The 144,179-nt window shown below is 41.4% G+C and overlaps 2 protein-coding genes across 2 annotated transcripts; one reads left to right on the forward strand and one right to left on the reverse strand.

The window, feature by feature from the left end:
- The first annotated feature begins 18,335 nt into the window (after window positions 1-18,335).
- Window positions 18,336-96,173, forward strand: PGM5 (phosphoglucomutase 5). Its single transcript, XM_075740171.1, has 11 exons — window positions 18,336-18,778; window positions 26,950-27,112; window positions 29,631-29,777; window positions 32,732-32,857; window positions 35,837-36,027; window positions 36,927-37,081; window positions 64,925-65,040; window positions 74,612-74,747; window positions 75,713-75,896; window positions 82,225-82,359; window positions 94,650-96,173. Exons 1-11 carry the CDS (start codon window positions 18,518-18,520, stop codon window positions 94,737-94,739), a joined length of 1,704 nt encoding a protein of 567 aa, XP_075596286.1. The 5' UTR covers window positions 18,336-18,517; the 3' UTR covers window positions 94,740-96,173.
- Window positions 96,174-102,798: 6,625 nt separating this feature from the next.
- On the reverse strand, window positions 102,799-105,085 carry TMEM252 (transmembrane protein 252). The gene is given in 3 exon segments (XM_010301926.2): window positions 102,799-103,643; window positions 104,737-105,052; window positions 105,055-105,085. Coding segments are annotated over 3 exon segments (705 nt in total). The 3' UTR covers window positions 102,799-103,285.
- Window positions 105,086-144,179: the final 39,094 nt, after the last annotated feature.

A 144,179-nucleotide genomic window follows, 5' to 3' on the forward strand; every position in this document is an offset into this window, starting at 1 on the left:
TCCTCCAGTGACGGGTCTGGGGCAGCAGCCCTGCCTGTGCCACCTGCAGCACTTTCCCAGAGGGAGCCCAGGCAGGATTTACAGCCAGCAGTATTAGGGCAATCATTTTCACCTTGCTCTTCTTGTTGCCATCATCCCTGTTGATATTCTGTAGTGTAAAGGGGTGATTGAGAGGACAGGCCCTGTAGATCAGTAAGTAAAAATGTCATCTTCTAAAGCACTAGATATTTCCCAACTTGTTTTTGTTCCCAATTCCACACCGCATTGTTCTTCAGCAAATTGTGCAAGGGTCTCACAGGAATACAGTCACCTGGCATGTGTGACTCCAAAACCTGCAGGACCTGGGTAAAGCCCACCCCCATTTTTTTATATCAGAAGGTGCCAGAATATCTTGTGTCTCTGCTGAAACAGATCCTGTCAGTTTTCTGCCCTCCAGTCCATCAAGTACCTAAAAACAGTTTGGCGAACTATTTCCGTATCTGGACCTCTGATGAAGATATCAACTCTATATTGAGAAAGATACTTCAAGTGGGAGGATGGTGGATTCCAGTTGTTTAGCCAACACGGTAAAGGCAATGGTGGGGCTGTGTTCAAAACCTTGGGACAGGTGGCTATCGGTGTATTATATTGCACCCCAGGTAAAAGCATACTTTTATTTATCTTGCTCTTGTATCATGATCACAAAGGTCATGTGTTTTATACCTGGCACTTCCACCCATGGGAAAGCACATAAATTAATTGTATTGACTACATCTACGATGCTGCAACAGCTGGAAAGGCCAGCTTTTTTATATCAACCCTGATAATCAATAGAGGCCATCCTAAGCTGTTAAATGGTGATTTTTTTTTTTTTCTATAATACCCCATTGCTCTTTTTGTTTGATTACTTGTGTCACAGGTTTTATAGCAGGAGCAAGTAGCTTATACTGATGAATATTAATGGATAATATTAACCACTAGGCAAGAGTGGGGCTATTTGTAGTGTATTTGTAGGTTTAATCATGTGCAATTCGTCTTTAGAATCAGAATCATGGAATCATAGAATAGTTGGGTTGGAAGGGACCCTTAGAGGTCAGCTAGTCCAACCTTCCTGCAGTGAGCAGGGACATCTTCAACTAGATCAGGTTGCCCAGAACCCCATTCAACTTGGCCTTAAATGTTTCCAGGGATGGGGCATCTACCACCTCTCTGGGCAACCTCTTGCAGTGTTTCACCACTCTCATCATTAAAAATGTGTATATCTCATCTAAATCTACCCTCTTTTAGTTTAAAAACATTACCCCTTCTCCTACTGGTACAGGTCCTGCTAAAAAGTGTCTCTCTATCTTTTTTATAATCCCCCTTTAAGTTTTGAAAGGCCACAATAAGGTCTCCCCGGAGCCTTCTCTTCTCCAGGCTGAACAACTCCAACTCTCTCAGCCTGTCTTCACAGGAGAGGTGCTCCAGCCCTCTCATCAGCTTCATGGCCCTCCTCTGGACTCAGTCCAACAGCTCCATGTCCTTGTTATGTTGGGGGCCCCAGAGCAGGAGGCAGTACTCCAGGTGGGGTCTCACGAAAGCGGAGTAGAGGGGCAGGATCACCTCCCTCGACCTGCTGGTCACATTTCTTTTGATGCAGCCCAGGACACAGTTGGCTTTCTGGGTTGTGAGTGCATGCTGCCGAGTCATGTCCAGCTTTTCATCCACCAGTACCCCCAAGTCCTTCTCAGCAGGGCTGCTCTTATCCCTTCATCCCCCAGCCTGTATTGATACTGGGGATTGCCCTGACAAATGTGCAGGACTTGCACTTGGCCTTGTTGAACCTCATGAAATTCACATGAGCCCACTTCTTGAGCTTGTCCCAGTCCCTCTGGATGGCATCCCATCCCTCAGGTGTGTCAACTGCAAACTTGCTGAGGGTGCACTCAATCCCACTGTCTATGTCATTGATGAAGATATTAAACAACACTGGTCCCAATACAGATCCCTGAAGGACATCACTTGTCTTAAAGGCACAGCAGCAGGCCATGCCCATGTGCCAAAAGATGAGCCAGTGGGGAAGACGACCACCCTGGCTGAACAGAGAGCTTTGGCTAGAACTCAGGGAAAAAAAAAGGAGACTTTATGGCCTTTGGAAGAAGGGGCAGGCAACTCAGGAGAACTATAAGGATGTCCTTAGGCTGTGCATGGAGAAAATTAGAAGGGCCAGAGCCCAACTAGAAATTAATCTGGCTACTGCCATTACAGACAATAAGAAATGTTTCTATACATACATTAACAACAAAAGGAGGGCTCAGGAGAATCTCCATCCTTTATTGGTTGTGCGGAAAAACATCATGACAAAGGATGAGGAGAAGGCTGAGGTACTTAATGCCTTCTTTGCCTCAGTCTTTAGCAGTAAGACCAGTTGTTCTTGGAGTACCTAGCCCCCTGAGGTGGAAGACAGGGACAGGGAGAAGAATGAAACCCCTGTAATCCAAGGGGAAATGGTTGGAGACCTGTTAGACACATAGACACACACAAGTCTATGGGGACGGGTGGGATCCACCTCAGGGTACTGAGGGAGAAGAGGTCACCAAACCACTTCATCATGTATCAGCAGTCCTGGCTAACCGGGGAGGTCCCAGTTGACTGGAGATTACCAAATGTGACACCCACCTACAAAAAGAAGGATCCTCCAGAAGGAGGATCCGGGCAACTACAGGACTGTCAGTCTGACCTTGGTGGAGGGTAAGGTTATGGAGCAGATCATCTTGAGTGCCATCATGCAGCACATACAGGACAACGGGGCAATCAGGCCCAATCAGCATGGGTTTATGAAAGGCAAGTCCTGCTTGACCAAACTGATCTTCTATGACAACGTGACCCGCTTAGTGGGTGAGGGAAAGGCTGTGGATGTTGTCTGCCTGGACTTCAGTAAAGCCTTTGACACCATTTCCCACAGCATTATCCTGGAGAAACTGGCTGCTGACAGCTTGGGCAGGTGTACGCTTTGCTGGGTAAAAAACTGTCTGGATGGCTGGGCCCAAAGAGTTGTGGTGAATGGAGTTAAATCCAGTTGGGGGCTGGTCACAAGCGGTGTTCCCCAGGGCTCAGTACTGGGGCCAGTTCTCTTTAATATCTTTATCAATGATCTGGAAGAGGGGATCAAGTGCACCCTAAGTTTGCAGATGACACCAAGTTTTGTGGGATTGTTGATCTGCTGGAGGGTGGGAAGGCTCTGCAGAGGGATCTGGACAGGCTGGATTGATTGGCCAAGGCCAACTGTATGAGGTTCAGCAAGGTTCAGTGCCAGGTCCTGCACTTGGGTCACAACAACCCCATGCAACACTACAGGCTTGGGGAAGAGTGGCTGGAAAGCTGCCTGGTGGAAAAGGACCTGGGGGTGTTGCTTGACAGCTGGCTGAATATGAACCAGCAGTGTGCCCAGGTGGCCAAGAAGGCCAACAGCCTCCTGGCTGTTGTATCAGAAATAGTGTGGCCACCATGACCAGGGAAGTGATCGTTCCCCTGTACTCAGCACTGGTGAGGCCACACCTCGAGAACTGTGTTCAGTGTTGGGCCCCTCACTACAAGACAGACATTGACGTGCTGGAGCGTGTCCAAAGAAAGGCAGCAAAGCTGATGAAGGGTCTGGAGCACAAATCATATGAGGAGCGGCTGAGGTAATTGGGGTTGTTTAGCCTGGAGAAAAGGAGGCTGAGGGGAGACCTTCTCATTCCCTACAACTACCTGAAGGGAGGCTGTAACCAGGTGGGTGTTGGTGTCTTCTCCCAAGTAACAAGCAATAGGACAAGACGAAATGGCCTCACGTTGTGCCAGGGGAGGTTTAGATTGGATATTAGGAAAAATGTCTTCACCAAAAGGGTTATTAAACGTTGAACAGGTTGCCTAGGGAAGTGGTTGAGTCACCATTCCTGGAGGTATTTAAAAGATAAGTAGATGTGGTGCTTAGGGACATGGTTTAGTGGAGGACTTAGCAATTCTAGGTTAATGGTTGGTTGTGATGATCTTACAGGTCTTTTCAAACTTAAACAATTCCATGATTCTATGATTCTATGATTGTTCTCCATCCAGACATTGAGCCATTGACCACTACTCTCTGGATGCGACGATTCAACCAATTCCTCATCCACCAAACAGTCAACCCATCAAATCTATATCTCTGCAATTTAGAGAGAAGAATGTTGTGGGGGATGATGTACTCCTGTAACAGAAGAACTGCTAATTTCTCACTTACCCCAGCTATCTACCCAAGATTCTCCTTTCAGAGTACTCACTCCCAGAACAAGGAGTAACAAGGGACATACGCCCCCCCCCCAGTGCAGAACAGTAATATAGTCTGTACAACTCAGTAAGTGTTAATAGCACAATTCTCACCTACTCGTGAAAAAGCTTGTTTCTGTGAAGGAGCTTCATCCATCACCCCCGTGCTCTGGCTGTGGTGTTGGCTCCCTGTCCTGGTTCTGGCAAGGACAGAGTTAATTTCACAAGGAGCCAGGACAGGTGACCCAAGCTGGCCGGGGGCTATTCCATACCATGTGACGTCATGCTCACCATAAAAGGGGGCTAGTTGGGCAGTGGGGGGGCGGCACAGTTTTGGCGCGGTGGGACAGGCTGAGTGTCTGGTCGGTTGGTCGGTCGTTGGATCGGTAAATCGTTCTCTGTTATCACCCATTGTTAGTATTTGTTATCAGCACTGTTGTTGATTGTTTCCCTCTCCCTTGCTGTCCCAGTAAACTGCCCTTATCCCAACCCTCGAGGCTTTGCCGTCGTTTTTCCGTTCTCCTCCCCATCCCGCCGGGGGAGGGGTGAGCGAGCGGCCACGTGGTGCTCAGCTGCCGGTTGGGCCTAAACCACGTCACTCCCCCTGCCCTTCAACTCCTGCAGTGTTCAGCTGTCGGTGTGGGATACCTCCAGACCATGGGATGTGGGGGGAGATAGATGGTGGGTCCTCCACTCCACTTCTCTCCACTCCTCTCCGTGACCGGGTTTCTCCGGAGGCTGTCTCAGCATTCAGCTGGCAGACTGCGCATCACTGCCTTGCTAACCCAGTATCTCCATATTTCCACTCAACATGGCCGTGTCAGTCAGGCTCTCCACCTGGAGGGGTTTTTTGCCTGCCGAGCGGATAATTGGAGCCAAATGTGGGGGGCACTGCACTGGCACGGTCCCAGATTTCACCTCAGAGCCTGGCATTTCATGTAATGGCAAAGCAAGCAGCAGCTCTGCACTTACTCTGGGCTCTGGGGCACATGGCACTGCCATGGGTTAGCACTTGGGGTGTGCCCATCCCGACCCTCTGCCCAGGGTGTCTGCGGTGGCGGAGGTGAGCAAGGCATGGGTCTGTGTGCAGTTGCAGAGCCCCTCCTGCAGCCGTGTACCTGGGGCCTGTTGGAGTGGATGGTAACGGTGATCCCCATGCGGCTGGGCTGCGTCTGTGGCACTGGGACGCAACGCTGGTTATAAGCAGCTGCTCTCCTACCTGGGTGCACTGCATTTTATGTGCCACATTACCTTTCATATCTACTTCTTTCTCTCCTTCCAGAGCACACAGCACTCTCCAACGGGCACATCTCCCTTGCCAGTCTCATGTTTCACACGTGAGATGCATGCCTCACATGTATTTCACACTTGCTCCAAGATCCAAGGTCTGGATTAGACCAATCCCTAATAAATTTCTGTCTTCAGACCTTGTGCTGTCTCCCAGGGTCTGAGTCTTTTCCATATGCAAACCTTTAACCGAGCTGTAAGACTTGTGGATATGCAAGGGATGGCATGTGGCAGGGAAAAGAAAACATTTCCACATTTTCTGTACTTAAAACGGACCGTCAGAGTTGCTAATCATAAAAATGTACGACAGTTTCATTAAGCCCTTAAGTCTTATAATTGCACTACTTTTTCTAGTAAAGGAACTTACTCCTTCTCCACAGGAGGAAAGAGACTGTCCCTGTATCTCACTCACCATTAGCTGAGGGGTCAGATAAACCTTTGCCCATTACAAATCAGTGTTTATCATTTGGGACATGTGACAATCACTGTGCAATGTAGTGGCAGTCAAGTATTTTTCTGTGAAGGCCAGAAGGCAGCTGTGCGGCTTCTGACAGGGAATCTTTTGATGCAAAAGCAGTTCCTGACATCCTTTGGTAGGGGAAAAGAATTGTGCTGGTGTGTGCTCCAAGGCTGACTGTTTCCCAAGGAGGCATTTCATGTCCTGAGTGTAATGTGAGCTACCCATCAGTTAGGAATTGCTTGCTGTGGCCATTTACGATGGTTTTGTAAACCAGTTTGGGAACCTGAAGTGTGAGAGAAGCAGCAGAGAACTAAAAATCAAGTTGTAAACCCACGATTTTCACACTTACTCTGTTGGACTTGATTAAATACCTCCAAAAATTCTTTCTGCAACAGTCAGAGGGACAATGCATGTTATACTAATGTCCAGTGTAGTAATATCCACAGCATCTCATGCAGATGTGGATTTCGCACTGAGTAAAAAGAGCAGTTGTCCCATTGCCAGTGTAGGGCTTTTCCCTTCCTGGGGCAGTGTGCCTCAGCCAAGGACAGTAGCCAGCAGGCTTTGGGAATTTCAACAGCACACTTACCTCTCTTGCTTTTTAGGGAGTAAGCTAGGGCCAGTGGCAGCATATTGTTAGAAATGTTGTGCTAACACTCAGAGGCAGTTGTCATTTCTGCCTCCAGCATTTTCTTCTGCCCTTCCTCCTTCCCTGGAAACACCCACTGTGTCTGTACCCTATTTTATAAGCAATGACTGTCCACATTCTGGAGTATTTCTGGGTTTTATGGATTGAAGTCCTTGAGGTTTCAAACTTCATTTCCCTTACACATTTCCATATTTTCCTTTACAATATTTTCCAGAAAAGTCATGCATGTTATACAGTACCTGTTAAAATTACCTGAGTGTCAATATTCATGAGTTCTTCATTTTAGCTACTGTCAAACCAATTAGTTTAGAGGGATGAGGAATGGATGGCCTCATATATGACAGCAGACTTTGGGGAGCAGGGAAATCTGAGCTCAAAAACTTCAAAAATACCCATTTTTTTTGCTGTCAGTTTTATTAGAAAACTATTCTTCACAAATCCAAGTGTGAGGCAAATCTGCTTGTGTTAATTTGCTCTGCTTTTCTAAGAATTTACTTTACTTTCCTAATTTATAAATTGCCTTATGGGCTGGCTTCCCTCTGCTAGGAACACCACCTCTTTCTTTTTTTTTTTTTTTTCAGAAGGCAAATAGAGAATATTGCATCTTTGTGGCTGACTTCCTGTTGCCAAAGCTGTGCCTATCTTACAACGAGCCCTTCTACAGTTTTTTTTTTTTTCTTCAAAAAGCCTTTCTTCTGCGGGTACCTTTTGTGGCAGTTCCTTCCCTAATACAAAGAAAGGCTAGTTAGCCAAAGTCAAGTCCCATTTCCTCTAGAATCTGAACTTTGGTATTATCCATTTAAGGTTGCTTGTTTTTTGAGAAACTCTGATGCTTCCTTACACTGATACAGCTGCCATCAATGTATTGGAGGTTATCTGAACAAAGGCTGTGTTGATATGACATTAAAACTGTATTTTCCAGAAGGATCTATTCAGAATCATAGAATCATAGAATCATAGTATGGTTTGGGTTGGAAGGAACCTTTAAAGGTCATCTAGTTCAACCCTCCTGCAGGGAAAAGGGACATCTTCAACTAGATCAGGTTGCTCATAAATAATAGCCTGAATAAACAGAACTTCTTAATTGTAACATTTATATTTACTTCTTTGCAAAAATTCTGCTGCTTGCTGATGAAAACATCCCTGTGGGATCAGCATCCGCCTTAGAGGAACTGGAGGAAGGTGCATAAAAATCAAAACTGGCACAGTTTCTCAAGTTCTGGTTTGCAAACAAGAACATCAGAAAGCCTAGTATCTCAGAGGATAACTCTTCAAAGTTAAGACTATAAAGCAGCATGCTACTTGGGATGACACAAATAATTTACATCCCAGTAAATGAATTTTACTCAATGAAGAACTCTGCTGTTGTCTCCAGGGGGAACAGAGTTTGTTTCCAAATGGGGATTTATCCCAGCTGCCCCCTTAACAGAGGATTTGTTTGCCTATTTTTGCCTTCTAGTAATTGAGCTGCTCACAGGAAAGAAAATGTCACAGAAAACGGGTATTTGCTGTCATCTAGTGGTAACGTTTATTTTAGCAACTGTTCATTCTGCAACAATGCAATTTTGGTTTTCTTCTAGGAAATTCTACCTCTGATTTTGGTTTTATGCTCTTTTCCAGGTAGTGAAGCAGAGGACTTATGAAGAATAAAAATAATGTGTCCTTTTACTAATGGTTTAGACTAAAATCATAGTGACATCTTTTTCCCTGCAAATGCATTCCTCTCTCTTCCGAAACAGAGTATTCTGACTTCATTTTTTGGATGGACTTTGCTGACATCATTGCAAGATTGACATCAAAGGTGCCCGAGAAGATAAGCTTTAGCTTTCCACCCCCCCCACCATAGGAGGAGGGATAATTTAAATAATCTTCTTTTAACACAGTGGAGAGAGTGTTATCTTTATAGTTGGGTGGGTTTTTTTGTTTTGTTTTGTTTTGATTTTGTTATTGTTGTTGTTGTTGTTTGTTTTCTTTTTTTTTCCTCACAGATATTCTTGGTGGTAAAGGATGGACAGTGACGCATGGAATCTTGAGGTATTATTCACATCTGTGATATACCATGCACGGTGTGCTGAGTTACAGCTCCTATTGCTTGGTTTGGCTCTGTAGATATCAATAAAGCTGCATCACTTTATACTCTTTGAAGAATTGTCAAATAAGGCACCCCTGCTTTCCATCACTTAAAGGCAGCTACACTGACGGCTGTTAGATGGCTCATGCACTGGACAAGACTGTCCAATAATGCAGCAGAAAACAAGGAAAACCACAGATATTAAACCTGGGATGCTGCATTCTGCCCAAGGTTAGGTGTGCAAGAAAGGATGCATACAGCACTGTTGAGAAAGGGTAATATTGATGACAAATGAGGCTATGCCATAATACACCCTTGATTAACAGAAAACACTAAGTGATGTGGGGTCCACAAAGACCCACTTCCAAATTTATGTGAACCTCTTTTTAACTCTCTGTGCTATAACAATGTGTATGATAAAGGAGCAAGTTAAATTGTCGTATGTTTTCAAGTATCCTTCCAGCCCTTTCCACTTGAATGTGATCTTAGGAAGGCTGAAAGAGGCTTGTAAAGTTTGCACCAAGGGCATCCCAGGAGAATTATTTTATGTTAAGGCAGGGATAGGGTCAAGATTGGAGACAAGCTAAAAATAAAGGTCCAGAAACCCCAGGAAACCACCACTTTGGTAGGGTGTTTGCTGGTTAATTGCATGGCCATGGAAGAGGCTGGAAGGGAAGTGGCATCATTGACATAATCTGAATCAAAGTAAAACCTGACAGGCAAAGGCCAACAAGGACAAGTCAAACCAGCACCCACAGTAAAATGGCAGGTAGAAACAGCCCTCCACTTCTATGCAAGGGGAGCTACCTGGGAAAAAGAACTTGTAATTCTAGAGTAAAGAAATAAAGCAGTATGTTACTTCTCTAAAAGCATTGTGGTCTAAATTTCAAGCAAGTTCCACAACAGATTCATTTCAGCAGCAGCAGGCTCCAAAGACCTCAACCCAGATGTGGATTGCAGATAGATACATTAACTCAGTGTCTCTGGCAGTCTTAAGGAAACGCCCCACTTAACACCTGCAATTGATATTTTATTTTATCTTTCTATTGCAACTGCCAAGTACAGCTACACTAATTTTCCAGTGTGCATCAAATTTTTATTCCCTTTACACTTTCACAGAACATAAATAAGAAAATCTGAAGTTACCCTGGATTTATCTGAGGCTAGATGAAAGATGAGGCAAGACAAGGAGCAGAAGACACCAAAACCAAAAGGCTAGCTTGTCTGACTACAAGTGCCCAAAGACATACATCCAAATGGATATCCCTAATTAAGCACACTTCCTGGCTTGCAGGTCGTGAGAACTGAGAGTCAACTTCCCACAGATGAGCCAGAAGATATAGTAGGTTACAGAAGGGAAAAATAAATCAGATTTTTCCTGTGGACAGACCCTCAAAGAGCAGACTTTAAGACAGACCAGACATGCCCACAGGAGGCGCTGCTCCACCACTTTCCACATTGCTGGTGGCACCTGAAGTTGGGTGCAGTTCTCAGCCCCGGACCAGGACTCGGATGCAGATGTCTTGAGGCATCTTGAAATTACACCTTTGACTCATTTTGTCCGATTTTTTTTCTGGACTTTAAAGTCAGTGGTGCTTTCTGGATTATTTGTATCTATTTAAAGTACTGCTTTTATGGCTATCTAACCTCACTGGTGGCCAAAGAAACAGAGACACTTGAATGCGGAGAGGTTCTTCAGCAGACGCAGTATATTGCTATAATTTTTTTTCTTCAGCTACAGTCAGAAGATAAAATAAGTTTCCTGGGAAAATCAATTTGTCAGCTAGAATTTAGAGTACGTATGCTGAAAATTTACTTGACCCTTGACATAAGACAGAGGGGAACTTTTAAAATTAGAAAAATCCCAAGTGCTTTGTTCAATATTATTCCCCCAAATGGCAGGGCCAGAAACAGCACACGGCAAAGAGTGAAGTTAACAGTGTCTTTTTCAGTGGGTGCAAAACCAAAGGAAACTTCTAAGCAACTATGCCGAGTAAGTGATATTGACACTTACTAAGGAATTGCTGGGATTCTGTCTGGGACCCTTACTTAAAATAGGGCTTTTTAATCCCTGTTTGTTTCTCAAAGTGCTTTCTAAGAGGCCAGTGAACTTGGTTGGTGAACTGAGGGACTTAATTATATTGTGACTTCCCCAAAAACTCAGAAAGAAAACTGATATTAAAATCTTTCCTCCCACACACTCATTCCAAGGAGCTGTTTCCCATGCTGCTTTCTTGTTCCATTTTTGTTGTATTTCTGAACAGTTTTAGTTTTAATTCATTGTCAGAGACACTGTGACTCAGAGCAGGGGTCATGACAGTTTGTTTTTTCTACCTTGATATATTGTTGTAGAAGTCAGTATATATAAGACAGGGAATCCCTGTAGCAAACAAACATCAAGATATGTTCCTTATCAGAAAGGGTGTTGGGGCATTTCCTGCTCTGTATCTTTAAACTTTGTACATGCTTTGACCTAATGTTAAAAATCCCAGGCTTTTAAAATGGATGGACAGTAGATCTGTACTATAAATTCAGTCTCTGCTTCATGTACCAATTTGTTAATACAGCGAGAAAAACAGTATTTTCTCTGTTGCCTTTACTACCTAAGATCCCTGGGGCTGGTAGACAGATAGCCAGGATATATTTGAGAATGTATGTCTCACTTCTGTATTACCACTGCGCAGCTCCCACGATCAAACCATTGTGCCTCAACTGAGATTTGCATTTTACTCAGTAATTCCACCAGTGAAAAGGACAAACATACATAGAAAACGTGCTAGCTTGTAAGGAGTGGACTTTAGACCATGAAGTAATTTGTCTGCCAGGATTCTGCAGTGCACAAGTGGGAGATCGTGTGGAAGATGCCATTCAGTTGGCAGCATCTGTAAAGGCGTGTTTTGTCACGGTTATAGAACACGATGCCATCTGAGCATTACAGCCTGGAGGGCCTAGTCTTGTGTCACTCTCATTGGGTGCAGTGGTAGTACCTATTTCTCACACCTCTGAAAATCAGACCTGAAATCTGTAGGTCTGTGGCAGTAGGACTGGCTTGTAGGTTTATTCTTTGCATATCATGTGCCAGAATGCCAACCATATGGATAGAGTTTCCACTCTTAACTTGTGACATATTTACCAATGTAAATAGCCATAAATGGAAGGGTAAGGCTTCCACAGTGTGTATGGAATAAACTCCTGCTAAATCAAGCTTTGACGACACGGTGCTTGCTTGTACAAGCAGCTCCTTAAACAGAGTATGTCTATCTCCATCACACACTCGAGCAAGACTGTGGTGACGGCACACTTAATTTTACATACCACAAGATTAATTAACTTACCTATTTGCAGTTAGAAAAAGAGTATGAATCTCTTGATAGTGGGCAAAACTAAGGGTGTGAAGCATCCTTCCATATTCAGCACTTCCACAGAGAGCTTGTGTTGGACTCGGAGACTCTATCGCTTCCTGAGCAGGAATTTAATTAATTAATTACAAAACGTCAATATTTGAGAATGTTAGTATTTTAGAAAGCTTAAATATATTTCCAGATTTTGTGAAGAACTCACATGGGATCCTTGTCCTTGTCAGACATCTTTGGGTTTTTTTGGATTGCATGTCTGCTACTTTCATTCTAGGCCATTAATTGCATTGAAGCATATTTGTGGGGTAGCAGGAGGGAATCGTACTGCACAGTATCCCCTCCAACTGCCCTCTCCTCCCACGAGAGGACACTGTGTAGCTCTGTCCTGTCCCTAGCCTTTCCCTTCCCCAACCCCATCATAGCTCTTTCCACCCTTGAATCATGTTACTTGCCAATCTGTACTTAATTAAATGACAGCAACAAATATTGCATGTGTTGATGGTTCATCATTCTATCCTGAACTTTCTGGTATTAATTTTTAATTCCCACACAGAAAAAAAAATGTATCACACATCTGCACATAAATTCCAACATGAACTCAAGTGAAAAATACAGACTTTCTTCTCAGAAGATGCCCTCTGCAGATGTCCTAACTCCTAATACTAGTGGCTAGCGTGTGCCCAAAGAATGGTACGAATTTTACAGCTTATTTGAATGATTGAATCTAGCAGCTGTTAAACAAGGGTTACTGAACAATACTGGGAAAAACTTGAATCATATATTACTTACAGCCTTTTTATCAATGCAGTATTTATTCCACCCCTTGTACCCCCCTGCACCAAATCCAGACAGGCTGCCTAATAAGAGGCTGTAATTTGTGCAGAAGCATATCGACTATATCCTGGATTTCAGACACCCAGCAAAAGCTGTTGCACAGCAGTGCCTGTTTTGGTCTATGCAGCCGTTTAGCAAACCTAGCATGTGGAGTAAGACTTTAACACATCTGTTTTTATTTCCCTTAATCTACAAGGAGTGGATAACAGGTGATGGATCTAAGAAAGCTGTGTGAATAAGTAGAATGGTGCTCTCACTAGTGAGGCAACATACTCAGAGGAGAAGCATTGCATAGCCCCTTGAAGGACCAGAGAGAGGGCTTACTTTGACTCCCAGGAATTACATTTTGTTTCCTGTCCCGTGCTGGTGAGTCACATTCCAAGCTGCTGTTAAGGCGATAGGAGAATTACAGTGTCAGCTGCTCGTTCCAGCCCTGGCAGCGGAGGCTGGACCAGCAATGGAGCTGCTGAACTAACTGTGGCAGGACTGGAGCGGGGACAAAGTCAGTTGCTTGGGTCCATGTTCAGGTTCCACTTCTTCCCCACATTGGCAAGAACCATTAAGTAATGGATCTGCTGTTCACAGCCTTGCATAACACCTTGTGGCCCAGCATTCAATGCGCTTGTCTGGGTATTTCTATGGAATTACTTATGGAAAACAAGAATGATGGGACTGATCTCTCAGTAACACTGGAAAATGAAAAATTGCTAGTGATTCTAAGAGATCCAAAGCACTAACTTGAGTAGGCATATCATTAGAGTTTTGAAATGGATATTTATCTTCAATTTCTCTGCTATGCACAAAACTATCTGAATAACCTTTCTGCAGCTGAGTCTTTGGGCATTTTGGGGGATGCTCTTTTTAGAAAAGTTACTTTCTCTGTTAGGTTAATGATTGGTGACCTTCCTGCCTTCCTTCCCTGTTTCTCCTCATTTGGTGGACAGTAACAGGCAATTTTATAAGTCAGACCTAACTTATACAACATCATGAGTTGCTGACAAAGCAGTAAATCAGTTGTCAATTTTGAGAATTATGTTTTCAGGGAATTTTTCGTGTTTGCGCTTTGTAAATCCATTTGTGTGTTAAGTTTGTGTGAAAATGCTCCTTAGAACAATTGCCCTGTTTCACAGTAATTAGAAACTTACAGCTGTAGTGAAATACAGCCTTTTCTGGTGATTAAGTATAATTTCCAGCAAACAACCTCACTGAGTTGTAGTATCCACCAGATCATACATACTACTTCTAATAAAACTCTGCTATAAGGGAACTAATTTTTCTGTAAGAGTATAAAATACACTTGCTCTGCCTTTTCTAAATACTATAGCAAGGCTTACATAGAAAAGCTTTCATTTCTGAACTGAAAGACAAGACAGATCAAGTCAAAACATCAAAAAATTCTTCCATTTTCTCTTTTATTCTTTTTCAACTCCTAAGTAATTTACATTTTGAAAGAAGGTCATTGCAAGCCAAAGAAAGCAAACTATTCACAAGTAGGAAGTGCCTCAATTGGAAGCACTGGATTTTAAAACTATTTTTGCTTTTATGAGCAAAACAATATATTAATTGAAATTAGCCATTTTCTTTGAGTGGCTTTGATAAGCCAACATTTTATTTTTAGAACTTTTTTGCAAAATGCTTTTTTTCAATAGGTTAGGTTAATAATTTTCATCTCATAATAACACTACTGTATGCCATTCTTCAAATGATAACAGCATTATAAGAGTAATTGGAAAATCCAGTTCAGTGGCAGAATGAGAATTTGAACTGCAAAATATGGCACCATGGCTGAATTAATTTTGAGTATCCACATTTCTATCACAAACACATATTGCATTAAACAATTATAAAAATACTTTTCCATCTAAAACTCAGGTATTACACTAGCGCTGAAGATCTTAGTAGTGCAACCGAAGGAGCAAAACTTGCTTGGTTAATGGTGCTGGTACCATTCTGGCACAACATTTGCAAGCTGATACAAAATATTTTTCCTTAACAGAAAGTAAGCTTCAGGTCCACAGCAATTTCTTGTATATTAGCATCAAATCAGAGCTGGGCTGGGCTTCCATAATCTACCTTTAAGATCCATTGGTAGTTTCTGCCATCTTGCAGAGGGGACGCTTCTGGTCACCAGGTCAACAGAATTAGAAGTGACTGTGTGGCTTCTCTTGCTGTGGGACACATTTCTTTCCTCTGAGTCAACACGAACCACAACGCAATGCCCAGCTCAGTGCATGAAAAAATTGGACCTGAAGGGACAAAGAAAGGCATCAGTGCAGTGCTGGTAAAAAAAAAAAAGCTGAGGAAACACAAAAAAATACGGTTCTTAAAGTAATTAACATTGACTCAGTCAATTGCACAAGACAAATGAGTTATAGTAAACATCTTAGAGGCTCAGGAAATATGAAGTTTTTAAGACCCAAAGTAAGGACTGAAAATGTCCCTGAACTAGATAGCATATGTCAAACCCAGCCTGCAAAATTGGCAGTCAGAAAACTAATTGTTTTACTTGGAAATGGAACAAATTTAACATGTATCCTATCACTCCACTAATTTTTTTTTTATCTTAACAACCTTTTAAAAAGTCACAACACGCTATGGTAATATTAAGAATATATTTAGCTGTTGTTTACCAGAAAGGCATTCCAGACTTTTAATATCATTCCATATTTATAATTATTCCTTTGTAGAGATACATAGCAGTAATCACTTAATGCACTGCAATACTGGCCATCTACAGTGACCTCCACTCTTCAATGAAATTCGCTGAGAGCAGATCTGCTTGTGGGATGTGCATTACCATAAAAAAGAATTTGAAGTGCATCCCAATGTATAAATGCATCAACATAGTGCTAATCCAGGTACTTCAAAATTGAAGCATTTATGAAAAAAAAGTAAAAAATTGTTCGTTTTCTTCAGCTTCTGTACTAACATGTTCAAGCTCCCGACATTAACTTTTTCATGCTCTGCACTACTACAGTGAAGGCTGGTAATTTTTTTTTTTTTTAAACAAAACCTTTTCATGAAAAGCATGACCTTGAGAACCTGAGTTTTGCAAAGTATTACAGGAATCACAATAAAAGAAAGATCACACAAACCTTGCTTGGACTTACCTCAAGCAGACCCTGAGTTTGAACTAAAAAATTTACAGTGCTCTTTACAACCCATTACACTCCTGGTAGAGCCATTGTCAAGGTGATGCTTGAAAAGCCTGCAAAACACTCTTTGTCTTTATTCTTCAGCACTGTTTATGTAAATGATATGGGTAAAGACAAACACTTCCGGCAAACTGTAACTGATTGTCCCTCTCAAGCGTACATTCTGGGAATGTCACTGTTTGCAGAGTTTATAAACTGATTCAAACTGATATATTTTCTTCCAAATGCTGAACACATTTCCCCTATCCATATGAAAAATGCAGTCAATTCTCTATTTTGAAGACTATTACTGTGCTTCTTTCTTTGGTCATGTGTTTTCCTTTATTTGGCATTTTGAACTCATCATCTGCTGTCTCTAATCCTTTCAACCTTTGTTGCTGGTTCCTTATTGGATACTTGTTGTGGTAGATACCAGTTACGTGATTCCACTTCAGCTTTCACTGATGCAGACTATATGTTGTGGCTTCACTACTGGCAGTGCCCAAAATTATTTAAGGTGTAACAACCTTATCTATAGCTGTGCCTTGTTTACATGAGGGATGTGACAACTGGCATTTCCATACTGCAGAATTTTTCCTTCACTATTTAGAATTCTGAATCACTACAGGAAGCCACAAATGTGACTGCAGACTAGGAAGTCTAACAAAAGAGAGATTACTGCCTCCCTGTAGCTGTTCTGGCCCTCTGCCAGAGTATATGGCCCAGTATGTAGGTGTTCCTTCAACAGAGCTAGAATTCCTGTATCTGCTTCAGTGCACTAGTTTAAATAAAACTAAACTGTTGGGCCTTGCCTACTGTAGTGTGTATAGTGCAATCCATAGCGATGGGTAAGTAGCAGACAATCGTATCTTAAACTGCCATACCCCACGTGCTACGAACCCCTAAAACATCTGCAGAGATAGGGCTCAAAACCACCACCGAGTTCTTCTGGTTACCGTTCACCAGGTGACTCTCACTGACTCTTGATGAGTTCTTAGTCATGTGTCAGACTAAGACAAAGCGTTTTACCTCACGTTTGCCTGGCCACCTCCTGTCACATTGCTCACATGTTGTTTTGTTGAGGTGTGACGCTCCATCGTGCTTCTGAGCAGTTTATTAGCAGACTCCTACACAGACACCTGAAGAATGCCTTACAAAATTATTTTTGTCTGCTCAGGTGCAGGTCTCTTAAGCGCAAGAATGACATCTAGGTTATATGACTATTTTTTCCAACTCTCCAGCCAACAGAGTTGTCCTGGCAAAATACTGTTGCGTGGGCCCAGTGTGAAACAAGCATTTGGATGGAAAATTTCAGCTGATGCTTGACAGTCATAGGCATCTGTAAACACAGCCTTTATATTGGGAAATGTCAGGCATGTTTGCAATTGCCAGTGCCACCACCTCTGCAGAATGAACTCAAGCAGAATGAACACACATGTCAACGAACTCAGCCCCACCACATCCGTATGAAATACCTTACAGTATTTCAAAGGGAAAGGCACCTTCAGAGCGCTGCTCAGCCTCACAGGAAGTAAGCCTGGACACAAACGAGCATGATCAGTTATCCTACAATGAGATCAGACCCTTCCTGTAGTACTTGGCTCCTGCTGTGAAAAAAACAACCAAAACCACTCTGTAAGCTTGCTTACTACACAAAAACCCCCTTGCTTTCACACAATATAGTAAAAAACCCCGAAACAAGAAACCGCATCAATTCCCCTCGCTTAAAGTTTAGTAGTGAAAGAACTTATTCGTTCTTTAATTGCGTGTTCTTCTGTTTTCTCGCCTGCAAAACGGGAGAGTACCACCTGCCGCTCTTACTCCAGCCTGGGGACTGATCCTCGGCCACGTGTGGGTGCTGCCCCTACCTTCAGCCGGGAGGTGCTACGGAAGGGGAGAGACCGCCGGCAGTTTTTCATGCCGCCCAGACGTACGCGACTCCCGAGGCCTTTCTGCTGGCCGGGAGGCAGCCGGCGGGGGTCGGTGGGGACGGCTCCAGCGCTGACAGAGCGTGATCCCCCCGAGCAAGTGTGTCGCGCTGGCTCTCCCTCTCCCCGCTGCCTCCAGTTACATCCCTGGCAGGAGACCGCGATTCTCGGCTTCGCTTTCCAGGGTTATTTTTGGCCGGGGCCGCCGCATGCTGATGGCAGCGGACTGGCAAGCCGCGGCCGTCCTTGCGGGGGGCAGGCGCCGGCGGGGGCCCCGACGGGCGGGGAAGGGGCGGTGCGCACCCCTAGCCCACCCCGGCTCCCCCCCCCCCCCGCGGCGCCGGGCTCCCGCCGGCGGGCCGCCGAGGGCTGAGCGAGCCCGCCTCCGGCCCCGCGGGGGCCGGCCGTGAGGGAGCCCGACCCCGCGGCAGTCCGCGGGAGGGAAACACCTCTCTGCTCCCCGCCGCCGGCGAGGCAGCCTGCGTGAGGGGCTGCCGCTGCCCAGCGGAGCCACAGCCGGGCGGGCGGCAGCGGGCCACCGCGGGCCGCCGCCATGGAGAGAACCCCCATCCCGGTGTTGACGGTGCAGACGGCGCCCTACGAGGACCAGCGGCCGACGGGCGGCGGAGGGCTGCGGCGGCCCACGGGGCTCTTCGAGAGCCAGCGCAACTACCTGCCCAACTTCGTGCAGAGCCTCCTCTCCTCCGTCGATCTCCGCGACCGCCAGGGCTGCACCATGGTGGTGGGCAGCGACGGCAGGTACTTCAGCAAGACGGCCATCGAGATCGTCGTCCAGATGGCCGCGGCCAACGGGGTAAGCGGGTCCCCCTCACCTTCCCCGCCGCCCTCACGCCGTCCCCGCTAACCGCCGCTGGCCGGGCTCCCTCAGCCGCCCCCGGCCCGCCTCGGGCGCGCCTCCCCCTCCGCCTTCTCGCAGCGGGGGCCGCGCCCTGCCCGCACCGGCTCCTGCCGGCGGTGCCGAAGCGCGGAGCAGTCCCGTAGGAACGGGGGAGAACGTTTTAGTGTCAGAACCTGGCTAGCGCTGAACATAGGAATAAAAATAAGGCGAACTTCGCGTCGGGCTCGTAGGTCCTTTAGGCTGCGGCGCCAGGCTGTGGCGTGGTGGTTTTATCTACGTGTGACGGAGGTGATCGTGATAACCTCGGGAGGCTGCTGGCCATGCCATACTGTTACACCTCATTTTAGCTGAGGCAGGAGTGGGAGCTGAAAAGCACGGTTGACTCCGCAGGAGAAAATGTAGCAGAATTGAAAATCAGTGTGTAGGAAACAAAGGCATCAGATACATATCTGCAGATCGGGATCTTTTAAAAATATTCAGGGAAAATGGTATTATTGAAGCAAGAGGAATTCAGCATTTTGGCTGCCTCTTAAGAAAATAATTGTTCTTCTCTGTTGTTCACTTGTGAACAAATTATGAAATGCTAGAAGGTAACAGTGGCAAATACTGTCAGATGGGTTACAGCTTTTCTTGTGCAGTTTTGAAAATAGTAAAGAACTTGGGAAGAAAATTGATGTCTTCTGATAGATACATGCACGTTCATGTGTCGGTGTGTATGTACAGAAAGCTGGAAATACCAGCAAATGTAGGCTTGAAGTTTCTACTTCAAAGTAGAGTTGAAGCTGCTGTCTCTCGTTATTATGGCTAAAATGATTCTCCAGATCTGGCAAAAGAAGTGATATAATTTTATAGAATTTTTTTGATAGTGAATTTACTTTTACTTATTTTTTTTTTTCAAAAGCTCCATTCTTTAAATGCAGTCCTTTATTATAACCAGGACATCTTTCAACTTTGAAACAAATCTCCGTATGTGTCTGAATTTTCCCTGCTGATTTATCGTCACATACAAGCTATATGGATTAGCCAGCCTGGTATAAATAATGAATATTTTAAATTTGTTTCTAAAGCACATTCTCACCATGCTAATACTATCAAGCAGAGTGATACCCGTGATTTCAGCGATACTGGCTGTGTTATGTACTGGCTAGCTTTTGCAGACTCGCCGTTCACGCAGGGGCTTGCTGGAGGCCAGTGCTTCTGTGGCCCACGGTGTGAGGAGGGCTGTCAGTAGGGACACTGGTGAGGGTGGGAACACTGGCAAGGGTGGCACTGTGGTGTTTCATCCGCAGCAGTGCAGGGAGCAAGCACAGAGCAGTGGGAGCGGGCTGGTGTGTGGGGTGCTGCAAGGAAGGTAGGATGGGGTCTGCAGGAGTGCTGCTTCCCTAGCCCCTTCCACCATGTAGCTTGGTGGAGAAAGCCTCCCTGCTGGAATTGTAGCAGGCAGGATAAAGGGCACCAACCGTGAAAGCCAGAGCCCTGCAGCAAGAGCTGCCCTGCCGAGGCTGAGGTCCTTGCTTACCCGTGCACACTGGTAGGAGCTACAGAGTGGGTTACAGCCACAAGGTGACCACGAGGGCTGAGGTGCTGAGGAAGACAAGAAGTTTAGGGTTTAGAAGATCAGGAGTTTGCCAGCCAGGTTATGTTGTATTCAGGACTCCTTCCCGACTGATTTTTCCTGGCAGCTTGCCTCTTCTGTGCTGCTTCTGTCACGTTCCCTGTTTTGCTCTGTTTTCCCTGAGGATCAGGTCTTTTTGACCTCAGAACATTTCCAGTTTGACATGTTTCTGGCACCTTGCTGTAGTAGTGCTTCCTCTTTCTTAAGTTACTACAAGTTTCTTGGATACACAATTTCTCCCTCGTGTTTTCTGAAGCCAAAACCCAAGCTTTTCTGCTCACAGTTCCCACAAATATCTAAATTCAAGCATGATACTCTTACTAATGACACAGTCCTCACAAATCCAGCAGGCCAGCTGGTGGGGTGCTGCTGATACTGAAGAGGCTTCCCATTTCCATGTGCTAATGCTCCATTCCCTCTCTACCATCCTCACCCTGCTCACCCTCACCCCCATTTCTCTCAAGCACACTGTAAATGCATAAACCTCACATTTACTTAGTGAATACTGTTTGCATGTTTTATTCTTTGGCTGTTAAAATACATCTGTTGGGAAAATATCTAAACCTCCTTGAAAGCATTGGTTAGTGCTGTGCTAGGTAAGTAGGGGGAGAGGAAGAGAACATTCCTGAGGGCAAAGATCTCTCTCTTTGGATGAGGTTAATGTCATTAGAATACATGTAGCCAGTATCACAGGAAAAGAAGTGAGCTGGTCTAGGCAGGATTGGATGAAATGTGTGGAAGCCTTGAAGTTGCATTCAAAACTTTTCGCCACCCCAGAGCACCAGGAGAGGGATAGCCACGTAGTACTGATAAACTGAACTTGAATCTCCTTCCTGGAAGACACATACCGAGTCTTATGGTTAATTGTGCCTGCTGAGTACAAAAATAAAAGGGATTTTCTTTTATCAACTGTAAATGTATTGCCCTTTACAGTCACTAGGTTCCCCTTGTTCTAATGTGGTGACTCACCCCGCATTCCCCCTGCGTTAACAGCCTAGCACAGTTGGCATAGGCCCCGGTACAAGGAATGAGATGAGGCCCCCTGCTCAGTCAGCTGCCAGTGCTTGCCCTGCTGCCTTCTCATCTTCAGTCCCTCTGGCTCATGCCTTCCAGCTTGGGGTTGCAGGTACGCGCTCCAGAGCTCTAGCCTGTGTAGGCTTCCACTGGTGGCAACAGTGACAGGCTGGTCCATGCTGTGCACCTGTAATCAGCACATGCTCCACCAGATCTTTCTGTTCAGAGCCGAAGTTGGCTAACCAAGGTCACCCTTCGATGGGTAACACAGCTGGAGCTGTAGTAAACACGTTTGGGTAAGGGACTGCATGTCGTGGAAGGGTGGGGGAGCGTGAGGAAAGCCAGATGGAAGTCCTGTACCATTCTGGGTTGCAGTAAGCAGTTTTGCCAAACAAGGTGGTAGGAAAGACTCTATTTCCCTTTTCACCTGTGTACTGTCAGTAGTTGTGTCCTTGCACCTTAGTGTCTGGAATAACTGAGGTAAAAAAGGCTCCGTTATTTATAATACAGTACCACTACAAATTAAATGCAAGCATTCTGTTAGACCCATCAACTGCATGTGGTGTCTCATTTTTGATGCAAAGTTTACGATATGTTTAAATGAGAAGCTACTCTGTGTGGGTCTCTGGCAGATCAGAAGCTGATGATCATATTCTGAATATGGAAAGTCCTAGCAACATCCTAGAGACATCACGGAGTATTGCTAGTAATACTGTAGAAGTTAGAGATGGCAAAGAGTTTTCTAGCTGTCTTCTTTATTATACCATGTGGTTTTTATTTTCCATGTGGTTTTTATTTTCCATGGTCTTCCAGGTAAATCTTGCTCTCCCTCCCTGGATGTGTATGATTGATACATTTGCTTCTGCATTGAACGTGGCACTCAGTCATCTTCAGGATAAAGTAAAAGATAGGAAGATACAGCCCTGTGCTGTCCAGGATATAATCTGCTTGCTTCATGTTCTTTCAAGTTTAATTGACTGAGGCATGTGAGGGATTACTGGGAAAAATAACAAAAAAAAGCATTAACTGACTCCATGGTAATCAACTGAATCGTCTGAAAATGCACAGCTGCAAGTGGTAATATTGCATAAAAATGTTCTTGTAAAGTACTTGTTAGGGTGACTAGTCTTTCAGCTGTAACAGTTTGCTGAGGATCATGGTCTTTGTTTCTGCTGTTGCTACTAAAAGCAGAGTGACAAAATAGAACGTGGCGTAGGGGCACAATATTAGAAGAGACATTACATGCCTGTGATCTCGTAGCCATGCAAGTTTTTGAATTCCAAAGATAATCTTTCCATGCTTTGAAACTGTCCAAGATTTTCGGAATGATATTACTGGAACTTTAATTGTGAGTCAATACTCAGACATTATTTGGTTACTGTTTTAGCCCAGTTTGTGAGAAGTCTGTAAATCTGAGAGTTTGTTGCTTACAATTAGTAAAAAGTCAGTTTAGTATTTGGTTCAGAGACAAAATGAATAGCTTCTGGGCCAAGAGAGGATGAGGTTGTCCATACTTGCCACCAAAATGAAGAGAGCAGAGGAAGGTGGGTAGCATGTGTAGACTTCTAAGGTCTGCACTGTCATCAGGGAGTTTCATAAAAGCACTGAAGACCTTCACAGAAGGTGAAGCTCTTTGCAGTAGTCACTGCAAATAAAATGTGTATCATTCATGTAATTTCACTTTCAACATCTCTAATTTAGAATACTAAATATTGCAGTATTTCTATAGTATAGAAATTAGTACAATGAATAATATTTCTAAGGAGTATAGAAATAATAGCCTGGTGACAAATGCTGAAGGCAAAGCAAATTACTCCTGTTCATATTAATATTGGGCATCCAGAAAAATGGGAAAACTGATTTGTACAACATCTGTTGAACAGGAAAAAAATGGACATATGGTGAAGGGGTAGTGCCAGGTAATTTGTGCATTCTGAATAATCTAAGTATTCTACTTACTTTAAAAAAAAACAGTTTTGGTGTGCATGAGGGCAAAAATGGAAACCTTACTAGTTTAGATTTACAAGTACAGAAAATATGTGCTCATAATAAGCTTGTTTGCGAGAATAAATGTATTTATACTTGGGTTCCTCAATATAGATTCAGTGCTGTTTTCAGGCATTTTGCAAAATGTAATTTCTGTCATTTCCTTGTGCTTACCCACACACAATACTGTTTTAAGAGCTGGCACTCATTTCTGACAGCTGTATTTGGAAGATTGAGTCATTGCGCTAGCTTTCTACATGCTTCATAGTTTAAAAAGGGAGAGATAATATTCAAAACAAACATTTTCAGTATTTATTTTTATCATGCTTTTCTTAATAAAGCTATCATGTTTTAATAAAGGTACATGGGTAGACTGTTGTATAGACTGGAAGAAAGTTTGTTAGTCTATTTACCAATGTTCTGTGTTTTTTCTTACGTTTCAGTGCAATTGGCAATAGTGATTAAATGACAGCATTAATATAACAGTCTTGCAAGACATGGCATGTTGTCCAAAAGCTGCTTCATGGGCTGAAAAGAAGCCATAATAGGACACACATTCAATACAATTTGAAAAAAATCCTCTGTTTCTCCTTCGAATTATTTACATGGCAGTGGTTTAAATAAAAAAGTAAATTATGCGACTAATGGAAAGTTTTCTTTCTTGAGCTTGATTCTAAAAGTGTGTGAAGGCATGTGCTAGAACTCCTAGTGATTTCAGTGCCTCTCCTGATGGATGGAGTTTTATCCTTCACATTTTCTGAGGTAAAAGTGCGTCTGTCAGTTGTCAGCCCACAACAACTGGAAATGCTTCTGCTGGGGAAAAAAAAAAAAAAGGTCTTCTTTATTCCACAGTGTAGGAATTGCATTTCTGTGATAACAAGTAGGGTTGTATAGAAAGTATTTTTGAAGTAGTTTAGTATTTAAAGTAGTTGAATAAATAAAATGTAAATGTAGCATTTGGAGATTTTAAAAAGTTTTAAAAGATGGGAAGAACATTACATAAATGTGAAGAAGTCTGATCAGTAAGAGAGATACCAATTTTGTTCTGTAATCAGTGAAATAACATCAGCTTCTTCACTTGGCTTGCTGCTAGGAGTGGAGGAAATACACTTTTATTGTTGCTCCTATGGTCTGTAAATTATTATAAATGGAGAGATTTACAAATACATGTGCTGTAAATTACTGCTTAGTTTCACCTTCAGGGAGAAGCAAGAGTGGGAAGGCAGGAGAGACATAGAGTCAGAAAGTGATACAGAGTCTTGCAAGTAAATGCTGTCACATTGTACAAACAGAACGTTTAATCTGTTCTTCAAGGAAAACTGTATTCACTGGTCTGTTTTGTTCCACAAATAATCAAAGGTATTTATCGTATAGTTGGCATCAGGTTCAACAATAAGGAAGATGGTATTGCTTTAAGTCATTCAGTTGTAAATTAATGAAACTGTGTTGTTAGGCTTAAATAGGAAATAAAATTGTTCAATACCACTGAATTGAGCAGAAGTGAGGTTCAGCTGTGTGGTATATGTGTTAACTGTATATACACTTCACCTTCACTGACCATGTCAGTGGAAGCACTGCTTTAAAGTAATCTGTTGAAACAGAAAGTGTTGATTCTGCTGATCTGCATTTTTTTCTCCTGGAAACGATACTTGTTGTCCATGGAAAATATTTTCATTATAGTAGAAAAAGGAGAAACCAAAATTTTTTGTTTCTTAACTTTCTTTTTTTCTCACTTCCTTCAGAATTGTTCAAACCTGGGAGGAAAAAAAAGACAGTGAAACACAACATTTTCCCAACAGTAGCATGAGCAAGTCAAAAGAGCCTTGAAGATTTTCCATGAACTGTATTAGAATCTTGATAGCTTTGCTGCTTTCTAGCAACAATCCATAGGCTTCAAAATTATCTGCAAAAACTTTGAAAAGAGAACTAGGTAGACAAAGAATCAGTCTATCATCAAATCTTGAGGTAGAAATCTCAGTTAATAGAATGTGTTCTTTTACACATTTTTTTAAATTTGAAAGCAGATCTTGTAATTGTCGGTGAAAGAGAAATGTCTAACCATAGTTTGTGCTTTGTGAGGGTTAGCAAAAAAATATCTTTAGAAGTTGATAATTTCAATGTAGAAATCTATTATTATTACTACTATTATTATTATTATTCACAAAGCCAAGCTAAATAAATCATGTATTAATCCTTTGTTTTTCTGAAATAATTTGGAACCCCACTTCTAAATAACCATTCAGGGCCTCTCACAAGCACTGAACCCAGCAGAAGGTCATCTGTTCATGAAGGAATAGCTCTTTATAGAAAGGAGGCAGGTAGTGACAGCAGGCAGCTCCTGTGCCGTTGCTTTGCCACACAGACAGTAGACCTATCAAATCTCCCTCAAACTGGAGAAGGAAATCTGAGGTTGAACTGCCAGTCTGCTTTTAGATGGGGAGTAGGAAGGATTCGGTATTCTCCCTCCCCTGCCCCCACCTCCTCTCTCTGTCCCTCTCCTTCCCAAACTACTACTCAATAGTGGTGCGGGGTTTGTTTGTTTGTTTGTTTTTAAGTGAGGATATTAAAAAAAAACAAACCAGCTTTGGCAATATCCTTTTAAACTCCATATGCAGCTGCCTCAGTTCTCGTTTGTGACACTAGCCTCCCCTTCTCCCCTCCTTTTTTTGTATCTGTCTGTTTCCCAGGAACTGGAACTCTTTTATATTTCTTTGTAAATACATTTCTGGTTTGCTCCTAGATTATTTATGTTGAGCTGAAACTGTAGTATCTGTGTAGGGGATAAAGGCAAGGTTTTGAAATTGGAACCTTGCAGTGAAACTGCACATAATACCAAACACATTGAGTCAGTGTTTAATAAAACCACCTGAAAGCTTTTTTTACTTTAAGAATGGTGGGAACTTCCCCCAGTCAGCTGTGCCCTGGGAAACATACCCTCTTCATCTGGAATAGCCAAGGAGTCACTGATATGGTTGATAGGGCAGGACATCCAAGGGTGTCTTGGTAATAGAGATGTGACTCACAGAGACTACAGGTCCTAGTATGTAGTGATATTTGTGATTATGCTGAAAGGCTGCTCCGTGAAAGGCCATTTGCTTGCTGTTCTCTCTTACGGAGCTAAAGTCCCAACCCTGCAAACAGCATCCACACAGTCAGCCCTAAACTATATTGATATTTGAGGGGATTTGCTGGTTCGTAGGGATACCTGTAAAGGTTTGCTACCAGGATCGTAGGTGGTCCTATGCTTGGGAGCTTTGCAAATCGCTACCATGGCTGTGCTCTTTCTTTACTGTCAGTACACATGCCGCTGGGGTTAAATGTGCCAGGGTACAATATTTTTTGTATTAGCATGCAACCAACTCGTATACATATATTTCCCTGCAAACGAATAGGTTCCATACTAGGACTTTACAATTTCTATCCCATACATGTATACCTGTCTGTGTGTGTGCTTATTAATTTTCAAAAGTTTAGCACCAGTCAGAGTACTTTGACTTTCTTTTCCGCCTAGATCGGCAGATTGGTTATTGGGCAGAATGGTATCTTATCCACACCTGCTGTTTCATGTATCATCCGAAAGATCAAAGCAGCTGGTGGCATTATTCTAACAGCTAGCCACAGTCCTGGGGGACCTGGAGGAGAGTTTGGAGTCAAGTTTGAGGTTGCCAATGGAGGTAGGTGGTTTTATTTTAGTAGCACGTTACAGCATTGCATCTCAGTATGATGTAAATATGCTGACAAGGATGACTAGCTGACTTTAACTATGTGTTTTTCGTTTATTCTGTTAAAACTGTGAAGAACGTATGCATATCTCTTTCTTTTCCCCCCAGTAATAGGAGTGTATTTGTTTACATGTGTCTGTAAAATAAGAATTGAATGTTCACTGAAGTCCTTGTGGTAGCTGTAAGATTTCTATAAATAGGAGGTTTGCCATCCCATTTTTATAGCATTTTATGTAGTCTGCCAGATCATTGTAACAGTTCTGATCCTTTTATAAAGATGCCTGTGAGGGAGCTCTGTTTTGCTCATATTTCTGTGTTGCTTGTCTTGGCATTTACTTTAAAGTGTGCAATTTCGTAAGTGCTGTAAGCAGTATAACTCATTGTCTTGTATAGAAGAAGTTTACCCAGGAAATAACTGCTTTTATCCAGGGAGAGGGTTGTACCATTTTAACTGTTGCAGTTCCACTGTTGAATTACGGAATTCGTGTATATAGCTAATGTCTTGTTTTCCAAAATCAGCAAGCTAACACATGTAAGTATGTTATACATTATGAATGTTTTATGTTATAGATCTGTGTACACCCATACAACATCACAGTGACAATTGCTGACACCTTGTTTACCTCACACATGTAGAGTGCTTTCTATCTGAAAAAAAATGAAAGTGCTTTTGAAACCGTGTTTCCTTTCCCCATTTTGAAGGTGGGAGAACTTGAGAAGGGGATGCTTTTCCCTTGTTTAATTGAAAAACGTGCATGGCTAAACCAGTGTGATTTTATAAACAGAATAGGCTTGAATCCCAAAGAGATTAAAGGAACTGTGTAAGGTCAGACGGTGAGAAAGCCAAGGTCACAGCACAAACATACCAGAGCCAAACCATTAGATGCATTAGCACTCTATAAACTTTAAAACACCACATACATCTAAAATCTGTTTGATAAATGGGTAACAGCTGGTGGGGCATTCTTTTTAGTGTGCTTTGCCTTTTAAAAGAAAATTCAAACAGGCTATTAAGCTTTAAATATGAAACACTCCTCAGGCACAGGTCACAAAGTTCAATTATTTATGATAATCGGCAGGACATAATGAAAAGTAGTTCATTTAAGTTGCAGCTGAGAAAATGTGGGTTAAGTATTAGGCAAGTCTTTTGAACTAAGAGAATGGTTAGGCATCACGACAAGCTCCTAGGGAAGGCTATTGTTGCCTGCATTCTTGCTCAGTCTATTTTGCAGATCCAGGTCAGGCAAAAACAGTTTGTTTCTATAGCTGTAGGAGAGAATGCAGAGCGATGCTGTGGGATCTCCTTAGCTGGAAATATCATCCATCTGTCAAGGATGATCTGGAGCTAATGAAACCTGTCCTCACCCCTTGGATGGGTTTGGATCAGATGAGTAAGAAGTAATTTTCTAAGCCAAATGAAGACTTAAATGACTGTTACTTACAGTGTTACTTTGAACCATCTGGTACACTGCATCTGAGATGGAACACCCTAATTTACAAAGCTGCGCTGAATATAGCAGCATTGCTAGAAGAGTGGGAAGTTAGCATGGAAGAGGCAGAGGCTCTGGATTAGGAGAGGGAGCACATAAAAGAGAATAAAGGAAGTAATTTTTTCAGAGTGGAAGTGTGGCTTTAATATAAGCAATGAAGAGTCAGATAAACAGGAAGGAATTTTGTTGTATCGCATACTCAACTCTTGCACTATATATGACATAGCTTATCTGGTAGTTTTTGCATCAAGCCTGCAACTTTTATTTGATTGACAGTAAATCTTTAAAAATTGAGCCAGTCTTCAGGATTTGGCAGTAAAAGTAACGCACAAGTAAGATGTGATTTCTGTTTCTGAATGACATAATTGTTCCAGGTCATAATTGCTTGTTAAGCAATTAAGGGATTTTGAATTCTAGCAAAGATATATTTCATTAAGCCATTGGAGAAAAACTGCAAGAGAACACCACTGCCAGACTCATAAGACTTTTAAAATTATAATTATATATAATGAAATTATGTGAAACACAAAACTATCTCACCTTCACAAGTGTGCATTTGCAGGAAGCTCTGTGAAACATCAGAAACTGCTGCTGAAGGATAGGCTTTCCTTTAATATATATGTTGAGATTCTGTTTAGAGTGAAAAATGGCAGGTTTTGAGCAATAAACCCAAAGAAAGATGGCTGTGGGTTTTTTGGTTCCCTCATTCCCCCTGCCCTGGATAACGATTGATTTAAATGCTCTATGTGAACAAAAATGTTGCAAGTAACCACTGAATTTCCATGTTATATTTTTTTCAAAAAATGTTTTAAACCTATGTTACACTGAAAGAAAAGACCTCATTTACTATAGTTCTTTGTTTGGGTATATTTCTTAATAACTTCAATATATTCAGAAAAATGTTTGCTATACCACTCACTTTTTAAGTAGGGGAAACTACGTTTAAAAATAATGACCCACCACATTCTTTTTTCTTATAGGACCTGCTCCAGATATAGTTTCAGATAAAATCTATCAAATCAGCAAAACCTTGGAGGAATATGCCATTTGTCCCGATCTCAGAGTTGATTTATCACGCATAGGAAGACAAGAATTTGATCTGGAGAACAAATTCAAACCTTTCCGAGGTATCAATGTGTGCTTTTATGCATGCTATATCCATTGATTCTAAGTATTAGAATAGCTGCGGAATGATAATGGGTAATTATTTAAAGAGAACTTTAATTCTTCAAAATGCCTTAGTACAAGTTTGTGTGTCCAAAGAAGGGCAACGGAGCTGGTGAAAGGTCTAGAGCACAAGTCTTATGAGGAGCGGCTGAGGGAACTGGTGTTCAGTTCTGGGGTTCGGTTTCTCAGCCTGGAGAAAAGGAGGCTGAGGGGAGACCTTCTTGCTCCCTACAACTACCTGAAAGGAGGTTGTGGCCAGGTGGGTGTTGGTCTCTTCTCCCAAGTAACAAGCAATAGGACAAGAGGAAATGGCCTCAGGTTGTACCATTGTGGGGAGGCTTAGATGGGATATTAGGAAAAATTTCTTCACCAGAAGGATTGTCAATCATTGGAACAGGGTGCTCAGGGAGGTGGTGGAGTCACCATCCCTGGAGGTATTTAAAAGATGTGTAGATGTGGGGCTTAGGAACATGGTTTAGTGGTGGACTTGGCAGTGTTAGGTTAATGGTTGGGCTTGATGATCTTAAAGGTCCTTTCCAGCCTCAGTGATTCAAAATGTTAGGCAGTATAGGTAAGTGTTGTGTTTGTTTTGCACGTAAGGAAGCTGAGTTACAGACTTTAAGTGCATCAGCCCTTATCATTTAGCCAAACACCTTTGCCAAATATATGTGCTTAGGCTTGCTAGTAGTTCAAGACCAAACACAACCTTTTTGTGACTAGTAATGGTTTGCTTATGTAAGTCTAATTGACAAAAGAGTTTGTATGAGTCTCAGTTTGTTCATTTTTTTGCTCACACTTTCTAAAAAGCTGTGGAATGTGTAAGGCACTATACATCCAGTGACTCCAAATGTAAAAAGAGTGTTTAAGCACATGTTTAATTTTCAGAGTGTGAATACTTTTATACCTATACTGGATTTAAAATGAGCTAACACAGCTGTTTTGTCCTGAAGGAGTCAAAAGCAAAGGAAGGGGTTCAGACAGTATTTCAAATACTGTAAAACTCTGTGTGGCCTCAAGAACTCTTCCTCATTCCAGATGTCCTAGACTTAAAGCCAGTTTATTTTCCACCAAAACATTATTTTTTTGAGACAAACTACATTTCAATAAATAAAGTTTTTGATTAGAAAAAATCTTAAATTATATTTTTGATTACAAAGAACACATTTGACTTTTTAGGCAAACAAAAGTAAAAAAAGTTCAGCTCCAGCACCACTCTGGATGACTGCCACAATTTTAAATTTTGCTTTTTCAACTTTTTAATCTCTTCAAATTGTATTTTTCTAAATCAAAAAACGTGTAGTATGAAAATAGATTAAAAATAATTGCAAATTGTCTGAATGTTTCTCTAAGGAAACATGATTTCCCAATCATCTTTTCCCAGAATACGTCAATTGTACTGGGACGGTAGAACTGCCAGGGATCCCTACTGAAACAATGTGATTGGCTCACAAGTGCATGAATAAGTATAGTTTACACAGGTCTAAAGGCAGAATGAAAGTGCAGAAAGAAAGCAAATAATTTGAAAAGTATTTTAAGATACTAGCTGATGTATTTAAGACTTTTTCAGTTTTATGAACTAATTGTTGTGAATCAAGACTACAGTGGTGTCGAAGCAACTGAGAATAAACCAATTTGGTTTTGAAGGAGCTAAAATAATTTTTAGACTTTAAACCTGCATGCACTTTATCTTAACATGTATGAGCAGCTCCACTGAAATTGAGGCACTTGTTCGTATGTGTAAGGCATAGAGCCCACTTAAATATTGTTAGAAGCAAGGCATAGAAGATACGCAGTAATGTAATTTTAGTAAATCCTTGAGACTTTCAACATGTACAATAAAATTAACTTATTTTCAAATAGGTTTTACAATTTGTTTTTCAGCCCTGAGAACCTTTTTTTTGTTTTGTTTCTCCATTCAAGTGTATTTTCACAATCCATTCTAAGTGGTTTTTTCATGCTCAAAAAATGTCTCTGTCATTTTCGTGTTATCCTAAAGAGCAGCATTAGGGTGAGGTCAGTGTTTCTCAGGAGAACTGGCTGATATTCTAAGTAATAATTTAACTTGTAACTAAAATATTTCGATAGTCATTTAACCAGATAAAAAGACATTTGTATACCATATGCTTTTTAATTTAATCAGGAAAAGTAATACATTCCAAGATGACTGAGAAACATGGCTTTTGACAGTTGTTTGGTAACTGCTTTCATTATGACAGACTTGCTTTCAATTAATTTATTTTAGTTTAATTTTTTACATCCAAAAGAACTAGAAGAATTGTAGTTCTCTGCTTTTATGAATTTAGAATTCAAATGAGCAATACATTAGCATAACACAGATGTTGTATCTGAACCTAACTTTCCTAAATCAGTGAGATATAAAATGTAAAAGTACAGTGGTGGATGGACAACAAATTCAAGACAGAGATTCCGGGTGCCAAAACTGAGAAGAATAGGCTGTATGTCTCTCCTGATAGAATGATGCAGACAGATGCTGCGGTCAGATGGAAGGATAGAATCTGTGGCTTCAACTTGGCATGGACATCGTTTATTCTCTGAGAATAAACCTGATTAGCTTGAAAAGTTGTTCAGTGATTTAGTGAATGATAGTTTACTTTGATATAATGTAGTCTCATTAATGTTTTCAGTGAAATAGGAACTGTCAACTTACATTATCTCTGCAGTCCTTTAGCAGGCAAAACTGTTGATCTTTGCAAGGCTTAGAGCTTGACAGTAGCCACACTGAAATCAGTGGAAGTCTTTGACTTTGCTTCTCTGGGCTTCAGAGCAAATCTATATTATGTAGAGGTCGCATGCTCTGATTTTAGTTGAGGTGCATGGCTGCTGGAAGTGTGCTAGAAGACATATTTTCCTATGTGTGAACTGTAGCAAGTTTTTTTCTACCTAATTTTTCTAGTGGAAATTGTGGATTCTGTGGATATCTACCTCAATCTCCTTCGAACTATCTTTGACTTCAACGCGATCAGAAATTTGCTGACTGGACCCAACCAGATTAAAATAAGGATTGATGCCATGAATGGAGGTATGAACGGAAGTTGTTATCAGGACAAAATTGTAGGTACACTGCAATAGTTTCCCAGTAAAGGTACAGCATATAAAAGTCAGAATGTTTAGTAAGGCTAATAAGAAAGGATTTGAACATTGTACTAGTAACATAGGCAATCTTAACAACAGGCTAGGTCCCTTGTTAGGCAATGAGGTTTATCTTACTTGATAAAGAAGTGAAGGCATATGTGTCAAATAAATATTCTCTTTCTGCATTTGGAAGCAAGCAGGATGAGGTAATCTTGCCATGAGAGGGTGATGAAGTAAGTTGCAGCGTGCAGTATCAAAGGAGGTTGCAAGGCAATCTCTACTAAGAATAAATTCTAAATGGTATAAAATTAGTTAAGTCTGAACAAATTGCACCCAAGAGTCCTTAAAGAGCTGGCCGAAACCTCTGTCTAACATTAACTGTTAAAAAATTCCAGTATACTGGGGGCAAGAAAGTGACACAGAAGACAGCAAGGGGACCAATTTTGTGCCAATGTTAAAAAATTATAAGCCGTGTCACTTGGGGAAACAGATCGCTCTGAGATCTATCTTAGGCTACATTGTGAAAAAATAAATAAAGATTTCTACAGATAACAAGTCGAAGGATAGGAATGTAAGTAATGCCGTTCAACATTATCTTATGGAAAACAAATTCCATCAAACAAACCGTGTTTCATTCTTTAATAGGATTACAAAAACAGACTGATAAGGGGAGCTGGATAGACTCACAAAGCTTTTGTAATGCATTTTATCTAGTACAGTGTGATAGTCACTGTTCAAAAGATCATAGCGGGCACGCAGTCAATGTGAACGCCCAGTTCACAGGCTGTGGCAAAAGATTATAGGGCGCATAGAGTCAGTTTTGCCAGGCTGTGGCGAAAGGGCAGATGGTGTCCTTGAACCATGCAGACAGAGCAATGGGGAAGGCACTGCCTCCTGACACGTACGGTACTGAAGAGAATGTTACTCAAATAGTGTGTAGAGCTCTGATGTCCAGATCTGTAACTGAGTGTTGAAAAATTTTGCACGAGTTTAAAGAGATGCATAGTCTGGCTCAGGGTTAGAAAAACTGATGCATCACAAAAATTTTAAAGGACTGAGTTTGTTTACTTTACTTACGGAGGTAATAGAGAATTGGCTTTATGACTTTGTATCTTGGTGGAGAAATAGCCATACTATAATACATAGTATACATACAGTAAGCGTATGCGAGCATATTTGTTTCTACAGCAGAGGAAGTTTGTTTTGGGTTTTGTGGGGTTTTTTGGTTTGGGTTTTTTTTTTTTTTAGAAAAACTATTTCTCAGTCTTCTATTACCAAAAAGAATCAATAGTGAGAAGCTGAGGCCGGACAAATTCAAATTGAAATGTAGCTCACATGTTTGTCAGTAACATTGACCAACCACTTGAGCAATCTACCAAAGATAGTTGGGGTTTGTCCGTCAAACATGGACACAGACATTGGTGGCACCAGATCAAAAGACTCTCTGGATGAGATGCATTAGCCAAAAGTGAGTCACCAGCCACAATATACTGAACATTAGAGAGGACTGCATGTGTGCATGGACCAACTGTCTTCCAAAGTTTGTTTTAGCTCTGCAGCTCTGGAATATGCCTTTATGCCTGTAGACATTGACAGTTTAACATTGGCATAGAAAAGAGTAATTTGTCAGGAGTCTACTGTTAATAAAAACCTGAATAATTGTTTACTGTGTATTTTACAAAATTAGCATCTACATTTTCTTGAACACAGGTTTCTCACATAGTTTTACCTCAGGTTACAGTTGCTGCACTCAGCAAAATTTGGGAATAAGGCAGGAGGAAGAGAGAGCACGAGAGAGTAAGCTCACTCATGAATTTTTTACCTCTGAGAGACCTGTTCACATGTGCCTCAGGGATGCAGAGAGCTCAGCATCAGTTGTTAGCGTCTTTTCAGCCGCTGAATGCACAAGTGTAGATTTCATACACAATGAACATTATAGTTTGTCCATAGAAGCAAAAGATTTGATTGTGGGGTTGAACAATGTTCTGTACAGTTTGATAATGACTACATTGCAAGGTGTGTATGTATTGAGAATCCTTTTATTTCTAATCTGAAATGATAGAAATTTGCTATTAATACTTAGAAAATATTACTTATAGTTGTTTAAAATGAAAATTCATTGATTAAAGGATAGAACATTATATACTTTCATTCAGGGATTAAAATTAGAGTGGGAAATTTCTATCAGGACAGAAAGAAAAGGCCCGAGATGTTAATCCAGAATATAGGTAAAATAAAATGCTGCTCCAAAATGAACCCGAGTGATGTTTTGGGATACCCCACAGCATTGCATAAAATAATTATGATATATAATAGCATGAGCTGGGGTCTTAGTTGGTCATATCCTTAACAAAATAAAGAAGTTATTTTGGAGTTAGTTTTGAGAAAGTTTTTATTTATTATCTACATGGTAGTAACTAAAATATGGCAACATTCTTTGGTGGACAAACCTGTTGTAATTTTAATATGAATTAGAATGTCGAGGTAAATTTATTTCCCATTTGTATTTCCCTACTGTTTACTTTCCTTGCTATTATGTGTTAAACTGTTTTTTGCATTCCAGGACACATAGAATACCATCTTATTTTTATTCCAGTGAGTAAAAACCCTCTATGTGTATGATCATTTCTTTACTTAATAATGGGTAAATAAAACTTGCATCTTTCACCATTGAGTGATTACTTCTACACTTCCACTAATGAGGAACTGTATTTTTAATGCTGAATTGCCAATTGATTATTTACTGGGGGGACAATCACATACTCCTCTGTGAAATAGTAGTTTGGGTTTGGTTTTTTTTTTTTTCTAGAACAGATGTATAGAATTGCTGAAAATATGTTTTGTATCAAGTCTCCATGGTGCTGTGAAAAATTTGAATGTCAAGCATACGCTTTTGTGATTGCACGGCAGATTTCTGTTTTTGCAGTTATGGGACCTTATGTGAGAAGAATCCTGTGTGATGAATTGGGAGCTCCTGCAAATTCTGCCATAAACTGTATTCCTCTGGAGGATTTTGGAGGACAGCCTCCTGATCCCAATTTAACATATGCAACTGCCTTGCTGGAGGCTATGAGAGGTGGAGAGTATGGATTTGGAGCTGCTTTTGATGCTGACGGAGTAAGTATTTTGATCTGTCTAGAGGTTTCGCCGTAGTTGTTGTTTTGTCTGGGGTCAGATATGGGACATGTAAGTATAATTTATTTGCTTTTCAGTAAGCCCTCAAAGCTGAAAGCGATATTACTTTCAGGTACAGATGATAGCATTTACAACCCATAAATCAGACACATATGTTGTAATTTGTCTCTGCAGATGACTGCAAATCAAGCAGGATTTGAATTCAGAATGAGAATTCTTTAAATATTAGGCTGGTTTTATCTCGTACTGGTGTAACACTTTTATTCCCTGGTTAGGAAGAGACAGCATATATAGATGAAATGGACTTGTCACAGTAAGTAGTAACTAATTTAAGTACTTCTTGGTTAACACCATAAAATGAAGGATTTTTAGCTAAATAAAGCACTGAATCATCTGTTTCAATTTTTTTTAATGTGATAATTCAGCAGTATAAACAGTGAAGTATTGCAAAAACAGCTTTCTGTCCTGACAGGGTGGGAGAAAGATGAAAAGGTTCTGAAGAACAGAAGCTGTTTTCTGTTGTCAGTAAACACAAAACACCCTCCTACTCCCTGCATAGAGTGTGTCATTGGCAAAAAGATTCTCCTACACAAGCATTCCCTGGCAGAAACAGACCTACTAAAGTAGCATGTAGGAGGCTGAAGCTACTATGGATGGATCTGGAACTTTGATTTGCAAGGCTGGAGGGAGTGATGGTGTGACAGTGAGATTATATACCTGCCAGGATGGTGCCAATACATTATTCTGCCCAAAGAGGGATGCAAGGAAACCCAAAGCCTGTTCTTTTTTTTCCCTATCTACAGTGTATTTAATCAAAGAAATTACCACTCCCCCAAACATAAGACTTAAGATCCCTTTTTTGAATTTCTTGTCTTTTCCAGGACCGTTACATGATCCTTGGCCAAAATGGTTTCTTTGTTAATGCGTCAGATTCATTGGCTATCATTGCTGCCAATCTGTCTTGTATTCCATACTTCTGTCAGATGGGTGTCCGAGGATTTGGTAGGAGCATGCCTACCAGCACAGCCCTGGACAAGTAAGATGAAACATTTGTTTGTATCACCTTCGTCATTACATTAGTTATTTCCCTATTTTGTACTCCTTAGCAATTCCATAATTGTGAAGTCTTTTGGTAACGATTGCGAAAATTAGAAGCTCTTATGTGCTTCATTGTTTTAAGTAGTTTCAATGATATTTTGATCTTACCTGGACTAATTTTATGAGCCTTTTCTTGGATGAAAGTAGTTTAAGTCAGCCTGGAAAAGAAAGAAGTAGGTTAAATCTTTTTAAGCGTAAAACCACTTGACTGGTAATTCCTTTTCAAAGTACCTTCCTCTTTGTCTTAGTAAATAATGGTTTACAGCCTAATCTGGCAGCCCTTCTTATGAAAGTTATGGAAGTTTAAAACTGATAAAGTACTAATTCAGTACTAAACAAGCATTTAAAAAAACCCAAAAAACCGAAAAAAACCCTCCTGTTATTTTAAGCAGGTGAAATGTATCATCTATTATGATACAAAATGTCCCAGAAGGGACTGCAAGAAGTTATGAAATCCATTCCCAGTCCCAAGGCAGGTTAAAAGTATACCTAAGCTATTTCTGACAAGTCCAATCTGCTCTTAAAAGATTTGCTGAATGTGCATCCGGTGTTAGCAGCTGAATTTTGAGCAAGTCTCAGCCAGGCCTAAATGTTCTGTAAATACAAGCATAAGAGGATTAAGCTAAATGTTATTGCCTTATATATTCTGTGTGGAAAGAGCATTCACTGAGATAACTGTATCTCAGTGTTGATCTGATTGCATAGCCTTGCTAACACAAGAATGATCTGCTGCCTCTATTAAATGTGTCTAATCAGGAAACAGTAATTTTGAAGTGAAATATAGCTCCTATGAAAAGATTGATTGCTCTTTGAAAAGCAAGGATATTAGGGTACTTCCCGATTTGGGAAACTTCTAAAAGTTACTGAATTCAGAGCTAGAAGCTTCCCCTAATGATTGACAGAGTCCTCAGGATAATATTCTTTACTTGTAGGTGGATGGTCTAGTTTAAGGAAATACTGTTTGTTAGGTCAGAATTATAGAACCATAGAATGGTTTGGGTTGGAAGGGACCTTAAAGATCATCTAGTTCCAACCCCCCTGCCACGGGCAGGGACACCCTCCACTAGACCACGTTGCCCAAAGCCTCATCCAGCCTGGTCTCAGACACTTCCAGGGTGTCAGGGTTTGCTGTATTTTGTTTATTTTGTTTAGAGATCCAAAAATCTCATTGTTTAAGTGAAAGCTATTATTATGTTGAAATACAGTATAAAATAGAGGTTCATTTTGTATATGCAACCCAGGATATCTGCATTTCTGTAAGACGTGAGGAAACAGTGACATTTAAATATGTTTGTCTTCTTTCTTAAAGTTTGGTAAAGTATGAATGTACTGAAGTCCCCTTCAATAACACTATGACTATTTGAATTATGTTTACTTGACCTTCTAGAGTACAGATCGTCTCATGGTGATTACTGCCTTATTTAGTTCTGTGGAGCTAGGTCTGATTATTAAACAAAACTGAGCAATTGATAATGATGGAAGGATATAAGTATTTTCCCAGACACTCTTACAAATATTTATTATTATGAAGTTTGCTGTCTGTATCCAGGGCACTTGATTTTTTTTTCCCTTTCACTTTTGTCTTTGTTTTCCAAAAGATTTAGAAGTTACATATTTTCAAAGTTGCTCAGTTTTGTTTTGTGACTCATTTATATGCATCACAATCCAAAATACGTGAATTTTAATTTTCTTTAAAAATGCCATAATCTTGTCCAGAGATTCTTATGCTTTGGTGGCCAAAATTCTATAACCTGCTTAACTTAAGAGTGCCAGTGCTGAACTCACTCACTAAAGAGCCCATCTTAGGCCTGAAAGCACACTCAGTAGTTCACCACTTAAGCAAGTCACTTTTCCTATATATATTGGCTAGCTACATGGACTGGAACACAGTAAGGAGTATAACAAACAACTTCTTCAGAGGTTCACTGCATGAATTATCAAGACATTGTGTCTTCCAGGATTCCCAGTGAAGCCCACTATAAGGAACTGCTGAAATTCCAGGAAAGATAGTTGTCTACAAGAGGCATTTTTCAGTAAAATCATAGAATGTCATTGTCTGAAATCCAATATATTGCTCGAAGGAGTGGATAACAGAGGTTGATTCTCAGTATAGGTTTCATGTTGAACGGAATTCTAATTTCATGTGTCTATAAACATAAGGGACAGTTCCACTAGTGTCAGTGACATCTTACAGTGGGACAGTGGGTGTAAAAGAATATGTGTAAGGCATTCATGATTCCATTCCCATGCACTACCTAGCCAATCTGCAAGGAAAAAACCAGCCTTTTGGAAGGAGAATAATATTCCCAGTACAATGAGACAGAAAGAAAAAAAGCAAGATTAAGCAATTCTGTGTTGAATTATACAGCAGTATAAGGCTTACTATTAAAATTCTAAAACCTCAATGTACTTCTGTAATAGGGAAGTCCATTCTCTTCCAAAATGTGCTGATACCAGACAGCATGTTGTTTAGTGTGAGGGACAGCATCCTCTCTGCATTTACTGCTGCATATCTCACCTCCAATATAATAAAATCAGTAAGGAAAATATTTTGTGCTCTAAGTAGAAAATTCAGAAGAGAATGGATAACACTACTTGCTAGTAGGTTTCATTTTACTGCTTACTAGTCTGTGCTTTATATCTATTGCCTTTTTTTTTTCTTCCTTGATCCTTTTTATTCCTTTCTAATGGACTGGTTTTATGTGCTCCACAGACAACTGTCACAGAACCCCTTTGTGTACCTTTCTATAAAGCTCATGCTTCCAGCTCATGCACTAGAAAGAAAATGTTAAAAAAATAATTTAAAAACTGTACTGGGAATATTAATTCTGGCAGAAAAGAAGGAAATAATCACAGAGTAGTGGAGCCTGGAAAGGATGCCTCGACATCATCTAGTCCAACACCCTGGTTCAAAGCAGGGTCAACTCAAGTGGGTTGCTTAGAGCCACGTCCACTTGGGTTTTGAGTAGCTCCGAGGATGGAGACTCCACAGTCTTCCTGGGCAACCTGTTCCAGTTTTTCAATCTGAGTAGAAAAGTTTTTTTTCATAAGTAGAAACAAAATTTTCTGAATTCCAGTTTGTTCCTGTTGTGTCTTGTCCCATCACTAGGCACTGTTAGAAGAGTCTGGCTCTGTCTTCATTCATCCCCTCACACCTCCCCCCCATTGGGTATTTATGCACATAGATAAGATTTCCTCCCTGAACGTTCTCTCTTTGAGGCTTAGCAATCCTATCTCTCCTAGTATGACAGGTGCTTCAGTCCCCTAGTCATCTTTGTGGCCCTTTGCCAGAACTGCTCCCATAGGTCCATCATCTTTCTGGGGAGCTCAGAACTGGACTCAGGACCTCAGATTTTCTCACCAATGAAAAGTAGTGAGGAGGGCTTGATTCCCTCTACCTGCTAGCAATGCTCTTCTAATGCTAGTCAGGATGTTGTTTGCCTTCTTTGACAAAAGGGCTTATTTGCTGGCTTATGGTCAACTCATGGTCCACCAGGACCTCAGGTCCTTTTCTGAAGAGCTGCTATCCAGATGTTTGGTCCCAGTATGTACTGGTGCCAGGGATTATTCCTCCCCATTTGTAGGACTTGGCATCGCCCTGTGTTGACTTTCATGAGGTTCCTGTTTGCCAATTTTTCCAGCCTGCTGAGGTGTCTCTAAATGGCAGCACAACCATATAGTATATCACCCCTTACAGTGTTGTATCATCTGTAAACTTACTGAGGGTACACTCTGTCCTATTGTCCAGGTCATTGATGAAGATGTTAAACAATATTGGCCACAGTATTGATCTGTGGGGAGCACTCCTGGTGACTGGCCTCTGGCTGCATTTTGTGCTGCTAATCACAACTGTTTAACCCTTGGAATTCAGCCAGTTTTCAGTCTGCCTCACTGTCAAGTTACCTATTCTATGTTTCACCATTTTATCTACAAGGATGTTATGGGAGAAAAAGTTGAAAACCTTGCTAAACTCAAGATCCACTGCCCTCCCCTCATTCAGTGAGCCAGTCACCACATTGTAGAAGGCAATCAGGTTGGTCAGCCATGATCTCCTCTTCATAAATCCATGCTGACTGCTCATGGAGGACCTTCTTGTCCTCCATGAGTTTGGAAATGATTTCCAGATTCATTGCTCCATCACCTTGTCAGGGCTTAAGGTGAGGCTGATTGGTTTGTAGTTCTCTAGGTGTTCTTTATTGCTCTTCTTGAAGACAAGAATGATATTTGCTTGCTTTCAGTCTTAGGAAAGCTCCCTCATGCCACAACCTTTTGAAGATAACCAAGAGTGTGCCCTTGCAATGACTTTGGATAGCTCCTTCAGCACCTGAGATTGCATGAACTTACGTATGTTTAGTTTGTTTAAGAGTTCCCCCATGTATTCTTCCTCTACTGAGGGTAAGTCTTCCTCACCTGAGACTTCCATTATCCCTCACCTCACTCTTGTCTTTAGAAGAAGACTGTTGTGTTACAAGTGCTAGTTACAGCAGAAAGTATGAATTGTTAAGGTGAGTGAAACATCTCACAGTGAAAGCTTGTGAGTATTGATTAAAATGGACTTAATGAAATAAAGCCTAAAGAACTTCTGAATAGTGATTTTAATGAAATGAGTAAAAAGTTTTGAGTGAAATGTCATTGTCATCTGATGTCAGCCGTAATCTATCCTGTTTGCATAACTTTCCAAAGCTGCTTGGCTTTTGCCTTCTTTGCAACTATTCACTATCTGTAGTTATACCAATGCTAAAGATTTTGCTTGAAGCTTCTAAAATGGACATGAAAATATGCACCCAAGTATTTGTGGTGGATTGACCTTGGCTGGCTGGCTACCAGATGCCCATCCAGCATCACTCCGCATCCTCAACAAGACACGGGGAGGAAATAGGATGAAAGAGCTCATGGGTTGAGATAAAGACAGGGAGATAGATCACTTGCCAATTACAGTCATAGACAAAAGACTCGACTTGAAAAAAAATTAATTTATTGCAATTAAAATAGATTTGATAGTGAGAAACAGGAACCCCACAAATTAAACCAACAGCTTCCCCCCAGCCCCTTTTTCCCAGGCACAACTTCACTCCTTCATTCTTCTTCTACCTCCTCCACCCTAAGTGGTGCAGGGGATGGGGAATGGGGTTGGGGCCAGCTCATAACAGCTCCTCTCTGATGCTCCTTCTTCCTCATGCTGTTTCCTTGCTGCAATGTGGGCTGTCCTCATGGGCTGCAGTCCTTCAGGAAAAGATTTGGTTTAGTGTGGCTCTCCACCAGCTGCAGTTCCTGCCAGGAAATATCTGTCTGCTCCACTGTGGGTCCTCTCCATGGGCTGTAGGGTAATCTCTGCTCCAGCATCTGCAGCAGCTTTTCCTCCCCCTCCTTCTTCTCTGACCTTGGTGTTCTCAGTTCTCACTGCTGGGCAGCTTTTTGCCCCTTTAAAGTATATTTTTCCAGAGGGGCTACCAGCTTAGCTGCTGGCCTCAGCTTTGCCCTGTGGTGGGTCTGTTGGAGCTGACTGGAACTGGCTGTGTCCATCATGGGGCCGCCCTGGCCTCTCCTCACAGAGGCCACCCTTGCAGGCCCTGCTGGCAACCCTGCCAGGTACACTCAGTACAACATGCAAAACAAAATGCCTTAAACACTGAAGTATTTTCTCTTATATCTAGACTGTCATTCATTCAAATCAGCATTTATTTCATTTGAGATAGCAGATACATAACAGACCTTCTTATTTACAAAGATTAAGTGGTAAGTTTTGTTCTTGTTCACACTAGTCTACCTCCATGGGTTTCTTAGACGTGTCCCACTTACCTTGCTAGATTTAATCTTGAAGTATGATAGCTTGACTTAGTCATAGTTTGGCCTTTAATGCATGTGCAGTACCATTCAATTCCATGGGAACCGTTGTTTAAAAATACTTTGAAAAGTCTTTTTTTGTTAGTGAACTAGAAGAAATAAATAAAGGAAAAGAACATTTAGGGCCAACTGTTATCTACGTATGGGCAAGACTAAGAAAAAGACTTGATTAACAAGGGAGGGAGAGCATGCTTAATAACCAGAGTACTTAAAAATATCTATACTGTGCTGTTGAGTGCTGATATTCCGTATTTACCGTATTCTGTTGTTCTAACACTAGAAATTGAGAAACTGTGTTAAAGTAAAGATGATTGAAAAGGCAATGGCAACATTTGTAATAGTAGGTGTAGTAGGGTAGGAGAAATGGTGCCTAGGAAAGAAATGAAACTTGTATTCTACTTGACAGGTCTCAATCTTCCTAAGAAGTTAGGAAATGCTGACTTCAAGGACATCTAACTGGGATTTAATAATACTGTCACTACTCCATAATAAAACACTTGGAAATCTTTTCCCAATGGTGGTTACCAGAGTAGGTAAACAGAGATAATGATGGTCAAAAAGATCTTGTGTGTGAACATTCCTTAACTTCTTTTTGTAAGACAAAGATAGATTGTGCTAGGTATGCTTAATTATATTTGATGGTATCATGACAATGTATCTGGAACAGCATTTCTTTGGTCCTCAAGCCCCACAGTTGTCTGAAGGGTGTAATTTGGTTTGTGTCTGCAAAATGAATCTTCTTATTGTAGCGTACCCAACTCTCTCTTTTGGCCCACTGCTGGACCCTGGTAATAAGCTGTCATGTGAAGGATTTGGGTCAATTTCTGTCCACTTGGCTGCTGTCTTCTGAGGTCATGGACCTCCCTCCTGAAGTCTATGCTAGAGAGCAAAGGAAAACCACCTCTTCTTATGGTGTGTCCATATTGCATGGCCACAATTTAGCCTAAATCATTGTACTAGAGCTTTTCCTTAGCTATAAAAAAGTAATCATATATAGTACTTGAAAGAAAGGATTTAGAAAATCTGATGCTTTGTTCACTTGTGTGCATGATGATGCATTGTTTAATAGTTTTTCACAGTGCATTATTAAACTTAAACAGAAGGAAGCAATAATCCAGAGGACTTAAATATTGCTTAGGAGTACAGCATTAGCAGATGGAGTGGTGGATTAGAAGAGAATTCACTCAAGATGTTTAACATTTACATGTATTTGCTTGAAGTGACTCCTGGAATATACTAATGTGCACTGTAGGGAGAGTCTAACACTTGACAGGAAACATCTGCTTTAACATGCTCCAACATCAACAGCATTGTGGCAGTACATCCCCAGACTTCAATTCTCTGGCAATATGTACCCTTAGTTGGTGTTCTTTTTCTTGTGGGGAATGTGAAGGAATGCGTATGCTGTTCAACAAACTATTATTTTTCATATCCTTGTATTCTGATTTATCTGATGCCTGCATAACAGAAAAGGAGATTAAATACTGAGATGTTAGCTAATAGTCTACTAAATGAGAATCACAAGGGTGAGTAAAAATTGTTTCTGTAGGAATTATGAAGCTGGGTGGGTGTGGAAAATAGCAGTCAAGTTGGTACAGGAAAAGAGGGTTATTTAGAGAATTCTACTGTGGCTAGCATTATCTAATCCCTTGTTTCTACAGCGAGGTCATTGCAACAGCATATAGGTGCTCTATAGACTTCAGACTTCCATTATCCCTCACCTCACTCTTGTCTTTAGAAGAAGGCTGTTGTGTTACATAGTGCTAGTTACAGTAGAAAGTATGAATTGTTAAGGTGAGTGAAACATCTGACAGTGAAAGCTTGTGAGTATTGATTAAAATGGACTTAATGAACATCCTTTACTGTTGAGTTGCAAGGGATTCTTTAACATAAAGACTTCTCCAAGTTATAAATACATCTTTTTACGTGGTTGATACTGCATTCACTCTGACTGTGATTTGTTCAAGTTATGCGGGTTGTGACCTTGCTCTTTTACTCTTCCTTCAGTAGGATAAGTCAGTCTCACTTTCTGTTATCTGGAAGAGGCTTGCTGTGAATTTTTTAAGACACCTCTGTCAAACTGAGTACATGTCATGCACAAGAAGTTTTTAAATTAGATGGAGCAGAAGAGTAAGTTCTGTTCTGGAATGCTGCAGAAGGACAACTGCATAAAGCCATCATGAAGATAATTTAGCATGTTTGAAACATAATGCAAAGTTGTTGAGCACTGTGATGGGAAATTTGTTCAGGATTTGCAACTTTTAAAATAACATTGCAATATTAAAAAAAGCCATTTAAGTCCTCTGTATACTTATATCTAGTAAAGAGTGGTAGTTTTTCTGTACCAGCTTTCAAATATGTTATGCATGTAAATGTTTTATTTACACAGATATGATGTGTTTGAAAAGCTTTGTGGAGAAACCCCCCCCCCCCCGCCAACTGTCATTACAAGGCATTGATGTCCTTTCATTAGGTGTGCTGCTTAGTTTCATTTCTACAATGTGCTTGTAATCTAGCTGTTATGTTTTCATCCCTGAATGTTTTTTAAGCAGTGGAGGTGATTTATCATTGCAACTATTTTAAAGGATATCTTTAAGAAGATGTCTTTGTCTTCTTTGTATTTTGTTTGATGCTAGCTTTGATACGCTTTAGTGTAGAGTGGTATAGCAAGGCCCCCATATTATTTGCTATCCAGTGTTTCATTATCATAGCCTGCACTGATGAAAATATGCTTCCCACGTTGGTCATGGCAGGCCACATTTTGGATGTATGTGGGGTAAGTGTTTATTCTTAACAGTTCTCAGGACAGCAGCAGTCTCAGATACTTTCTCAGCCACAGATGGGAATGAACCTTTCTCAATGTACTGCGTAGTTTTGAACTTTCCAGGTGAAAATGAATTGATACTGCATCTTGTGTTCTTCAGTGGCTGCATTTCATTGCTAGGGAAGAAAAAGGCAGAAATCATGTTGGTGTCCTGTGAAATACCAGTAGGAAACTCTGTCTTGTTCTTTACGGCTGAATGGCAAGAGAAGCTAGGCAGTTCTGTGGCTTGCCTCCTTTTACTTGGCACGCAACTTAGTTTTTAACTCTGAGAGGGATTCACTTGCCAGAAGGCAACTGGTCCCTATTAAGAATGGCAGGCTGCTGAGCAGCCTTACACCACATATGACTCTTACTCTCATTCATAGTTAGTTGCATTCTGGCCTGTACCTGGAGTGGACAGCTATAGCTGCTTAGCCTAAAATGAGCAGGTTCATTGTTTGTGCAATGTGCAGCTTTTAGGACTGAGTGCAGAAAGGTGTATTGAAAGCTGTCTTCATTTAAAAGGAAAAGATGAGTTAAAATCTATGCAGTGCTCTGTTTCCAGCTTAAGTTTTGGCTATACATGAGGTCAGTTTGTCCAACCAAAGTTAGAGCAAGATTTGGTGCTTGGTGTGGCATAAATACATTCTGTAAACTTGATTGACTCTTATTAAGAAATATGTTTATTTGCCATTCTCACAAACAGACTTTAGTCTGAGCTTAATATGTCACATGTGAAAAATTACCCGAGAAAAATAAACTTTTTGCAAAACGTTCTGAGCAGGCCTTGCACTGTGCAATAGACAGATGTTGGGTAGCAGAAGGTCCACAGTTTTCTTAGTGCTGCATCTGTCTTATATCTGAAAAAGTGTAGAGCTATGAATAAACAACAGGAATTCTTATAAATGTCCTGATAAAAAAGTTCAAAAGCATTTTAATTAAAACAATGTGAAGAATTTTACAGCAAGGCAGTTACAGAAGATTTTGTGAGTACTAAAAGACAGTTTAAAATAAAGGCCTCTTTTCTTTCAAGGGCTTATGCAGTCTCATTTTGGGCTTCGAACTAGAAAGGCTCCCACATGGATTAGCATGTGTGAACATGTTTGTCTGTGCTGGACAGCACAGCTGGTATCAGCCCAGGAGCAACCTCTCCCATCAAAGGATTTTTTGTAAATGGATGACCCTCATGAAGAAGTCTTCCTGCTGATTTCAAAGAAAACCTTTCTGGCACAGAATTTCGAAATAGTGTGTTTAAAATTCTATTTCTTATGTGTACTGAAGTATAATTGTCTGCAAAGTTACTTAGATTGTTTACAAATTAAGAAGACAGGAACTTGTTCTTCACATTCTAGGTGTTTTGAAGAAGATCTCTTAGACTGCAATAGAGCCAGAGTAAACATTATTTGAAGAAGTTTGAGAGTCATGCTAGAACAGATCTTACTTTAAGTCATAGTCACTTGAACTGTTCTTAATTCTGGAGGATCAGTTCTGGTTCCTTTTGTGGGGAAATGAAAGAAGCCTAAGATCTTTCTAACCTCAACCATTCTGCAATTTTGTAGTAACAGTCTATTTCTATGGCATATTATAAGTTTCTTCTTCCTTTTTAATTTTCTCTATTTCTGTGAATGCTATCATAAAGTTGTGAAACCACTTTCTTCCTTCCCAGCCAAGTATCACAACCACACAGAGCACTTACTAATTCTTACTCTCTAAAGTGCACAGAACAGTTTGCAAGAGAGAAAAAGCAGAAGTAGAGTAAGGAAAGGAAATCTGAATCTAAATTATATCATTAGGAATCTACTAGAATAAATCATGTCTAACCAACCTGATTGCCTGGGTGATAGAATGATTGAATCTATCGATGAGGTTAGGGCAGCAGATGTCACTTACTTGCAGTCTAGCAAGGCTTTTGACACCGTGTCCCACAATATTCTTCTGTCCAACTCAGGACTTTATGATTTGGATGGGTGGCAACTAGATAGGAGTCTTGATTGGTGGTCTGTTCTGTGACCTGTCCTGTTTAACATGTTTATCAGTGATCTGGAGGAGGGGATGGAGAGCAGTCTAACCAAGCTTGCAGATGGCACCAAATTGGGGGGGTACCTGTTGGAGGGCAGAACTGCCAGTCATGGGAGTCTGGACAGCTGGGAGGAATAGATTGACAGGGACCTGAGGAAATCCAGCAAGGACAAATCATGAGTCCTGCCTCTAAAAAGGCAGAGTCCTACCATGATGTAGGCTGGGGACAGGGGGGCTGAGGAGCAGCTCTGCAGAGACAGCCCAGGGCCCTGGTGGGCAGTGAGCTGTGCATGGGCCAGATGTGTGCCCTGGAGTCAGAGAAGGCCAGCAGCATCCTGGGCTGTATGAATAAGACCATGGCCCAGAGAGTGAGGGAAGTGATCATTCTCCTCTGCTCAGCACTTGTGAAATGACTTCCAGATACTGTGTCTGGTTTGGGGATCCCCAGTACAGGAAAGACATCAATAAGCTGGAGCAAGTTCAGCACAGGATCACCAAGACAGGTGGGGGCTGGTGCACAGGCCCTACAAGGAGAGGCTGGTGAACTGGTTTTGTTTGGCCTGGAGAAGGATGACTTTGGTGGGACCTAAGAGCAGCCACCTGTACCTACAGAGAGACTGTCAAGAAGATGGAGCCAGGGTACTTCATAGCTGTCAGTGGTGGGAGGACAAGAGGCAATGATAGTAATTTGAAACAAGGAAGTTGTTCAGTGTCCAGCTGGATAAAGCCATGAGCAATCTTGTCTTATCTCATAGCTGACCCTGCTTGGGTCAGGATGTTGGACTAGACACCTCCAATAGTGACTTCCCATCTGAATTATTTTTTAATGCTGTGGCCCTGTGAAGGGACCTTTGCTGGAAATTCCTCATGCTACCAAGACTGTTGAGCCTGCCTGCACTGTTGCAGTCTTGCGGTGACCATGATTAACAGCGAGGTGATGTATGAAAAACCATGATGTTGCATTAAATTATTTACTTTTTAATTTTTTCTAAACCAAGGAATTACCCAACTGGCAAAACTGCACTTTTTTTTTTTTTTCCCCCTGGTCATTTTCTGAGCTATCCTGCTGATTCTGCCTGAGAGGATGGATGTAGTATTAAAGTACTTAGGAGGTGAAGAAGAGGCTGTGCAAGCAACCAGTAGCTTCTGATATGTACCTAAAGCTGTTGTTTCTCTATTATTCAGACAATTCAGAGTACTGAAACCCCAGTTTGAATTTCTGTCAATACAGAGTTTTGTACCACATGTTGTGGTTATATTTGCCTCTGGTTTGCATCTTTGTCAATGAGCATAGGCACAGTGTCTTTTGAACCAGCTAACCTCATTGTAATAGGCCTAGAAAGGTTAATGATTATGTGCCATGTGTACTCCTGGGTTAAAGGAGGGTCTTTTCCCTGTGTTTAGTTCATAGGATTATTGCCTTTCCTGTAAAAGACCACAAGTCTTGCTAGTCATTAGTGATGATGTTGCTGATGCTCACCTCAGTAAGTATCTGCAGAAGGATGTAAGGAGAGTACCATTTTTATTGCTGGAAAACTCACAGGTTTTGTGTGCAGCAATGACTGTGCAGAACTCAAGGCTAGAACAGAAAATGTCCCTGTTTGAGGGTGGGGAGATGTGAAAGCTCTGAGCATTGGTTGTTCTTTGCTCAAGCTTTGTTGTTTTTCCCCATAGCATGCATGCATTACAGACCCTTCTGACATCTCACCATTGCACTAAACATGAAGTTTTTGCCAAATCCTTAATGGGACAAAGTCCACTACTGAAGTTCATTTGTGTCATTTTGTGCTCAGGTGTGTCTTATATTGATATTCCTTTTCCAGGGACAGGCTTGCTTTAAACAAACTGAGTCTGTTTCTGTTCTTTCCATGCATTAAAAAGACTGTCCTCTTACGTGCCTTATTCAGGAAGCCAGTAGCAAGGCAGGTTGTTAATACAGCATACCACAGCATAGAGTGACAGCTGTTTTTCTGGATGTATAACCAAAAAACCTGCCTTTTCTTGTGGAGCTGAGGCCATGCATGAACAGGACAGACACAGACTGTCTAATAAAAGTGAGCTGCAGCCATAAAAAAGTGGACAGTACCTTTCCTAGAACAAGGCATAATCTTTCTGCTGCTGAGCCATGGCAGAATTCAGAGGCTAAAATAAGCTTGGAATCTTTAAAGGAATTACATTTGTTATGTAAAAGTTCACTGAAAATGCTAGAAGTCATCATACCTGATTACCATCCAGTCCCTTTGTCTTTTAATTTACTGACAAGGAGGAGTTAACTCTACTCTACACGCATATGAATGCTGAAATAGTAATGAAAAGTGATTCTTGCGTCTCTGCCAGGAAGGGCATGAATAACCTTAGAGATTATTGCAGTACATCTGGAGAGCATGGCCACATGCTTCCCAGATGGTTGGACTTTTCTTCATCAGTACTATGAACTCTGCAATCAAACCTCAGATTTTGTGTGGAACTACAGTACATATGGGTGCAATTTGTCACTGGAACAGGCTCCCCAGGGCAGTGGTCATGGCACCATGCCTGTCAGAGTTCAAGGAGCATCTGGACGACACTCTTACTCATATGGTTTAGTTTTAGGTAGTCCTGTGAGGAGCAGGGAGTTGGACTTGATGATCCTTATGGGTCCCTTCCAACTTGAGATATTCTATGATTATAATTTCACCTCACAGGGACTCTGAGCACTGTGCCAGCTGGTTTTATTATGTGAAAGACAAAATTCTGTTGGGGTATGTTGCTGCCAAAGCACATCTCTCCCTCATTGTATGTGCATAGAAACGCTTGTGTTTGCTAGTTGTCTTTAGCAAAACAGCTTTTGTCTCTCGCTTTATCCTTACTTATAGTGCAGCCATATCTAGATACTGTATATGTCAACAGCTGTTTTTAGTCATTCTATTAGAGCTTGTATGAAGGGGACAATGAAGTTTTCACAAGGCAGGGAGACACAGGCACTCTGTCCTGAAGGTTACGCTTCCTTTGGGACTTAACTCTTGAAACATTTACAAAAGAGGGTGCAAAGTTTTGCATTTTGGATTTGAATCTCTAACTGATGACTAAAGCAACGTGAGAACAGCATTTGGTGTGAAACATCATGATGAGTACACCTGTCAGCATCCCATACACTGAAGAAAACAAACCCATAATAAGAGAGAATTATACAGACTGCATCTTGTGCAAAGCTTTCCAATACATTTGTAACCAAGAGAAACAGTTGAAAACAAGATTAGTTACTGTAATACTTTTTGTGAGAAGTTTTCTAACTCCTAGGTTTGGGTTCCTGGAAATGCACAGTTCAAAAGCAGTGATGGCGTTTTCATGAACTTGCATATTATACATGGGGGTGTGTGTTATACTAAAGAAGAGCCATTTCCCATATATATAGCTTGCGACTATAATGCATAAATAGGTTTTTACCCCAGCCTGGGAGACCAGAGAGAATTTTCATGTTTTCATCGCTTGTATCAGTTATATCATTCATTTGAGTTTCTGAGAAGTGTGGGCTTTGTTGTCGATGAAGGTAGTTAGGGTTTTGCTGTCCAAGCAGCATTTATTACCACTGAAACAACATCATGCCAAAATACTACAGTGTGGACTAAGGCATAGGCTGTAAATTTCCTTTAAGAATTGTTCTTTTTTCTTTATTTCATTCGGTAGTATGGATCTCAGCTATGGTATATGTAGGACTACAGCACCATGGGAACCTGTGCTCTGTGTATGCTCTAGAAGGTATTTATTTCCATCTCTAACTACCAAAGGTCAGCAGTATCTTCCTGGTACTCCAGTATGTCCTTCTAGTGAAATGTCATAAACATTACTAATCATTATAGGTAGTCTAGGTTAAAAGACATCCATAATCACTGTAATTCATATTGTTTAAGGGATTTTCAGTGGCCTGACTGTTGTTTGCTCATTGTTTCCATTTTCTTCAAATTTTTCACATTTCCTTTTAACTTTTACTGTGTAATTTCTATCTAGGAAGAGTGAGAGAGCAACTCCACACTTTGCTTGTTTTCCACCACCAAACACCACAATACTGTGGCAAAATTTGCTTCCCCCTCTGCCCAAGATTGACAGAACCCTATGTATGGATAGACTCCCAGGTGGCATGCTAAAGGTGCCGCTCCCTGTCTCTTTTTTTACAGTAATTCTTATTGTTCCTCTGATGGGTAGACTCACAGCATGCTGTGAGTCTCCTGTAGTGTGCTAGAGAGCGTCCTTACTTAATGTCAATGTGCAGGTGTTACAGGTGGTTTGACCGGCCTGCAGAATCTTTCTGTGATTCCAGTGAGGAATAATATACATACAGCAAATTCTTCCATACACATAGTGCTGGCTTGTGTTAGGAAATTAGCTCAGTCATAGAGCTATTTACAAATTGGAGAATTAAGTTCTTTAGCAGCTGCTCCTGACTGGCTGATCACTCACTGTTGGGGTAGTCTGCTGGATTCTTTTACCTCTGCAATCATCCAGTGTCGTATTTTTCTCAGTATCTTTCTTCCCATGTGAAGAGTGATTTCTTAGGGAAGACTGGGCATGATGCTATCATAAGGATATTGACAGTATTGGTTGTCAGCCCTTGTGCACTGGCCCACACCAGGTCTTGGTTCTTGTGTCTTCCCAAATCAAGAGCTAATTCTACACCCCTCCTAGTTACCTGAATGTTGCTTAGATAGTTCTTCAGAAACACAATAAATTGTGGTCTAAAATCATATGAGTCTATATGTTCTCAGGAGGCCTACTGTGAGCTGATAGATCTGTAAGATTACTTCCTCTAGTTCAAATGAATCAGCTCCCCATCAGGTACACCTAATGCTCCCTTAGCTTCTTTTTGTCGATTCTCTGTACAAACATGGTTTGTTTTGCTCTTCATCCCATCATTTAGAAACGCTTAAGAGGCCTGATTCATGCTTGCCTTTGCCAATTGTAGGATCTTACTGACACTGTTACCAGTCTGTGAGCTTGCGTGCTCCTCATTCAGTTCAAGTCTGACTTTGCTTCTTCACAAAAATTGTCTTTGTGGTTGGTATCACTCAGGCAGCATAATTGGAGAGTGAATTTAAGTTCTTGTAACTCACTGGAATGAAGTATTGGTAGAATGTCCTGCTGAGTTTACTGTAACGATGTTTAACAGCAGCTTAAACTAACCCATCAGACCCTTCCTTTTCTATCTTTACAGCCCCCATCAAATGCAGTATGAATCAAGCTCCACATGTCATACGTTTTCAGAACACTTTGTTATTTGTACCAGATAGGTCAGTTCTTTGTTTCACTGGAAAGAGTTGTGGAAATCCTGGCAATATCTTTTTGGAAATTCTTCAAGTGGATCATTCAACACATTAAAAGTTTGTTACTAATGAATGAGTGAGAGCCTTGGCAACACTTCCGCATGCCTAAGAATATTCCCACACCTGAGATAAAATGGGCAAGGAGTCTACTGAGTTGCTCCTGTGCCTCTTGCTCATGCCCCAATTTAAGGAGAGCTATTTTACATGCTCCTTATTTAACCAGCTATCTTTTGGATCTTTTAAACATCACCCTGTGACTTGGGAGATTGCAGGAAAGTCACTGTGAGTTGAATCCATATGGGCAGAGGCCCAGAGGAGAAAAATAACTTCTTAACATCAGTTACTGTTTATTCTAGAAGGTTTTCTTCCCCCATGTGGATCCAACAAACTGACCTTCCTCCTGTGAGCTTTGAAGTCTGTCTCAGCTACAATTCATTTGCTAATGATGACTGATACCCAGTCAGCCTAATCTGTTTGATGGACCTTGAGTACAAGGTTAAATAAAGTCACATAAAGGACAGAATTTTTCTATTGGTACTTCTGGTTAAAGACAATGGAGGGGTCTGCACGGGCTAGGCAGGAGCAACGTGTACAATTTATAGTCTCAGCACAAACAGCTAGCTTTAGTTACACTAAAGAATTGTTGAGCTGCTTTATAGAGTGTGTCCCCAGCATCCTGTTTTTCTTTATAGATGTACACAATGAAGAGAAATCAGAAGCAATGGAATGAATGCATCCATTTTTGCACATTGAAATTACTTCTTCCCTCCCTTTAAAACAATAAACCTTCCAACTTATCTGTATTTACACAGACCTGTCCACCTTGGCATCATTTTTTTTTCTCTTCATAAGGAGCAGTATTTCTTTCTGCAAGGTACTGGATTTGTTGGTAGATTTCTTGGAAACAAGTCTTACAGTACACATTGCTAGTCTTGCTTTATAATGGGTGCTTATTACTCAGTAAAGCAAAATAGTTGAGTTTTGCCTCTTGGCATCAGTTCAGCAAAATACTTAAGCACTCTTAAGTTCTGCATTCATGAGAACCCCAGGAGATTTGAATGCAAATATGAAAGTCTTTGTAATAGTTTATTTTTAAAAATGAATGTAGAATATAGAAAAAAAAGTCTTCAATGCTTTATATTTTCCCCCATTTTATTATGTGCTATCCTCATTACTTTTTGGCACTGAGCCCTTTTATAAAACACTTGTTGTCCTGTAAAGGAGAAATTGAAGTTCTGCTGTGACTGAGTCGGCATCCTCTAGCACAAACTTCCTAGGTTACTTCTCTTTGTAAATCTCAGTGTGGGTGGCATGGTGGAGCAGGGCTGAAAAGACATAAGACAACATGGAAATGGAAGGGGTAGGAGGAACACAACTTGGAAGACTGGGCGGCATGTCCACAGACTGTAGTTTGAAATAGTGTAAAGCTTGTGAATATTCTGGATGCTGCTCCAGCGAAGGAAAATACAGTGCAGTAATTCAGCAAAACCTGAATCATGCCTAATTCACACAGTGCAGTATTTTTCATGGAAGCCTGGATAAGCCCATATGTCTACATGGTACAATACAGAGCAGCGCAGAGATACTATCTAGAGTCCCACTGCCTGTGTGTTTGTGCTAGCACAGCACCAAACCCCACCTGTGAAGGACACCAACCAACAGGGGCACAGTGCCACACTGATGGCACCAGGGTGCTTCCTGCTTAACAGATAGCTTCTTCGCCATGAGGTTATAGATCCCTGAACCATGCTCAGCTGCACAATATAGAGTATGGTTTACTGTCATTGGCACCTTCAGAGCTGTCTAAGATTGGTGAGTGTCCAGCAGGACATAAGAACTTAAATTACTCTAGTCTTCTCCTCCCACAAAAATTTGGGCTATGAATTTTGTGGAGCTGTGTCTGATAAATGCTCCAGACTTATTCCTGGTCTCCTTTCCTGTTTCTTCTCATACTGTCATGTCTGTGTTTTCCCTCACACACAGCAGAAAAGGACACTAATATAAATCACAGCATCATAGAATGGTTTGGATTGGAAGGGACCTTAAAGATCATCTAGTTCCAACCCCCCTGCTACGGGCAGGGACACCCTCCACTAGACCACATTGCCCAAAGCCCCATCCAACCTGGCCTTGAACACTTCCAGGGATGGGGCATCCACAAAAATAAATACTGTACTTGGAATAAACTTTTGCTCTTAGCAAACTCAGTCCAGATACAAACATTCAGGTTGACAGTCTGGGTTATTTTTAAACACAGTGGATTCATTCTGACGTATATCATTCAATGGGAAAGAAAGAAAAGACAAGTGTTGGCAATGTGAGGATGTCAAATGGGTAAAATTATTAATAGTTTGGAAACAGAATTTTACACTCAACTAATTCCCAGTAAAAAGTAACTGAGAATAATTTCTAGCAGTTAGATGTGAATTCATGTAAGGCCTGGTTCCACTGCCTGTAATAAGTGCAGAAATACTTCTTCAGGAATTAAAGGTTTCTCATTGTGATTCAATTATTTTTTCTTTTTAAAAAAGATTTTTTTTTCTCTTGACCTACTAATGTCTTTATTACGGGAGAATTCCAATGGTAAAAGCAATTTTAAGAAAGTACTTCTTAGTAGCTCTACTCACCACTAAGTCAGTATTTATTCAATTTAATTTTGTTATTGTTGTGCAAAAGTCTAGCATCTAGCAGTTGTGTCCATTTCTGATTCTTTTCTGAACATCTGCTCCGTGCTAAAATCTGTTAAAGTGCTGAGATTTTTTTAAAAGCTGACAGAAGGGATCTTGTTTTTTTTTTTTTCTTTTTTCTGGAGACTGCAAAGAATCGTGTGTTTTGTAGTCTGAGCTGCGGTGCTTTCACGCTGACAGCACAGTTCATACCATGATAGTCTGGCTGAGCAGAAACAGATGTTGTAGGCTCATTGGCCAGTTTCCTGTCTGAAGGAGAGGTTTCTGATAAAGTCCAGTTTTTCATGGTGGGATTTCTTTAATGCTGTATTACCTTGAAAAGAAGGAAAGTTCTTAGTTTTCATATGCACAAATTTCAATTAAATTGAATTAAGCACTTAGCTCTTCAGAAAACTTTTTTCTCCCATGGAATCTTATTGCTAGGACTCTTGGTTATCATCCAGACTTCAGAGAGGAACTTATAAGCCAAAGCTGTACTCAAGGCCTTAAAACCTGAGGCTATGTTTGAGGTCTCCTCCCACACAACTTCTCAGAAAAAGATTCTTTAATGCCTCATAGTGCCCACAAATTGGAGATGGTGACAATCTCATCATGATAATATCTATGTAACTTGCATGCTATTGATAGTTTTAACATTGACAGTAATTTTGTATCTTGATCACTATGACAATAACCTACTTGCAAATACGGGGTGAAATATTCCAGTTTTGCATGCCATCTGCCTTGTGCATTTACTGTCCCCACTCAGCAGTGAATTCTGCGTCAGTGGCAGTTCACTCCAGAGCAGATTAGGGAGACAAGGCTCAAGTACAGTGTCCATAAAAAGTATCCTTACATCTCCTGCCCATAGTGGACAGGATTATCACATTAGTTTTGAAGGCAAAGCCAGACTCAGCAAGGCCCCATGCTGGCTATTTTTACTTTGACCACTTACTCCCTGAAGAGCAGGGAAGAGGCCGAGGCATTCTGCAGCCCTTTCTCAGAGATCTGAAGCAGAGCTGTGCTGCAGCTGTTGGCCCGCTTACAAATGCATTTCAGTTGTGCAGCGCTCCCCTGTCTGTGTAGCATGAAGTTAGGCACAGGAACTGACTTTTGCCCTCTGGGACTGAATCAGGAAGTTGCCTGTTGGGATTAGGACACAAGCTAGTTTACCATTGTTTTGTAAAGTGTCTCAGGTAGTTTAAAAAGTGCTGCCTTTTTGGTATGTTGCACAAGGTATTTGTAACATTTGGCTGAGATACTATGGAGTCTGTGTGCGGGAAAACAGAATAGGATGGAATATTGAGCTGTGCGTTCACACCAAGGCCTATAGGTGGCAATAAGAGTGTAAATAACTGCAGGCCCCACTGTGTGTGTGTTTGGGAGCCTGAGTTACCTGCTGAGCGTTTTAACTACCCTTGTGATGGTGCAAGCCTTTTCAAGTCTGCTCCTGCAGGAGACAGAAAAACTCGAATGAACTTGAAGGGCCCAAAGGGAGATGCTAAGTTTTTAATTTATTTGTTTTAGGAATTTGAAGCCAAGGGGCTGACCTGCCAAACAATAGTTCAGGTTCTTGGGGTATAGTGGTGATTTTACTGAACATGAACGTGTTCTATGTAGCTCAAATAAGTTTCTAGTATGTATGGTTGCTGTGTGTTACAAGGCATGAGTGAGGTAGGTTGTGTTTATAGGACTTTGCCTTTCTGCTGCGATAATTTTTAGTTTTTGGTGTTGAAAGATTTCAAACATGGGGAAAGGCCAATGTGAGACTGAGAGGCAGGAGACAATATTGGAACAGTTAAGTTGGCACCGCAGGTATATTACATGAGTGCCAGGAGGTTCCATTGATAGAAAGGGAATTCAGATTGTCCTGAATTGAATTTTAACAAGACGACGATTTCTGCAGTTATTAGCAATCTATAACTGTCCTCAGAGCTATAGTCAACCAAAAAAATCCACCTGAAGTTACCAGTTTTCAAGACAGAAACTACCCCTAAACACCAGACTTTGGTTCAGTGTACCTGTAGTCCACCTGCAGAAGCATTTTAGAGTTAAAACTTTGCAGGGGTGAGGAGGAAGCAAAACCAAAATAGCCAGATGTTTTTAGAACCTTTGTAGCTATAGCATCTTCAGATGGTTTCTGTTTATTGATTTCTGTTTCTAGGATCTTTCTCTGTGAGATGTAGCATACTAGAAAGCAGAAAGAAAAGAAATGTCTTGTCTACTTTTTTTTTTTTCCCTGCCTTGTGCTCCTGACAGCCTCTCTGCCAGCCATGGCAGTTTACATCTTATCTTTGTGAAATGTCCTGGTTATCTGTGTTGTGTGTGAGGGCTTAGCATTCCACTGCTTTTTGCTTAATAAATTAAAGACTGGGAAGAAGTAACACTGTAATACTTGACCATATAAGGGGGGGGTGACTGTTGTTTTAGTTCTGCTCCTTGCACAATATGCAGTTGAAGCCTTTTAAGGGAAGGCGGTGCGGACAGAGTGAAAACATCCAGAAGCAGAACATCCATTTCGCATTATAGTGGGTGCCAGTGCTGGTGCTGTCATTGCTACTGCTGTGAATTTCTCACAGGCTGCTGGAGATGCATAGCTAAAATAAGGAGAGACTTAAAGAAGAGACTGAAGAAAAAAGTTAAAACCACTTAGTTTACAGTCCCTGCATCTTGAGAAATAGTAAGAATGAAGAGGGGAACTGACCAAAGGTGAGCTGAATTAAACTTCCAAAGCTGAGAAACGAAACAGCAAACAGGTCTTCAGCACCAACAAGAAGAGACCACAGAAAGAACAAGTGGAAACAACAGGCAGTGAGAATGGGATTGGGATTCAGTGCCTAAAAAGGCAATGAATACTGTGTCTAAATTTTCAATAAAGTTTAAAAAAAAAATTTCTTTGCAAAAGAAATTTAAATGTTGGAGAGGGAATGAGATAACTAATACAAACGATTGGATGGAAAAGAAACTGTGGCAGCATGATAAGAGCTCCATCCTGGATGTCATCTTAGTACTCCAAAAGGATGAACCCAGGAAATTTTAGATCTGGTTGTGAGTACACTTAAGCAAGTCCATCAAGGCAAAGACCGTACTATATAGTTAGAGAATAGCAAAAGCAGGATCTCTAATAATAAAGGGATGGAAACATTGATATATGCAGTCAGTTGTTTTGATCTCAGATGTGTGCAAAGTGTTAAAATTTTTTTAACCATCTCAGAAGTAGAATAGCAAATAAAACACATTTGTATGCCAAGGTTAGACTGTGTGAAGACCATTATTTTCAGCTTGTCATGGTTTAGCCCCAGCCAGCAGCTGAGCACCACACAGCCGCTTGCTCACTCCCCTCCTTCGCCCTCCCGTTTCCCGCTGGTGGGATGGAGAAGAGGATTGGAAGAGTGAAAATGATGAAACTCATATTTTCTTGATAAATCAGATACAGATCCTTACTTGAGATATTTTTTCATTCTTTGTGTGAAGAAAGACTGCAGAAGTGTGAAAAAAAACCTGGTTTTCTTAGTTTCAGTCAAATCATAGTCTTTAAAATAAAATATGCTACAGGCCTTAAATTAGGCTTTTATCAGCTGGAGATTAGATAGCACAGCCTTCTTCAGTAGCTAAGTAGAGCCAATGTGAAACCTTTTTTTCTTCTATAGCCAGTAACTCTGAAAGAAACCATTACAGGGGTTTGATCTCTTGTGAAATGCTTCTACCGCACACTGTCCTTCAGTGACCCACATGTCTGTCCCACAAATTCCTTCAGTTCCTGTTTGTTAGGGCCCAAGCCCTTCTGCAGCATCAGACTCATTGCTCTCTAAATTACAGCACCTTGTCTACCTCAGTGCTGGCTGCAAAGAGAGGAATAGGATTGAAAACAAAAAAGTGTCCATGAAACGCTAGTCTGTGTTCTGAAGCCTGCTCAGCCAAGTGTCTGTGAACATTTTTCACACGTGCAGCTGATATCTGTAGGTGGTGGAAGACAAGAGAGACAAGGACATGCAAGAGTGGCTTCTTTAGCAGTTCTTTCATTAATATCTCTTTCTTCCTCCAAATTAAGACTCCAGAATGTATGCGACGCTGCAGTTTACCTTAGCCAGCATTTCACCTACAATGCAAAACTCTAGGCAGTCATTTACAACTGTTTGTGAGACCTGTCAAAGAAAGCCCTTCCCCCAGTGTTGTGACCTTTATCTTTGTGGTGAACAGGCGTCATGACTTCGGCAGGATAATTTTGTTTGATTGACTGATCTATTCTCAGGAGTTATAAAGGTTTCACTGGGCACAAGAAAGTCAGCTTGCCGCAGGCCATTTGTTGTATCTGAATGTTGTGTATTCATCAGGACGTTTTTGGCACTGTAGTGAATAGGTTGGAGCAAACTTCCCTCTTACTTTTGTTAATGTAAGTCAGGGTAATTCTGTTGAAGTCAGTGTTTTCCTAGTGCAAAACCACAGTGACTGGAAGATACCCTCAAGGACCACTTTGCTTTATTAGCCCATTTGTGAAAAATAGTCTGTTGTCTCCACTGTGTGGAAAACTGAAAAAAAGGTCTCACAAGGATATTCCTCTAACCCTTTTTGATAAAAGAAATTTTTTTTCTAATGGAAATTTATCTTTTTACACAGTTTAAGCATGATGGTATTTTTACTGTAATTCCAAGGAAAATCATTTGCTCTCTCGAGAGTCCTGTACACTCTGTTTTCCTAGTTAGGTGGCACGCATATGGCTATGAAGTATAAGGAAGATCAGATGTGCAGCTGTACAATAAGTAGTCCAGTTGCCTCGTGCAGAAGATGTAAGTTTTCCACATTAGTCTGTTAAGGCTTTCAGGAGCAATTTTAGAATTAGCTGGGGTTTTTTGTGGTTTGGGGTTTTTTTGAGGGTTAGTTGTTTGTTTTTTTTCTTTTTCCTGACAGGAAATTTTAAAAAATCCCGATCTTCATTATGAAGATTATTATTATGTTCATTATTACCTTTATTATGAACTGGCCAGCTCATGCTGTGGTGACCTATATTGTAGACTTCAAGAACTGGCTTAACAGTTCTGTATTGGTACTAAACTCCCCGATAATTCTGTTTTCTAGTGATGAAATAACTCAAACTGCTTCTCATGGTTGCATTGTATGTGTTCTCCTTATGTTTTAATAAAAAGTGGGTGAACAGCATAGGTAGTGTGGAACTAACTCTTCAAAATAAACATTAAAGTTGTACAGTACGAGGGTAAATTTAACTATATAACCTTACAATAATTTATATTCTTATTTTAACTCACTTTATTATCTCCCCATTTAAAAACAGCTGTTCCCACTTTTTTTAAATTCACAAACCATAGTTTTAAATAATGTGTGTAATTGTAAAAAGTACAGTCCACTCTTCTTTGATTTATTTTTTTCCTCCTTTATTAGTATTTCAGGATACAGGGAACATAAATACCCTTAGCTCTGATACAGGCAGAATAACTAAGGTGATTGCCCTTCAGTTTAGGTCCAAGTGTAAATACCCTGTTTCCTAGTCTAGTAAGAGCTAATTAGTGCTACACACAGACAGAAGAAACTTTATTGTGTAATCTCATTGATGTAGTGAGCACTTACGATGAAAGAAGGCAAGCAAGAATACTGTTTGAAGTCAGCCCCATTAAATGTCTGAGGTGACAAGAACCAGAATATCCATGGTTTGTGGTATTCCTTCTACATAGTTCATAGTCATGGAACATATAAACACAGGTATATCAGCTGTGTGGTTAGACATAAATAGAATGCCTTTACTTCAAATAGACTAGGAAAATGAACCTATTCATATGGCGTATTTTTTTCCAGTTTTTACTTTGAATTGCTCTGGAATTGTATTCCATCCATCAAGGTGGGCATTTTGACAGCTAACACCTTCACCCAGAAAACTCAGAGACTGAGGTATTGCCCTTACAAGAGCACTACTGCATCAGTGTCTTGATGATGATGCATTATACATATATATAAGGACATATAAAATTTACTGTGATGAGTGAGACCTGTGCAAGATATAAACTCTTTGCAGCACTGGTTCCAAAACTCACTTTCTGAGAGAAGTAGTATCCTGTCTGACCAAGAGATCTCCAACAGACAACAAAACCACTTGACTTTCCATTTCTAACTCCCCAAATTTAGGCACTCAGTGTAAACATACAGTAAGAAGAGAAACTTAAAAAGCTGTATATATATATGGACTTGTTTGAACTGTCAAGTTCCAGAAACCTTCATCCTACACATTTATTTACCTAGCAGAATAAAATATTTCCTTAGTATCTTTCAAGCTTGTCATGAAGTCATATGCTGCATTAGGTAGTGCTGGAAGTCTTATGTGGTACATCGAAACAAATTTCCAAATTTTGGTCTACAAGGGATGCTACCCTTTTGTCTCAGCTGACACTTTTTTTAAAAAAAAATGTGGCTACTTGGTGTAGCAGTGACTGAAAGCTCTCATTTTGTCATTTTGTCTACAAGAAAGCAGATTGGTAAATGTGAAGTGAAAAAAAAGTTTTGGTAACTGAAAGTTTGTTTTTTTCCTTTTTCTTTACTGAAGTCATACCAGTTGTATTTCCAGAAAGATGCAGATGTAGGAGCATTAAAAATCCCTCCTCCTTCATGCAGTTAATCTCTGTTTTCCCTGGCTTTGAAGATCTAGCAATTTCTCAGTTACAGAATATTAGTTTTGTTCCTCTGAGGGTGTTCTCCTGTAGTTTGCATTGTTATTTGTTTGATCTGATGCAGCACATTATTTCTCTGAGTCTGCAGCTTTGAGAATTTTTTGCATGTTCCTGTGGAAACTCCTCATGTTTCCTGGGGTGATCATTCACCTTAAATATCTATAGGTTGCATAAAGGCACATTCTGCATTTATTGAGACTTCCAGTGATGATTCTTTATTTCAGTAAAATGGTAATAAAAAAAAAGTATTCTTAATTTTCAGTTGCTTATTTACTCTGTTAAAGTCTTAAGGGTCAAGAACAAAAAAATATTGCAAGGAACAATCTGTCATATTTCACTATAAACTTTGTATGTATATATTTATATGTATATTATGTTTGTTTGTTTGAAGGCCTTAGTTTAAAGTAAGCCCAATGCCAACAGCATCAACATATGTATTTTCAGTGCTAGCTTAGTGCATAGAAACCTTTGAAAACCAGTACAGCCCCTGGAAGCCTTTGATGCTGGTCAAGATAGCTCCAGCCAAGGCTGTTTCTCCCCAAGCTAGAAGAATACAGAATAGTGAAAGGGAAAGGATTTCCTTCTCCAAAACCAGTACCAGGATATGGGAACATTTCTGCAAGCAGAGATATTCCTGCTGTATTGTCAGGCTACCTCAGGAGAACTGTTTTTGCTCTTCCAGCATGTTAGCCATTGTTTTCTGGTTGATTGTTTTCTACTTTTTGGCAGTGCAGTCCTGTTCCCTGCCTGCAGTTACTGTCACACAGAGATTAAATCCTTTTATGTTCTTGATTTTTTGCAGAGCCAGCCAGAAACCTGTTCAGCTGTGCACTCTATAACCTCCCTTATGCAGCAGCATTTCTATGGGCCAATAATATAACTAGTGCTGTATAAACACAAGGAGGTATACACTTGGCTCTACCTCTAAACTAGAGACATGAAAACCAAGTTTAGGATTAAACATTTTGATAATATTTTTTTCTCCAGGTACCTCTTTAGCTCTTTTCAAATAAAGATCAGCAATTCTTACTCTATATCATTTAAAAAAACACTCTTTTTAGTCCTAATATATAAATACAAAAGTGAACACCTAAGCTGAATAGGAGGAGACTTAGATTTCAATGGGTCCTTACTACATTAAAAAAAAAGTGGATTTGGAGACTTCATACCAGTGCTGATTAACAATTGAAAGATTTCAGAGAGAATACTTAACTGCTGAGCTGTCATTTAGGTACATTTATGTATCAGGTTTTGAAAGGTCAGTATTTGCATCTTTGGACAGTTCATCCCATCTACCTTACATGCCTACTTTAAGACAGAGTGATGGACTATCTGAAAACAGGTGTCTCCCTGTTGATCAGAGAGGTGACTGCTTTCACCTTGACAAGAAACTTCTAGGTGGATTGTGTTAAGTGCACTGAATCCGGCTGTGATTGATCTGCTTTGCCTGGGCTTGACGGCAGTTAAAATTATGTAAATCGTCTCACATCAAGTACTCTTCTGTGGGGGTGGAATTTAGGAAATGTTTGTTAGGTGTGATTGTTGCAGCAATCCCAGGGAAATCGTAAGGTCCTTTTTAGTCAGTCAGATTGCTTGACTATATCTCAAGTCTTACTTTTCATATTATGAAAGTTGGCTCTGAAAATACTAGGCACACAATGAAAACAAGCAAATATATTTAGAAGCAAGAAGAATGGTAATATTCATCTTGCATAAATCCCAGTGTGGTACTGGGTTCCTTAGAGGATTTGGTTTTTTCTTGTTTCTGTTTTTTTAGTCCAAGAAAGGATTTTTTCATTATACTTTATGACAGGAAAAATTACCAGTTAACCTGGGGAAGGGAAAGCACATCCAGCTTATATGGTGGCTTGAAAATGCTGGCAGGTCAGCCAGCTAGTGGGAGTATTTCGTCTAGGTCCATCAGAGGAGACAGAGGAAATAAGTTCAGACTGAGGCTGAGGCTGAGACAGCTTTTTTAGAGGAGATGTTGCATCATGGAAACATTCCTGTATTGTCTTGGCTTTGAACACATGAACAGAATTAAAAGTGTCTTTCAAGCATATTGGTGTTGGCAACTTGTGTTTTGTGAAGGAAGGTACTTCAACATGATGCTTTAACTTTTGTTGAAACATTAGTACAAGGAAACTCTGTATCTCTGGATATAACTATTTCTTGCTCCATGACAGGAGAAAGATACTGGTAAAGCGTATTGAGCTGAGGTCCCACATTTTCCAAAGTACTATACTTAGTGTATAAACATATCTGTTCTGGTTGAAGTCAGGTTCTGAGACAAGTATTGGTTTTGAATGGTCCTGTTGATCTGTTCTGTATTGGGTTTTTTGTTTGTTTGTTTTTTACTTACAGCCCAGCTGTCAGGAGATGATGTAGCAAGATCTAGAATATTCCTCAACTGATCTCATGCCATATGTAAAAAAAGCACTGTCATAATAGTGTGTTGTTTTATTGTGTCTTTTCCAGAGTGGCAAAAGTAATGAAGGTTCCTGTGTATGAGACACCAACAGGATGGAGATATTTTTCCAATCTCATGGACTCTGGACGTTGCTCACTTTGTGGAGAGGAGAGCTTTGGCACTGGTAAGTAATACATAATGAAAAATTTCCACAGACTTTTAATGAGAACTTTTAATTTTCCTGGGTGCCTCAAGTCAAAGCCAAAAGAATTAGCAAATAAACTCTGTCTTGTGCTGGAACAGAGGACTGTCAGTTGTTCACATCTTGAGGATCTTCTTGCAACTCTGGTGTCCAGTACCTTGAGGTATGAAAAATGTGGAAGATGGACATTCATAACCCAGAGGCAATCTTATCACTGCCCAGACAGCTTTCAGAGGTGTCTGACACTCTTTTCTGACTTGAACATGATGTAGAAAGGTCTCACTGGTTCCACTGTAATAGTCTTTTAACAGACCGCAACAGCATTTGGAGGGATTTTGTCTGTATGCTTTTTCCTAATGTGATTCAGTGCACAAAGTATGAGGCTTGGTATGTCTAATGGTATGTCTAATCAAACCTGTTGCAGGCATCTCTTTTTGGAACATCACAATTACTCAAATGTCGGATAAAATCATCATTAGAAGAAATTCAGTTACATGTCAGCATCTGTGTTTTCCCTAAGTATTTCTCCCTTATCTGTCCCAAGAACTAGTCAAACAATAGAGTGCAGAATGAAAGACAAATTTGAATCCTCATGAATTCAGTACTGATGGGAATCATTAGACCAAACAATTAAAACATGTAGTCTGTAAATCTTCACAAATGTGGTTTGGGTTTATGAGAACAACTGGATAAATTTCACAGTGTTTCTTTTTTTCTTTCCTGGATTCTGGCACAGAAATTCTTTCTTCTTTTTATTAGTAGGGTTATGTTACAAGCGTTTTTGAACGAGCACATATCAGAACAATTTAAGCATTTGCCTGGTTAATAAGTTATTCTGTATTTTGATGTGAGTTCCATGGAGTTTTTTATTTTATTATTTATTTTATATATATATATAATATATATAATATTTATTAATTATCTAATTAATTGGCTACAGCTTTTCATAGAAAATAATTTATCATGCAGTGAAACTTGGTTACAAATTTCATTTTGCTTTGATTGAGTTAAGTCTAGCATTAAGTTTATGGTTTGAGGTCAATTAGAGCAGAATGTTGCTTTTTAAAAAATGAAGATACCTTTAAGCCATAGACATGCCACTTTATGTGTTAGCCTGTCATTAATCTTTCTGTAAGTATCTGAATGGACTATGATGGAAGAACCAAAAATGTGTTAGATTTCTCTGGGTGTCTGTCTGTAAAAAGTAAGAGAATTTAAATTAATAATGAATTTTTATTTTCTTTCTGTTGTGAATGGAAACCAATGTCCCATGATTAGCAACCTGAATGCCTTGGCTTAACTGCTGTGACTGGCACAGATTTGTATTGCCTTGAACGTGTCTTTTCAAAGGGTGTTCTGCAAAGTCATTGATTGAGTTCTGTCATGGAGGGAGGGGCAGGAAGCTCTTGTACCTTTCAGAATGTGCTGCCATTTGTTGTGGCGTGTTGTTAGACGGCATCTCCATTTGCCCATGAGAGGTCTGGACTGGGGAGTTTTCAACTCACTGCTTTTTGATGCTTTTTCACCAGGCCAGTTCTGTACCCCTTCCTTCTAAATATTGAAGTTCCTTCTGTTCATCCAAAACCAGATATTTCCATGAAACTTGTATGGGTCTAGGGATATCAGTATGACCAAATTAGCACCCAGATTATGTGGAAAAAACTTCTGCCTTCATCGTGGTGAAGAAAGGGAAGTGTGGGTTTTGATGGGAAGGAGCTTGCAGGAGTTTGATGGTGAGTTCCCATAGACTGAAGTACATCTGTGTACCTTAGGCCACAGAGCACAGCATCTCCTACTGCATGCAATTTTATCTGTAGAGGTATGTAAAGCAAGCAGGGTGGCCTGTATGTGCCATATGCCATGACAAAGCACTGACTCAGGCCTATTTCTCCTTGGTAAGTAAGGCTCTTAGACCATCTTCATCTGGTGATGTTGACTATGACTCTTGCAGATGTTTTCTGTCTCAGGGAGAAGGGAAGAATCTTTGCTTAGTAGAAACCTTGTCTCCTTTGAGGAGACTCATCATTAACATTTTATGGTGCAGTTATAAAAAAGCCAAACATGAAATTTCCCTGGCGCATTAAAAAGGCATGTTCAAGTCTTGCTAACCAGGCTGCCCCAAGCATTGGTGGACTTCACCTTGCAGATCAGTTATATAGGAATTAAGGTAACTGATTTCAGGGCTTGATCTACTGAAATACCGAGAGCCTAACTTTTTTACCCTGAGTATCAGATGGTTGTTGAAGCTGGGAAGGAAGAACAGGTTCTGATAGAGGTTGAGGAAGGGCCTCTGGATTTTTTCTGTTCTAGGTAGGCAAGAAAATTCTTCTAACTTCTCTCTGTTCTTACACTTGGCTTTTTTCCTTCACTTGTATCCTTCTGTAGGGCCCTAAAACAATTGCATTTTGTACTATAGCCTCTGCCTGTATTTTGCAGTTTCTGCCTCCTGACCTCAGACCAGTCTCTGCATTCCTAGCACTCTCTGTGTTCCTGTCTTAATCTGGTTCTCCTATCCTATCATTAATTCTTCAGATTCCTGTTAAATTCTGTCTCCTGTGAATTCTAAGGGTTCTTGAACAACATACTGTTGGCCAGCATGGAGATCTGCTCTACAGCAATATGTAAGATGTGGTTCCTACTACATTTCTGGTCAGATGAGCTTTGTTGTACTTGCAGCACTTCAGTGCAGAAAGCCTTCTGACCTCCCATTTAAGCCAATGCCATCTAAAGGCTAATATGAACCTCAAGATTCAATCCCATGGGCATGCAGTCAACTTGAGCACTGTGTTTAAATTCCTCAGTGTGTGTGTAGTTGCTGTGTAAATGAATCATGACAGTGCCTACAGGGAAATTATGCAATGACTGTGATGCCTAAAGTTTGTATTTCTCCCTGCCTCAGTTTCCTTATCATCTTTCAATTCAATGCAGCTGTCTGAAAATACCTCATATGCCAGGAAGTTTATTTGTAAAACACAGTCTGGTCTGTAGATGACCAATACTTCAGCGATGTGAGCTGTTTTTAGCAGTAAATATTTACCTTATTGCAAATCTTTTAATAGTGTCCTAAGCTGCCTGACCCTCACAAGTTTCTGCCAGTATTGGGCATTTGAATCAATTTTACAGCTTTCCCCTCAATCATATCTATTTAGGGAACTGAAACTTGGCATTCCTTTAGCTTTCACCGTGGACTATTTAAAGAAATATACTGTATAGCTGATCAGAGTGGGAAGCTTGCTGCTCTGTGCAACAGAAAGTTTTTACAGATCCACGTTCTATCATCAAACTAACCGAACAGCACTGGAGACCATTGCTTGGTACTCAGGTAATCCAGCCCAGCTGGAATTTCCAAATAATACAGAGCCTTGGTTTTATAACATAAGGGACTTTGCTCTGGCAAGTAAATAAAAGCAAAATTTCTGCTATAAAAGGACAAAAGATTTTGAAAACATCCCATAGGGCTGTGTTTCCCAGACTTGTTTTCTGGCAGCTGATCTTGGAGCTCAACCAATGCTTTAAAAACTTCTTCCATTTTTGTAGCAGTGTGGGGAGCTTGTCAGATGAGGTTAGTAGCTTTCTGGTTCTATGACTAATGCCCAGGACACAGTTCAGAGAAGGGCGTCAGCAGCAGCAATTAGTTTCCAAATATCATCAGCAAACTATTAATTAGGATTAGGAGAGCTGTGTGGCTGATTTATCTTTTTGCAGTTTAAGCCACTTCAGTAATTGCTACATCTTCCATAAATTTACATGCTTCATCTCCAGATTTCAGATGCCATTAACACTAGCCGCCTTGTCCTGCCAGATTTTGTGGAGAAGAACTAGTGGAGAATATAAAGATGTGCTGAAATGAGTGAAAGCCTTAAAAGAGCTGTTTGGTGGTATCTGTTACAGTAATACAAATCTAAAATAATCTTATTAACTTGAATAAAGGAACAGATGAGACTGTCTTGAATGTCCATTTGCCTAAAATATCATCAAGTTTCAGATTACTGGGTGATGAATTTGTAAGACCCAAGGTGTGTGCAAACAAAACGATTTACTGTGAGTTTTGTATACTCACTGCAGTCAGATTTTTGATTTAAAATCACATTTACAGAATGCAATACAATAGGATAGCTAATTTAGAGAATAGCAATTATATTTTCTTCATGCATATGACCCTCAGGGCTCACTGTCTTGGAATTGGAAATCTTCTCAGATACAGAATAAATCAGATATGTAACAGACAGCCTGCAAGCCTAACAGATTTACAGTATCAGAAAAATCATCATATGAACATTTTTGCATGATTTTACTTTGTTTCTCAGGCTACTAGCTCTCAAGACTTTACTTCAGTTTAAGCCTGTTTAAGCTGAGTACTTCTTTATGAATGGGAACATACTCCGAGAGTTTTTCCCAGATGGTCTACTCTGAGTCAGGCCATAGCAATTGACTGTTGCAGTACTAAAAAATAACTTTTGCTACTGTTTTGTGGAGAAATATGGGACAAATTAACTTAAAAAAAATCTGTCAAAGCAGTTGCTGTTATTATAATTTCCCTTACCAATAGCAAATTAAATATAATGGTATAATCAAGAAAATATTGGTTTACTCTTCTGCTGCATCCTTCTGCTTCAGGTCCTTAAATAGAGGCCAGAATTCATTAGTGCCTTGGATGTTTCAATTAAAAGTTTTACTGAGAATTATCCCAAGATTGCTGAGGGCCCTCAGCAAGCCAGTAGGACTATTGGTATTGCAATCTCAACAACGGATAGTTGCGAGGCACCTTTTACCGGATCCCTTTGCACAGGGCAGCTCTGCCTCTGCAGATCCACAGCAGCAGGTTCGATTCTGGAACAGCTGGGTTGTTTCCAGCTTTTCCATCCAGAATTTTTCCTCTGGATTACTTTCTTCCAATGCTTTCTCTTTCCAGAGAAGCAACAATCTGTATGTCCTCCTGAAGGACACATAAGGACACAGCACATGCCAAAGCTGCTAAATGGATCAGAAGAATGATACGTGTCTACAATCATCCCTCTTCAGTGAGATTTATGAGCATAAGTGACGCCAGAACAAGGCTCAGAGCACAACAGAGACCTTTCAAAAAATTCTTTTGTCCATGTTTCACTGAACTGTTTTGGTTCAATGAAACATACTCAAAGTGTTTGTTAAATCAAAACGCATCTCTTCTTTGGTGTTCAGTTCAGACCATTGCACAGCTCTCATGATGTATAGGCCATTTTGCTGAATGAATGCTGTGCCCTTCACGGTACGATTTGATGGCTTGCAGTCTGCAGAGTGTTACACAACAGGAGAATGAATGATTGTTTACATTGGAACAAATTGCTGAGGTGTTTAGCTCAATACCATGTCTCCACTTCTTGCTGGTGTCTGTTGAGACACTTAAGCAGTTTAAGTTGCTGGTAGTATCAGCAACAGAGATGACTTTTTAGGTGAAATTGAATTTTTCAGTGCTAAGTGTAAATGGCTGAAAGGAGAGGCAGGCAGGTTAAGAAGGAAAGGAAGAGCCATGGTGGGGCGAGCTTACTGTTATCAGGGCCCTGCCCATGCCCCAGGGCTCGCCCACCCTGCCCAGGGCCCAGGACCCTCATGTCACTCCCCAGGGCCATCAGCCCCTGCCCCAGTGGTGCCGCAGCAGGGCTGGTCTCCAGCTCCCCACAGCGTGGCCCCCCCACCCCCCGCCCCAGAGCCTGGCCTACTGACAGAGCCATGCCCTGGCCCAGCCTCACCCCGTCCCCAGGGAGGTGCCGATGCCTGAGGCTGGGGCTGCCCGGAGCTCCCCCATCTGCCTGCGCCTGGCTGGGGCAGGGACAGGACCTGGCTGCCAGGCCCTGCCGTGATGGGCACCAGGGAGCCTCCCCCTGCTCCTGGTCCCTAAGGAGCGCCCAGCTACCATGGTGACCTGACAACTTTTGCTGCTGCCAGAGGGGTGATGGACGCTGGTGGGAAGTGACAGCTCTATTCTAGGTCTCTTGTTTGGTGGCAGTGGCAGAAACCGGCGCTGGTGACGTGCGGAAAATCGGACTCCACAACTGGGAAAGTTGTAAAGTAGGTATGTTTATTCAGCGCTGGGCAGCACGGGGGTCATCCCACCAAAATTGTGCGCGGTACGTCGCTACTTTATTTTAGTTTTATACAGTCTAGTGATTACATATTCATAAGGTTACATAACATGCCTGTACATATTCATGACCTGTCCCTGCTTCGTATTAAAACTAGTCTCAAGGAGTTATTTCCATAACTCCTCCTCCCTGCGCTTGCACAGTGCCTCCTGGTGGTGGTCGTGGGGGGTCGTAAAGATGAAGGCTGATAGCTCTTCTTCATCACTGCAAGTAACTTCTTGTTCTTGTGCAGACTCAGTTACTCCTTGATTCTTGTCCAAACCGCAAGGTTGGTTTCAGCCAGTTTCTTGAGACAGACTTCTAGTTGTTATCAGGAGTCATCCTTGACAAGGTCCATGGACCTTCTTGCTTCGCTTGATTTGTGTAAGCCCTCACACCACAAATTCGGTTCGTTTAACCCCTTCGTGCTATACAATTGCAAGCTAGCCAGTGGAAACGAAATTCACAGTTCCCAGTTCCCCCTCTCACTGGCACTGTTATCTGGGAACAAACTCTTGGCTACAATAACAGTGATTGTGACCATGCCATCTGCTTTGCCTACGAGCAAAGCTGACTTTATTATTCATAGGCCTTATTGCTGGTGTTTCTGTGGAAGGCATCCTTCCGCTGATCTAGTGTGTTATCACAAGAAGGGACTAGAAAAGGTGAGGACCTGAATGTCCGAACGGCTGATTTCCTGTGGAGGGACATTTGTTTTCCTTTCTTATCTGGAGCTATTTGCAAAGCTGTGAGAGCTCATAAATAACCTTGCCCTTTTTTTCTGTCGTCACTCTGTGCTTTGACAGCACCCGGGACTCTGGAGCGGGGAACAGAGCAAGCTGTTCCTCTTCCTACAGCAGGTCCTTGAGGACCAGCCTGCAGCTCTGGGCCCTGTAGTAGGAGACTGCCCTTGTTGCAGAGAGTTCGCAGATCACAGATCAAGCCTGGTAAAAAGTGATGGGGGGGGGGGTATTCTTACTATCATGACAGCTATGCAAATGCAAAAGAATATTACTGTCTGTCTCAGCTCTTAAATCTATCTGCAGTATTTTATGTCCTTGTTTTCTGCATTACCTAGCTCATAGACATAAACCTCATCTTCACAGAAGTCTTTTTCCTCTTCACAAGTCTTTAGTAATTATTCCAGTACAACTCGGATATTATACTGAAATAGTAATTTGCATTTACTTAACTCTGTGGTAGCTAACTTGCTTAATGTTATATTCAGGGTGTTGGAGGTCTATACTCCCAGGGTTGAACGTAACACCAGAGGTGTTACTGGCAGGCCGTGCTGTGGCAGGCCCCGGACCATGGGCTCTTAGCAAATGTCTATGAGTAGCATTTGCTACTGTGACTCTTGCTGTCTCCCAAGAAGAGGGACTGCAAGTCTGAGGCGGCAGCAGTGACTGGAAGATGGACATCAAGACTGAACTCTAGGAATCGCGGTGGCTCTCGGCACGTCTTGCTGTTTTCCTTATATGTCTTTAATTTTCTGTTGACAGTTTTTCACAGGATTAACAGCTTCAGTGCATCAATTTATATAATGGGAACGATGTCCTCTGCCAGTAGCAAAACATAGCCATCTTGGCAGATGACTGTGTAGACCTTGCAGGCTGTTATGTAAAATCACAGCACTGCAAAGCAGTCTTGCTGCCACAGGATTTTTGTGTTTGAGGATGGAGGTTATTTCATAAAACAGGTTTTCAACCTAAGACTTTTTAGATTCCTCTCTGGAGGATTTTGCTAAGTATCTTCTAAGGGCACATATAGTTCAACTGGTTGCCTCCATGAGCAGTAGGTAATTCATGGAGGAAACAAAACTGATGAATTACCGTGCTTACTTTGTACTGAGGTTTTCAATAATGTGCATGTAGACAGAAAATTATAAGGTTGCAGCTAACATCATACTTCAACAAAATCTAGTATTATTATACCAGAGCAATGGCCACATATTTGATGTCTCTTCAAGTTTCTTGAGTCTATTAGCTTATGGAGTCATCATGAATATCTACAGAGTGTCAGGTGTCTTGGATCTTACTTTGTGTTAATACTCAGGCATGCTTCCTTGTCATTTTTTGGTAATCTGGGTTAGATACATATTGCCACAAAAGCTTGTTCTAAATTATCCAAAAGAAGAAGGCACTTGCTGAGATGAACAAGAATCTTCCATGAAACAGTCTTTTGTTAGAAAATACAGATTTTATTTAAACTTTTTGCTAATTGATACATTCCAAGTTTAACAGGCAGAGCTTAGCTTCATAGAAATATTTCTGATTAAGATATGTTACACGTCTGTTGCAGAGCAGTCTGTTACTCCAAGTTGGCATTTTGGCTGTGGACATGAGAAGTGCAAGATCAAGTCTTGCTCTCTTGAATTCAGATAATAGACTTGAACTTGTGCCCCCCATATCTGAGAGTATGTGCTAAATCCTGAGGGGTATTCTGAAATTGTTCTTAGTCTCCATTGTTGGATCAATTTCTCTCTTCATAAATATAAACCTAGGAAGGGATTTAGATCTGAGCATCCAAACGTCTTTATCACTGGAAGGTATAGAGAAATACAGAAAGGAGAAGTGCGATTCTCTGATCTGGGATTTTTGTGGTTTGTTTCTTTTTTTTCCAGAAATATTTTTTCAGGATCTTGTTTTTGTCCTGACGGGAGATCATGAACATTGTGGAAATTTTCATTTTTCATGAAATGGGAAAATTCTTTCTGTGCAGCTTGACAAATGAACATCTACAGATATAAGGAGATGCTGATGAACTTGACTCACATAGAGCATTCTGGTTCATGACCAGGGGTTTGCATATCTAGCCCAGTTCTGGGCAACAGTACCAGGGGTGTGAAAACACCCTGTATGTCAGTGAGTAGGAATCATGAAAGCTGGCGAGGGACTGTTCACAAGGGCATTGTAGTAGTAGGACAAGGGGTAATGGCCTTAAGATGAAGGAGGGTAGGTTTAGATCAGGTATTAGGAAAAAATTCTTTATTGTGAGGGTGGTGAGGCACTGGAACAGATTGCCCAGAGAAGCTGTGGATGCCCCATCCCTGGAAGCATGGATGGGGCTTTGACCAACCTGGCATAGTGGAGGGTGTCCCTGCCCATGACAGGGGGATTGGAACTAGATGATCTTTTAAGGTCCCTTCCAACCCAAACCATTCTATGATTCTATGACTAAAAATGTTTTCCTGCTACTACCATTTCTGTTCAAGTACTTGTACATCTTTTTATTTAACCTTAGGAGTATGGACTTTGTCATATATAAATAAATCACATTTTAAACATTAGTTCTGGTTGTCCATCTGGACGATATCAGAGTTGCTGAGGTTAGTATTGTTGATTACTGATTATGTTACACGCAAAGTTAAATGAGACATTTGCCCAGCCTCTTTTACCTTGTTTTCTGATTTGCAGTGATACCAAATAATGTGTTTACATATGTCTGTTTAGGGTCTGATCACCTTCGAGAGAAGGATGGACTATGGGCTGTGCTAGTTTGGCTTTCAATCCTAGCAGCTCGAAAGCAGAGTGTGGAGGAGATTGTCAGGGATCACTGGACAAAATTTGGCCGACACTACTACTGCAGGTGAGAAAAATGAGGAAACTTATACAGTTGATAGGATAATTCTGCTACAACCATGGCTTGTTTAGCTGTGCTCAGTTGCATTTAGGTGTGCATTTGCTGTGTCCACAGAATGAAAATCTGCACAGATTGCTACTGTTCTATGGCAGGTTTCTTCTGATGAGTGTGTGGCAGCAGAAGTTATTTACTTACTGAAAGAGCAGCGTGTGTATGTCACTTCTAGTATTGAATTTTCTGATACTGAATGGAAGAAAGACTTGCATTATTTACTTGTAGAATCTGTAGGCATAGCTCGTTACATGGTGTTGAAAAAAAATATCAAAATCTCAGCAAGTTTGACTCCTGCATTTGTTTCTGTATGTGCTTCCATGTGGCAGTGTTTTAGTGAAAATTGGAACTATGCCTACTTTTAATTCAGGAGAACTCTTCCAAAGATCTGAACATTTACTCATTTTTAAGATCTCGAAAAGGTGAATTCTAACTGCCATTTACATCTTAGCTTCTGCCTCTCTCTTTCTCTCAGAATAGACTTAATCCAGAGGAGTTTACATATCTGTAAGGTCTTTTGCACACAGCTGTTTCCCAAAACATACAGCAAAGTTTTCTCTGTTTCACGCGGCTGTTGAGCACTGCACTGACTGTGTCCTTAATCTCAGAAAGCTAACTGTGTATTGATGACATTTTCTACGCTACTTTAAAAACTGTGCATTTTCTAAATGATTTCTGTTGACGAAGAGTCAGGTGGCCAGTGTAGAACTGTGGTGCACACACGTAATGGTCAGATCGCACAGGACTTGCATGTGTGTGCTGGTTTAATTTCCGATCAGTACTTCAGTGGTCCACCTCTGATTTTTGAAGTAAGCAGTAAATTGCTAATTGTGAGTATATTGAGTTCTGTGAAAGCAAAACTGTTTTCTCAGCTTTAGGGGACTTACTTCTTCGTTCTACTTTTTTTATGTATGTGCAAGGTTTGATTATGAAGCACTGGAACCCAGAACAGCATATTTCATAATGAGAGACCTGGAAGCTTTGATCACTGACAAATCATTCAGCCATCAGCAGTTTGCTGTGGGTAACAATATCTACAGTGTGGAAAGAACAGACAGCTTTGAGTACATAGATCCTGTGGATGGCACTGTGACCAAAAGACAGGTATGGCTGTAGTGATGGAGTAGCAAAGTTTTGCAACTGTCGTATTGTCTCTAACAGTGTTGTTTTTAACATTCAGCTGGCAAGGCTCTCCATTTATTTATAGGATGGTGTTTTCTTTGCTCTGATAGATACTGCATTTCCTACTTAAGATTAGCTCGGTCTGGATAAGATAATCCACCTCTGGTTTAGCTTGCACTTGCTGTGCATAGCTGGAGGCAGTAGTGTCACAGAGAATGTAGGAGGGGATGGAGACCCTGTTGACAGCAATGCGTGTATAGGGAGGGTTCTCTTTCCTGAACAGTGCAAAGATGGTTTCCTTTTTTCTATCTTCTGTCTGAAATCTCTACTTGCTGTACATTACAAAAAAAGTTAAAATTTCCTTGCTCTTGGTGGCCCACAGGGTTTGTATAATTAAGGGACTTTATCTGTTATAGCCAATAGCATGCAGAAGACTTTAGTGGATTGTACCATATATGAGCATGTTTGACTTCTCTAGCCCAAATGACCAGTTCTGTGTTCTTTCTGGGCTGTTTCCATAATGAGATTCCTTAGCTATCAAGAACTGCAGTTCAAACTGAGCCTTCAATGTTTTGAAATTCATCATGTGCTCAAAACTAACTATGTACTTTTGCCAGGTATAAATGTATATTCAAATATCTTGAATATGACTCATATGACTCATATTAAAAAGTGTTTTGATTTTATGCTGTTTATATTTATTGTCCTAGTTTCTCTGCTTCGTAAATTATTTGACCTGACCAGACCCTAGCAAATGTAGATTACAAGCCATTAAAACTATTGTCATGCCATTCTGCTCAGAGTCTTTATAGTTTCCATTCATCATTGCATCCAGATAATATAAGCAGCCCACCTGCTACTGAGCTACTGTCTTTGTGCATATTACTGCTGAAACAAGGTACAAGGATATTGTCATATCCAAGCCCACTGGAAAATTAAAGGCATGGCAGACTTGTGGCCCTTGTACTTTTAAAAAACAGCTTTGAATTTTCAGTATGCTTTTCTTTCCCTTAATTTTAATCCAAAGCCCTTGTCCTAAATTGGAATATAATTGCTAATCATATCACCATGTAACACAAACAGATAAACATGACTTCGCCTGTTTTCAGATGAAGTCTGAAAGTGAGCCCATAAAACTAGAAAGCATGTCTTTTCATAGGGAGAAGCATGTATTTATTGAGAGTACAGTTCAACCAGTTTGTCTTTTAGCAAGGACACATTCCTAGCTCCATGTGCCTCGGTGGGATTCTCCAAGCACAATAAAATAAGAGACGACATCGATGTATGCAAATGAAACAACAGTTCACTGATGCCATTTTCCTCAGGTAGCTTGTTCTTCATGTTAATGCAGATGTCTCTTTTTGACTGTCATGAGCTTCGTGCAGATTTTCCAGCTATGTTTTCAGGATCCTCTTCAAAGTTTTGTTCCCCACTACGTAGGGGAGAGAGATTTGTATTCAGTGTAACTGCACTACGTCTCATGAATGAGAAGCTGGCTACATGATAATTAGTCAGTGTTAATAAACAGCAGGTTCAGAAAACAAATAGAACAACAACAAAATAGGCAGCAAACAATATGCCCAGACTGTAGCTTCTAATTCATTCTGACTGTTGGAATCCATGAATATTGTTTATCACAGTACAATAATGAGGCGTAAAATTAAATGAAATGTTCTGCTGTTCTTGAGGACTGTTTTCATTTTTAAAGTCCTGTTGTGCTAGCCTTTGTGCACATGAGCACATAACAGTGCTGCTCCTGAGGATCATCCAAGCCATAAACGGGACCAGTTGCATTTTTGTGTGAGATTTGAATTAGAAGGATGAGAAGTACAAGTCATCCCTTATAATGGTTAACTTTGAGCTCTTTAATGAAGAGTTCTTACATTCTGACATTCACAGAATAAATGGAGCTTTGTTATTAAAAGTTTGTTAATGTTTTCTCTCTACTTTGTTAGATTTGGGGCGCAAAGGGCTCTGCATGTAGTCTTGGGTTGGTTTTGGGGTTTTTTTTGCATTTCAGTTCGAGCAAGAGTCAGGAAACAGGTATTGGAAAAGCTAGAAAAAAGGATTTTCAGATAACTCTTCAGAGATAAGGCGAAAATTCTTCTCCGTTCAGAATATTTCAATCGTGTATGAACAATAAAGTATTTCCTGTCAGAGTAGCGAGTGTGGCCTACTATGCCTAGGGGACACTCAAAAGTCCATAGAGGAGCAAATAAAAATTGTGATAATCACAGTATTTTGAAGTAAAAGTATGGCCATTTTACATGCTCCTAATTTATGTATGTGTGTCTCTGTCTAATACATTGCTGCGAGGCTAGATTTTCTACTGGTGTTACTCCCTGCCATTATACTTTAACAATGTTTTTCAAAATCCTAATATATTTTGCTTTAAGTTTGCTGCTTAGTCTTGTTCATGCTGACTTATTATGCTAATTTATTTATTTAATTATGAAATTGGTAACTGAAAAAAATCCAAACCAAACCACTGGAAACCAAACTACATAGTACAATCTTTAGTAGGTTTAGTTCTCTGAGTGCTTCATAGATACTAATACATCAGCAGGCTGTTTTAACTGGATTGCAATGTAAAAGAAAGAAATCCTTGTGAGGCTCCATCTCCATCCCATCAGCTTCAAAGGCAGAGGGTTAACCATGGAACATAATTTTATTTGAGAGTTTCCACACAGCTCATTAATATCAATTAGCAGGCCAAATTTGCCTAAAATAAATATCTGCAGATGTTCAGCGTGGGAGCTGTACTGAACCTTTTCATCTGCTTCCTCCCAGAAAAAAATTTATCTATTCCCATAAGAAAACATTATTCTTGTTAGTGACAAATAGTGTGTCCTGTTTTATTAAAACTGGAAGTTATTCTGTCCTGTGGGCTTTTCAGTGTGTTACTCTTCTTTCTTTTCCATCAATTTATAAGTTCTGCATATAAGATTTTATGTTTAATGGAGGTAACACCTTCTATATAATAAATAGCAAATGTGGCTTTAAATTAACTGACCTTATGTGAAAAAATGACATCATTACAAACAGTAAGTAGGCTGCTTGCAATTTCACCATCTTGCTTTGACCTTGCTGACCACAAAGGCTCAAAAATGTGAAAAAGGAAGTCTTTTATATGTTAGACTGGGAGTTCTGTAACAGGTAGTGAAAACCTGTTTGGTTTTGTCTTTACAAAGATGCAGAGTCACAGGTTATTCTCCAGGTAATGCTTTTTCATATGTATTTGATAATTGTTTCTTTGGCTGGGTTTTTTTAGCTTTAAATGTTTATATCTCACAGCTTTGAGGTATAATTTCCAGAAACCAGTGAGGAATATAAAATTTCAATAGCTGTCGTTAATTTCTGTGGCCTTCCTGAGTGAAAAGCTTTGCTAGTGCTTAAGTCACTGTTTCCAGTGGAGAGTCAAAAGTCAGATTTTTTGCTGCTAGGCTCTCTGAAAAATTAGTTAAACTAAATTTCCAGATGCAAATATTGTGACTTTAAAGTTTGAATTTGACAGTTCAGCTCTAAAAGCCATTGTTGCCATGGCATATGATTTCTTCCTGGCACTTAGGATTCCTGTTTTTAAGGAATACAGCCACTGTGTCTCTGTAATTTCCTTTTACAGAGTATTTTCAGCAATATGACAGAAGTCATAGTCTTACAGACAAATACTAGCTGTCATCACATGTGTGTAAAAATCAATACTGTCAGTGGTGTGTCCCTGAGAAATGCAAAATGAAGAAAATAATAAGCTCAGAAATAGTACAGTGAACTGTCTGAATGCTGGTTGTGTGCCTATATACATTGCATAAACATCCCAAGTGCCATTAACTGTAACATCAAACTGGCTACAGATGCTGTAGTTTGGTGGAGCATTTTTGCATCATAAAATTATGGGAAGAGTTACAGGGAGTGTTTATAAATCCTTTTTATTCCGAAGACCATCATTTAATGAGTGGCAGAACTTCAGATGTACTAAACCCAGTAACAATGTGTTATTGTTATTGTTGCCAGATAAGCATGGAGTATGTGGCAGAGTATTCAAGTGGTCTTGCTAGTCATGGTGTTGTGGGAGTTGCTAGGCCTGGCAGGAGCATGTAAAATACCCGTTTGGTCTTTGGAGAGGAAGACGCTCACATGCTCTGATGTTCTTGCCCTCATTTTGTGCAGATACGTTAGCCTCCCGTCCTTCTCTCTTAAAGCTGATTGACATTAATGTCCTGTACTTTGAGCTGCTGGTCCTGGGTTTGACAAGTATTCAAAACAAACTGTCCCCAGAACTATGAAACTCTTCAACTTATCTTTTTTCTTTTCACTGTCATAAAGTTAAGTCTAGTGAGCAATCAGCAAGAGACAAAACCTTGCTCACAGGATCAGATTGTAACAAACTGCCCGTATAATTCTAGGTATCCAAGTTAAAATCTTGATTCCATTGAAATCAATGGCAAAACTTCCATCAGCATCAGCTGAACCATCTTATTACAAAGTTGGCTTAATAGCAAATATTGGAAAAACAGGCTCTAAAGCTTAATCTTCCAAATGTAAACTATTTCTGTTTGTCACTTACACTGTGCATATTGAGACTACTAGATAAATTTATGTTGCAAATACATGTTAAAGTTAATATATAATACCATACTAGCAGCTAAAAAGCATTTCATGGTATCACCAAAGTTAGAGATGGAGAATATCTCTTAGGCCATCTAATCCAACCCTTTATCCATGGCGATATTTTCCTGTTCTATATTTTCTAGTGTTAATGGGAATTATACTGGAAAGACATGGAGCTGTTGGAGCGGGTCCAGAGGAGGGCCACAAAAATGATGAGAGGGCTGGAGCACCTCTCCTGTGATGAGAGGCTGAGAGAGTTTGGGTTTTTCGGCCTGCAGAAGAGAAGGCCTCAGGGACACCTTAGTGTGGCCTTTCAATACTTAAATGGGGGATTATAAAAAAGATAGGACAGACTTTTTAGTAGGGTGATAGGACAAGGGGTAAGGGTTTTAATTAAAAGAGGGTAAACTCAGACTCGATATAAGGAAGGAATTTTTTATGATGAGGGTGGTGAAACACTGGAACACGTTGCCCAGAGAGGTGGTAGGTGCCCCCTCCCTGGAAACATTTAAGGCTGAGTTGAATGGGGCTCTGGGCAACCTGATCTAGTTGAAGATGTCCCTGCTCATTGCATGGGGGTTGGACTAGACCTTCAAAGGTCCAACCCAAACCATTCTATGATTCTGTGATTATCAACCAAACAATGCTTTACATGATACTGAAGATGCTTTGGGATATACCTGAGGACACAAAGGTTTCTACTTTAGCATATTGGAGCACTATGTTGCCTACATCAGTGTCTTCTCAAGCTGCTGATAAAACTGGAAGAATAAAATGCATCTCTCTTAATTATCTTCCCTCATTTTTTAATAGTTTACTGCCCCTTAAACAAAAGTAGCAAGGATTTCAGTTTGTGCGCTAGGCATTTGCCAACAGCAGGACTAAAAGGGTATAGCAGAGGTGGCGCTTAGCCTAAGGGTACCACAGAAAGGGAGCTAGACTGCGTGTTAGTGCAAAATTGGTAGAGTATTGAAACACTGCAGCTATTTAACTGTGCAATTTAGTTATTCGGTGTTAATAGCCTTTCTGTACAGAAAGACTGTCGCCTGTGGATCCAAGTATATGGCCTGTGGTCTGTAGAAGAATGTGTTCCTGTATACAGTACGAAAGGGGTGAGGAGGCAAGAAAAGAAAAGGTGAAGATGGGAACAAAGAGCAAATTGACAGTTAATAATAAATCCTTTCTATTCTACACACAGTTGATGTGCATTAGTTAATGTACTTGAAATTAATTAACACTTTAAGTTTCCCAAATTGTACTACAGACTCCTGTTGAAATCCTTGTAATCAGCTATTGATACATGGTCTATCAGCTGTAGCAACTGTCATCTGTATTCACTGCTGACAACTGTTTTTTCATCTGGGGATCCTGTAGCTATTTCTTAGGCCACTGATCCTTGCTATTTTATAACTATTTCTCAGGCCATTGATTTTGTGCTCTGCCACACAAGGACAAATAAGCTAAAGAAAATAAAAAGAGCAGTAAGAGAGTCCTTGTTATAAGGAGTGAGAGAGAATAAACAAGATCATTTCTAGTCTTTGGAGGTGAGGAAGAAGAGTAATAAATGAATTGTCCAAAGTTACAGGGAAAGAGGAATTGCATCTAAATGACTCTTCCTTTGACTTTTTATTTTAAAGCAGTGAACTGTGATTTGTAAAGGTACTGCCACCTTACATATATGCTGCTCCCTCTTCTCCCATAGGGACTGCGGATTATTTTTTCAGATGCTTCCAGGCTCATCTTCAGAATGAGTGCTTCTAGCCATGTGAGAGCTACTCTCCGGATCTATGCAGAGAGTTATGAAAAGGATCCTAGCCAACACAATAAGGAACCACAGGTAATGCAATAGCATTGTAGTAAGTTGATAAGCAATGCCCTTCCTCTGTAATAGCAATGGTTGCAGGTTTTCCTGTTTAAGCAGAAGGAACACTCAGCACTTTGACCCATTTTTACTGTGTTTGTGGATGATTTTCCTAATCATGTGACTGTACAGGTTTTGAGGCAGGACCAGGAGTTTTAATATATGTTTGTATAAAGTCTAAAAAACCAGGAATGTCAAGGGCTGAGATGCCTGGTGATAAAAGCTGGGCATTTATATAAGCACTTTTAGTCTATTAAGCAAACCCATGCTAGTTTACTTTTCACTCTTTTTTTTTTTAAGTGTTGTAATCTGAGTTGCAGAACAATATTAAAATAAAGGTAATTATTTTTCAAGAAGATTTTCTGGGGATCACTTAGTTATAGCATTCAAGGGATTCCTCACGATGAGAGTACAGTTAGGAAATACGGATGCCAGAGTCTAAACAATGTAGGGATTCCTTGTAAGGGAAAGACTTGAAGCTGTCTGAGAATTATCTCATATCATAACCAGACTCTTTCCTAAGAAGAGTGAACGTTGAAAGCAAGTTGCAGTATAGTCTAGCAGGCGCCTAAAACGATTCATAATATAAATCACATTTTGAACTCTCAGATTTTTCCCAGTAAAACACCTTCATGCTGTGATACACAAGAAGAGAGGACTAAGGATGTTTCATGGAAGAGAGGATAAGCATTTGGCTTGTAGTAAATCAAAACCCTGTAGTTTGAAGTCCCATGTAGTTGTGCATTCATGACTGGAATGCAAATGCAAATTTCCCAAAACATAAATGCTGTTAAATGCATTTAAACCATAGGTAAATGTTTGACATTGTTTTTTCACCAAATAATCACCATAAACTTAGCGAGTTTCTTCTTATGCTGTTAAACAGTTGTTTATCAGTCATGAAAAGTGCTTCAGTTTTTCAAGAAAAGTTGCAGACTCCATTCCTGCAGATATGATCTATTAATTTTATTTGCTTTTTCTTAAAGTAATAATTTGCATCCACAGTAATTCCTTGGATAGAATATGTGTAATGTTAAGCCTCCAACAGAGTAAAGGACCATTTTTTAGCAATTTTATTATTTTTCTGTGCATCTAGGTTTAGCAAGCTAGCAGGGTCATAAATATATTTTGACCAAGGAAGAAAACTGCTACAACCCCATTCACATTTGCTACTGTATTGGGTTTATGTGGAAAGGTTTTTTTGGGGGGGGGGCTGCAGGGGTGACTTCTGTGAGGACACCAGAAGCTGCCCCTGTGTCAAACAGAGGCAGTTCCAGCTGGCTTCTAGATGGACCCACCGCTGGCCAAAGCTGAGCCAGTCAGTGATGTTGGTAGCCCTCTGTGATAACATATTTAAGAAGGGTAAAAAACACATCAGCAGGGAGGAGAAAGAATATGTGGGAGAAACAGCTGTGCACACACCAAGGTCAGTGAAGAATGGAGGGGGAGTGACAGAGCGGCTTGGTGAGCACCTGGTGGCCAGCCAAGGTCAATGCACCACAGCTATGTCAAATTTTGTTACAGTACAAATTGTTTGTCAGTTGCAATTAAGCTGACCATTTTAAGTATGGGTCTTTGTGCTATGTAGGCAAAGCATGGATGAAGTGAAAATATGTCATGGTAAGAGATAGACTAAGAGTTCATTTTAGAGGTTTGCAGTAGACTTAGAGTAACCTTGTGGCATGTGACGCAAAAAGTGTGATCTGAACATATTTCCCATCTAACAAATCCTCACAAAAAATCCTAGAAAACAATAGAGCATATACTTGCAGCATTCATCTAGCTAAAGTTTTGACTATTTAATTACAAATAAGACCATTTTAAAATGGGATCCTTTTTGCATCAGCAGATTGTTCTACTTTACTTGTTACGAGGTATGTAATATGAGAGAAGTGAACTGCTGGAAGAGCTTGTGTGTCTCCTAGAGTAACCTACAATCAATGTCCAGTATTTAACACTTGGTTTTTTAAATGAGTGGAAAATAGCAAATGTTCTTTGTGAATTTTCCACTTGTGAAGATACTAGATTGAAGGAGCAGGGGTTATCCTCAGAAAATGAGGAACGTGCCCCCCTACTGTTACATTTCATCTCTGTTCTGCATGGACTTGCTTGAGAGAGGTGCATGAAGTCCACTGCTAGGTTTAGTGACCTCACCAGCAACACAAACTGTTTCCAGGGAGCAGCAAGAACGGGGCTGCTGCACAAGGTGATAGGAGGCAGGCACCCAGAGCAGCTACACAACAGGCAGTACTCTCGTTGTCCAGGGGACAGTCCTACAGCAGGCAAGTGGAGCAGGCAGAGTAAGGCACTGGTAACAAGCTGCACCGACCATCCCAAACAAGGCAAGTGATGGGTGAGGTTCAGGGTCCAACTGGAGCAGCAGGAGATGAGCCTGGAGACAGGGCTGGATACAAGGCAACAGTGTTGGTCCATCCAGGAGACAGAGTCAAAGTCAGAACTGGAGGCAAGCTACAATGTACATCCAAGGGATCCCTCAGGGAGAGAAGCTACCTATAGCAAAGATCTGAGGTCCACCCAAGGCAGCAGAGTCAGAAATGAGTCTGGAGACAAGCACTCCTACAGAATAGCTCAGGCAGGGACTAACACCCCTGGGGCAGGCTGAAATGGACCCTGTGAGCCCATGGGCAGGGTGCAGGGAGGGGGAGTCCACGGGGAGACTGGGCAGGGCCAGGGCTCTGCCCTCAGGGCTTTAAGAGTCTGGTCTTTTATTCTAGGCACTAAAAGGGTCTGTTATTCCTAGGGAGAGAAAAAAAAGGCTGAAAAGCTTTTTTCTATACATGTACCAGAGCCTGTCTGATTGTTACACTTTTGGCTGTTTATCCAGGATATTCACTAGTAAACAGATAATCCCAGGCGTAGAAATGTCTTTGCCTTGACACTTGTTGCAGGGACTTTCCTGCATTCATGCAGTGCAGACAGACATTTTAACATCCAGACTGCCTGAGGAATTACATAATACTGTCAACACTCTCCTCATCTCTTGCCATCTGCACAAAATCTGGGACAAATAGTGTTTTCATCTCAGTTAATGCAATAAATTGTTTCTCTGGTTTCCCATTGTATAGTATTGCACAGTTCCCACTGCTCCTCTTTCCTTGCCCTGGCTGGATACATTGACAGCAACATGAGGGTGTTAGGAACTGCAAGGTCATAGATTGTATCCTGCAGGCAGATGGTGGATTTCAAGGGAGTACGTGAATTTGAGTTCAGGAGATCCTCATGTTGGTACAAAAATAACTAAAAATTTCTCAGGAGAGCATTTGATAATCTTCAGTGGAATACGTGTAAGAGAATGAATAGCAAACTCCTTTTTCAGAAAACAGCATTGCTGGGGAGGGGCGGCATAGTTTTTCTAATACTGTAATTTCTTTATTCTTTAGTTTGCTTTGAGATTCATACTGGCACATGTACATCCAGAACAGTTGTGACAGATATGAAGTTTAAAGTACATTTTTTTCCTATTTACTTTCAGTAATAGGGCATAGTCAACATACTCATAAGTGACTAGTTATTCAAAGAGCACTGATGTAAAGAAGTATGTAAAGTATATACCTTATATATAGTATTTAAGGTAATTGTTGCATTTGGGATAAATGCTTATTTCTCTTTAAGTGTAGTTGATTTTTGTGATTGGGTAGATGACTACATGTAGCTTCTGTATCATTGCACTCTGCCTGGAACAGCTGATCAGGAAAAACTCTATTCCATACTTTTTCTATCATAAACCAAGACATAAAATTACTTGATGATTGGCTGCTTGAGTAAATACCTGGTTGCTTCTGCTTTATTGGACCACCTCCTTCCAGTACCTTCTTTTCGTTGTTTACATAGACAAGTGGAAGATGAATGCTTTGCATTGCTCCATGTTTTTGCCTGATGTCAATTCCTGTCAATACCTGAAACGAAAGGCAAAAGTACCTTGACACATCTTTTTGGCTCTTTTTCACAAGAAATAAATCTCTCTGTCTTGATAGAAAACTCATTTATATTGGAAGTTTCAGTGCCATTTTGTGGAACCATTATGGTAACTAGCTTCCTTTTTCCCCCCTTTCCTTTCAGACAAAACCTTTTCCAAAATTAATCAGCCAACTTCTCAGCAGTTTTCAAATTTTTGTAGTTTGCTTCTGTTGTCTTTGACAGTGTAACTGCTGATGGTGAATCCTCCACAGATATGCAGAAATCTAAACCACACCTTCCAGTATGCATACTGACAAATGCATATTGACCTGAAACACCAGTGTGACATTATGGCACTTTCTGAGTTAAGTGTTAATTGAGACATATTGTAAAGACAATATATACAAGTACATTTCTTTTAAAAGCAACCGTTCACTTGAGGTGGATGGAATGATTCTATGATTCTATAAATGAATCATTCACATTAGAGGTGGTGTACTTCTGTGGATGACCATAACTCCTTTCCCACAAAAGGCTGAACCAGATAATCTTTTGAGGTCCCTTCCAACCTGGGCTATTCTATGATGAACCCTTGTCCAGAATAAACTTTGGATATAGATGTGTAACAGTGCTTAATATCATCTAGGTTCAAATACCGTGAGAGTGCTAGCTGTAGGCCCTGCTTTGGTTTGATACCCAACAGAAAGCCTTTGAAGCACTGTTGGGGCTGCTCAAAGCTGGGCCTTTTGATTTGGGCCCCAGGGAGCCATTCAAATGGGTGGTGCTGAAGTGAAGTTCTCATACTTTGTTGAGTAGTATGTACTTGTTCAGTAGTCTGTAACTCTGCATGAGTCTTAATGAGAAGAGCTGATTTTTAGGCCTTATTGCCTTTCTGTGTATATTTTCCTACAGATTAGAGCTTCTGTAAGAGCATTCCTGTAACCAGATAGAAGCAAGGCTTATAAGGATCTTTTGTTCCAGTTTATATGTAGGCCAAACAGTAGCTCTTAATGAGTGTAAGGATCACCCAAATCTTATTTTAGTAACGTCTTTCGTACAATTAATTGGCAATAGTTTCCACCTAGAACAAATTAAGCATAGACAGCTGCTGACCAACAACATAAGAGTCCAAGGGAAAGTAGTAAAAGATACCAATAATTAGAAGTCCTAGGTCATAGATAAATGTGAATAGCAGTGGCTTTTGGCTCTTGAATGATCCATTGAAGGAAATTGGCAGAAACAGCTTCATGATCATCTGGGAGATAAGGAGTGGCTAGGGTTTTTTTCTGTGAGTAGTTCAGTTATTCCTATAAGCCGGTATCAACAGGAGTGAAAATCAGGAGCAATAAAGAAAAATGACCATCATAGTATATAGCAAAGTATATTAAAACCGATTCAATGTAAGCATTTTAAAATTATGTAATTTATAGTGGTGATGCAATCCAGTTCTAAGGAGGCTAAAACAAAGTCTTGAAAACAATGCCCAATACTTTTCTAAGACTGGAATGTTCCCCTTAGAATGAAAGACCACTGTGTTGATGCTCCTTGTCACTGGTGATGCCCCTCATCCCTGTGCATTCCTGAGAAAGTTGCTTCACAGCTAACTTGGAAGATTTCCTTAAAAAGATTTTTTTCTTTGGTTTTTACTAGTCTAATCGGCATCCACCTAGCAATTTCAGGAAGTTCAGTTCATTATAACAAATGACTTCTATCTGAAGTCTTGGACTTTTATGCATTGGCATGTATCTTTTCCTAAAGTTAATAGAGTTATTAGCTGTGCTAAATTCAACACGGATGGAAAATCTAGAGCTATTTTCAATGGGCATGAAGTACTAACATAAGTGCTTATTGACCTTTAGGCTCGTTTGTAGCCTCATTTTATAGATCAACTCATTATTCTTTATTTGCAGATCCTGACACATTGTTAATATCTTCTTGGCCTTTGTCTAGCCACCTGGATATATTATTCAACTTGGATAAGATTCAGATAGGAAGTTTTATATATGAAGACCAAGAAAGAAATGACTCATTATGCAGAGTTGTTCAGAACTGATTTATTTGTAATTCAATGTGTTCCTCAACAACATGGTTGTGCTGCTGTTGCAGGATAAGTGCCCTTGGAACAGTGCAGTGAATAATCTGGATTGTTTTGAATATGGACTAACTAGCTCTGTTTACAGTATGTTATTATTCATTACATGAATTGCACAGCAATAAATAGGTGTTGCCATTGACCCATGCAGTCTATATCAGGTACTTTTTCAATGGGATGCACTGAATCACAAATGCTGCAATTACTTTTGCAAAAGACTAGTGAACTATGTGCTACTTAGCTGCAAAATCATTAGATTAGCAGCAGCCAAGCAAAGATTTTGGGGCACGAGTTGTCATCAAAGACTGAATTTCTGAAACGATTTTTGAATGGAAAGTAGCAGAGGAAAAACCAACCTGATTTTCTGGTGGACCTTGTGATAGAGAGAACTAACACTTAAGGGAAATGGCAGGACCATTAACTAGCTTAACATATCTAGTAATCTTAACCCTTACGTAAGATGTTTTAATAAGAACTAGCGTAAGGAAGGGTCAAGATGACCCTTCGCTCTGCTTGCATTTTTGTAACCAATCACAAGATAAGGAGGTAGTAAATCAGAATGGAATGAACACGGAGGATTCTCTGCTAATTAGGAACTGGTCTGAGTAAGTTTTGTGGTGAAGGTGAAAAGTGCACAGTGAGGAAGACATATGGCTTTCATCCCTAAGACCCCGGCCCACGACCACCAAGAGGCACTGTGCGTGTGCAGCTGAGAGGAGTTAAAGGCGAAGACAATGGAAACAAACTCATTGTAATAAGACTGCCTTTCCACGGAAAGATCATGAATATGTATAGGCGCTTTTTGAATATGTAACGTTCTGTTGTATAAAACTCAAAGGGAATTGCCGCAAGGTGCGCACGATTTTGGTGGGATGACCTCCTGTGCTGCCCAGCGCTGAATAAACATACCTACTTTACAACCTCACAGGTTGTGGAGTCCGATTTTCCGCGAGTCACTTGGTCGGTATATGAAAGGAATATGATTATATATGATTGTGTATCTATATAGTGATTATATATGAATTTGTCCAAGAGCAGGGAACTGAAATCAATAAGCTAGTGTCCAATATCACCTAATAGGGATAAAATTAAATGTTTCTGTATGGTTCTATCAAGACGCTCTTACAACCCTACACACAAGTGCAGTTTGCTAAAGAATTGCTGCCTCTTCATTTATTTTTGAAGCATTGGGTCTTTTAGTATGGCTCTGGTTGGCTATTAAAACATACAGTACTGTCCAGAAAAATCATATAAAGCTTTGCCTTTACTATTAAAATTCCTAAGTTTTTCTTTGCAGGGATGTGGGATGTGGAGATTTCCATCTGTTTGGTGCCACTCTTAGCTAACACAGCATGTGTGTGCTATTCCGGTAATTTAGCTCCTGGTTCTGCCCAAAGCCGTAGAGTGAAAAAATTTTGAATCAGCTGGAACTGGAACAGAAAGTCTGTTTTCCTATTACATAGGAAAAATACTTCCTGTGACAGTAATGATAAAATATTTCAGGAATCAAGAAAATGAGTTCATTAAACCTAATCTTCACTCAAAGCTCTTTGGATATTCTGGAAAAGAACTAATCTGTTGCAAACGTAGATGTTTGCGTGCACCACACAGTTTACATTTTCCTCCTGTCTTTTTCACCCCTCATGCCTGCCCTCCTCTGTTGCTAGGGCAGAACAGCAGGCCTGCTGACCTTTATTGTAATTTTATTTGAGTTAGCAGGCCAACCATGCAGAACAGTAGAGAGGTCAGTTTCCTTTTTCCTGTGGCAAGTATGCTGCTTCATTGTAATAAAGTGAACACCACTGGTGCTGTAGATGTTACAGAGCCAGTCCAGTTTGTTCCGCGATAAAACAGGTAATCCACATTGTTTAGATCTTCTAGGATGGGTGGCTGTAAAGCTTTCCAAAGACTTCTGGTTTTTTGCAATGGAAAACACAAGCAGGCACACTGATCTGAGCTGTGCATTGAGCCCTTACGGCAGAAGCCCTGCAGGAGATAGAGCTGTGGTGCCAGGCTGTGTGATCTTAGTGCTGAGCTCAGTTTGTATTTTTTTCAGTCTGTTCTTTGTGTCTCTTCTATCACTTCAGTGTTGCTTTGTAAGTGTATTGGTTTGACTTTTAAAAGTATGTTACAGCCAAAGAAAAAGCTTCTTTTAATAGGTAAGGCCATCAAAACATGTTTTGTGGGATTTACCCCTCTTCTGCCTTTCTTTTTCTTTCCCTTAGTTCAATTGATACTGATTCTGTTGCCCGGGTTACGAAGGGCTAGCAGCAGCTTTAAGCAGTCACATGCAGCAAGAGAAAATGACATGGGAGCAGGAAGCAGTAAAAAAGGAAGGAGTAATTTCTCAGTTCCTCTGTGTCCTTGTTCCAGGACTTGGGGCTGTCTCAGTTATCCTGACCTCTCTGAGCAACCTTCTGTGTAGTGTTTAAATGGTAAAAAGAGAAGCACTGAGAATGAATTTAAGTGTTAGGAGAGATTTCTAGCCCATGCCTGAGATTTCAAGGCTTATCATAATTTATATAATAACAGTAACACCACCACCTAGCAATTACAGTTTTTGGTGACTTCATTCTGCAAGTATGTTTTTCTTAAGGCTACCTTTACGAACTGGGAAACTACTTCAATTGATACTAAATCTGATAGACAAGCAGCTGAAGAAGTAGAATTTGGGGTTTGACAGCAATTTCTAGAGAAGGAAGATGCAGAGATGGAAAACACTTGGCACATCTTCTGTCTTTACAGAGCTCCAGAAATTGAATTATAGCCCTTCTTTGGTGACTTCATGCTGTACTAACCCACTTGTTTATCTCTCTTTAGTTTCGAGGCATTAACAGTTGTTCTAGGGAAGTGGATTCTTCTGGAACATGTAGTACTATGCCAGTTCTGCTTAGAAATCTGTAGCAAGGTCTGGTTGTTTGTTCTGTCCATAGTGTGATTTTTGATTATTAGTTATTCAGGTGCCTAAATGCCTATGTAATAGTCACACAAGGTTTAGCTGATTGATGCTGGATCTTTTTTTCCCCAGTAGGATATTCTTTTAATGACTGGCTAATTTGGATGGCCTTTCATTACCTCTCCCTGTGATCCCAGAATACAGTGATCAAATGGTTTAGTATTTAATGTTTTGTAAGTACTGACATATGTACTGACCTTGTGTGTCATATATATTGACCCTGTGTTCTAGTGTTCCACCCTGTACATCCACTTGGGTATACATAAAGCTGAGAGAGCCCAAAATAACACTAGTGGACATGATACTGAATGCAAAATGCAGATAAGTACAGTAAGAGAAGACAGAGCAAAAGTTGAGAACTGTAAAAGAGAGTCATAGTTACTTGGTGTTCACTAAAATGTTTGGATCCTATTTGAGGGTATTACCATTCTCTGAGCTTTTTTCTGCTTTACTTTTCCCAGATAAATTCCGTAGAATTCTTTTCACTGGGGCAACTTGGTTTTGAGACTTACCATGAACTGGGAAAAGTGAATTTGAGACCTATGGAAAATGTCCATGCCTAGACTGTAAAACTCACCTACATTTAGTTTTCCTAACAAGACTGAAATTCAGTGCAGGCTGGGGGAGAAACTGAAAAGATTCGTGAGCTTCCCAGGCAAAGTCTGGACAGGTGGTTTTGCATCAGAAGTGCGCGAATTTTTGGTGAAAGTTGGCAAGTTTAAGCCTAAGTGCTACACACAGTAGTTTTTCACAAGGTGTTTCTTGACATATAGATGGCATTTGTCCACTTATTCTGAGAAAAATACTTTCTAAAGCCAAACTCCAGACACATGCTGAGCTTTTAACTTGCAAGCAGGTACATTTCAGCCCTGCTTTAGACTCTGATAAACCAGATGCATCATGGGGCAAATCTTATCTGAGAACTTGAGTAGAAGAAAGGGAGTTGTATGGAATTTTCTTGCAAGGTCACAGAGGGAAGAAAATGCCACATGTGCCAAACTGGAATGATACACCTCTGACAGCTCTGATAGATTATTCCTAAGCAAAGGGCTTTTGATCTTTATTTGCCTTATGCTGCTTGTTTGATAGGTTTCCTGGTATAATAATCATTCCTACCAGTTATTTTTTAAGAGGTATAACTTCTATCTGTTATTACTAAAGCAAAATTCTAATTTAAGTCAGTTCTGTTAGTTTTCAGTTCTTAAATTTTATCTAAAGGATAACATGCCATATCTCCCAAACAGTTTCCAAGAGATAAATACGTTATTAATGTACAGTGATTGCAATTGCCATTTTGAGTTGACACATCACTGGTAAAGTTTTATGATTTCTTAAATAGAAAGAACCATCTGAAAAATATATTAAAATCAAGATCTCTGTAAGATATAGAAGTCTTTCTAGAGTTATATTAACTATAAATGATTGCTGGATTTATCTTTTGCAACTGAAATGTAAACCATACATTGCAGAGATAAAGGAGTTTTTAATGTGTATGTATAGCTCTAGTTCCTTGTTATTCTGTTCTGCTCTTGCATTCCAATGAGAATGCACTTTTGATTTTTTTACATCTGCAGGATGAAGAAAGTATGTGTAAGTTGAAGTGTGAGAGGACAGAACTAAAACGGGACTTTCTCTGTTGAGAAGCATGATCATAACGAGCAGAGTATTTAGTAGTAATTGAAATGACTTGGCAAAAGAGCAGCAGCTAAATTGTTCATGTAAATGGGTGTCACATACATAAACTAATTTGATTTTGTGTTTTGTTCAAAGCCTTGTGTAGGGCTTTGGTTTTGGTTCTTTTCTTCAGAGTGCATTTGTTGCTTAAGAAAGCAAGGTCAAGTAAAGCTGGTCAGTAGGGTTGCTTGTTAAATTTTCCTGTGCTTTTTAGATTAAATAGGAAAGAGGTTTCCTAGAGGACTGTCAGAGGCACTTCAGATACTTTGGTCTTCTTTCAGTTCTCCTTAATCCATATTGCTGGAGGGAAGGAATGGTATGGTCCAGACCTTATAAATTGGCACATTTTCATATTTACTTTTGCAGCATTTGCCCACAGATGTGAATTTGTGCTCCACATATTAATCTCCTCTAAGCATGTTTGACTTTAATGGACTTGTATTCTGCTTCAATGATTATTCAGTAGATAGATATCTACAAATATGGAGCTTTTTGAACAACAACATGTCAGACTGCTCACACTTATGCATAGCTACGTTTGATCATGAACTCACTTGACACCAATGGTATTCATGGTGTTACTTCTTAACTCTGCTTGCACAGCTAGTTTGTCTCGTCACTCTTTTGATTTAATTGTCTGACCATTTGTATAAATAAAGCAAACACCTCATACTGTCAGAAACTGTTAGGTGGCTGAAACAGATTCAAAGTATTGATTATATTAAGCTTACAAAAAAGATGTCTGTAAATATAAGCTCTCCAGAATTCATGTTTTGTTTGATTTGATTTGATTTTTAAATCCGACAGGTTTAAAGCCAGAATTTATTTGAAAGCGGCAGCAGGGAGAAATCTTGGAGGGTCAGACAACCTTACTAGTTTGGTAATCAAATACTTGATTCTCTGAAAAGGAGGTTTTCACACAAAACTCAGCTCTGCCAGTTTATCTTTGCATATTATGTAATTAACTGAGGGAAGATTCAGTTGTCATTTTAAAAAAATGTATATTTTACTTAGTTTTCATATGGTACAGTCATAGTTGTTACCTGCACTCACCCATCTGGGTAGTTTCATACATATGGCCATTTAATAATGTCTGTAGCTTGAAACTTGGGAGTTCCTGCTTCTTCTGTTGGAATTTATCCTGTTTAATACAACTATAGGTGGTATTACTCAAAACACACTTTTGTGGTTTCTGTTAAGGTAATTGTTTTGACCTGAAGATTCACAGATTAAGTGTGCATAGGAAGAAAATCTCATCTACATGGCTTCCGCTCATCAGAATAGAAATAATTCTACTTTTGTGATTTTTAGGTTTTTATGTACAGCAGATTTCACAAGAGTTCTACAATTTCTGTTATGTAAAGATATTATCTGTATAGTGTATTTACTGGTTTCTCTTTCTACATAGCTTAGGTATACTCGGTGTAACACTTGACAAAGCATATGCTTAGCATGATACTTAATTATATCAAGTATGACAGTATAGAGACTGTAACTGTGTCAGTGTTTATTATTATTAAATTATTTACTATATATATAATGCTAGAGTTAAAAGGGGGGGTTATAAATACAAATGTCTGTTAATATTTCTGCTTTATGTAATTCAATGTCATTCTTCCTCTTTAGGCTGTGCTGAGTCCTCTTATAGCAATCGCACTGAAAATATCTCAGATTCATGAGAGGACAGGGCGAAAGGGACCCACTGTCATCACCTGAAGCCACGGAAGATTGTTAAACCAGGGCCAAAAGAGGAACAGCAAGGAAGAGACAGAACCTTGCTGAAACATGTTAGCCATTTGTGCCTTGTATGATTTTAAAAGTTTTCTTGGGGATAGAGGTAGAGTGGGAAGAAAAATTCAATATAATATTGAGCATATTCATTTGCCTTGATCTCCGAATACAATAGTGTATTGACTTCTTTGTTTTACCTGCAATATCTTAATTTCATATAACAGTATAACCAAAGAAAGAGGCCTTAACCTTCAAATGTTGTCAGCAATGTAACAGAAAAGGAAAACTGCTTGTTTTTGAATGCTGTGATAGAGGTTGGGGAAATTTCAGTTAGGGAGGGGGGGGGGAGTTGCAAAGCAAAGACATGCTTGGTGAATATTGTTTGGGATCCTTGTCACCTTCTTGTTGGTTTACGGAGACATACACGGAGCATGTCTGACGTGTAAGGGCTGCGTACTAAGCTTTGCAAAGGGTGTATTTCCTCACCTGACAGCACTCCTCCTCTCCAGACTCTCCTGTTGCTCACAGATCCACGCTGGCAGCAGTGTTGTGTACACACTTGCACATGCTCCCAGAGAAGGGGTTATGCCATATTTTTTTTACCCCTGCTTTTAATGCATATCAATGTGATTTGTGCCTTTAGATTTTCCTGATTTTTTGACTCTTTGTGGTTTTTTCCTCCAAAGGGAGGCATTTGTGCTATATAGAAGCTGATCGTGTCCTTCCAGCAATATGTCGGGTGTGGAATCTGGCTGTCTTTTGCAATATTCCTCATGTCAGCAGATGATATTGGTGCTTACTGTGTTTGAAAGGTAATCACTGCAAGTTCAGCAATTTTTCATGAAGGAGTTATTATGGAAGTTTTTTAAATCTTTGGAATATTCACACTCCACTTCAGCACAAAGTGGTAAGTGAAATGTGTAGTAAAGAGGAAATGAAAACAAACGCTAGTGAATTAAATTGAAATACTTGTCTGATTCACCAGCTGGATGCAGTTTCTGTTAGATTCTGTGTGACAGTGGATCATGGAATAAAAATTTGGGGAGTGCAAAGGGAGAGGAGACATCCTGGCATAGATCTGAGAAGGATATTGGGGATATGGACATCAGCATTTTTCTGCTTGTGAAATGATACTGCAGTTCTAGCTACAATGCTGTGCTCTGAAGAAGAACACACACACTTTATGCATGTGAGTTGTTTGAAAGCATTGCTTCCTTGGGAACAGCGTGGTCACTTGTATCATGTGTCAAGGTGGCTTTGTGCAACTTGCCTCTTTGCAGTGTGTTTCAATACGTTGTGGTTGTCGATTTTTAGTGCAATTTATATAATATTACAGCAAAGTAAATTGTTTTGATTTCTTTCAACACTTCTGTCAAAAATTGCTATGGCACTTAGTACACAATAAAGAGTAATGCTGTATTTCTGTCTTAATACGTAATTGTTGACAAGACACACTGCACTTTCAAGCATCCTAATAAAACTCCCTTTAATCCAATTACATTATCTACTTAATTGACTCTAAACAAATGAGTTAGTAATGTTCTCAAATAATATTCTACCTTACCATTAAGTGTTCCCATAAACAAAAAGTAAGTTTTAAGGCTTTGGTTCTTTTTATAAAGACTTTTTCTGAGATGACCATGACATTCTCACACAGTTGGGACATCTACTTTTGAATGTAAGAATATTCATCTTTACAGAAGTGTTAAAGAAAAATTCTACCAGACGTGAGTTACCCTAGGTTTGCTTTATTGCAGCGCTGGATGCACGGGGGAAATAGCTCCACCAAACGTGCATGCCAGGTGATCACCAACATACAGGTTATATAGAATCAAAATATACATATTCATTATTTTTCCAAGAAAAGGCAGTCCTATGATAATCATTTCTTGGAATCCATTTCCATATTCTCCTCCCCATCATGCATGCTCAGTGATTTGAGTTGGTGGTCCTCAGGGGTCTCTGGTGGTCGTCGGTGGTCTCGCACCCGTGTTCGCTGGATGACCCTCTTCTTGCAGGCATGCACAGTATCCTTGCTGTGGATACACTTGTCCCTTACAACTTACTTCATAAGATTAATATTCCCGGGCCTATTGTCCGGTTGGGTAGGGACTGTACAAGGAACGTAGCAGCATTGTACATTGCCATGGTCAGTTAGCTATTACCTCGATTACAAACCCCTTTCCCATGATTATAGGCTTTAAAACAGTTCTAGGCCTTAAGCAGCTTTCTAGTTAATGTAAGTTTTCTTATAGCTAAGCTTCTATATTTTTACAAGATTACCTAGTCTTTCACTTTTCTTACAGATCAAACTCCTCCAGGTGCAGGATAGTAAACTTCTAAAGAGTGGATCACACACGGTCAAGCATAGGCATGCCCTGGCTTATGACATGTAGTTCAAATTACTGGGCTGCATGAGAGAATGATCTGAAAGGCAGTCCAAGAACTTCCAAAATCTCTTACATGTTCTCTGTCAATGAAATAATTTTTGATCACTCAGTGACCTGGCTAGTTATAGTACCAAGTGTCCCATTTGATAAGCTTCTGGGACTGGGACTCGCACTTTGAAAAGTAGGAGGTACTGAAGCCAGGTGTCTTTCAAGATGGGAAGACTCATGAGAAACAAATCAGGACCGTGAAGAAGCGTACTTGTGTTTTTATCAGAAAGTCACTAGAGCACTAGCTGCAGTAGATGGCAGTCTGCTTTCATGAAGGCAGTCTTCATGAACAAAGGATATATTTTAAAATCTCAATAATGACTTTGTCCTGGGCTTCAGAAACAAAACTTGTGCCTCTGTACTGAAATGGAGAAAAGGGCTGTTGGTGTGTGGTTTTGAATAGGTGTCCAACAGTAGACTTCCAGAACTAGCCTAAACCCAAATCCACTCACCATCCCTTTTTTATGATGGCTGATGATATTCATAAAATGTAACAACTGGTATTTTCCACCAGTTAATTGCTTTTCGCTTCAAGAATATTAATAAAACTTTGTAAGGCTGAAGTACAATGTATATCTTTATATCTGATGTGTTTGGGGAAGGACTGTAGCCATAATCTCATAAAGTGTGCTGCATTTCCTTTTACTTATTAACATGACAGATGAACGCTTGGAAAAGAGCAGCGTACATGAATTCATACAAAGATGCAAGGCTTCTAAAAACAGACCATACATCTAGCAGAGGAAAACCTATTATTAATACGGTTTGTCTTACGACAGTGTCTAGATGCTATGACAGAGACCCAGACCTTTTCATGGCTATTGTTGGATTAGCAGTTTTACCAAGTTCAGCTGTGATTGCACTAACATTTACTTCAACAGTAATTCTGTTTCCCAAAACCTCAGATTTTTCTATACCCAGCAATACAAAGTTACACTCCCAGCAGAGTGAAGGAAAAAGAGAAAGAGGAATTCAAAGAGACCAGTGAGAGAGAGAACAATTTCAAGGTACATGAGGAGAGGGCTGGCCAAGACAGAGCTTGGGTGGGTCCCAGAAACAGAAAGAGGCAGCAGGTGGCAGAGAGGATTAGGAGAGGACAAATTACTGGATTCAGCTGGAAAGAGAAAGATCTCATAAAAGAATACTAATAGCACAACAATGGCTTTGAGAGAGGGAAAGAGAGAAAAAGGAATTAAAGGTGGGAAAGGAGCATAGTCTAAGAATGATTTAATACTGTTCAATATTAAAACTATAATCTCATCTGTTTAATGATTGTATTGTAGTAACTGCTGTCATGATCTAAGGTAAATAATGGTCTACACTAGGAGGAAATAAGGGCAAATTTGGAGCAGTATGAATTGGTGACTCTGACATCACTTACTTTAACAGTTTACAAAAACACAATAGCTGAGACCGAATTACTGAAAATGGTAGAAGAGTAGCGCCAATGTGATGAGAAGTATCAAAACGTTTGGTGTGGTCTCACTGGGGAGTATGGTTGTGACTTTTTACCGCACAGGCTTCGAGCATCTGGTCTTCAGCATCAAGTGGTTTGAGCTAAGTCAAAATACTAGCAAATTCACCTGCCAGCAGAGCTAAATGGTTATTACATTTTCCCTTGGGAGAAGCGCCCTTCTGTAAGAGAGTTAGCGGCAGTATGAGAAGCACATTGTGTTCAGAGACAATTTGGAAGGCAGCAGGACTCATCTGAACCATGGGATCACAGAATCCTTGAGGTTGGAAGGGACCATCTAGTTCATTGGGACTAGAATCACCTAGTCCATCCTCCAGCTCAGAGCAGAGTCAAGTGGAGGAGGTTGGCCAGGACCGTGTCCAGTTGGGTTTTGATTATCTCCAAGCTTGGAGACTCCAAAACCTCTCTGGGCAAACTGTTCGAGTGTTTGACCACCCCAATAGCGAAAAAAACACAACTTTCTTGAATGTGGAATTTCATGTTTCAGTTTGTGTCCATTGCCTCTTGTCCTGTCACTGGGCATCACTGAGAAAAGCCTGGCCCCATCCTCTTTTTTCTCTCTCATCAGGTATTTATTGAAATAAAAAAGGTTCCTCCTGAGCCTTCTCTTCTCCAGGCTAAGCACTCCCAGCTCTCTCAGCCTCTCATCATATGACATATGCTTCAGTCCCTTGATCTTTGTGGCCATTTGCTGGAGGTACTCTGGTATATCCATGTCTTTTTTGTACTGGAGAGCCCAGACCTGGACCCAGCACTCCAGATGTATCTCAGCAGTGCTGAGCAGAGGGAAGGATCACCTCCCTCCACCTGCTGGTGATGCCTTACCTAACACAGCCCAGGATGCCATTCGCCATCTTTGCTTTGCAGGCAAGTTGCTGGCGAGTGGTCAACTTGTCCAGCATGTGACCTCCAGGTCCTTCTCTGTGGAACTGCTTTCAGCCCACTGGCCGAGTATGTATTGGTGCCTGGGTGTATTCCTCCCCAAGGGCAGGACTTTGCATTTCCCTTTGCTGAACTTTATGAGGTTCCTGTCAGTCCATTTCTCCAGCCCATCCGGGTCCCTCTGAATGGCAGCAAAACCCTCATGTGTGTCTGCTGCTCCTTCCAGTGTTGTATCATCTGCAAAACTGCTGAGGGTGCACTCTGCCCCGTCATCCAGATCATTAAAGAAGATGTTAAATGGTATTGGCTTTGATATTGACCCCTGGGGCATACTGCTGGTGACTGGCCTTCAGCTGGACTTTGTAGCAGTGATCAGAACCCTCTGGGCCTGACTGTTCAGCTACTTTTCAATCCTCCTTATTGTCCACTTACACCATATTTTCTCAGCTTGTCTATGAGGATGTTATGGGAGATGGTGTCAAAAGCCTTACTAAAGATGAGGCAAACAATATCCACTGCTCTCACCCAATCCACCAAGCTAATCATCTCACTGTAGAACGTCATCAAGTTGGTTAAGCATCATTTCCCCTTCATAAATCCATGCTGACTACTCCTAGTCACCTTCTTGTCCTTTATGGGTTTGGCAAGGGTTTCCAGGATTAGTTGCTCCATCACCTCCCCAGGGACTGAGATGAGGCTGACCAGCCTGCAACTCCCCAGATCTTCCTTCTTCTCTTAAAGACAGGAGTGACATTTGCTCTCTTCCAGTCCTCAGGAACCTCTCCCAGTTACCACAATCTTTCAAAGAAAATGGAGGGTGGCCTTGCAATGGTATGGCCCAGCTTCTTCAGCACCGTGCATGCATCCCAAGTCACCCCATGGACTTGTGTATGTCCAGTTTGTTTAAATGCTCCCTAACCTGATCCTGCTCCACCCAGCATAAGTCTTCCTTGCTCCAGACTTATACTGTGGTCTTGAGGGCCTAGGATTCCTGAAGGCTAGTTTTACCGCGAAAGGTGGAGGCAAAGAAATCATCGAGCACCTCAGCCTTTGCCATGGTGAACCAATGTATCTGTAGAAACTCTTCTTGTTGCCGTTTACATTCCTCACCAGATTCAACTCCAGGTGGGCTTTGGATTTGCTAATCTCATCCTGGCATGATTGGACAGTGTCCTTATGTTCCTTCTGGGTGACCTGACCCTCCTTCCACTTATATGCTTCCTGTTCATATCTGAATTTAGTGAGGAGCTTCCTGGTCATCCATGCAGGCCTCCTGCTGCCTTTGATTTCTGCATGTCAGGAAGAACCATTGCTGAGCTTGAAGGAGGTGATCCTTGAAAATCAAACAGCTGTCCCGGACTCATCTTCTCTCCAGGGCCATAAACCATGGGGTTCTTCCAAGCAGATCTTTGAAAAGATTAAAGTCTGCTCTGCTAACTTTGGTCCCATTTTTTCCCTTCTCCCTCCTCTTAAGATCCTGAACTCCACCATCTCATGATCACTGCAGCGAAGGCCTTCACATGCCCACTCATTTCTTCTGGTATTGTAAGTTATCAGGACAGCCACGCACCTTCTTGTTGGCTCCTCAATCACCTGGGTCAGGAAGTTGTTGTCAGTGCACTGAAAGAACCTGTTCTGTTCTGAAGCCTTAGTTTGACCTGGTCATATCCTCCAGTCCAAAGAAAATACCTTTTAATTCAAAACTTCCAGCTGCTCTTCTTGGCAAAGGTGACTTCATGGTAGTAAGTTTGATCAAAAGCAAACCATTTAAAAGCTTTTGCTGCTTTAAGATTGTTGAAATTTTTGAGCTAATTGCCTGCATCATTCTCCATAAAGCTCATAGCCAAATAATTCATTAGCTGAAAAGACAAACTTCTCCTTATCTCAATAACCTTCATGTCTCAAATACTTTCTTCCATATTGCAGGCTGAAGATGGAGTTATCTTCACATTTCTGGATCCATTGAGACCTCACATCTGCAGAAGGCTGGAGCTAAAAAGGGGCACTGCAGGACTGCCCTGGGATTGGGGGGAAGAAACAGAGGATTAGCTCTTCCTGATTATCCATAAACTATGTGGAAGGAATCTGAATGTAATTTCCTATAGCAAACTGGTCCAAGAGCAACCTTGATTGATCCCTGTACCAATACTTGTGCAGTGTGCACAGCCTTTGGGATCCTGGGCCCTGGAGTAAAGCAGCAAGGGATTTCAGGGTGTGGGTATGGTAGTGCTAGGAGGTGAAACCCTAACAAGGTCACTTGGCCTAGGAGATCCTCATTTCAGCTGTCCTGGAAATAATGTGCAGTGTTCCTCTGACTTTTACTGTTCTCCTCTGTGCTGTGCCACTTACCAATCACTTTGAAAAATCTTTATATGTGGATGGCATCTTCTGTCAGCTTCTTTTTCAGGGACTCTTTTTAAGCCTGTGATATTGTTTTAATAAATTTGTCTGCCTCAACTTGTCTTGAATTGATTTTCCTTTCTCTGTAGTTTCTCCACCCCATTTTATCCTGCTTTCCTTTTTCCTTATATCAACTGAAAGTTTATAGGTCCTTCCCATAAAGGACAAAATTCTTTGGAAGAAAAAACTGACATGATTGTCACTTGCCTGGCCTTAGCCGTTGTTACCATCACCACCATGGCTTGCATTTCTAATGTTAAATTTCTAATTCAGCAGCCATAATGCTAAAGTTGTTGTCCTAGGGTATGTGGACATCAGGAAAGTGTGGTAACTTTTCTGTCTCACTGGTTATTCAACAAAAAGCAAAACTCCACCTATAGTCAGTGTTGCAGGTCCAAGTCTGAGTGAACCTCCATGAAATTCTTTTTGTCATCCGGAATTATAGATGACAGTGGCCTGGATGCAAATTCGGCTCAGTGATTTTGTGGAAGGAATGAAACGTGCCACAGAGGAAGGATGAGTCCAAGCCTGTCCTCTTTCTGGTACTTGCTCTCTAACCACAAGGGCACTTGTGTCAAAGCAGGATACAGGACCCCTTTTTCAGTGCCCATAGTCTTGAGTAAGCTGCAGTGGAAGCAACTTCTTTTAGACACAGCTCAGAGGAGTGAGTCACAGAAGGTTTTTCCTCCTGCAATTGCTAGTTCCCTTTGAGGAGCTGCGGGCATAACCCGGGTTATCTGTTTAGCAGCTAAGAAGTGTATTATTTGTATTGTATTCTGTGCTTAACCTGAATCATGGACACTTTGTATCATACATTGCATTTGTTTTAAATAGAAAATTTATTCATTAATTTAATAGTAAAATACCAGCTATTAGTATACCAAAATAAAACAAATTAACTTGAAAGGCACACAATACAAAAAATAATCAGTTGCAACAAATAATTTACAAATTCCAAACAAAAGCTGAGTTAATAGGTTTCCCAAGTCAGCTAGTGTTAGAAAACCACAAATGAGGACTTTCAGCCAAATCTCCTTATGAGGCACAAGACATTGAGATTGATAACAGCATAATGCTTCGTTTATCTTGCAGCATAAGAAACTCCTATTGACAGTGATGTTGACTTTTATAAGATACATCTGATCGTTTCTATCTCTATGGAGATTCATTTTGCCTTGAAATACCGAGTACCTTTATATATATATATATCCCCTCCAACTCCACTCAAACACACAAATGGTCAATGCTTCTCCTGGGCAATTTCGCCCCACGTGGTGTGCTATTAGGGATCACTGACACACATCTTCCAATTCTCCCCTCTTCACAGATGCAGGATTTTACCCACTGCCTGTCTCAGATACTCTGACAGGCATTGCTCTTTCTGAGGTCCCCCGGCTCTCTGTATCCTGTTGGTAACTGTTTTCTTGTGTGGATGGATGAGAATTTGCCTTCCTTCCAGGGTTTGAGTCTTGCTCAGCTGTTTGCTGCTGCTGTAGCTGCCACACAGATAATTCATAAGGTGGTGGCTGCTCCTGCTCATTAATTTCACTGATAAACTCTGTGCTGCTTTCACTGTATGGAGGCGGAGGGATATTGATGACTTCTTGCTTTTTTAACGTGGAGGCAACTGGCAGTGGGGAGGTCTGTTTTTCAGGATCTGTGCTGTCTTCGTAGGAGGGGGGATAGAAGTCAGGCCTGAAAAGCAAACCAAAAAGAAACACAGCATGGTGAAATGTCATTTATCTCAGAGAGCTTGTTTAGATGCTTTGTCTGTTATGTTGCCAAAGTTTAGATGAGGCTTAAACTGTAAATGGAAACCTAAGTAGGTTTAGCTCAATGGAGTATATTAATATAAACCAGCTGGCATATCTGGGATCATTACCTGTGTCTTTCTGCACAATGTTTTATTAAAACGCAGCATTCTAAAAAGACGAGCCTTCCCCATGAAAGTTCCCTCCCATGGCATGCAAACTCTCATGCTTGTGAGTATCTCAACAAGTGCCTAAGAAAAGTTTGATTTGGAAGAAGAAATAGATCACTGTCTGAAGTAGGTTAAATTAGTGGCTTATGTATTATCACAATAATAATTGTTTCCCACAGTTTTAGAATACATTTTGCATGTTTCTGCTTATCTAACTAAAATTTGCTGAATGTTATTCTCGTAGTGTTTTTGGAGCACCCATTCTCAGTGTTTCTGGTGTGGTTTCCACAACAGTCCGGGAGAAGTAATTTGTATCCAGTGACCCTGTAAAGACTTGTGTCAGGCTTAGTGCCAATCAGTTTAGGAAAGTCTGTCTCTCAAAGCATCAGACTTTGCTCACAAATACCGAGGACAATTACGCAAGAAAACTTTAGCAGGGACCATATAGGGAACTGAAGCTCCCTGAAGACCTCATTTTTAATAGGTAATATGAGCACATATCCCACAGCAGCACATCTGGAATTGTCTGTCTGGATGGAACTAATGATGCTCCTGCAGGAGCTCCATGAAGTTGGTGTAGCTGCACCTGCTCCATTCATGTATGGCTTAGGACCACTCTGTGCACCCTGCCACGTTTCCTGTAGTATACCTTACCTTATGTATTGTTTGCACAAATTGCTGTTTGCCCATTGCTGCTTGCTCTAGCAAATCAAATTTCAGACTACAGTTCTCTCCACCGAAATCTAACAAAATGGCTACATATTTTTTATTTTGTAAAAACCTTGTATGGCTTCTTTCTTCTCAAAATATGTTTACAAAACAGCATCCCTCCCTCCCAATTCAGCAGCAGCAACCTGTAACACATACCTGTCTATGGTGCTGACACGTAGCTCTCTACAGCTGGAATTCTGAGTTAGGATGATGCAGTGGCCCCTGTATTTCAAGACTTCATGGAAAGTGCTCCAGAAAATGCCAGTCACAAGGAGAAAGAACCCCAAAGCTAATAGGCAATAAACCACCAGCTCATTATTTCCACATCTGCATGTGGAGGAACTTGTGGAAACACAAAGGACTCCCAGACAAATTGTGGAGAAACCGAGTAAGAGCACAAAAAGACGAATGAAGGTAAAAACACCTTTTGGCATGTTTCCCAGCAGACGCAGCGCTTGGTTCCTGTCCACTCTTTTTTGCTGGCTGTCTCAGCTGTGCTTCTCATCTTCATGCATTGGTATTTTATACACTTCAGCATCAACTGGCCTTTGGACAATTAAGAGAAACAGGCAGTTTTAAGATACTCATTAACTCTCTGAGATACTCATAATCTCTTTTGAGATTAATTTGTAATCTTAAACCTACTTTAAGACAGGAAACAGAAACTTCCTGCACCATTCCTTTGCACTCCAGAGTGCATGCTGAGCTGCTGCATTCGTTGCATGTTACAATTTGCAATGGTTTACATACTTGGTTAGTTTATGAAGGAGATCTGTATTTGTTTGTCTTAAAGAACCCCAAATAAGAAACCATAAAAACAATGTTCATAACTCTCTGTTAAAAGTCTGAAGGGTAAATACGCTACTTGGCTAATCATGCATTTTCATCTTTCATTGGATTTTGATCACCTTTTGTCTTTAACACATTATGGAACTACGTTGATATTTTTATGGTCCTTTGATTGGATGGGGCTTTGGGCAACCTGGTGTAGTGGAGGGTGTCCCAGCCTGTGGCAGGGGGGGTTGGAACTAGATGATCTTTAAGGTCCCTTCCAGCCCAAACCATTCTATGATTCTATGATTCTATGAATTTAATATATAAAATGAAAGAAATCAAAATTGCATAATATCAGAAAAGGATATAGGCATACAAGAAATCTCCTTTGTCTCCAGGTTCAATTGTACTCTGATTCCTTTACTATTGTTCTCTTCTCTCTTCCAGCAATTTTTATTGACTGATTTTCAAAAGGGTCAGTGCATAAAGCTATGCAGGAACACCTATACTCAGTTCTCCAAAAATACTTAGACATCTGAAATTCAGAGGTGCTTGCTACCAATAGATTTTAGGCCTAAATATTGCTACCTCCAATGCAAAAAATAATCTTTAGAATTAGACTATGGATTTTCTCCTGGAGAGTATATCCACTAGTTTTTGACAGGGTGTAACAATCTCCATAATCAGAACTTGACTTGTCTGTTAATGCTACCTTATTTGGAACATTACTAAATATGTTTCTTAATATTTTCAACAATGGAGTAATTAACCAGACCTTGCCTAGGTTTGTTGTACAATCTCCATTGCACACAGTGTGCAAATCAGAACAGTGGACCATTCAAAAAATAGACTCAGGCTCAAATCTTTATTGCAATAATGAGTTTCTTGCAGATATTGTTGGGTGATATTCAACAAGGTGGGTTATGTAAGGGTAACAACAAATGATTATGAGAAATTTTTGCCATGGCCTATAAGAGAGTTTCTTCCTACCTGCTGTGTACTCTATTTCACTACCACAGTCTGGGGGAGCTGTGGAACTTCTGTGGTCAATCCAATAAAGCTTTCTAATATACTGCTTGGGTTTAGATGCTCTAGGTCATTTATGCAAATCCTGAAAGAGGGAGTCATGTTTGATGGGATGAGGGAGGCTCCAGCTCTACGTACTCTAGACCCTGCCTGCAGCTTTGGGAAGGGGAAGATCTTCACAGGCACTTTCAATAGGGTGCTTGAGTCTCATATCTTCCACTTAGAGTTTTGATTTCTGACTGGCCAGGAGTCCTGAAAACACTTTATCACCCTGTCCTGGGCTGTACCTGTGTGAGCTGCACCATGACACAAAATCTCATATCTCACAGAAGCTTTATGGTATCTCATGCGATGTTTCATGTCTGCTTCACCAGCACTGTGTTTTTCTGCCCTGCATTTATCCAAATGTGGTGGATAAATCTCATCCAGCTGTCGCAGATCCAGGACTACGCAACAGCGCTGGTCAGGACTTCTGCTCCTGTTTCAAAAGTGCTGGTCCACTTGACAGGTGTTTCACCTGCCCTTAAAAATCTGCATCAGCCATGCAAAGCATGGTGCTGACTCCCCATCATGCAGAGCTATAGCTAAAAAACCCCTGTCGCTGGGTCTTGAGACCTGCATCTTCTCCTGGTCCTGAAATAATTGTTTGATTGATACCTACACTGAATATCCATTTCCAGGATGGATCTGGCCCCTGTCACCACATGGAAGAAAGGCTGCAGCACTCACCCCAGGCTGGAGTCAGGTAAGTTTAACACATTCCTGGGCTACCACCATTTCTTCCTGGGAAAGGGCAAATTGATTATCCTCCACCTCACCGTGAGGCAGTTCGCAGAGAGGCTCAGACCACTGCAGCGCTGACAGCACGAGGTGCCTCCCCAGCAGCCAAATTGCTGCATGTGAGTCTGACGTGGGTGCAGGCAGTGGGGTCTTACTTCTCAGTGCGACCGCTTTTACTGCACCCTTCACAGAGGAGGTTGAGGGGGACATCCCGGTGAAACCTCATGTTGAGTTAATGCTGCAGGAAAGACCACTGCATTGTTCAGTGTTTTAGTAGAGCGTAGATACACAGAGGAGCTGAACCTGTTATTTGTCTAAGGAGTTCAGCATTGTGCACTAGTATGGTCTGTGCTCTTTCTTATGGAATAATAAAAAAAGATTACCTTGAAATTTGAACTAAGAATGCACCTGAACTGAATGCCAAGTTACTTTTCTGATCCTTATGATAAAACAAAAAAAACCAACAATTCCTCTGTATGCTTCTTGGAATCATGCACATGCATATTTTGTAGTGAGCTATAAAATTTTTATCTTTGTGGCACAGAAGTTTACGGTCAATCTTGTTCACAGTGAGCTCTACTGTACTGTGTTTCTTCTTAGACAAATGGGAATGAATGATGTTAGTTGGTACTTTTAATGGATTTTAGTTCTTTTATGAAAAAGGCTCCCTACAGAGAAGATGAATTCTGCTCTTGCCATCCCGCAGCAAAGGCATGACTTCATGTGATGCCTATACAGCTCTGAAACTGGCTGTAAGGGCGACAAGTTCATTTTCCATGTGCTCTCAGTTCACGTGCCTGCGTTGCAGGCAGGCTGCAGGCGGCTTTCACGGGGATGCCTACCAGTCATTAACCCTCCATGGCGTGAGCTTCTGCATGGTCTGGAAGATGTGTTCCAGCAGCACTTGAGGATGAGCCAGGGTGGACATACAGAGGTATGCATGATATCTGTACATATGTGTACATACAGACATTGACACGGGAGGGAAATGGGCACACACAGATAATAACTGCTGCTCTCTGAGAGGGGATATCATCTCACTTTTTCTTTCTGTCTTGTCAAGATAAGGCAGTACTGAAGAATATCAGTGTCTGACAGGTATGAGGCTAGATTCAGCAACGGATTTACACATCTAAGCACTAGGTGTTAGCACGTGTGGAGGTGCAGTTTGTCAGGGACCAGGGGATCACGGAAAACTGTTAATTTAGCCACTGGTTTCACAAAATTCAGGTTTTTAAAGGAGGTGGCCCAGTTGTGACAAAGGAAAGCAGTGATGAGGAGGGGTAGGGCCATGTGCCAGGGCTAGCAGTTTGTGCAGGGAAGACGAGAGTGGAGGCTGGGGGCACGAGGGCCAGGTAGGGCACAGCGGGACCCCTCAGAGCTACAGCAGAGTCGGTGTCGCTGGGTGCCAGCTCGCCAGCAACAGCTGCTCTTCCAGAAAAGTAACTACAAAAGTGTAAGCATGTGACAGAAACACATTAAAATAAACTATTTAAATAGGCGTATAATTTACATCTGCCTTGCCTAATAGAATGTGCACCCGTTCATCTCCCTGCTAGTGCAGGACTGTCTCCCAGTGCGCCTTTGCTTCCTGCTTTGTTGTTTTAAATACTCATGAATGCTCTTCCTGCAATTTATTTTCCCCATAGGCTAACAGAACCAGCTGAACTGACAGTGGCATTTTTCACGTATAGTTTGTACTTTCTTCCTATCTGTTAAACATACTGTACTTTACAAAATAAGTTTTCTTCTGGTTTTTTTTTGACGTTTCAGATCTTACAGACTACCCACACACGTAAATAGAAATACTGAGGTATTCATGACTGCTATCAGGTAATTACTTTGGTTCACATCTTCTGTAATACTTGTCCTTCTGCCACCACACAGTATTTACTGAAATAATTATGTTGCATGTAAATACCTTTTACTTCCTGTTTCATATTTATTGACCTGCACTCATTGATCTGCATGTTTTAATTTTATAGCTGAAACATGACAGCATCATATCTGTGGTGACGTACGCTAAGTTAATTCCAACAGGAAAGTCTACACAGGAAATTATATTCTGGCTATGTGAAAAAAATTAAGAATTCATATACATTTCCCTTCTACACTAGAAAAAGAGATAAAAAGAGACATTTTGAAAAATCTTTAATGAAGAGGTTACAAAGATTAAATAATCTTTATAACTCTCAGAAGAATAAAAGCCAATGGTGACTAGGTTACACCTCACATGGGAGGAAAAACTGGTTTGCATGATAATGTTCAGCCTCGGAAGAACAAATTAATTTTCTATCATCCCAGCCAGTTCCCTAGCAACTCTAAAAAATGTAAGAGAAGCAAGCGAGACCCATCAGTGGCGGCCGCTGGCTCCACAGCACGGCGAAGGCAGAACCCACACCCCCCCGGGAGGGAGGAGGCTCGCAGTGCGACTGCAAGGTGCAGTGAACAGAGAACTGCGCAAGGTTGCATGAAAGCTGTGGATGGAGGGATGACCAGGGAATGAGGGGTTAGATCCTTGTGGTGCTGTGGGAGAAGAAGAAATAAAGGAGCTTTTTTTTTTAATGGGGAAGCTATATATCCGGCAGTTGTTTCACATTTGTGGATCTTCCTATTTTTGCAAGCTGCAGAAGTTCACTGCTTTCTGCAAGAAGTTGGCTAAGTCTATGACAACGGGCTATGGGTATCTTGTCCTTGAAAACAGCACTTGATTTCAAATAACTGCATCTCACATAGTAGGTATATAAGGAAAAAGGAAGAGAAAGTGAGAAGCTGAAATAGCCCCGTAATGCAGTTTAATTTTCAGGATTCCATTATTTTACTAATTTTCCATCACATTAGATTTTCTATAATGCTGTTCTTGACCTTTTTCAACTTCCCTCACACTGTGCAGCTAGACTGTTTTATTGGCAGTGAGTGTCTTGGACTGCATCAGACTGGATGAGCAGATTTCCTATTTCTCTTACAAAACAGGAAGAAAGTTGCTTCTAATGAGGATCAGGCAGGAAAAGGGAATAGCTAACATGGTGTAAAGGCTGCCAAGTCGAACTGGCTGCATACCAAGGTCAAAAGGTAGCAGTCCAGATGCACAAAAAAGCACTTAGGAAGTCTGATCGAAGATGAACTTAATGGATGTTCCACTGGACGATTTGATGACTCCGGTTGTTTTGCAATTTGCATTTCACTTGAAAAGGTCATTGCTTATCCTGTTGAAACCTGTAAGGCAGTTTTCTCACAAACCAGTTGCTAGAATTATGCTACTCAAAAGGCCTAAGAATTAGACCCATAGGTAAAACAGGGTGACTGTCTGACCGTACAGTCTGAATTACAGGGTATGCAGGGCAGTCATTTCCATTTTGCTGTTTACCAACTGTTTGCTATATAGTCGTGCCTCAGGGACAGTTGTAACTGCATGTCTTCTGAGTAGGAAACAATTTTACAGCACTGCTTAGTAAACATGGATAACTTTGACGCTTTGGAATAAGGATCCTCTGTACGGGAGACAAGCTCCCTTTTGTTCATGCATTGAAAGCATAGATACTGTGCCAACTGAAGTGTTCATCTTACAGAAAGTTTTGTAATCCACCATTACACACATAAGGATTTTGGCAGACTTCTAATCATAAATTAGTATACAATCACCAGTTAGTTGGAAAGCAGTGCTATGGTATGTAATTAGCCTACTATATTGTTTAATGACAGTGTAAAACATCTTGGGAAAAAATTTACTTAGGAAGAAAGTGTAAAAGCAATATTTTTCATTCAAAGTTTTTATGTCAGTTTTCAAAAAATTTTTTGTTTTTCCCTTTCACTCCCCCTACATACTTCATTCATACAGGAGACAATTGTCCTAAGATTACGCTTCTTTATTTTTTTATTTGAGATTCAAGGGTTAAATACAGTTTTTGTGCAAGGAATCAAAGCAAGACATATACCTTCTATAGATACTTCCAAATAGGGCTCAGATAAACATGCAAACGCATGAAATAAATACAACATTGCCCATATGAACCGTGCTGCCCTCCTCTAGGAAAGGTGAAGACTAACCTGGGCACTTAATCTATCTTTAGTTTTACAATGTGGAAAGCACTGAAGCAGACTCCTGTTGGCACCGATGCCTGTTGGCCGTTGGCAGCAGTAGCAAAGTCAGGTCTTCAGGCTTGGCTGTAAGACTTTGTCAGTTTCATCAAAAGCAGATTAAAAGTGAACTTTGAAGGAACTGCTGATAGCTCTAACAAAGCACAAAAAGCTTACACCCAGCTGTTTGGTTGTGTTGGAAGGTTTAATATTAAAACAAGAGTTCCTATTTGTTTTCAAATATGGTTAAATATTATAACATAATTAGACTGAACCTCCTGAAACTCTTCTTATTTGACGTCATTCCAGTAGGTTAGCTAAACTCTACAATAAAATATCAGATACTAACAGGTAGTTAGAGTTTAATTTTTACAGGTGTAACTTTTCAGAATTTTAAGTGGGAAAGATGCAAAAGTCCTGCTAAAGTTTACAGCAAATACCCTGTGACAGAGTTTTACACAAAACCAACAAATGATCCGCGGTAGCAAAGCCTTCAAATAATTTTTAGCAATTATTTTCAAGAGAGAATCTGGTGTCAGAAATAACAAATGTCTGTGTTTGTTTCTGTAACTGCAGCGTATGCTTTGGTATGCACTTTTGTTTGCAATGGTATACCCATCTCTGATTTGAACCAAATGAGTTATTCAGAACTTAAGGAAGCCTCAACAGTCCATCATTCATGCAGTCACGTTTATAAAGAAGCAGGTTTTCAGCACTTACAGCATGTCTGATTTGCCAAAGCAAATGAGGGAGGTGGAAATCACAAGGACAATAAATTAATAATATATATGAAAATAGAAATAATAAAATAATAATAATAGCAATAACAATAATAAAATATTAAGTGCAGTGGCCTAAGCAACAGTTAGCACAATTACGCAGTGGCTGTGGAAACACATGGAAAACAGCTACAGCCTGTATCATGTATAAAGCTTGCACTGTGTAAAATTTTCACACTTTTGTGCAAATGAACAGCCATACCTGAGGGAGAATTTGACAGCCATACTCAGAAAAAAAAAACCAAAACCAACAACAAAAAGAGGCCAGAGTAATATGGAAAGTCCTAGCAGGTGGAGGTTAGAGATGAAAGCCTGCATTTTGGTGACTGGACCTAGGAACATCAGCAGAGCATCAGCAGAGTCCTAGTGCTCTTCAATTTTCAGTTCTGAAACCAGAATTGCTGATCCTGGCAGGCAGAACCTATACAACTCTGCTCATAAATGCATGAAGCAAGGAGGCCTACATCTAGATGGCTGCTGTATGGGAAAATAGAGTGCAGGAGACTGATATCTCCCTGATGATTCAAGGAGAATTGTCTGTTAGGCCTGCAGGACCTGAAATGCATCACCAGCAGGTGCATGCAGAGGTTGATGGTCCAATTGCAAAAGCTGACTAACTACACGCCTCCAGGAAGGATATCCGTTCTCCTTGCAGGCTGATACAGAGTCCTGTACCAGCATTGGTTGTCATGATTTGAAGATCCCCTCACATATATGGTACAGGAACATCTCCAGCTCCATAGAGCGCACGTGCATACTCTGTTTCCTCTGTGGATTATCAGTCTTACCTTTAGAGAAGACTAATGGGCACTTCCCACCTCAGAAGAGACATCTGTTAGGATGGTCACCAATGGTCTGCAGGAATGGAGTGGGCCTCTTTTGAAGTCATTGGCTGAGCCCTGCAACAGGTGCAGAGAAGCAGAGTGAACACTGTTTCTGGTCAAGGAGATGATACAGACTGATCTATACATAACTAAGATACAACCTGGTCCGCAACAGCCTGGAGGTCCAAATGCATCAACTCCAGCTTCTATCACTTTGGCCTTGATGGCTTCATAGAGGAGGCAGCAACTCTGCTGATGGTCCAGCACCCCACTGCTTACCCCTTGCTGGGATCTCTATCTATAGCCATAACAGGAAAAAAGTAGCAAAAGCCAGCTTTATTCTTTGAGATATAAAGTTTAGGGAGATTTTAAACAATACAGTTGCTGGGGCTGGTACTAGAAAGCCAGAGCTGGTGGTGATGCTAGAGGCAGAGGCAGTGCTAGCAAGACCATAGAGCGTAACACAGATATTTTGGTTTGGACAGATCATTAAGGTATTTGTTGCTGATCTGGTGGATGTTATAATGATACTCAAAAAGAAGCTGAGAAAGCCACTGCTTTTGATTGAAAACAGAAGGAAGGGAACACATAGGAAAAAAGTAGCAAGTTAACAGAAAATTGGAAGAAAAGGGGGAACATAAGAACAGGAACTTTTTCTTTGGAAAACAGCTCAACCAAAAGCAAAGTCTGGATGAGTCAAACAGCAACTCCACCTTGAACTTATGACTTAAGACGAACTGAAGAGTAAAGGCAAACACTATCAAATATGTTCTTCTAAGGAGCAGAAGAGGCAGGGCACATGTGTTGCACTGGAATGACTCAAGTTCCTGGGAACCAACAGGACTACACAGAGAAAGATAAACATTTCACAGAGAACATTCATGGCTTCACAAGAGGGGGGGGAATAAATGTGCAGTACTGCTGATAGCAACCATGGCTCGGTGATGTAACCATAATACGACTGTAGGAGGCATCAGGAAAGATCTCTTCTGGAGGGATGGAAAAGCATTAATATCCATACTCAAAGGCAATGATGCCATGCACAACTTATGTTATCCTGGTTAAGGATCATTTAAGCATGTAGCAGATGCACAGAAGTGCTATTAAGAAAACAGGTGAATCAACAGCCTGTTGTGCAGGAAGCAAGTGAAAGTGCTGGACATGTTGTACTTGGCAAAATGAAAGCTAAGAGACAATATAGTTGTTGTCTACAAACACATCAACAAGTGAACGCCAAAGGGAAACCCCCCTCCACTATTAAAATTATTAGCGATGGAAGCACAAGATAAAGAGTATTCAAAATAGCCAGGAAGAAACTTAGCCTGGAAATGACCAGGCTTAGACAAGGGAAATTCTTGATTCACTTCACAATCAGGAAGGAAAAAAATGTAACAGCTATTAAAATAGCTTAATAGAAAGGGATTAAATGCCAGTGAATGCACATCCTTAGTGACTAGTTTGCTTGTCCTGTATTCCCAAGACATTTTTGCATAAACAGGCTTCCATAAAAGTAGGATATAAACACTGTAAGGATTATGAAATTCACTTATTGGTATTTACAGGTGAAACTGAACCACAGTATACTGTCTTGTGAACTCATATAACATACTCTAACTAAAACAATGTTGTCTTTGAGAGAAATAATGTCAGTCTTCCTCTTTCCTTCCCAGCATGTTGCCTCCAAAGCAGTAAGGCATAAAAGGCTTTTCAGAGGTATTTTACCCACAAAGTTTAAGGTGAACCTGGTCTCCGATTCATTGTGTCAGCAATTTAATTCTCTTCTGTTGTTGATCATTTGTTCCCTGGAGAAAGAAAAAATGTGAGCCTGTAGCCATACACCTGCAGGACACCTTGCACTAGCTTGAGAGCTAATGCTTCATTTTCCCAGCTAAGTTGTTAGGAGCTGCCTCCCCAGCTCCCTCTTGCCAGACGACAATCCCAGCTAGCACCCACGTCCATCACTGATCACTGTTTCCATCCACCTGATCCACACTAGGTGTCATAAGTAGCATGTCCCACACTCCTGGTATCTGTGGCCTTTACTATCGCATCCCAATCATTGAATCCATTCATTTGTCTGAAGCACACTAAAAGCTATTAAAAGTACAACTTCCGAGGTTTCTCCTCTAAAAATGCTGCTGTTGAGCACTGTCTTTATATTTTCCTTACTGCAAGAAACCAGAACCGGTTCTCCTGTCCAGAGTCAGCTCCTGGAATTTTTGGGGATGTATATCCTTCAAAGCCTTCAATAATCTGACCTCAGAGGAGAAGCAGAATTGAAGTCCTGTGTATTTACTCCTCAGTTCCTATTAAACATTGTGCAGAAGTAATTTAGCTTCCAGAATAATGCTATAGCTCTTCAGTCAGCATAAACCACTACCCAAGGGATTATGTGCCTACCTCCCAGGAAAGAGTCACTGCTCTATGTCCTTCTCAGCACCTTTTTCCCTCCCTTTGCACTTGATCCAGCAGTCATGTCCAAATGGCCACAGTGTGAATCAGACAAAGGAACTATTTTTTTCTCCTTGTTCCACTGATCCAGCTCACCTTGCTGCTGCTCAGCTTCTGAATCCAAGTGAAGGAGCTGCTAGAAATGAGCAGCTGGGGCAGAAAAAAGGGCAGAACTTCACCTTTTGGCATCTGTGTACTTGTTGATTACACACCCACAAGAAAAATAGTTCATATGTGCATTCTGGATAGGGTTTTTATTTTTCAGACAGGATAGCTGCTCTCTCTTTCTCATTCTCATTCACTTTCTTTTTACCCCCTGTTCTTTGTCACCATCTTCTCCCAGCTTTTCCTGCCACTTACCCAATCCTCTTTGCAAAGCCAACTTCTTTCTTTATTGCTGCTGCATTGTTATTTGAAACCAGTAAAGTTTCAAGTTTAACAGCAATGAAGTGTCCAATTTTGTCTCTCCATTATAAACCAGATATCAATAAAGTTGAATGAGTCTAGGAAAGGATGACTCAAATAGTGGCAGCTGGAGCATGTGATGTATGAGAAAAAGCTAGGGGAAGAATGCTTGTTTAGCCCAGTGACAGCAGGACGAGGTGGGGAAACTAAAACAGCCTTTCACCACCTGGAGGGAGCTTATTGAGAAGAGAGTGCCAAAATTTTCTCAGAGATGAAAGAACAGAAGAAAAAAAAGCAAATAGGTAAAAGTTGCAATAAAGAAGCATGGGAGTGGTGCAACTCTGGGACAGAGACTGTGCAATCTTCACCCTTTCAGATTTACAAAATTTGGCAACTTGACTGAGCTTTGCAGTTAGCCTTGCCTGGAGCAGAAGCGTGGATTAGGTGACTTCCACAGGCGCCTTCTGATCTCAGCTCTTCCTTTTTTTGTCACTGTCTAGAAGGCAGCAATCCAGTACCTAGTACTTTGAACATAATTGCCATTGTTTATCATGGCAACCATGAGATGCAACAAGGTATTTAATTCATATTGCTCTCAATCCTAGCAGAAAGCTTTTCTCTAACAGCACGCTGTCATTTAGCATAAGGATTTTGCCATGAGGACTCATGCTTTTTGGTGCAGAAAGGTAGCTGGCAATGTTTTTCCAAATGTATGACACTTGCAGAATGCCAGCTTTTTTTTGTTTGAAATCGCATAATGTAAGAGACTGCCTTCCCCCTTCATTAGTGAAATCATTTAAACAAATCTTAGACCTGTTTCTATGTGTTGTGTAACCCTTCTGTTAGTATCAAGCAGTATGTTTAAGTAAGTTTGTTGGTTTTAAGCTGATCAGCTAGTTTATTAGAAGACACTTCCCTTTGGAAACATTGCAGTCTATACTTTCTTTATAGTATGTTATTTGCTTAATGAAGATAGCTATATTTTAGAGGGAGAGAGTATCCAGTACTTGTGTTTTTTCCAATATTTTTCACTGTTTTCCACCTTTCTAGTTGACTCCATCCTGTCTGCTTGCAATCCACTTTCCTGAACTCTACAGGTCCTGTTCATGCTTAGCAAAAAAGGGAATGCTGCTTCCCTTTATCCCTAACCCTTGACTCTGCATATTGCCAAAAGCTGGTATGGTCTCCTGTTCTTAATTTATCCTCCTTGCCTTGCAATTTGCTTTGCCTTCAGCTTCAGCTTGAGTCGGCACAATCCCAAGCACGACTATAGGCTGGGCAAGAAATGGATTGAAAGCAGCCCTGAGGAGAAGGACTTGGGGGTATTGATTGATGAGAAGCTCAACATGAGCCGGCAGTGTGTGCTTGCAGCCCAGAAAGCCAACTGTGTCCTGGGCTGCATCAAAAGAGGTGTGACCAGCAGGTCGAGGGAGGTGATCCTGCCCCTCTACTCCGCTCTTGTGACACCCCACCTGGAGTACTGCATCCAGCTCTGGGGGCCCCAGTACAAAAGAGACACGGAGCTGTTGGAGTTAGTCCAGAGGAGGGCCACGAAGCTGATGAGAGGGCTGGAGCACCTCTCCTATGAGGACAGGCTGAGAGAGTGGGGGTTGTTCAGCCTGGAGAAAAGGAGGCTCTGGGAAGACCTTATATAGCGGCCTTCCAGTACCTGAAGGGACCTACAGGAAAGGTGGTGAGGGACTGTTTATCAGGGAGTGTAGTGACAGGACAAGGGGTAATGGGTCTAAACTAAAAGAAGGTAGAAGAAATTCTTTACTGTGAGGGTGGTGAGGCACTGGAACAGGTTGTGGCAGCCCCATCCCTGGAAGTGTTCAAGGCCAGGTTGGATGGGGCTTTGGGCAACCTGGTGTAGTGGAGGGTGTTCCTGCCTGCAGCGGGGGGGTTGGAACTAGATGATCTTTGAGGTCCCTTCGAACCCAAACCTTTCTGTGATTCTATGATTCTATGATTCATTTAATCTCATTTTCTGATTTTCTTCAGGATCATTTCTTCTGGAAAAGCTGAGGCCAGTAAAGATAATCTACAATTATCAATGTAATGAAAAGCATGACTAAAAGCATGTTCGTTCAAGGAAGTAAACCTACAATCTTTACAGGGTTTGGCTGTTGGAAACATCACTCTTTTCTTTGCATTCTCAGGTACAAAACACCTTCTGAAGAGTCCTTTTCTGACAAGAACCATTTTAACTCTACTGTTATTCTTCAGACTCATGATGTTCAGCAAATTATGTTTTGCTGAAAACAAACATCAGTGGTTTTAAGAGGAAAATGAGACCTCTTTGAAATTACTTGTTATCCTTAAATGCAAAATGTCTGCATATAAACTAAAAGACTCCTATGTAGATCTTAGATTTGGGGGGTGCGAGGCATAAGACTGTATTAAAATTTCAGCTTTTTTTCACACCCCTAAATCATGCCATTGCTCAATACTTTTGTTCATTGCAGAAGATCAGATCAGTATCTATCTTTACTCTGTAAAACATACCTGCAGAAGATTGCAGTCATCCCATAATTGCTTAGGTTCTATAAGCCAGTGTTCTTTAAAATCCTGTTTTGATGTAGGGCCAAATTTAAGAGCAAGGATATGGACACATGTTTGCAAGCCCTCCATTCACGGTCAAACCATGACACCTAAATACAGAAATACACATCAAACTAACTCAAACACAAAATGTGTTAAAGCAAGTAAGCTATTTAGCATTTTTTGAATAACTAATCCCACCAGAGGAGCTTGCCATCACCACAGCCAATTACTTAAAACATTTGTTCAATTTGCTGTGTGAATGACAAAATCAGAGTGAAGAGATAAAGCCTTCAGTACAGTCTCAGGACTAAAGCTCCACCTAATATTCTAGATTTTGAATTCACAACCAAGTGGCAAATTTGGGAGTTTTTAAGAATTAGTTTTCTAATTCTCCTGGTTCTGGAAACATGAAGGATGTTAAGTAATTAGAGAATTACATGCTAATCAAATTTTGGCACACCGGGCACTGTACAAATGCACTAGGTCTTGTAAAAAATTGCCCCAAAATGAAAGCTTTCTATTCTGAGCTATTTAAACTTCTGAGCAAAAGTGATAAAACACTGTTCAATTTTGAGTGAGTAACAGATAGCATTTGCATTCCAAGTAGAGGAAAAATCCCCCTCCATAAGGAATAAAAGATAAAAAAAAAAAAATTAACTCAGAGATGTCTATGATATAAAAGAAAATATGGATACTTATTTGGGGGCTCATAACAGGCATTTGGAAATTGATTGCAAGCTATGAAAAAAATCTGCACTTCAATCAAGATTTGGGAAGACTATTTTGGCAATGTATGTCTGTGGTTGCAGAGGCATCTTGCCGCTTCCCATGGTTCTGGTTGCCCATTGCTGCTTCCACCCCTCATCACCTTCTCCAGCATGCCAGCACACCTATTCATGCAAAAAAGAAATTAATTAGTGAGCTGAGCCAGCTGAAAAATAACTAGTGAAGCAGTTCTGCTGCCAAGTGTGATAGTCTGGTTTCACAAACAGCTTTCCAGTGGCAACAAGGGCACAAACTGCAACCACCACTGATCCGTGCTGCCTGGAGCAGGGCCAGCACCAGCACTTGTGCAGTTCTAACCTGGGGCAGGCTGGGGAATGGATCCTACTCAGAATAACCTTTTTCCTTGAGTAATTTTTCAGCTTAATGAGTTCCCAGCTCTGGCTTACGCTGACACTGATGGACTTGGTGGAAATGAGTGGCTGGAGCACAGGGAGGACAGTCGGTCATTGCTCAAACCTAATGCTAGGCCATGTTCTGGGTGGTTTGTAGGTTTTGAGGGGTCTCTTCAGAGGAATGAGCCAAACCCAGAGAAGATGTAGCATGTATGAGACTGCTGTTTACTTCATGCTCAAGACTTTTTGTAAAATACAGTAGGAATAGATGGCTGTGGAGAACATTGTCATGAGCCCCACAGTTGTAGACTTCAAACAGAATGGACACCAGAATCACCTCACGTGTAGGCATGTAAAGAAGGAGGTACTTGGGGAACAGCCTTACTGGGAGCACTCTCATGCCCTTTCTAGGAATCAGCACACTTGGGTGCCTCTCTGAAATGCCTCTATACTAATGCATGCAGTGTGGGGAGCAAAAAAGACTGCTGCGGATGGATAGATCATACAATCATAGAATGGTTTGGGTTGGAGGGACCTCAAAGATCATCTAGTTCCAACCCTCCTGCCATGGGCAGGGACACCCTCCACTACACCAGATTGCCCAAAGCCCCATCCACCCTGGCCTTGAACACTTCCAGGGATGGGGCATCCACAGCTTCTCTGGGCAACCTGTTCCAGTGCCTCACCACCCTCATAGCGAAGAATTTTTCCCTACTATCTAATCTAAATCTACCCTCCTTTAGTTTAAACCCATTACCCCTTGTCCTATCACTACAAGCCCTTGTAAACAGTTCCTCTCCAGCTTTCAAGATGTGCTTGAGGAAAGAGAGGCTGGGAAGGCAAGGAGGGAGAGCTGCCCTTTATGTGAGTGAGGAGCAGGGATGCATTGAGGGTAGGGGTAGGTCAGTAGCAGTGAAGAGTGTATGGGTCAAGCAGGCAGACCAACCTGGCTGATGTTGCAGGGGGTGTCTGTTATAGACCTCCCTATCAATAAGAACAAGTAGGTGAATTCTTCTTCAAACAGATAAAAGGAGCCTCACATTCACAGGTCCTGGTCCTCTTGGGGGCTGGAACCACCCAGGTACTGCTGGAGGTGCAATGGAGCAGAGCACAAGCAATCTCTGAGATGCCTGGAGTGAGTCTACCAAAGGACTGTGAAGACCGTCAAGGAACTGTAGCATCTGTCTTCTGATGAGGGTCTGAGAGAACTGGGAGTGTTCATCTTGGAGAAGAGAGGGCTCAGGGGGGATTTTATCAATACACATAAATATCTGATGGAAGAGAAAGAAGATGGAACCCGGCTCTTCTCAGTGGTGCCCACTGACAGGACAACAGACAATGCGCACAGACTGAAACATGAAATTCCATCTGAGCACAGGAAGATACTGTAATCCCATGAGGGTGATCAAACACTGCCACAAGTTGTCGAGAGACATTGTGGAGCATCTGTCCGTTGAGATGTTTGAAACCCAGCTGGACACAGTCCTGGACAACCTGCTCTCACTAATGCTGCTCTGAGCAGAGGGATTGGACAAGATACCTGAGGAGTATCTCAAGTAATAACTTGAGTTATTCTGTGAGTCTGTGGCATGGTTCTTAAGTCCCACAGGTAGGATTGGTAAGTCCAGCCTCCAAAAAAATGGGAGAACCTGACGTAGTAATTATTGGAGGAAAGGAGATACTATGTTGTGATTATGTGGCCTAATGGTGTATGTTTCCCAAAATGATCCTCTAGTCTCTGTGAAACACTAGTTTAGGAGATGGTTCTTCAAAAATCATTGGAGTCCCCTTGCTGAAAAAGCAGAGCTTTGAATAATTTTTTAAAACACAGTGAAAGTGCATTGTTTTCTATGTTACTCTTTGCAGAATTATAGAGAGGGCTGTGCTACGAATATGGGATCATAACCAGTGATTGAGGAACTTTTGAATATCTGCCTAATGGGGCTGGATTTGGATCCTCAAAGTCATCTCACAAAGGTTACTTGCTCATTTGATTTTTACCAAAAAGGAAAACAGACTAACCTCTGGTTGTTGTAGAGATGTCCATGAATGTTACTTATCTTTCATTAAAAACAGCCTTGAACTCACCGTGATTCAAAGTGCTGTGCAAGTTTGCACTAAGATGAGTCTCCCCAGTTGTTTCTCTTCGTAAGGCAACTCCTTGAATCAAAGTATTCAAAAACAGGTGTGAGTGCAAATCCCAGAACCCACAGACATGAGCAGGTGGGCTAAATCAGTGGGAAACGAAGAGAAGGGAATTCAGAAGACTGCCATTTCACCTCACATGCTGCCAATAGCACCCTTTTAAAAAAGTTTTTATGATTATCATAACTCGTTTCTGTAAGTCCATTATTAACTATGAGTAAGATAAACCATGCTATCAGCATGTTGCCTTGGTTTTGGCAGCATTCCTAGTGAGTAATAAAAGTGCGGAGCTGGCAACATAAACACACCAGGTGTCCTGAGCTAACCTGCAGGAATTCACAGCTGCAGCCCACACCGACGTGAATCCAGATGCTCTCCGGTTCAAATTGCTCTGCAGGCAGGTCGGATACCCCAACTCCTACCCAAAGCAGATTGCAAACCAGCTGTTGTGTGCTTTATTGAAGGCTGTGAGTGTCTTCTGTAAAAATGTACCCCTCGCTATGTGTTGCGATTGTTTACTATGTATTTTGTGAGATAGGTGCAAAGGTTACTACCTTTAGAAGGAGGTGCCTTTCTCCTTACCTGCTTTGCTGATTCACGTCCCTTATCCCTGCATTTTGTCTCTTACCTCCCTTTCCTTCCCACTCATGTATTTCTTCCTTTGTTCTCTTTCCTGTCACTTTTCCGTGAGTTTCATCTGCTCTCTTCACACAAGCCTTGGACTGTGCAACTCATGATCTCAACTGTGGTAGCTATTTCTTTTCATGTAACTCAAAACATCTTGAACTGCTAGTGATAACTTCAGTGTTAATGCTCTGTTGTGCTCTGTTTGCATATTTATCTGATGAACGTAAGTCATCTTGCAGTGGTAAAGGCAAACCACCATATCCAGTGCAGTCCAATTATACATCTGTATGCAGGATATAGCCTCATAAACCAAGTCCCCTCCCCAGCCCCAACAGATTTCCCATTTTAATTAAGATTTTTTTCTTAATGAGATGGAAATTAAACTAAATGCTCCAGGTCAAGGCAAAAAAATGACACTGTTTCACTGTGCCTTGAGTCATGGCTTTGGAAAAACATGATCGTGGGAGTGTTTTATCTTCTGCAGTGAGCGAAATAAATTGAGAATTAAATTGCTTCATAATGGTTATAGAAGTGTATGTCCATTTTAAAGGTTTCAGCTTACTTTCCTAGTTGTCACCTCTTAAATAGCAACCTGAAAAGATGCTAATATTCTTAACAAAAATAAAAATTACTGATAACTTTTTAGTGTTTTTATCTTCCCCACTAACCCAAAATGCTCCTTTCTCAACCCATATTTCTGTAGAGTGCTGGCACCTTTTCACCCTGTGCAGTTTCCCACCTGATAACAATGGCCTCAAGTAAATAGTGTGAGGCACTGCACAAATACGAGGTTAAAAAATACCCTTAAGCAGAAGAGACGGCAGACTAAATACAGGATAAAAGACCTTAGCTGCATGTAGTACGTAACTGAGAATAACACTATCACAGTCAGAGAGCTGTATTTATAACCAATAGTCCTAAAATACAGGTTATCCAAATTGGAGTTCTCTTCCACCCTCTTACTCTTTGGGATTGCAGAAATGCACATGCCATGCACAGAAAGCAAAGTTGGCACTGTTACCTTCTACTGCCCAAGAGAAGGATTTTTACTTGAGACTGAATCCATGATACTGGATCATTGGTAGGAATATAATGCAGACTTTGCAGCAAAAATATATCCATGCTCATTAGCTGCAAAGGAGAATGCATACTTGAGTCACACAGAGCAAGCAGGTGGGTAGGAAGGAAGATGAAACCAGATCAAGGTTGGCCTTAAGAATAATTTATAAAGCAAGAAATAAAGAACCTCAAAAAACAGGACGAAGAGAAATTTCATGTGATACTTAAATAAAATAGAAAAGGATGGAGCTAGGATACAAAAGATCTGAATTTTTCTTTTCCTTTAGTTCACAATATTTAGACAGATGGTGTTTGGGATATGTAAGTCGTACGTAGTTGTTTGAGAAATCTCAGTAGATGACTACTACAAAATGTGTCCATGTCCAAGTGTTTGAGCTACATGTTAGATTTTTTTTTTTCCCAGTTTTTTTTTTCCCCTGTGAATGACTTATTGTATATTTTAGCTAGTAAAGATCCTGTTTGTGCTCTGTTTGCCAAGTTTCTTGGTATGAAATGAGACAGATGTTAGTGATACATTAAAAGCATATGATTTGTATTATCCGGGTTGCTTAGGATGTGCATGAGGATGCTGTTTTTTAAATCTCTGAAATGCAAGGAAAGACTCTTGTTAACTAAGCAGGCTTTGGCTCAGGCCCTTTATAATACACCTCTTGAAAATTTCCCTATATTATAATCTCAAGTTCCACATAGGATCTACTCTCCACTTAGATCCTTGTAGCAGAAATGATGAAAAATTAATTTCCTGGCCTTGTGTGCCTGCAGAGCCTTGGGATGCGCTGACCAATGCTGCAGTTGAATCTCATCAGCTTATATCCCACCCACTTCTTACCGACTGAACATGAAGTGGGATTTTGGAGAAAGCTGAGTTGGGTTACCTGACTTAACCCCGCTGGTGTAGACCCAGTAGTGAACTATTTCTTTCAAATAAGAAAAAGACCCTAAGGTATTCCTGAAAAGGACCACATGAACTAGAAGAACAGCCAACAGGCCCATGAATTGCAAACTATACCTCAAGGTAAGCATCAGACGGAGAGGCTGGGTGGTGGTGGAGGAGCTCCCTTTGCCTATTGACTGTGGGGTACAGACTGGGTGGGCATGAAGGTGCTCACCACACCACCCAGCAGTCATGTCAGCAGCCAGGAAAATTTGTTTCTGGGGCAGCTGCTGGATGTTGTTGTTACTGGGTGTGTAAATAATGACACTTGTAGTTGCAATTATGCTAAGAACCCTTTCAACCTCACGATACAAATTTCGTGGCCCTGTATGTGGGCCACATGGTGATGAGGAAACACCAGCGAAACCGCAGCAGCCCAGTTTTGAGAATGGATGCTGTGAGAGAGTACATGCAGCTCATTCATATGATCAGCAGCCATGTGAAGGATCAATCCCTCATCAAAAAAATGTCAGGAGCACAAATCATAGTCCAGAGAAAAGACATAAACATGCAACTCATCTCGTTCTCTTGTGATGGTGAATTTGGGGAGGTTGGATCTGTCCTTTTTCTTATTATCTGTGGACCAGATTGAGTAGTCTGATGCTTCCTGCTTTTGTGGAGGTACAGTTTAATGCAATCTGAGAAAAGGCTGCTACCCCTTCATGCAAAATCTTGCAAAAACTTGCCTGCAGCCCTCCTGCAGAGCCTTGTTCAGTTCCCAGGAATACCAGGTGCCCACATGGGCTTTTTCTTCGTCACTGGGTGTGGAGATCCTGGCAGGTTTCAGCACAAGAGTAGTATAAGGGAAAAGATAGCTTGCCATTGACTCTGAGGGGAAAAAGAGCCCATGAGGTGGGTAGATCTTTGCTTTGACCATCCCAAAACAGGCTGTCAGGGTGTCAAAATTCTGAATACAGCTTTGGGGTGCACAAGGGGATATGGTTTTGTTTTGCTGATGAAGGGATAAAGGCTAGCAAAAGCATAGTAATTTATGTCTTCATGGGGGCAGCTCTGTAATGCAGACAAAATGCTAGCTGGAGGGAGGAGTGCTGCAGCGTTAGATTTGAGGCACATACATAAACTTGTATGTGGATGTGCAAGCAGAGGGCAGTGTGGTATATGGAAAGGGATCTCTATGATGATAAACCTCACCTTTCTATAGTCGTCTTTCTCAGAGTTTGAGATGGCTCATCACCATAATTTAATTCCTGTACAATCTGCAGGCCTCCCTCAAATTTTTGCATCGTGCTGGCAATAGTATCTCAGTTCTTTTTGCAAGCCAGAAATCTCTTGGCTAGCTGTGTGCCATGCTGAGACCAACTTTTTCTCTTCAAGCATCATGCCATCCATCCCATCATGTTCTGGTGGTTGAAGAGGCCCCACATAATTTTGATTTTGAGCACTGTTGAAAAAAATGGGAAGACCCTGATACGCAAAGCTTGAGGAATGCTGGGGTAAAAAAAATCTACAGAGTCAGTGAAATGTGTGATAAGGCTGATGACTTCTATGCACACAAGTTCACCACATTGGTGGATAAATTCCACATCCATTTTTTCCTTCAGAAGCCAACTAGCGATGAAGTAGCCACCATAGTCTTTGGTGTTACCTCTTAGGAAAGTGTAGCTCTGAAGCTTTGTGCCCATAAACATGAATTAAGTCTATAAGACATGTGTCCTCTTTAAACTCCCATTCCCCTTCAGTTCTTTCCTTCTTTGCCCTTTCTTCTGCAACCCAAAGTATACCCAGTCTTAACTTCATGGCAAAAACATAGTTTGGGATATGTGTCCTGCTTTCTTGCATACATCCCAGGTCATCAGTAGTACAGCCATGCCCTGCCACTGGAGTTTTGATCACAGGCACAAAACACTGGTGCTGGTTTATGTTACAGATCTGTTCACGGTGCAGCCTGCACTTCCAGACTTTGTATTTGTGATATTTTCCTATACAGACCTGACACTTTTCACAGAAAATCATAAGCATTCTGTAAAATCTGTAAGTATTCCCCAGACCTGCACAGGATCCTGCAGCTGGTGCACCTTGCCCTTGTCACCTGCACAGCTATGAGGTAAGCAAAGCCAGCAGTAGTTATTTACAGCCCTGGCTGTGGTTATACAATGTATGACAAAGCTCACAGATGTTTCTCTCCCCAAAAGTCTTCTTGGCATCCTTAACACCATAAATATGTTCATTGGACAAAAGGAGGAAAAAGCTCTTGGGATTTCTGACTGTCATTTGGCTTAAAAATCTCCCAACCCTTTTTCCCCTTGAATGGTGCATTAGGAAAGCGCATGGGGTATGATGCTGCCTCGAGCAGTGTGAGGGCTTCCCTTCCCAACCTGCTCCTGTGTACACTGTGGGGTTGCTGGTCCGGCAGGCAGTCACAGGGCAGTATGAAATCACATGTGGCACGACATGGTCAAAAAAAGTCATCGCCCACAACAAAACGGTGGCTGAAGCAGCCTATGCAGCACCTGGCATAGTTAGGAAGAGGGTGCTCCCTGCCCAAACAGCCTCCTGGGGTGGACAGAGCCCTGGGGGCTGCACTGTCCTGTCCTGAGTAGTGGCTCTGCCAAGTACCTCCATCCTGGTGCACAGCATCACTCCTGGGCAGGGCCAGCTGTGTTGCCCGTGCCTGCGACACAGCTGGCTGTCAGACTGGAAAGTTATAGTGTGTGGGCTCTATTTTGGTATTTCTGAAGAGCTGAAATAAGGGAAACATACTCTTACACCTGTATCAGTGTAGAGGTATGTAGCATACAGATTGCCAGATAACCCCATGGTAACATGTGACCTCAGATGCAAATGTACCATTTTATTACTTATACATTCAGCAAAAGTGCAATGAACCCTGGAAGTGCTCAGTGGCTCTTTGTATTGGGTCTGGCTGAGATGGAGTTAATTTTCCCCACAGCAGCCCCCATAGTGCTGTGCTGTGCATTGGTAGCCAGCAAGGTGTTGATAACACACCAGTGTTTTGGCTACCACTGAGCAGTGCTGGCACACATCATTCCCACTCCAGGGGTTTGCCTCCTGTCCGCCAAGGGTGCAAGTCCCAGCTCTGGTACAGCACAGCTGCATAACCTTGGCTCAGAGAGCCAGGTGGTGAGACAGGACTCTTAATAGCTCAGGGATTCAGGTACCTGCCTGCCCATCCTGCCTGCCCAGGGTGGTGAGCACTCTAGTGCTCGGCTTAATTAAGCTCGTTACAGCCTACCTGCCTTTCACAGGCATTAGCCAATAAAATGATTGCCTTGTGCTTCTACATTGTGTGTAGTTGCTTGCAGAGTCTCCTTGTACCTGGTTAATGATGCCTGAATAAACCAAAGCAAAAAAGGAGCCGTAACATCTCCTGCAATAACATCTCTGACATAAAACTTCTTCTTGCACTAGCTTCTTGCAGTCCCATAAATTGGGACTCGGCTCTACCCCTTTTGCCAGCCTCTCTGCTAGGCACCATAGCAACCCTACAATTCCTACAGCCTGTCCCTTGGAGAGACAGACGGGCACTGCCACTGCCTATGCCATGCTGATTTAGGTCACGCACCACATACCTGTTCATGGACCTCTGAAGAGGAGTGCAGATTTGGAAAGTTTGTCTTGGACATAGAATTGAAGTAAAATGGCTTTATTGCTGGTTCTTCCTGCTTCCACCACATATGATGTTACAGGAATCTTGTTTCACTGTCTTAACACAAACCTGAGCACTAAATATCCCTTTCCACGTGATAGGGGTAGTTTGCAAGAATAACAGGAATGGAGTTATTTTAAATGAAAATCTTTTCCTCCAAATAAAAAAAAAATCATCAAACCTCAAATTAGCTCAGTGGTGCAACACAATAGAATAATTGTGGCTTCAAAAACAGAAGAGGCTTTTGCCTTGAATACTGTGTAGATGCTCTACAGATTACAACAGAGCATGGCAACTGGAGAGATTTGCTGTAATCAGAACTATCATTTGTAAATCACAAAGCATGAAACTACTTCATTGACAGTAAATAGTGCAGACTAGTGTAAAGCTGTGCAGACTGTAATTTTAGTTCAATTGCTCTCCTAGTGACATCCAAAGTATTTTTGAGCAGTTGGAAGCGATGTTTTCAAAAGATACAGCAGTTAGCATAATGTAGTTCTACATCTGGTTACACTTGTCATAAAATGGAAGTATTTCATTAACACTCATTTTTGTTTGGGAGCTTTTACTTCAGCATTTAAATATTAATTTTTCATTAAAAAAAGGGTTTTCACAGGGACACAATATTTATATATATTCATATGTAATTATTTTTATATATTCATATATTATATGGTATTAAAAAAAAAGAAAGCAAGAGTTTATGTTAACTTTCATTGCACAGCAGGAAATTTTCTTAATGTACTAGGTCCTTCACACAGGGAACCATTTTCCATGTTCTTCCATAGAATCATCTTCTTCCCATTTCTCTAAGCAAGCTGCACAGTTGAAGCATTGCACCTTATCCCCTTCTCCCGCAAACAAGAAATGTCACACCTCAGAAATGATCATGTGCATAATTTTTTTCCTCACTAACCTGCCAGTAGCATCACAACTGCAACAATAATTATTTCATGAGTTTCACAGGTAACCTCCATCTCAATTCCATCTTTATTCTCAAATTTTAATGAATTACATTCTTTTTACATCTCAACTAATAAAAGTTAAATCAAGGAAAATAAAATCTCACAAAAGTGAGAGCCTCCATAGGACAAGTGGAAAACCTCACATGCCTTTTGCTTGCTCTTTCCAGAATTGCAGTGATGAAACCTCTGAAGAGACACAGACTTGCAGGTGCAGCAAGCCCAGCTCCTGGCTATCTGAAAGAGCTGCACCCAGTCATCCCTTACAGGCACGTTGGCTAGCAGGTCCCCCAGCAAAGCATGCCCACCCCAGCCTCACCTTGCAGCTGGGAGCACCTGCCCAAGGAGCAGCAGCAGGGGAAGGATGTCCCTGGTGCCCTGGCTTGGCTGGGATTGTGCCAGCCTCAGTGGCTGGCAGCAGCGGTGCTCAGCACTGCTCCCAGCCCAAACCAAGGGCACTCATGGCCGTGGCGTGAAATGGCCAGAGCAGCCATGTAGCTGCCTCCCAGCTTCATCTGTTTGGACACGGGAGGGTGGTTTAGCTCCACAGCATGTTCCCTGCCAGAGAGGATTTTCCACAGGGACGCTGTGATGAGAAGTGCATGCACACCACCCTGGGAAGGGGTGCACAACACAGGGGTTTTTTGCACAAAGGAAAAATCAGTAGACATTTGCTAATACAGCTAGGCTGAGACAGAGAAGTGATCTGTTTGGGAAAGACTATTTTCCTTTTGGCCTTCACAGCGAGTAGTTGCTTTACATCTGCAGCTCCTGTGTAGGAGACATGTATCTAGCTGTATCCCCAAATGGTCCCAGGTGGTTCCTGCCAGGGGCTACTTTATCCTGCATCTGCTTCCAAAGGAGTGCCCTGCCTGGATGGAGATCACAAAGAGGCAAATACCACGGCATCACGCACAGGCAGACCCCATAGAGGGTGCAGCAGTTTAGTTGATCATGTTGATGGTGTTGGTGTGGAAAAGCATAAAAGAGGCAGAAGTTATCCAGCACTGATGAAGAGGGTGAGCTTGGACCTGCGGGGTCCAGTGGAAGGAAGGCAAAACACACTGGGAATTTAGAACATGAAAGGAGCCATGGGATGGGGAAACTGGAGGTGTCTGGCCTGAGGAACAAAGAGAAATAAGACAGGTTTTCATGGCACAAAGGAAGGGCTTAGATTGGTGTGGAAGGGAACATCTCTGCATGCTTTCCAGATGATGGGGCTACAGCCCTGGAGTTCAGCTATGTTAAACTTCTGTGGCTCAATCCAACTCTGTGATTTTTTTGCTCCGGAAAACTCAGAAGTGCCGGTCTTTCACTGACACCTGTGGATATAAGGCAGAATTGCACACAGGCTCTCATACTCTGGAAGTCAGGAATTGCAGCTCCCAAACTTGCCGGATGAGAGTATCCCGCCTCTGAAAGACTTTTGCCTGAAAAAGACTCAGTTCTACTCAAGGTTCACGATACTGCAGTGATGAAGGCAAAGTGGCACGTGTGAACATGCAAGATTAACATTTGTCAGTCTTCCACTCTTTCCTGGGGGAGAATTCTCTCTGCAAAGTGATGTAGGGTTTTTGCTTTTCCCAGGTGCACACCTAGGCAAGTGTTTTACAAGAGCAAAAGCAGAGCAAAGCAGTGTGCCGTGTAGTTGAAGCAGAACAGCATGAGGCGTCATTGCCCATGAACAAGCTGTCTTTGGCCTACCTGTGGCTTTGCCTGCTGAGCAGGACAGAGGCATGGGGAGAGAGGACAGCACCTAGTTCCCACTCTGGATTGATACTCCAGTTACAAGTGCTGCCGAAATAGCTGTAACACTGCGAATGACCTGCCATAGACCTCCTTAGGCTAACACAGGCTCACACCTTAGCACAGGCTGAGGCACAGACTTGGTCATGTACCTCTGTGTGTGCAGCATAAACTTTTAAATGTTTTGCTGGTACTTAGAGGTGTGGAAAGCTTTTTTGCTGATATACAGGATTTCTAAGAAAGGTACGGGCTTGTTAACGGGTAGCTACTGTTTGTATGAAAACTTTGATATGAAATGAGGATAAATTGACCTCAAACTAGGATAATTTCAATGCCAAATATGCATATTTTGATAAGACTTATCATGCATTGCCATATGCATGGAGAAGCTAATTGGAGTTAATGTATAGGTAGCATAACAGGATCATTATAAAAGAGTGAAAAGAAAAGAACTAGCTGTCACCATTCTGTCTCTCCCACAAATGGGGGCCACCCCTGGCCATGGACTTGCTGGAGTCAAACAAATAAGTGAGCGGGTTCATTGATCACCAATGTGAGGTATCAGCACTTATGGCTTACTGTGTTTTGTTACACTTGTATATAGCATATGCTTGTTAGGAAAAAATTCTCATTTCCTTGTCTCTGCCCTCTGCAGCTGTCTTGATTGTCTTCATAGAATGGTTTGGGTTCGAAGGGACCTCAAAGATCATCTAGTTCCAACCCCCCCGCTGCAGGCAGGAACACCCTCCACTACACCAGGTTGCCCAAAGCCCCATCCAACCTGGCCTTGAACACTTCCAGGGATGGGGCTGCCACAACCTGTTCCAGTGCCTCACCACCCTCACAGTAAAGAATTTCTTCTACCCTCTTTTAGTTTAAACCCATTACCCCTTGTCCTGTCACTACACTCCCTGATAAACAGTCCCTCACCACCTTTCCTGTAGGTCCCTTCAGGTACTGGAAGGCCGCTATATAAGGTCTCCCCGGAGCCTTCTCTTCTCCAGGCTGAACAACCCCCACTGTCTCAGCCTGTCCTCATAGGAGAGGTGCTCCAGCCCTCTCATCAGCTTCGTGGCCCTCCTCTGGACTCACTCCAACAGCTCGATGCCTCTCCTGTACTGGGGCCCCCAGAGCTGGACACAGTACTCCAGGTGGGGTGTCACAAGAGCAGAGTAGAGGGGCAGGATCACCTCCCTCGATCTGCTGGTCACACCTCTTTTGATGCAGCCCAGGACACGGTTGGCTTTCTGGGCTGCAAGCGCACACTGCCGGCTCATGTTGAGCTTCTCATCAATCAATACCCCCAAGTCCTTCTCCTCAGGGCTGCTCTCAATCCTTTCTCTGCCCAGCCTGTTGTGCTTGGGATTGCCCCAACCCATGTGCAGGACCTTGCACTTGGCCTTGTTGAACTCCATGCAGTTCGCACGGTCCCACCTCTCCAGCCTGTCAAGATCCCTCTGGATGGCATCCCTTCCCTCCAGCACGTTGATCGGATCGCACCACACAGATTGGTGGTGTCGGCAAACTTGCTGAGGGTGCACTCGATCCCACTGTCCATGTTGCCGACAAAGATGTTAAACAGTGCTGGTCCCAGTACCGACCCCTGAGGAACACCACTCGTCACTGATCTCCACTTGGACATTGAGCCGTTGACCACAACTCTTTGAGTGTGACCATCCAGCCAATTCCTTATCCACTGAGTGGTCCATCCATCAAATCTATGTCTCTCCAATTTAGACACAAGGATGTCATGCGGGACAGCGTCAAATGCTTTGCACAAGTCCAGGTAGGTGACATCAGTCACTCTTCCCTGACCCACCAATGATGTAACCCCATCATAGAAGGCCACCAAATTTGTTAGGCATGATTTTCCCTTAGTTGAAGCCATGTTGGCTGTCACCAATCACCTCCTTATTTTCCATGTGCCTGAGCATAGTCTCCAGGAGGATCTGCTCCATGATCTTGCCAGGCAGAGAGGTGAGACCAACCAGCCTGTAGTTCCCCAGGTCTTCCTTTTTTCCCTTTTTAAAAATGGGGGTTTTGTTTCCCCTTTTCCAGTCAGTGGGAACTTCACCAGACTGCCACGACTTCTCAGATATGATGGATGGTGGCTTAGCAACTTCATCTGCCACTTCCCTCAAGACCTGTGGATGCATCTCATCAGGTCCCATGGACTCGTGCACCTTCTTGATAAGACAACAGCTCTTGTAAGATCAGTTTTACCCGTGATGCAAAGCTCTGCACTAAGATGAGCTCCAGCTGAAGCCAAACTTAGGAAGAGGGTGGCAGTCATTTGACAATCATTTGGGGTCAGATTGATTAACTGCAGACTATCCCTGTCTCAGCAGTACCCTGTCCCCATCCTTCTTGCACAGTGATTTGTGTGCTTAGTGGAAGGTTTCGTTTGTAAACTCTTTATTGCAAAATTTTGTAGTGCAATGGGCTTTGAACAAGCTGGTGACTATCCCTGCGGCATGTGGCAGGGCTTCTGCTACATGGCTGGACAAACTAACTTTTCCAAAGCATTTTCTAAGTGTTGAAGTAAACTTTGTGGTCTTTTGGAAATAAATAGTGCCTGATGTACAGCACTACTGGGGATAAGAGGAAAAGAACGTCACAATTCTTTTGCACTACTCGGGGATATTCTTGGGATCACTAAAGATTAGCAAAGAGATTTGCTTAATGGTGGGGCCTTGCTACCTTCCCAACAGAGAGCCTTGCACCCTCATGGCTTTCAATGATGAGAGTCTGTGAGCAGCTCTCTGGCAAGGAAAACTTGGCAGAGGGAAAACCTCTTGGTGGCAGGACTCTCTTTGCTTGCAGTTGTCATGATAGACCCTGATCACATGCTTTGTTGATTTTTTTTTTTAATAACCTTCTTCAAGACCCTAAAATAGATATAGACCTTTCTTGCAGGAATTCTTCCTATTTGGCAGCATTGACACCCTTTTCTGCATGCTTTTCCAGTGATATCAGTAACTCCCACTGAAGGGCAGCAATAGCCTGCTCATGTAATTCTGCCATGACTACTTAAAATGCCAGGTATTAAGTGTTCAGAATAAAGCCATTCAAATATCGCACTGCTCTCAGCTAAAGTACTCCCCAGTACTTTATAAATACACGCTGTATTTACACTTTTGTGGGTACACTGAAATAACCTATTACCATAATGTCAGTAATCACCCTGACTACTGAATATGTCCGAAACAACAATAGAAGGCACAGTTAGAGCAAAAAGTGACACCTTTCTCCTTACGTAAGGACTCTTACCTGTGGGTTTACAAGCCTATGCTGTGGAGGCCAGAATTAATCTTCTCCAGTACCTATGGTTTATATATAACATCATTGTACATGGGTGGTGTAGTCCTGGTACACATTTCATACTGTTCTCACCAGGCAGTTCTCTTCCAGAGTGAGAAGAGTAATCCTCAGTCAGAGAGGCAGCAAATGAAGCGGTAATACTCCTCGATTAAGGTTTCAAAAGAATGTCAATAGATATACAGGTCTATGGTTTATAGCTTAAAAAGAAGGCATTCCTCAGTCCTTTGCGTGATCTGTACGCACAGAAAGTTGATGGAACCAAAACTTCACACTTTGTGCTCTTGCGGTCATGTGTGCTCAATATGGAAAAATATCTCTGTCTTTCCAACCCTTATTTAGGGAATTGGCCCACATAAATCAAAAGCCAGAGTTTACCACCTCTGGTTATGCTAAAGAATTTTTAAGCAGTAACCCCTGATATCACTTGTGCCCTCCTATTCCATATGTAATTCTCATTTAGCTTGAATAATACTGTGAGGTGGGAGTTCTTCACTGAGATACCTCTGCTCAGATTGCAGTATTAGGATGCACTTTCATGCCCTTTACATAACAGAGCTGCCACATTCAACAGCACTGGAGCCTTATTCGGAATCTGTTACTGATTTCAGATAAAAAAACAATCTGGAATGAATTCTGTGTCTGACAAATTTTGGCTCTGAAGTTAGACAACCAAAGAAGTCAAAGGAAACTGTAAGTGTAGTTTGTGTGGAATCACACTGAAACTGCAGCCCATCATTGCTGGAAGATCCCCAAATAAGCAGCGCTGCCATTTTATAAGTAGCCAGCTTGCATGTTAGAAGTGGTTGTTGCTGAAGTGGTTGCTACAAGCAGCACATGGGTCTACTGAATCTAACATTTCATTTTAAAATATATATTAACAGTTGGCCCTTTTAAGCCACTTTAAAATACCTCCTTGATATTATGACTAGCTAAAAATGTTTTCTCAAATACTAATTGCAAACTAAATAATTGCTAGAATCAAATCATGCATAGAAGCATCACTGATACACAGTTGATACACATGAGGACAAAATGGAGTTGAAGATATATCTATTGCCACTAAATTAAGTAATGACACACGCTTCTGGAGCTACTAAAGCTCCTTTGCAAAATCTGATGTTTTGGGTATCCATTCTTCTGTTCCGCTTTTAAATCTTAGCAGACTAAAGGGATGCAATTTTAATGCTGATTACTCAATAAAGCCTGCACAGAAAAGGATCTGGATATTTTAAAGAAAGTTGATTTTTCCTTTTATCCAGGATTTGACTGATGGTTAGGAAAACTAAGCAAACATCATAATAAGCCTCAATTACTTTAATCCACAAAGAGCTGTCATAGTTAATTACTATGTGTGTTTCATACAGCTGGAATATAATTACTGTTTTCTGACCTAAGCATCATTGTGGATAGCTCACTGAAACATCTGCTCTATGAGTTTTAGTTGTCCAAAGGGTCTAGGAGATGGTAAGGCGATATTTTTTTCCCCCTGAAGATCACTGTTGAGGAGATATTAGTTCTGTAAGAGGACAGCTTCAGGTCAAGCACTATCTGCACTTCTTGTCATGGTGAATTTGTAGAGGGACTGGAGGCTGTGGAAAATGAAGACCAATAGGAATAACCAGAGATACTGTTACGTGAGGCTAAAAAGAAAAGCTCTTTGAGCTCTGCAGAGTAAAACACAGGATGTAGCAGTATCTTGGGTGATGGGGACTGTGGTAGGGTCATGGAGGAGCATGAAAGTGGGGAGTCATAGAGTAGGGGGTTATTAAGGGAGGGCTTGAAAGAGGAAAAGGCAGAGGTAGTTGAGCAGGTAGGGGCTGTTTTGGCAATTTTAACGGTTTCAGCAATGTGTATGCAAGAGCACCTGAAGCTGAAAAAGGGGAAAGAAGTAGGAGCACAGCCAGAGAGCCATGGAGATGGGGGAGCTCCCTGCTCTCAGCCCCAGGCTGAGCTCTGACCACGGTGAGAGCAAGAAGCAAGTTTAGCTCCTGGGTTGTTACAGCTTGAAGATAGTATTTTTCTACCTTGAAATCTAGCAGCTGCCAAATCCAGTCAGCAAGACAGTGTTTTTTCTTAAAAAACAAACTTAGAAAAAAAAAAAAGAGAGAAAAAAAAAAGATCTACATGTTGTCTCACCCCTGCCCACCAGCCCTGCAGTTTGTCTTGTGGCTGTTGACTGAAGAGCTGACATAAGAGACCAAGCCCTGCCATCTCCAGATACTGCCGATGTGCCTTTGCCAAGAAGAGGTTGAGCACATGCTGATGGGACATTGTACCAAAGCACAAGTGACACTCATTTCAGTGCATGTCAGGGGAGACTACAGAAAACGGCTTGGGAGTCAAGTCAGAAAAATGCCCTGGAGCAATGTGGGGAACCAGAAGGAGGTGATAGAGCCACAGCAGACTTCTGGCTGGAGAACGCCACGGGTCTGTGATCAAATTCCTGCTCAAAGCACCTCCACGGGTTGTTCCAGACCTCTCCACAGATGGACATTTCATAGCCTCTCCAGGAAACCTGTCTTGGTGTTTGGCCAAACTGCTGTAATAAGGGCCAGCCAGAGGAGAAGCAAAAATTTCAGCTGCTACAGAGCTTATGTTAGAGACCAATCTCAAACACAAACTGAGGCCAGAACCCAAGCGACCTAACTCACCAGCATTTTGAATTTAGCCTAATTCTTGTTTTGACCTTTCTCAAGATCTCTGCATGCCTTAAGAAAAATCACTGACCCACTGGCATGTCTGTGTTACTTAATTGGGCACTTGTGCTGCAAAATGTGAGTAGATGGTGACGTTGCAAAGCAAACATTTTTGAAAGGTTACCTACCATAGTGTCTGTGCTGCATTGCTGTGTACTGGTGTGGTGGGTTGACCCTGGCTGAGGGCCAGGTGCCCACCAGAGCCACTCTATCACTCCCCTCCTTCTCTAGACAGGGGAGAAAAAGTACAACGAAAAAAACCTTATGGGTCGAGATAAGGACAGGGAGAGATCATTCACTAATTATGGTCACGAGCAAAACAGACTGATCTTAGAGAGGGAATCCATCTAATTTATTACTAAGCAAAACACAGTGGAGGAATGAGAAATAAAACCAAATCTTAAAACACCTCCCCCCACGCCTCCCATCTTCCTGGGCTCAACTTCACTCCTGGCTTCAACTTCCTCCCCCCTCAGCAGCACAGGGGGACGGGGAATGGGGGTTGTGGTCAGTTCATCACACGGTGTCTCTGCCGCTTCTTCATCCTCAGGGGGAGGAGTCCTCTCATCCAGTTCCTCTGCTCCAGCGTGGGGTCCCTCTCACAGGAGACAGTCCTTCACGAACTGCTCCAGCATGACTCTCTCCCACGGGCTACAGTCCTTCATGAACTGCTCCAGCGTGGGTCTCTTCCATGGGGTGCAGACCTTCAGGAGCAAACTGCTCCAGCGTGGGCTCCTCTCTCCACGGATCCACAGGTCCTGCCAGGAGCTTGCTCCAGTGTGGGCTTCCCACAGGCCACAGCCTCCTTCAGGTGCCTCCACCTGCTCCGGCGTGGGGTCCTCCACGGGCTGCAGGTGGAATCTCTACACCCCCTCATCCTCCCTCCATGGGCTGCAGGGGGACAGCCTGCTTCACCATGGTCTTCACCACGGGCTGCAGGGGAATCTTGCTCCGGCGCCTGGAGCACCTCCTGCCCCTCCTTCTGCACTGACCTTGGTGTCTGCAGAGTTTCTTACATCTTCTCACTCCTCTCTCTGGCTACAAAAGCTCTAACTGTTTTTCTCTTTCTTAAATATGTTATCACAGAGGTGCTAATTGGCTTGGCCTTGGCCAGCGCTGGGCCCATCTTGGAGCCAGCTGGCATTGGCTCTGTCAGACACAGGGGAAGCTTCTAGCAGCTTCTCACAGAAGCCACCCCTGTAGCCCCCCCTGCTACCAAAACCTTGCCACACAAAACCAACAGAACTGGGCACCGTTGATACTCACCTGCACTTTCAATAAAGCTTAAGTAAAAGAAAGAGCTATGAAGGAGACAAGGGTGAAAAAACGTCCATTTTGATAAGACTGCTGGTACTTAATTTTGCCTATCCTGTGCCAAAGAGGACATGGGTGTGTATTACTGTCATTCTGAGAGACTATTTCCCTCACAAAGAAAAATGTAACAAATTATTCAGGGATATGAGGATGGGAAGCCCCTGATATAGGTCAAACGGGGGAACGTGGCTGCTCCTCATGCCTCCCAGGAGTGTGCTGGCCCACAAGGCCAGCCTGGCCCCATGCAAACGCGGAGCAGGCGGCGAGGGATCCCCACACCCCGTGATTTTCAATGCACTTGCCCACTTGCATGATCATTGAAAGGCACAGAGAATGCAGACAGAAAGGCTTTGGATCAGAGCTGTGCCAAAAGTGGCTTAGTCGACTTTTTTATCTCTTCTTGAAAATGATAACCACTAGTAATACTGCTAGGGTTTTTTTTTTTTACTTTTTTTTCTTTTAAGGAATCACAGTGGAGACATCTGAAAAAGCAGGAGGAATCTGATCCCTGTGGCATTTACAACACAGGCAGCAGCGTGCTCAGCTGATGCAGAGAAGCCTCATCTGTTCCAAGTTAAACATGGGAAGAAGCCCATGTTCATAACCCAGTGTTAAAATTAGCGGGATTTGAAGGCAGTGCTGAGCCATTGATGGCTCTGAGTGCAAGATGAGGCACATATGTGGTTTTTTCATATGTGTCTAGTAATACAACTACCTCTTTATGTATCTTTTGTATAAGACCTGACAGCCTGCTTGGTACTATATGGAAAGTACAAGAAAGGCAGTCCTTTCTCTAAAAGGCTTGCAAATTAAGTGCCCAGGTTTTTTCTGTGTGTTTTCCTCGTTTTTTTCTCAGTGTGTTTTCCCACTGAGGCACGCAAAAGCAGGACTAGGTCAGTACTGGTGTAGAAAAAGCACAAGCTGTGCTGAAAAACCCCAGAGCATGGAAGAGTCCTGTTTTCCCATCCGCAACCACATCTCCTTGGCCTGGCAGCCTCACAGGGTGGCCTTGTCCCTAGAGAAACTCACCGTTTCCTGGGTTTGGCTGAGCTGGAAGCAGCACAAATCATGGTGTGATTTGCTGCTCCTGATGCGGGGCCAGAATAGGAATTGTGGCTGTACAGGAGAGTAGTTGACATTTAAAATCAAACTTCATGAAAGTCAGCAATAATTAGAAGTTGCAGTTGAAAAGGCAGATTTAGGTGATGCAAATTTGTTCCCTCTCACCTCAGTGAGCACTTCACCCAACTGAGCCCTCTACAAGGGACCAGGGGTGGAATAACACATCTGAATTTGCCTCTCCTGGGCAGTGAGACTGAGAGAACCAAGTTCAACGGGGAGGTAAAGAGCCTAAAGGGGGATGGTAGTTGCTGTTTCCAGGTACTTGTTGGGGGGTTAGAGAGGTGATGGAACCAGAGTCTTTTCCAAGATACAAAGGTAAAAGGACACAGTTTGCACCACAGGAAATTCTGTGCAGATATTAGGAAAGAGTTCCTCATCATGGCAGTCATTACACTGAAACAGGCTGTTGAGGGTTGCTGTGGGGTCTCATTCCTCGGAGACAAAACGTGACTGGTGAGGCCATGAACAATCTCATCTCATTTTGGTATCAACTCTGTTTTGAGCAGAGGGTTGGATTAGAGACCTCCAGGCTCTTCTTCCAATCTGTGAGACTTATCAATTTATCTATGAGATAAGTTATGATAAATTATTCTATGAAATCTTTAGACTCCCAGACATGATCTTACTTTTCAGTGGTGAAAAGAAATCAGACAGGTATTACGGAATACGAGAAAGCATGTTTGATCAGACTCCTCTCGGGCAAAGGCTTAAGGGAAGCCTGTTTTACCTCTAGCACGCTCTCTTCCTAAATATTATTCTCATGTCAAACTCTTGTAAGTAAAGCAGTATGTGTGTTTGTGAGGTGACTACAATGACTGTTGGTATGTTTAATGGCACACAGCATAGCACGATATATTGCAGTTATCTATCCTAAACAAATATAAGTGAGCTCTGCAATAACAATTGATGGTGAATGTATTAGTTGATTATATGCATTTTTATAGAAAGATATACATCTCTGATAAGCTGAACAAGAAACCAAGAAATCGTGCATCTAATATTGTCTCCTATGAGCTCCTTTGTTACCATGCTCCTGTGCCACTTCTGAAAGCACCCATGATACCAGAGGTAGTTTGAGATAGTCCCTGCCCAATGGGCCTGTCAGGGGCACTGCAGTGTCGTGTCACAATGGTGACCTGTTGGGATCCTTTTTTCATTTAGATTTCATTATATGTGCCAAATGAAGCTGTCACTGCAGTGTACACTTCTGCCTGTAATGCGGTGATATAGCATAAATATGTACGTATTGCAGTCTCTAAGGGTGGGGAATCAGTATTCATTTTCCCTTTGGCCTATGGTAAATCTGCAGGAATATGATCCGAGACTGGTGACTCCCTTCATGTTAGTCATGCCTGGCGTTTCTTGTCCGAGCAGGATGAGCAGGACTTGTCCCCAGGCTAGGCAGCAGCAGCCCCAGCCACCCCAGGACAAGGCGGATACGAAGTGAAAGAAGTGAAGGTGTTAGCCTCCCCAACTAGCCTCCTTCCAGGGACACCCCACGTGGGCATTAGGTGATGAGTATTACCTCCCTATGGAGAAATGGTGAGGCTTGGGAAAGCCAGTGTTGCTGCATGACAGATGCCTGTGTCACTTGCTAGGCACAGGCAGCAATGCAAACAAAGGGGTCAGACTAAGTGCAACAACTTAAAATCTTAACTTCAACATTTAATTAACATTTCCAAAGATTCTTGGATCCTTACAAGACTTTTCCCTTTCTGTAGAGCATCAGCCAGTATTGTTACTGGGCAGATGCCAGGGTCCTTGGCTTTAAAGTTTGTAAATCTGAACCACATTAGCTTTTTCCCAAGTTCTATGTCTCAATCTCTCATAACAAATATCCTATTCACTTGTGAGATGGAAATAGCAAGTCTTTACAGAACTCCTTAGATTTTTATCCATGGGAGTGTGTGTGCACATACCCTGCAGCCAATCTGCTTCAAACTGTTGTGGCTTAAAACCAGCTGGCAACCAAGTACCACACAGCCACTCACACACCCTCTGCCCCCAGTGAGAAAACTCATGGGTTGAAGTAAAGACAGTTTAAGTAAAGCAAAAGCTGCACACGAGCAAAGCAGAACAAGGAATTAATTCCCCACTTCCCATGGGCAGGCAGGTGTTCAGCCATCCCCAGGGAAGCAGGGCTCTGTCATGTGTAACAGTTACTTGGGAAGATAAACATCATCACTCTGAACGTCCCCCTCTTCCTTCTTCTTCCCTCAGCTTGACATGCTGATCATGACATCTGATGGTCAGTTGGGGTCAGCTGTCCCAGCTGTGTCTCCTCCCAGCTCCTTGCGTACCCCCAGCCTACTCGCTGGTGGGGTGGTGTGAGAAGCAGTAAAGGCCTTGGCTCTGTGTAAGCACTGCTCAGCAGTAACAAGAACATCGGTGTGTTACCAACACTGTTCTCAGCACAAATGCAAAACATAGTCCCATACCAGCTGAAGAAAATTAACTCATCCTGCTCAGACATGAAGAAAATTAACTCTATCCCAGCCAAAACCAGCACAAACTTAATTCCAAGATTTGCACCGAGATTGGAAATCAGTGCTTGTAATAATCTTTTTTAATAAAAATTAAAAAAAAAAATCCTTATCAGAGGATATTAAATAGCACATCTATGGCTGATTGCTGGGAAGGGTGGCTTACAGCTACAGCAAGTGTGACAAATGAAACAAAGGAAATGGTGGTGTGAAGGTAAGTAAAGTAAAGCAATCAAAAATGAATCAGTAAAGAGAAGGTTGGCACTAAGTAGAGAAACTTTAGAAAGGCTTGGGGTGAATGCGACTAGAAATCTCGCTAATGAAAACAACACTCAGCTCTGAATAGAAAAGACTACAGGGCAGCAAGCTGAAATGAATGCTTGGAGAGGCAGTGGTTTAATGGTGCATCTGACATCAGGCAAGCCAGACTCTTGCACTCCTAGTTACAGTAATGTAAAACACCAGGGAAATAACACACTTGCTTAGACTTCCTTGCTTAAAGAACACTACTTAAGGGAAAAGTCCTGGGTATTCTGTATTGCCATGTTGGCATATTCTGTATGCCACAAGTACAGTTTTGTTGCCTCCTCTGATTTCTTTTGGGAGAAAATATTTGTTAGAAGCATGATTTGGAAAAGACAAATGTCTGAATGAACAGCGAGGAAATCCAGATACTTTGTAAAGTTTTAATTTATGGTATAAACTTAATTCAATTTGTTTTTATTCTTCTCATTCCAACTCCATTTTTTAATTCAGACACTGAAACCTGCAAATGGAGCAACTCGCACACATCACATGGCCTTGCCCACTCCTGCTTGCTGAAGCTGCTGCTTGTCTTATTTCAGGTGTATGGACAACAGAGGGAGGTGGGTATGTGGCCCTGCTCTTCTCATGCTCATCCCAGGGCAGGAAATTCACTAGTAATGACCAGGAAAACTTTTTTCAGGTTACTGCACTCCTGCTCAGTCCTTGTTAGGAGATGTCTGTTATGGGGTTACTTGAAAAGTATCATTGAAAACCAACCCAACCAAACAAACCCAACCCTTTCCTAAATAAAAACATGTTTCACTAAAGCAGCTATGCTTCAGCATCTCGGTGAAGTGTTTCACCTGCATCAACAGAGGGCACGATTCCCGTAAAAATCACCCTGACTATTTAAATCCTAGCTTCTAATGCTCTGAGCCTTCAGGTCTTAAAGAGAAAAGCATCTGCTGCTGCTGCTCCCCACCTGGGTGTCCAGGTGGTTTTGGGTGGGCATTCTGTACTTTGCAAGGGGATTTGTGCATGTATTAGCACAAATGGCCATTATCCAGGCTAATTTCCCACAAGCTGGTGAAGTAATAGGTGTGTGGTTTTTTAAACTGGTTGTTGGAAGCCGACACTAAAAATCCTTTTAAACGTAGCCCATCAAAATGACCCTGCCAGCTCTTTTCTATCCTGATGGTTGCTGTGCCTGTGTTCCTTACGGAAACATCGACGAAGCATGGCTTTTATAAACTCCAGCCTTAGTCAGTATGTTGCTTGATTTTAGATGGATCCTTCTGCTTCAGTAGTTATTTGATAGTAGTCAGGGCTCATGGTTTGCTTTTATAATCCTTGTGGTTATCTCCGCCTCCCCAGCAGATCTCACCACCTGCTTTACCTCTGCTGCTTGGGGCACTGAAATTCCTTCTCTCTCCCTCTCTCTCTCTCTTTCTTTAAAAATGGCATCATCTCTTTGATTTCTCCAGTCAAGGAGGAGAAGCTAGCTGATTTCAGAAGCAGGATGGGTCTTGCCATACTTTGTAGCTTCAGCCTGCAGCAGAGCACCTTCAGCCTTGCTGGCACCATGGGAGAAAGCCCCCAGAGCACCACACTCCATGTTCTCTGGGGGATTCAGCTCTACGTTTAGGCTCTTTGATTTAGGTCCACCTCCCATTGTAAAACATCAGTTGTGCTGTGGGCACAGCAAGAAGCAGCTGAGTGCCACCTGGCTGCTACTGAGCTTGAGGCAGGAGGGGATCTAGTGCAGAGGTGGGGATGGGAGCAGCTTTCTTATCCCTCTCCCCATCCCATTGCTCAGGGTGGATGATGAACAGAGATAGATGTAGGGACATCTCAGCCCTGCTGCCTGTGATTTGGAGAAGCTATAGAGAAACTCTTGGCACTGGTTGGCATCTGGAAATGTGTGAGATGCTACAGTAAATGTACCATTGCCTGCACCAGCTCCTGGCAAGTAGTAAGCTTTATAAGAGGACTGCAGCAGCAGAGTCCTTTTTTAATGGTTCTGCATATGGGCAGTGGCAAAGCACGACAGACTGGCAAACTCTGAAGAGCTGTTACCCAAAGAGACTCAGCTAGGTAGTAGGGGCTGGAGCCCACTCCTGGCTTTCAATGATTGTTGTTGGCTTGGGTATCTGGCTATGGCCACTGGTAATGCGAAGCAGAGGCTGGTGGAAGCTATGTGTCACCAAGACGTGGCATGGAGGAAGTCTGAGATGAGAGTCTAATTCTGAAAACATATATCAAAAAATAAAGAAACAATCCTATAAATGCTTTCCTCATGCTTTTGCTTTCTTTTGCTCTTTCTGGTTAGAGTAGGGGTTTTCTCTCATGATAGAGTTCATTACTCAAAACTCTAAGCCAAAAATAATAGCTCAAAAGACAGTGAGCAAAAGTAAGAGTTGTGTCACCAGTGTTATAGGCAGCTCTGGGTGGGAGCAGGTAGGTACCTGGGTGGGAAACAACCATGTCTCGCAGTGGGCCCCTGGTTCCTGACTGGGG

The sequence above is a fragment of the Balearica regulorum genome, chromosome Z, assembly GCF_011004875.1.
Source record: "Balearica regulorum gibbericeps isolate bBalReg1 chromosome Z, bBalReg1.pri, whole genome shotgun sequence".
NCBI classification, from domain to species: Eukaryota; Metazoa; Chordata; class Aves; order Gruiformes; family Gruidae; genus Balearica; species Balearica regulorum.

Excerpts from the sequence above, each read along its gene's own strand:
- PGM5 (XM_075740171.1), top strand. The coding sequence starts at position 18,518 with ATGGAGAGAACCCCCATCCCGGTGTTGACGGTGCAGACGGCGCCCTAC. Across the intron at positions 37,082-64,924 it reads ACCAGCACAGCCCTGGACAA|AGTGGCAAAAGTAATGAAGG; the intron begins GTAAGATGAAAC and ends TGTCTTTTCCAG. Across the intron at positions 75,897-82,224 it reads GCACTGTGACCAAAAGACAG|GGACTGCGGATTATTTTTTC; the intron begins GTATGGCTGTAG and ends CTTCTCCCATAG.